The sequence below is a fragment of the Eleutherodactylus coqui genome, chromosome 7 (assembly GCF_035609145.1).
Source record: "Eleutherodactylus coqui strain aEleCoq1 chromosome 7, aEleCoq1.hap1, whole genome shotgun sequence".
Taxonomy (NCBI): Eukaryota; Metazoa; Chordata; class Amphibia; order Anura; family Eleutherodactylidae; genus Eleutherodactylus; species Eleutherodactylus coqui.
In genome coordinates this window covers 34,038,277-34,182,455 of record NC_089843.1, presented here as the reverse complement: position 1 = coordinate 34,182,455, position 144,179 = coordinate 34,038,277, and the positions used below count along the sequence as shown (strand labels likewise).

At 45.9% G+C, this 144,179-nt stretch overlaps 1 protein-coding gene across 1 annotated transcript; it reads left to right on the top strand.

Moving 5' to 3' along the window:
* Positions 1 to 50,047: 50,047 nt before the first annotated feature.
* Positions 50,048 to 113,564, top strand: LOC136572387 (5-hydroxytryptamine receptor 7). Its single transcript, XM_066572915.1, has 3 exons — positions 50,048 to 50,109; positions 51,901 to 52,463; positions 110,420 to 113,564. Exons 2-3 carry the CDS (start codon positions 51,958 to 51,960, stop codon positions 111,189 to 111,191), a joined length of 1,278 nt encoding a protein of 425 aa, XP_066429012.1. The 5' UTR covers positions 50,048 to 50,109; positions 51,901 to 51,957; the 3' UTR covers positions 111,192 to 113,564.
* The last annotated feature ends 30,615 nt before the right edge of the window (positions 113,565 to 144,179 follow it).

Genomic DNA, 144,179 nt, shown 5'->3' with positions numbered 1-144,179 from the left:
GGGACTTACAACACTGTACCTATGATCACTGTAATAAGGCATGGCAGAGCTACTGCCCTGCCATGCCTTATCGCTTATACAGCGATCATAGGCATTGGCACTACAGGACGCCAGTGTCTGGCGTCCTGTTGCCATGGCGACAGGCTGGGCTCTCGCGATAACATCGTGAAAGCCGGCCGGAGACACAGAGGGAGCGCGCTCCCTCTGTGAACTCTTTTCCTGCCGCGATCTCTGATGCCCCCCCACCCGCTGTTGCAGCGGGACGCCGGCTGTGACTGACAGCCGGCTCCCGCTGTGGGATAGCGCGAGGTCAGTCATGATCTTGCGCTATCCCGATGACGTAAGAGTACGTCATTTTGCGCGAAGTACCAGCCTGCCATGACGTACCCTTACGTCATGGGGCGGGAAGGGGTTAATGTGTTGCTGTCTTATACCTTGTACAGTACACGCCTGTAATGTGGTATCTTTATGTTATATGAGCTCCGTCCGTGTAACGGAGAGATACATCCACTACCGTCAGTAAAACAAAAACTATTTGAACAATATTGCAGACATTGCCCACATAGGTTTATAACGGTGTCTATTGCACCGGTGAAGGTGGAGGGGTTAGTGGGTGATACTTCATTATTCACAGCTGGACCACACCCAGTGTTCTTGCCCGTCCTCTATTTTGGAGAAGTCAAATGTCGCAAATTTTAGTTCAAAACGCTTATAATGACTTTCATTTTTAATGTACAATTTACCCCCAGATCTGGAGTAAAATGATGAAAAAATGCCGGTCATTCAACGTGTTACACCAGCCCCCCGCAAGTGCTGCAATCAACGGCGGCTCTGATCATGGCAGTCAACTATTTAGATGTCACCATCAAAGATGACCGCATGTCTATGTAAAGGGTATGCCTAGATGGGCTCGTAAGTCACAGGATCACAGTGTGATGTACAATGACTCCACAGCGCCACCTATCGAAAGGCAGCATTCCTGTAAGTCAATGTCAGACCCTTTAACAAGCCTTGTAACAATGACTGGGAATATGGGCCAAACTAAACTTTTCTCCGGAACAGATGGACTGTTTCGGGGTTTTTGACCCTCATTAGTGTACAGAAAGTTTCTGGCTTGGCTAGTGAGAGGCCTATAAATGTGGATGGGTATCGTTTCCCCTTAGGAAGAGCACCTACAAGGTGTGAGGAGACTTATAAAGCCATGCATGCTCCTCTGGGAAATATGCAAATGGAGGATAGCATAACGCCTCTACAGCGCCACCTCCTGGAAGGCATGATTACCTTTTCCTCCTGGAGAAGACTTTTGCTTTTGCTTACAGTTTCCAGTCATTGTTACAAGGTTTATTAAAATATCTCACATTGACTTGCAGGAACACTGTCTTCCAAAAGGTGGCGCTGTAGAGTCATTGTTCCATGATCCTATTTGCATATTTCCCAGAGGAGCATGCACGGTCTAATAAGTCTCCTCACTTCCTCCCGGTGCTCTCCCTAATTAGTAGGGATACCCTTCTTGACCCATGTACAATGTCTGTTATGATCTTTCAGTGTTCCTGCTTATTTCTTCTATTTTTTGTATAAGTGCGTCCTCTAGTGGTCTTGTAATGTAACTGTTGATTGCTTGAGAAAGGCGGGTGTTCGCTGCCGAAACGCGTCGCAATAAATATATGGATAATAGATTACGCTATTGATCTTTCTGGGCTCCGGAGCGCGGGGGTATTTTTTACTTGGAGTATATTCAATGTAACTGTTTTAAGTCTTCCCACAGAATGTAATTGTCTGGGCTGTAATTGGCTATGGTGAGTCACATGGGGTGTGAGGAGGTCTGAAAGATTTAGGCACTATGCAGATGTTCACTGGCTCACTGTGTGGTGTAGTTCACCCCAGAAGTGGCTGCAGTGAGCTTCCAGTTGGGTGCAGTAACAGGCCCTCTGGCACAGCCTAGAACCGTTTGGTCTACAGCCTGTATGAGGAAGCTAAAGAAGAAGATTTGCAGGTTCTGGGGTATCCCCAAACCATCGGGATCTACAGAATTTCAGATCCAGACATCTTTGACTACCTGCGTGCCCTGCCGCTGCCATCACACACACGTGTATCACATCCTCCATGCCAGGGACTTGTTGTAAGGACTCTGTTCAGTCGGCCATGTGAGTGGAAATGTGCGGACCTTGTTCACATTTGTTGAGCGCAACACAGATGAGCTGCTGGATAAATTCTGTCTACCCACTAGAGTAAGTGAGTAACACTCAGACTCGAGTCCACCCCATTTGTGGGACTGTTCATGTTGAAGTGCCTCCAATTTCTCTGACGATTATTGCGAACTCAGTAAGAGACGGTCCTCAATAATGAGGGTTTAAAACTCATTACGGACTGTTGTGAAATGTTTAAAAGTCCGACAGCTCCGATAATTCAGAAGATCTATGCTTTGATTGTTATGGTAAACCGTTGCAGCATCATGGCGGCCCAGGGGTTGTAACTCGTGTGATGATTCTGGAGTCCATACACTGAGAGGAAAGAAGTCCCTGCCCACCACTGGTGATACCCATCAGCAACCAGGAGGCAAAGCCCTTTCCTGAAACCTAGGAAAGGGCTTCAGTACCACTCAGGGGCACCTTATTTCATCTAAACACCCTGGGGGTGTCTGGGGTACTGATGGGTTAGCATGGCAGTCTGCAACCAAGTGAAGGCTCCCAGGGCTGCCATCCATGGATGCCTATTAGGCCATACTTGTGTCAAGACTTAATAGGCAGCATTAAAAATTACTACATAATGCAAAACTGAAGTATTACAGTATATTGTAAAGTGATCAAGTGATCACAAGTTTATGTCAACTATGAAGACTAAAACAATGTAGAAAAAAAGTTTAATACTATTTTTAAAATTGTAGAAAAACACCCTTTTCCCATGTTTCCCATAAAAATATCTAAAAAACAAAAAAAACCCATGTATTTTGTATCACCATGTTCGTAAAATCTTTAGCTATTCACTGAATGTTGCATAATGTATCCTGCATACTGAAAACACTATTTTCAAAAAGTACAGAGTGCCAGAATTGCCGGTTTTCTATGTTATCGTGGCTCCCAAAAATAATAGAATAATGAGTGATCAAAAAGATATATGTGCCGCCTGCTGGTACTAATGAGAACTGCAGCTCACCTTCCGAGATACAAGTCCGCTCACAGGCTCATCGACAAAAAAATAAAAACGTTCTGGGTCTCAGGATACGGTGACAGAAAGCAATTTCTGTTTAAAAAAAGTTTTCCTGTAAAAAGTACTAAAACATAAGAAAAAAAACTCTATAAATTTGATATCGCCATAATCATACTGACCCACAGAATTCAGTTAATGGGACATTCTTACTGAATGCATCAATACTCCACCTGAAAAAGTGGCGCAATTGCACTTTTAGAAAATACAACTCGTCCTTCGAAAAACAAGAATTCCTACACCGATGTCAGGGGGAAAATAGAAAAGTTAGGATTTTAAGGCAAGGATGGAAAAATGAGATTTAAAAAAAATGTAAGCCTCCTGGTCCCAGAGAGGCTGGAGACGCCACAGACTATTGGATGCGCCATATCTTATAGATGTCGAACATTTGGCTTCAAATCACAAAAGCATTGTAGAAATTCCAAAACTTGCCAAAGCACTTTAATAAATGTCCATCCTGCGTTGGGGATTCCGCTTTCCGTCTGCATTTGGGGAGCAGGAAAGGGGAATCCTTGTGGCCGAATGGCACCATCTCTGGACGGAACCAAACAGCGCCGGAGGGACCCCATTATTATAGTCCGCTCTCCACCCAGCTGCCGTCCTACTGTAGATATATTACAACTGTAGGGTGACAAATATCCATGTTTTTCGTGCAGGCGAGGACTTGTAGCTCAGGAATGGCGCCTCTTGTTTTACACAGGAACTACTGCGTTATCTGGGAGAATGACACATCCAGCTCTGCTACATGATGGATGTTTGGCGCGGTTCTCCCTCCTCATCACAGCCGTATATCACATCTCTCTGTTTACGCCGCACTTCTCCGTCTTCACTCACAGTTTACTCATAATGTCAGCATTTGGCCGCTTCTCTGTAGACTCAATAATTAATGTTTCTTGTTAAAGTACTTGGAAATGTGATCTCCTTATTTGTGAATTCCTATTTCTCTGTAAATAGAAAAATAAAAACCTTAGAATGACCCCCACCCTTAACTGAGAGCTCACGGGGGAGGGGTGGGGGGAAATTGCGCCACCTAGTGATCACTTGGTTAAAGGGGTATTCCGGGCACAGACTGACATATAGGAGTCTAATGTACATCACCACAATAAGTCATTCTGTAATAGGGTCACTGTACCCGGTTTAGATGCTTTCTTCATTTTCCATCTATCTCACCTGATCCCCACCTGAAAAATATCTCCACTTCCTCTGACATCTTGTGTGCATTTGCTATTTCCTCCCCTCCCCATAGCCTCCAACATCCTGTGAGCAGTGCATGATGGGAGGATGGGAGCGGAAGTACTGCAGTGTATTGCTCATGCAATTCAGAGTGCCGGAAGCTCCTCTCTGTCTTCTTCATCAGGGTCTTTGAGTGGGAGGGAGGTTGGTAAGTTGTAGGACCCGTGAGCTGTGGGCGGAGCTATGGGCGGTATACAAGCTCTATGCATGCTGGGAGGTGTAGGTAACAGTCTGTGGAAGTGATGCAGGTTAACATGGCGGCAGATCAGCAGCTGCACGGGACGAGGAGGAGGGTCCAGAGCGGCAGATAAAACATACAGGTTGCCTCCACTTAGCTGTAACTCCTAGATTGCAGCATTATTTGCATTTCCGTTGTGTGCTGGACAACACCTTTAAATAAGTTGCTTTAATGTAGTGTTTTTTTGTTAAAGTTTGGAGCCGGCTGATTGGACAGGCTCAGGTGATTGAGCAGCACGGTCACGTCAGGACGTATGTGCATCTCCCTAAGAAAGATGAGGTGGCGCATGGAGAAAAAGAGAGTGGTTGCGCCACCTATTGGCCAAATAGTTAAATAAGTTGTAATGGAATAGATTTTGTTGACATGTCGATCCGGCTGATTGGAAGGGCGGGATCACCTGAGAACATATAGGCGTCTCCTTAAGGAAGGTGAAGTAGCGCAAGGAAAAGAGGAGGGAGGATGTGTGCTGAGAGCTCTCTGACAAGCAAAGGTGGAAACGCCCTACGGGCTCGCTAAAGTCACCGCCACCACAAGCGCAGAGAGCGGTGAACCCCGCTACTGAGATAAAACTGACCTCCAGGCCCTCCTGAACCCACCGCTCCATGGTATCGAAATTCACCACTGACTCTTTTGGACCGGCAGACTAATAAGCTTAAAATTAAAATTTAACTTTTATTTATTCACTTAAAAAGTATGAAATAGACAAACAAACATACACATATGTAGTGGATACTGTACACATATGTAGTGGATACTGTACACATATGTAGTGGATACTGTCTCACTCAGAGATCTCAAAATTCCTCAATTGAAGATTTCGGACAACTAGTGTGTCCAATTACTAGCAAGCTAATATAGTGCATATATTTTACGCGTGCCCTCAGGTAGAGTGGCAATTTTGAATAATTCACAGGCCCTCCCGGCCACAAACACACCAGTGGCGGTCGATTTGTATGATATATTTTGACCGCAACAAGTGTTTAATAAGTGCCCTACGCGTTTCACCCCCAACCACACAGGGGCTCCTCAGGGGCCAATAGTTGTACCAGGAATCAGTTTCTGGCAAGTGGTTATGGAGAACAAGAATGTCATACGAAGGTCAAATCACCTCCCTCACGTACGTATTCGTTAGTGATCGGCTAGTATGTTTCAAAATTATTTGTTAGTGATTAGCTGGTATAATCTTCCCACAAAAACAATCGTGGACAAAAAAATTTATCTTTTTGGGAGTTACCCTCAGGGGTATTGTTATTATAGGCAGGGAAACCCCAATAGATATTAATACGTCCCTCTATGGTTTCCACTGCCTTGTCCTCTAAGGAGCTAATCCCTCACTGGTGACTCACTACAGGGAAGGTAGTAGCATCCAACGAGCAGTTGTTCTCCTTGGATATCTAATGGGGCACTATGGATTGTGTAGTTGAGTGGAAAACATAGCGAAGATGATAGAAAAGGAAGGAGTCAAAGATTTCTGTATGTCAAATTCTGAAGAGACAAGTTGTGGTTGGAAGAACTCATCAATATAGTCTGGATACAGATAGAGGAGAAAAGGGAGAGAGAACTACACCAACCATAGGGGTTACCACCTGACCTGTGATCACTGGACGTAACTGCACTGTAATCAATGTCACTATGTAAAGCTGCTAACTATTATTTGGAGATAGACTATTACTATGCAGGGATCCCTATGGGGGGCACTATCACTGTGAGGGGATGCAAAGGGCATGGCTTAGCATAAAAGGGGTGTGGCCTAAGCTGTGCTGCAAGCTTACTACACTTTCTGGGGTTAATATGGGGAGCAGAAGCATGTGGAACCCCGTTATAGTTGACTGCTCCATCCTATGGGCAGCCTTAATCTGATCCTGGACTTGGGTCAAAAATAGGGACTGTCCCTTTAAAAAAGAGACACTTGGGAGGTTTACTGCTACGTCTAGTACTACTGCAGCTACCACTACCACTCCTGCTATTACTTCTACTACTAATTTACAATGAACCCGTTTTCTACAATCGCTACCTCCATTACTTGTGATATACGTCTCCCATTACTAATATGTATACTGCAATATATATTACCCAGTGAGCTGAATAATAATAGTAATAACTGTAACATAAAATATCGTTAAGGGCTCGGATCCCCAATAAAACATTTTTTAAATATTTTTCCTTTTCCTCACTACAACATTTCTGAATTTATGGAAAATCTGAGTCTTCGTTCCCCCCTTGTGTGACAATGGAATATTTTGCACAGATCAGTGAATCGAACGCCAGTTCCATGAATATTTGTCATTGCCATATTGAGGCTGATACATTCCACCCCTTTACCTTCTGGAGCCATCGCCGTCTCTGGAGTTTCCAGGGTAACTGAGCTATTTCCTGACATATCTGCCCACCACGCGCTCGCTGTTTGGCCTCATATTACATACAAGGTACTGAGACACCTCCTGTTCACCATTTGGTCCTACGAATGAGCGGTAACATTGGAGATGCCTCGGATTAGAATCAGCTGTGGCTTGTTTAAGCAGTAGGATTGTTAGTCTCCTCTAAACATGCAGATACAGTCTGCAAAATGTGAAATTAATGGGTTTATCTATTAGTGCAAAGGAACAGACTGCACAACCGGTGTAATGCTGAGGAAATGCTTACATGGTACCTTGTGCAATGCTAGGAAGTAAGTATATTGTATGCTCGGTCATGCTGCAGAGTAAGTACATGGTACCTCTTATAATGCTGACTAGTAAATATATAGTACCCGCCTAAGGCACTGAAGAATTGCATGGTACTCTCTATAATGCTGAGGAGTAAGTACATGGTACTCTCTATAGTAATGAAGAATAAGTACATGGTACTCTCTATAGTAATGAAGAATAAGTACATGGTACTCTCTATAATGCTGAGGAGTAAGTACATGGTACTCTCTATAATGCTGAGCAGTAAGTACATGGTACTCTCTATAATGCTGAGCAGTAAGTACATGGTACTCTCTATAATGCTGAGCAGTAAGTACATGGTACTCTCTATAATGCTGAGCAGTAAGTACATGGTACTCTCTATAATGCTGAGCAGTAAGTACATGGTACTCTCTATAATGCTGAGGAGTAAGTACATGGTACTCTCTATAATGCTGAGCAGTAAGTACATGGTACTCTCTATAGTAATGAAGAATAAGTACATGGTACTCTCTATAATGCTGAGGAGTAAGTACATGGCACTCTCTATAATGCTGAGCAGTAAGTACATGGTACTCTCTATAATGCTGAGGAGTAAGTACATGGTACTCTCTATAGTAATGAAGAATAAGTACATGGTACTCTCTATAATGCTGAGCAGTAAGTACATGGTACTCTCTATAGTAATGAAGAATAAGTACATGGTACTCTCTATAATGCTGAGGAGTAAGTACATGGCACTCTCTATAATGCTGAGCAGTAAGTACATGGTACTCTCTATAATGCTGAGGAGTAAGTACATGGTACTCTTTATAATGCTGAGCAGTAAGTACATGATACTCTCTATAATGCTGAGCAGTAAGTACATGGTACTCTCTATAATGCTGAGCAGTAAGTACATGGTACTCTCTATAATGCTGAGCAGTAAGTACATGGTACTCTCTATAATGCTGAGCAGTAAGTACATGGTACTCTCTATAATGCTGAGCAGTAAGTACATGGTACTCTCTATAATGCTGAGCAGTAAGTACATGGTACTCTCTATAATGCTGAGGAGTAAGTACATGGTACTCTCTATAATGCTGAGCAGTAAGTACATGGTACTCTCTATAGTAATGAAGAATAAGTACATGGTACTCTCTATAATGCTGAGGAGTAAGTACATGGCACTCTCTATAATGCTGAGCAGTAAGTACATGGTACTCTCTATAATGCTGAGGAGTAAGTACATGGTACTCTCTATAGTAATGAAGAATAAGTACATGGTACTCTCTATAATGCTGAGCAGTAAGTACATGGTACTCTCTATAGTAATGAAGAATAAGTACATGGTACTCTCTATAATGCTGAGGAGTAAGTACATGGCACTCTCTATAATGCTGAGCAGTAAGTACATGGTACTCTCTATAATGCTGAGGAGTAAGTACATGGTACTCTTTATAATGCTGAGCAGTAAGTACATGATACTCTCTATAATGCTGAGCAGTAAGTACATGGTACTCTCTATAATGCTGAGCAGTAAGTACATGGTACTCTCTATAGTAATGAAGAATAAGTACATGGTACTCTCTATAATGCTGAGGAGTAAGTACATGGCACTCTCTATAATGCTGAGCAGTAAGTACATGATACTCTCTATAATGCTAAGCAGTAAGTACATGGTACTCTCTATAATGCTGAGCAGTAAGTACATGGTACACTCTATAATGCTGAGCAGTAAGTACATGGTACTCTCTATAATGCTGAGCAGTAAGTACATGCTACTCTCTATAATGCTGAGCAGTAAGTACATGGTACTCTCTATAATGCTGAGCAGTAAGTACATGGGACTCTCTATAATGCTGAGCAGTAAGTACATGGTACTCTCTATAATGCTGAGCAGTAAGTACATGGTACTCTCTATAATGCTGAGCAGTAAGTACATGGTACACTCTATAATGCTGAGCAGTAAGTACATGGGACTCTCTATAATGCTGAGCAGTAAGTACATGGTACTCTCCATAATGCTGAGCAGTAAGTACATGGTACTCTCTATAATGCTGAGCAGTAAGTACATGGTACTCTCTATAATGCTGAGCAGTAAGTACATGGTACTCTCTATAATGCTGAGCAGTAAGTACATGGTACTCTCTATAATGCTGAGCAGTAAGTACATGGTACTCTCTATAATGCTGAGCAGTAAGTACATGGTACTCTCTATAATGCTGAGGAGTAAGTACATGGTACTCTCTATAATGCTGAGCAGTAAGTACATGGTACTCTCTATAATGCTGAGCAGTAAGTACATGGGACTCTCTATAATGCTGAGCAGTAAGTACATGCTACTCTCTATAATGCTGAGCAGTAAGTACATCGTACTCTCTATAATGCTGAGCAGTAAGTACATGGTACTCTCTATAATACTGAGGAGTAAGTACATGGGACTCTATAATGCTGAGGAGTAAGTACATGGTACCTTCTATAGTAATGAAGAATAAGTACATGATACTCTCTATAATGCTAAGGAGTAAGTACATGGTACTCTCTATAATGCTGAGCAGTAAGTACATGGTACTCTTTATAATGCTGAGCAGTAAGTACATGGTACTCTCTATAATGCTGACTAATAAATATATAGTACCCCCCTACAGCACTGAAGAAATACATGGTTCTCTCTATTATAATGAAGGATAAGTACATGGTACCCTCTATAATGGTGAGATTTAAGTACATGGCACGCTCTATAATGTGAAGGAATAAGTGCACTGTACTGTCTTTAATGCTTAGTATATAGTACCCTCTATAATTCGGAAGAGTACATGGTACCCTTTATAATGCTGAGGGGCAACTACATGGTACCCTCTATGATACGAAGGAGTAAGTACACAGTGCCCTCTATAATGCTGAGGAATAAGTACACAGTACTGTGGGAGCTGACAGAAATGTTCTTCATTTTGTATGTATATTTTTTTATATATTGGGCTATATAGGCTTTATATGAATGAGTGTGAGAGAAATGGTATTTCTCCTATAGTTGGTTTTGTGTTTCAGTCTGAATCTGCCTGTGTCAGCACCCATCCCCCATACACAAAGAGAGCGTTAACTCCTTTTCATCTCTTATCTAGAGACCTTTCAGAGAAAACAGGAAAGAAAAGGATTCTAATCTTGTACAGAAAACCAACAGAGAGAAAAAAATGAATCAGCTTTTTTCTAACTTTGTCATGTTGCACAACTCTACTGAGCATGCCTGCTAATTGCTCTCCTTTTTGATTACCTCGTGAACACTCCTGATGAGAATGACCTATCAGCACAATATGTTGTAATGTATCTGAATGTCACGCCTTCTTCTTATTTGAGCTTCTATATATACCTTTTCCCAGCATTACTAAAGGTAGATGCCCTCTGGTTTTACACGCTATACTGCGGGCTATTCATTGGCTTCTCCTTGCTTAAATTAACCTATTTAAAATAATTTGGATATCTGACTCATATCATAAGAGTGACTTCACTCACAATAAATTGTCGCCTGAACAGGGACTTTGGGAGTTTTTCTTCCAAAGACAGCAATCCTCTGTGGTGACTTCTCTACTTTCCGGAATGGACAGACTAAGGAGCTCCATTAACTGTAAGAAGATTATTCTTGCAACTTTTGTCTGTTCCTTCCTGAATGTACTGTGGTTCCATGAACACTGCTAAGAAGGGTTTAAAAGACAAAAAGTTTGCTGTTTGAACAAGATTGTCCACAATTTGTATAGCTGAGAGTACTGGCTTAAGAGCTGTGTCGCCCGTCTTATGGTTGACTAAATGGATAGCTTTTTTAAGAACAGGACTGCGCCATAAGGTCAGGTCGCTGACCGCTTGACATTTTAGAGCTGCGTTGGTCGTTTTATGGTTGATTAAATGGACTATTAAATACCGGACAGTGCCGTATATGGGGAACTGGCAAATGCTGGACAGGCTGGTGCTTGGAAGACAGCAAGGCAGTTGCTTACTACACTACCACATTGGACCCAGTCGCAAGGGAAGGTGGGTCCTTTCTGTGTCCGAGTCATAGCAGCAGTACAGCTGTTGCTGAGATTGTACTCACCTATGACATTACCATCTACACCGCCCATGATGTATATGGTGTCCTGAACCAAGTTCAGCCATGCCATACGTAAATGGCCTGCACTATTAGCTTTAATGTGCCCTTCTACTGCCCCCTAATGTCACTTTGAAATGCTGTACTACTCTGAATCCAGCTACATTACTTCCAGTGGAATCAGAAGGGGAGCAAGGGTAACGGGCATTCGTTATTTCAAACCTCCTGACCCAAATGTGCAGGATGAGGCCCTGCAATCCCATGACTGCATAGCTCTGATGTGTCTGTTGCTAACCAAGATTTTGACTTCTTTGTAGATGGCTCCTGGTACCAGGAAAATGGTAAATTTTACAGTGGCTATGCAGTGGTCACACAGAATGAGGTATCAAAAGCTGAACTGCTCCCCCCACACCTGTCAGCTCTGGAAGCAGAATTGAAGGCCCTAACGGGAGCATGTAGAGCGTCTGAAGGTAGAACTGTAAACATTTACACTGACTCCAGAAATGCTTTTGCCATTTCACATGGCTATGGACCCATCTGGAGAGCAAGGGCATTTCTAATATCAAGTGGTATACTCATCAAAAATGCAGATGTCACATCTGTCTCCTGAGATCTGTGGTACTACAGCTTCTCTGGAGCTTTCCTGCTCAGGTGTGGGGGGTTGTGCTGTCTGGGTGTGTGTGTCTCCAGTCATCCAATGACTCCACATAAAACAGTACACACAAAATCAGTAGACATAAATCACTCCACAAAAATCAGTATACATAAGAGGTGTCTTCCCAGGTGTGGGTGTGGTCAGCTGTCTTCCCAGGTGTGGGTGTGGTCAGCTGTCTTCCCAGGTGTGGGTGTGGTCAGCTGTCTTCCCAGGTGTGGGTGTGGTCAGCTGTCTTCCCAGGTGTGGGTGTGATCAGCTTTCTCTGTTCTCATTCCCTCTCTCTGTGTAATGTGAGCAGGTTCCATGTCTGGTGGCTGCAAGAAAGGTTTGTGTCTTATGGTTTTGATTGGTTATGTCGCTGGACACCACTCTTCTCCAAACAATTACAGGAACTAATGCAAACAGGTTGTGGTTTGGGTGTTATATCCTCTAAAATGGCAGATTATCTTGTCCCACTAATCTGACAGTTCCAGTCATGTATGGCTTACCTAAAACACATAAGGGCATCCCCCATGCACCCTATAATTTCAGGTATTCAGTCTCTGTGTGAGAGACTTAGTGCATGGCTGGATAAGAATCTAGAACCTCTGGCTCTCCGCACACCCGGTTATCTGAAGGACAGTGGCAGCGTCCTAAAAAAATTGAATGATTTCCAGTGGCAGGAGAAGTATCTATGGGTGACATGCAATGTGGTGTCCCTTTATACCTGCACACCACACCACACTGCCTGACAAGCTCTCAGGTTACATTTAACCCCTTGAGTGGCAGGTTTCCTACCACCCTGTCGTGCCCACCAGGGCAGGTTTTTTAAAATGGTCTAATCATTGAATTTCAACTAGTTTTGCAGTTGCGTCTCAAGAGCCATAACTTTTTCATTTTTCCATTGACATGGCCATATGAGGGCTTGTTTTTTGCGGGACAAGTTGTGATTTTTTAAACGGGGGAGGAAAAAAAGAAATGGGGGAAAAAAGAAAAAAGGGGCCATGTCATTAAGGGGTTAAATAATGTATTAACTTCCTTCTCTGGGTCATTATGACGCATGGATACCACATGTGTGATTGTATTTTTGATTTTTTACAAAGTAAATGGAGACAAGTGTTTTTTTTTATTTTTTTAATAATTTTTTTACTTTTTTTTTTTTTTAATTTTTTTTTAATTTTTTTTTTTTTTGTCCCTTTAGGGGACTTCCACAGGGACCCATCAGGACCCCTGATCACATTCCGGGGGTCCGATGGTGACAGCCCTTTACATGCTGCAGTGACAACCCTTTACATGCTGCAGTCACATAGACTGCAGCATGTAAAGGGTTAACACAGCAGAGATCGGAGGTTTTCTCTGATCTCTGCTGTAAGAGCTAGTACCTAGCTGTCCTCTGACAGCTAACAACCAGCTCTCCCTGCCACAGAGACCATCGGCTGGCTTCTGACAAGCCGATGGTCTCTATGGCAACCTGTAAACAAAGCAGGACATTGCCGGCATATCGGCAATATCTTCTGTTGGTTTTTCAAAGCCCTTGCTTTGTTCTCTGTGGGTCTGTGCAGGCAGAGCACACTGTCACAGCCTGTGGCATTGTGCTCTGCAGCTCCCATAGTGATACATAGCCCGGAAATCTTCCGGGCTATGTTACTATGAGCAGTGGAGCTCGTCCCCGGAAATTTTCCGGGCGTGCCACTCAAGGGGTTAAAGGAATACAGTAGTTACAGTGAAGGATTTAAAGAATTTATTTTGGATTGGACTGAACTCCTTTTGAAACATAATTGTTTTGTGTTTAATAGTCCATATTATTTACAGTTGGCTTGAGCCCCCATGGGCTCTACATTCTCTCCCACCTTAGCCATATTGTGCATGGCGGGAGGAATCCTATATTTTCTCTTTGGATACCCCATTTATAAGCAGTGTGGTGTGGTATGCCTGGTATCTGGACGATATTATTCTGATATGGAAGGACGGCACATATGACTCCGGCTCAGTAGCTTCGTGCGAACTCTGGAATATTAATGGGAACAACTGTAATCTTAAATTTACACTGAATTATGATAGGGAGAACATTAATAAAAAAGTTAATGCAGCCAAAAATGGTCTAGATATCTCACTGTTCCGTAAACCGGGCAGCGGCAACACTACACTAAAAGGGTCTAGCTGCCATCCTAAGCATACGATCCATGCTATACCTATTACAGAGATTGTTAGAGCTCAAAGAATCTGTACTAATGCAGAAATGTATAAATCGTCGGAAATGGAGATATATAGGAGACTATTGGAGAGAGGGTACAGTCAGCAAATCCTGAACATTGTTTTTGCCGCACCCCACAGTAGGGAATTTCCTGATATCAGAAAAATTATTTTATACCTTTCTCCCTATTCTAAAACAGGATAATGAAGTGAAAACAATCCTGGATAGTGGGGTTCTAGTTGTGCCCCGCAGAAATAAAACTACTGGTAATAGACTGTCAAAGAATAATGTATCCAACAAATCAAATATCAACTGGATAAAAACCCATGGTCTCTATAAGTGTGCGGACCCTCGATGTGGATGCGGACCCCCGATGTGGATGCGGACCCTCGATGTGGATGCTGCTGCTATACACTAAACAAAACCAAGATATTTAATAGTTCAGACAGAAATAAGAAGTATGAGATAAAAAGCTTCATTAACTGGAAGTCCACACATATTATTTACATTATTCTATGTATACATTGCCATCTACTGTACGTAGGCTGCGCGTCTAGAAGATTCCAGATGAGAATGGCGGAGCATCTCAGGGATATTCAGAAGGGATATGTAGGCAAATCGGGGGTTGCTAACCATTGTATTAAAACACATGATGGTAAGGTGGAAAGATTTGCATGCTTTGGCATTAAAAGGGTGTGTAGAAATAGAAAACAGAAGGTAGAAATGCAAGATATCTTCCATAGGGAGGCTTTTTGGATTGGACACTAGATATCCGCATGGGATGAACTATAGAACTGATTTATTTTGTATTTATTAGTTTTATTGTATTATTTAGTAAAAAAATATTTATTTATTTTTATGTAAATTTTTTTTTTTTGCTATTCCATTTCTCCTAGCCTATGCTTGTGTCTGGTAATACGATTTTTTTCCAGCTAATTCTGTGTTCAGTTCCTATGACCCAAAAGGCATTAATTTCTCAATTTGCAATGTAGATTTACAAACACCATATTGAAACTTATGTATATATTATAGATCTGATCTATTGATACTCTGTGTATAGAATTATGTTTGTTATCTGACATCGGAGGGTATGTATATTGCATATATTATATATGCCCATGTATATTATCTCTATGGTTTTTATCTTTATTTTTTCCTATACCTGGCTTTCTTCCCTACCGTTTGTTTTGTTTTATACTAACCCCCTAAAATTTACCCCCGACTCTCATGACTTAACAGGTGTTAGTATTATACTCTGAACACACCCACTCAGCGACTCATTGTATCCACCGGGCTGACTAACACAGGTACTCTGTTTCTTTAAATCAGGGGCATAGATTTGTATCTTGCTATAAAAGTTATGTGTTAAGTACATTTTCAGCTGTTGACAAAGGCCACTGTCTGGCCGAAACGCGTTCAGCGTTTACCTGTAAGATGTATGCATTTACATCAATAAAGTTATTATTTTTAATGGTTGAAGCCCTCCTCCATATCTACAGTTTCTCTTATGTCGCTGGACTCCTGGTTAGTGTAGGACTGGCGGTATTGCCGGGAGCTGTGATATGGCCCGCTAGCTTCTATATTTTGGCCAAAATGTCAACGAATACCCTGCATTTATAGCTTTAACATCTGCTACTAGTGTGTGCATATTGGCTGCTGTATGGTGTGATTTTGGCTCTGTGCATCATCTTATTCTGTCCACTTGTCCCTGTCGGTGGTGACATGTGTATGCATCCTAGCCTGGATGCGTGGGTTCCTAGGGGCAGCAAGGGCCCATATCCGAAGACCGCTGGGCCGCCGCCTATTTGGGTGATGTCTCTGCTTAGGTAGGTCCTTGGTCATCTTTCTTTGTAGAAGATAGGGAGAGGTGTTAATCGGTGGTTGTTTCACCTGGTGTTCACTATCCGAGTAACATTCATGTGAGCCCGATGCTCAATAGCCCACACAAACGTAACAGCAGAACATGTGATGCAGCTAATGAAGGCTCTTACATTACCTTTAGAGTTAGGAATAGTAAGAGTAAAAGTTCATACTGGAACAGACAGTCCATTGGCTAAAGAACATGCATGTGCAGATGCAAAAGCAGCTATTGTAAAGAACAAATTAGAGCAAGGAGTCAATATTAAGGTTGTAGTCTCAACCACTCCAGTTAATCTGGAGATACTTCAGTCTGTCCAGGCTCAGGCACCACCACCTGAACTGAAGAACTGGGCAGAGGCAGGGCCAGCCACAGAGCTGATGGCCTGTGGGGAAAGGGACAACATCTGTACCTCCCCTGTGCCCTCTATCCCATGATGGAGCATTGCACCCATGGGAAAATGAACTAGCCAAAGACTGATATGTGCAATTTTGTGGCCAAACACTGGATTGCTCCAGGATTTTGAACTATGGCTGCCAGGCACATACAGGCATGCATGACCTGTGCTCTGTATAACACTGGTAAGGTAGTAAAAGTTCCTCAGAAACAAACACCTCGGCTGCTCTACTCCTTACAAAGGCTGCAAATTGACTACATACAGCTACCAAAAACTGGCATATATGACAATGCCCTCATCAGCGATGAGATGACATTTTCTCAGGATGAACAGAGGCTCATTTGGTGCCAAATGCCACTGCAAAAGCAACAGTTAAGAAACTGTTAACTGAAGTTATCTGCAGATATAGAGTGCTGGAGACCATATAAAGTGATTGAGCGATCTGCTTCACTGGAGCTGTCATGAAAGAGGTTGGGGCAGCATCGGGAATAGAACCAGCCTTTCACACTCCTCATCACCTAAAAAGTAGTGGGAAGGTGAAGAGAATGAATGGGACTCTTGAACTAAAAATCCAAAAAGCTATAGCAGAATCAGGTAAACATTGGACTGAATGTCTACCTTTGGTCCTCTTTTCTGTAAGGTTTATGCCCAGCAGAACGACAGGATTGTCTCCTTTTGAGATCCTCTTTGATCTCCCTCCCAGACGGGTTTGTACTTTCACCAAATATTGCAAATGCATCATAATGCTCTTACGGGACACGTCCAGACCTTACAGAAACATCTCAATCAGGTGCATAAACAAGATTTTGACTCTCTTCTAGAGATGAGCGAGCGTACTCGTCCGAGCTTGATACTCGTTCGAATATTATGGTGTTCGAGATGCTCATTACTAGAGACGAGCACCACGCGATGTTCGAGTTACTTTCACTTTCATCTCTGAGACGTTAGCGCGCTTTTCTGGCCAATAGAAAGACATGGAAGGCATTACAACTTCCTCCTGTGACGTTCCAGCCCTATACCACCCCCCTGCAGTGAGTGGCTGGGGAGATCAGGTGACACCCGAGTATTAAAATCTGCCCCGCCCGCGGCTCGCCACATATGCATTCTGACAGAGATCAGGGAAAGTGCTGCTGCTGCTGCTATAGGGAGAGCGTTAGGTGTTATTTTAGTCTTCAAGAACCCCAACGGTCCTTCTTAGGGCCACATCTGACCGTGTGCAGTACTGTTGAGGCTGCTTTTAGCAGTGCTGCACAATTTATTTTTTTTTGTATATCGGGCGTGCAGACCATAGCGTCCTCAGTCTGCAGTCATTTTACAGAGTATAGGGGCAGTACTGGTGAGGCAGGGAAAGAGGTATACTGGCTATATAGGCAGTGGGCTTTTTCCGAAAAAGTTCAAAAAAATACAATATTAGGCCTGCCTGTCACTGCCTTCAGTTTACTGCGTCTCTGCTGGGGGTAGTAGTTGTTGAATTAATACCCAGCTTTGCGAATAAGTGTTGCCTGCTCTGCAGTGCGTTACGTACGCGAAGTCAGCCTCCAGCAGGGAAATCGAAATACAGACTATATCACAGGCAGTGTGGTTGTTCACAAAAACTTCCACAAAAATACAATATTAGGCCTGCCTGTCACTGCCTTCAGTTTACTGCGTCTCTGCTGGGGGTAGTAGTTGTTGAATTAATACCTAGCCTTGCTCAAAATTTTTTCCTGGCTCTGCTGTGCATTCCGTAAGCGAAGTCAGCCTTCAACCACAGGCCAACAAGCGGCACATTTAATTACAACGTTCTGTTTCTGCTAATCTCGTAATACACCATGCTGAGGGGTAGGGGTAGTCCTAGAGGACGTGGACGGGGGCGAGGACGCGGAGGCCCAAGTCAGGGTGTGGGCACAGGCCGAGCTCCTGGTCCAGGTGTATCGCAGCAGACTGCTGCGGGATTAGGAGAGAGGCAAGTTTCTGGGGTCTCCAGATTCATCTCACAATTAATGGGTCCACGCGGTAGACCTTTATTAGAAAATGAGCAGTGTGAGCAGGTGCTGTCGTGGATGGCAGAAAGTGCATCCAGCAATCTATCGACCACACAGTCTTCTAGGCCGTCCACAGCTGCAACTCTAAATCCTCTGGCAGCTGCTCCTCCTTCCTCCCAGCCTCCTCACTCCATAAAAATGACACATTCTGAGGAGCAGGCAGACTCCCAGGAACTGTTCTCGGGCCCCTGCCCAGATTGGGCAGCAATCGTTCCTCTCCCACCAGAGGAGTTTGTCGTGACTGATGCCCAACCTTTGGAAAGTTCCTGGGGTCCGGGGGATGAGGCTGGGGACTTTCGGCAACTGTCTCAAGAGCTTTCAGTGGGTGAGGAGGACGATGATGATGAGACAGTTATCTATCAGTGAGGTAGTAGTAAGGGCAGTAAGTCCCAGGGAGGAGCGCACAGAGGATTCGGAGGAAGAGCCGCTGGACGATGAGGTGACTGACCCCACCTGGTGTGATAAGCCAACTGAGGACCGGTCTTCAGAGGGGGAGGCGATTGTAGCCGCAGCACAGGTTGGAAGAGGCAGTGGGGTGGTCAGGGGTAGAGGCAGGGTCAGACCGAATAATCCACCAACTGTTTCCCAAAGCGCCCCCTCGCGCCATGCCACCCTGCAGAGGCCGAGGTAATCAAAGGTGTGGCAGTTCTTCACTGAGAGGGCAGACGACCGACGAACTGTGGTGTGCAAGGTTTGTCGCGCTAAGATCAGCCGGGGAGCCACCACCACCAGCCTCACCACCACCAGCATGCGCAGGCATATGATGGCCAAGCACCCCACAAGGTGGGACGAAGGCTGTTCACTGCCTCCAGTTTGCACCACTGCCTCTCCCCCTGTGCCCCAACCTGCCACTGAGATCCAACCCCCCTCTCAGGACACAGGCACGACCGTCTCCTGGCCTGCACCCACACGCTCACCTCCGCTGTCCTCAGCCCCATCCAGCAATGTCTCTCAGCGCAGTGTCCAGCCGTCGCTAGCGCAACTGTTTGAGCGCAAGCGCAAGTACGCTGCCACGCACCCGCACGCTCAAGCGTTAAACGTGCACATAGCCAAATTGATCAGCCTGGAGATGCTGCAGTATAGGCTTGTGGAAACGGAGGCTTTCAAAAACATGATGGCGGCGGCGGCCCCACGCTACTCGGTTCCCAGTCGCCACTACTTTTCCCGATGTGCCGTCCCAGCCCTGCACGAGCACATCTCCCGCAACATTGTACACGCCCTCACCAACGTGGTTACTGCCAAGGTCCACTTAACAACGGACACGTGGACAAGCACAGGTGGGCAGGTCCACTATATCTCCCTGACGGCACATTGGGTGAATTTAGTGGAGGCTGGGACCGAGTCAGAGCCTGGGACCGCTCACGTCCTACCCACCCCCAGAATTGCGGGCCCCAGCTCGGTGGTGGTATCTGCTGCGGTGTATGCTTCCTCCACTAAACCACCCTCCTCCTCCTCCTCCTATGCAACCTCTGTCTCGCAATCAAGATGTGTCAGCAGCACGTCACCAGCAGTCGGTGTCGCGCGGGGTGGCAGCACAGCGGTGGGCAAGCGCCAGCAGGCCGTGCTGAAACTACTCAGCTTTGGAGAGAAGAGGCACATGGCCCACGAACTGCTGCAGGGTCTGACAGAGCAGACCGACCGCTGGTTTCGCCGCTGAGCCTCCAACCGGGCATGGTCGTGTGTGACAGCGGCCGTAACCTGGTAGCGGCTCTGCAGCTCGGCAGCCTCACGCACGTGCGATGACTGACCCACGTCTTTAATTTGGTGGTTCAGCGATTTCTGAAAAGCTACCCACGCTTGTCAGACCTGCTCGGAAAGGTGCGCTGGCTCTGCGCACATTTCCGCAAGTCCAACACGGGCGCTGCCACCCTGCAGACCCTGCAACATCGGTTTAATCTGCCAGTGCACCGACTGCTGTGCGACGTGCCCACATGGTGGAACTCTACGCTCCACATGTTGGCTAGGCTCTATGAGCAGCGTAGAGCTATAGTGGAATACCAACTCCAACATGGGCGGTGTAGTGGGAGTCAGCCTCCTCAATTCTTTACAGAAGAGTGGGCCTGGTTGGCAGACATCTACCAGGTCCTTGGAAACCTTGAGGAGTGTACCCAGATGGTGAGCGGCGATGCTGCAATCATTAGTGTCACCATTCCTCTGCTATGCCTCTTGAGAAGTTCCCTGCAAAGCATAAAGGCAGACGCTTTGCACTCGGAAACGGAGGCGTGGGAAGACAGTATGTCGCTGGATAGTCAGAGCACCCTCATGTCTATATCTCAGCGCTTTGAGGAGGAGGAGGAGGAGGGGGAGGAGCATGAGGAGGAGGGGGAAGAGATAGCTTGGCCCACTGCAGAGGGTACCCATGCTGCTTGCCTGTCATCCTTTCAGCGTGTATGGCCTGAGGAGGAGGAGGATCCTGAAAGTGATCTTCCTAGTGAGGACAGCCATGTGTTGTGTACAGGTACCCTGGCACACATGGCGGACTTTATGTTAGGATACCTTTCTCGTGACCCTCGCATTACACGCATTCTGGCCACTACGGATTACTGGGTGTACACACTGCTCGACCCACGGTATAAGGAGAACCCTTCCACTCTCATACCCGAAGAGGAAAGGGGTTCAAGAGTGATGCTGTACCACAGGACCCTGGCGGACAAACTGATGGTAAAATTCCCATCCGACAGCGCTAGTGGCAGAAGGCGCAGTTCCGAGGGCCAGGTAGCAGGGGAGGCGCGGAGATCAGGCAGCATGTACAGCGCAGGCAGGGGAACACTCTCCAAGGCCTTTGCCAGCTTTATGGCTTCCAAGCAAGACTGTGTCACCGCTCCCCAGTCAAGGCTGAGTCGGCGGGAGCACTGTAAAAGGATGGTGAGGGAGTACGTAGCCGATCGCGCGACCGTCCTCCGTGACGCCTCTGCTCCCTACAACTACTGGGTGTCGAAGCTGGACACGTGGCCTGAACTCGCGCTGTATGCCCTGGAGGTGCTTGCTTGTCCTGCGGCTAGCGTCTTGTCAGAGAGGGTGTTTAGTGCGGCTGGGGGAATCATCACGGATAAGCGTACCCGCCTGTCAACTGACAGTGCCGACAGGCTTACACTCATAAAGATGAACAAAGCCTGGATTTCCCCAGACTTCTCTTTTCCACCAGCGGACAGCAGCGGTACCTAAACAATACGTAGGCTGCACCCGCGGATGGAAGAATCTTTCTGTATCACCATAAAAAACAGGGACCTTTTAGCTTCATCAATCTGTGTATAATATTCATTCTCCTCCTCCTGCTCCTCCTCCTGAAACCTCACGTAATCACGCTGAACGGGCAATTTTTCTTAGGCCCACAAGGCTCAGTCATATGACTTTTGTAAACAATGTTTATACGTTTCAATTCTCATTAAAGCGTTGAAACTTGCACCTGAACCAATTTTTATTTTAACTGGGCTGCCTCTAGGCCTATTTACAAATTAAGCCACATTAACCAAAGCGATTAATGGGTTTCACCTGCCCTCTTGGTTGGGCATGGGCAATTTTTCTGAGGTACATTAGTACTGTTGGTACACCAATTTTTTTTTGGGCCCTTGCCTACAGTGTAATCCCAGTAAGTTTTATGGGCTTCGCCTGCACTCATGGTACAGCAAGGTGTGTGGGGTTGGCCTACACTTTTGCTACATAAATGTAACTGGGGCCTTGTCTATACTGCAACTACTGAAATGTGCAAGAGACTGTTATCTCCCTAAACTGCTGCAACGGGAATGTTACTGTGGCCTGTCTTGACTGCTACTACTACTGAAATGGAACTAACACTGTGCTCCCCCTATACTGCTGCTTCGGAATTGTTACTGTGGCCTGTCTTTACTGCTACTATTACTGAAATGGAACTAAGACTGTGCTCCCCCTATACTGCTGCTTCGGAATTGTTACTGGGGCCTGTCTGGACTGCTACTACTACTGAAATGGAACTAATACTGTGCTCCCCCTATACTGCTGCTAGTGATATGTTACTGGGGCCTGTCTAGACTGCTACTACTACTGAAATGGAACTAATACTGTGCTCCCCCTATAATGCTGCTAGTGATATGTTACTGGGGCCTGTCCCTAATGCTACCGCTGAACTGTTACTAATTCTGGGCTCTGCCTATACCGCTGCTAATGCTATGTCACTGGGGTGTGGAAATGGAGGCTTCCCAAAGACATGATGGTCGCGAGGTCATTGCCCACCAATGCGGTTACTGTTAAGGTGCATATAACCACGGACACGTGGAGAGGACACGTAGCGCCTCAAAAACATCCCCCTCCTCCTCCAACAATGAAAACATTCTTGGCAAATACCTTTGCATTGGTCCATCTGGTGGCAGTCCAAGAATTTCACCTTTACCGACACAACAAGAGAGGCCCCCCACCATCCCCCCACCACGGCCCACTTAATCCTGGCCACATTCCGAAAACCAACTAAATAAAACCGCACTACTAGGTCTGCAGTCGCCACCACATTCCCACCAACGCGGTTACTGTTAAGGTACATATTACCAGTCTGACTGGGGCATGCACTGTGGGCCGAAGCACACCTGTATTAAACCTGACGTTAGCTCTGCTGAGCAGGGCACTGCAATGGGATATATTTATGTACCGCCGGTGGCTTCCTGGGACCCACCTGTGCTGTCGGTCCACACGGAGTTGTAACTGCATGTGTCTACTTATAAAGAACCCCAGTCTGACTGGGGCATGCAGTGTGGGCCGAAGCCCACCTGCATTAAACCTGACGTTACCTCAGCTGTGCTGGGCACTGCAATGGGATTTATTTATGTACCGCCGGTGGGTTCCAGGGAGCCACCCATGCTGTCGGTCCACACGGAGTTGTACCTGCCTGTGTCTACTTATAAAAAACCCCAGTCTGACTGGGGCATGCAGTGTGGGCCGAAGCCCAGCTGTATTTAATCTGATATTAGCTCTACTATCCGGGGCACTGCATTGGGACAAACTACAGGAGCAATACAGCGCTTATGAGACGTGCACAGCTACGCTAGCATAGGAGTCCACTGTAGGCACGCGATTGCTGAGGGTTTGTGCAGAGGCCTATGTCCTTGGTGCAGTGAAAGTCCGCTTCCTGCCTAGGATTGCTGAAGCTGTGGGCCGAGGTCTATGTCGTGGGTGCGGTGCAAGTCTGCCATGTTTGGCCGCTCAGATCAATTTTTGGTTCATGTCTTGGGCTTCCTAGGACCCCCCTATGCTGTTGGTGCAAACTTAGTTCCCATTGCGGTGTTTGACCTGTCTAGCACAACGACACTGACTGACTTAGGTAGAGGGCAAAGCGCTGACGGCTTTCCCCTTGCAGTGTGGATTGAGCTATGCGACACCTTGACAGAATGAATACTGTGTGGCACATGGATTCCCCATTGCTATGCCCACATTTGCAGCTCCTGATGGAGGTGGCACAGGATTGGAGTTCTCATTGCTTCTGTACAGCATTGTGGGCTATCGCCCCACCCCTTTTAAAGAGGGTCACTGCCTGGCCCTGCCAACCCTCTGCAGTGTGTGCCTGCGGTTCCTCCTCATGGCAGACGCACTTATAAATAGACATGAGGGTGGTGTGGCTGTGAGGCCAGCGTGTGGCATGAGGGAAGCTGAAGGCTGCGCAGGTACACTTTGGTGTGCGCTGTGGACACTTGGTCGTGCGGGGGGGTTGGGCAGCATGTAACCCAAGAGAAGAGGCAGGGGTGTGTCCCACAGGCAGTGCTTGTGCTTTGTTGGAGGTAGTGTGGTGCTTAGCTAAGGTGTGGCTTACTAATGAGGGTTTGTCCAAAGTAAAAATTGTTAGGGGGGGCCCACTCTTGCCGCTATTGTGGCTGAATAGTGGGACCTGGGAACCTGAAATGCAGCCCAGCATGTTGCCCCTCGCCTGCCCTATCTGTTTCTGTGTCGTTTCCAGCACTTTCTTGGGTTTTGCAGATTTTCACAAATGAAAACCTTAGCGAGCATCGACGATATACAAAAATGCTCTGGTCACCCATTGACTTCAATGGGGTTCGTTACTCGAAACGAACCCTTGAGCATCGCGAAAAGTTCGACTCGAGTAACGAGCACCCGAGCATTTTGGTGCTCGCTCATCTCTACTCTCTTCCAGATCCTGATTCTGTAACCACCACACGCTCGTTGGAGCCAGGCAATTGGGTTGTCCTCAAAAAACATGTGAGATAAGCTTGGAACCAAGCTCCACGTTACTTGTTCCTCCGCTATTTTTGCAAAGACTACTCGATAATGACTCCTGGGTTCCACCTGAATATGCTTTCTGCCTCACCCTTCTGTACTGCAAACGTGACTACCTGCTGACAACCTCCAGCTTCCTCCTGACTACTCTCCAGTCCCGCTCAGCTACTGCATCTGTGACTCCTATCCAGTGCCGGTATGATGTTACAGATAGTGGCTTAAAAGCTGGCCTTCCAGTTAAAATATGTGAGTTCGAGCCAACATCAGAGGAAAATACATTCATCCGCCAGTTGTGGACCCTCTATTGGACAACACTTGCTTTATTTCAGACTTTGTGCAGGCGATCATCCTTGCTGTGTTGAAATGTTCAGTAGTACTACTATGTGTTCTACAGTTGAAGTGTGATGCTGATCTTTGTCATTTCTAACAGATTGTTACCATCTCCCACCTTACGTTAGCGTTCAGCATGTTCTCAGAGTCAGTTATTTGTCTAACGCTTATCTGTTAACAGAAGCTTCTGCTGCCAACTTAATCTCCAAGTTTATTTGTTAAAATAAAAGATACATATTTTTGTAAGCCAGGTGTCCTCATTGTACCCTGATTCCTGTGTTGACTACCTCTACTGAGACATAAATCTGGTGTGGTGAATGACAAGATATGATTTCGGACATGGAGGCGCATAACACAAATGCTAACATGGCGACAGCCAACTTATCAGCTAATGGTAGAACCCACAGAAGGGTCCTGCCGGTTGGCGCCATACTCAGCCACCTCACCAAAGATTATGCACATGGACTGGGTAGGTAGGCTCATAAACGTTACCCTTCTGTTAAATGTAGTTTCAAAGCAATAGACAGAAGTGACCCTGAATGCATTGGAAGGGGATGCACAAAAAAAATGTTTTCCTGGGACTCTCGATTCTGGCAAGCGCCCGTCACAGAAAAGGACAAACCCAAAACAGAGTTCATCCTACCTATGGGGCTTTCTGAGTTCCATCGTACGCCAGTTGGATTAACCAACGCTCCTGGAATCTTTAAGTGGCTGATAGAAAAAGGGCTTAGGGAACTTATATTTTGAAGCTACTCTCATCTATTTGGATGACATCATCGTATACGCTGCTACCTTTAATCTGAAGAGATTGGGAGAAGTAATGGAAGTCCGGCAAGTCCATGGCCTGAAATTTAAATCAAAGAAGTGCCACTTAATTATGTACTATGGTCCAGAGTGAGGACCCAGGACTTTCTCAGTTGACGAGCCGGGTCACCCAACAAGAAAAACCTGGAAAAGAAGAAAAGCTCCATTTTAGTCAAGAAGTCCTCTCTGCAATGGGAATGGGTAGAAGACAATGTCCTATTTCAAAGAGTTCAGCTTGGCCTTGAGGCACGGTGGCAGGTGGTGATCCCCGGAAAGTTAGCAAAGGACTTCGCTCGAGAAGCACATGAGTAGGGAGCTCACTTTGGGGCCAATAAGATGATTCAGTGGCTGCAACGGTTTGTGTATTGCTCGCAATTAGAAAAGACTGCTGAGAAAGTTTGAGACTTGTCAGAAATGTGAAGTAACAAAAAGTCTGAAACCGCATGCCCCTGAACAAACCATCCAGATGAAAAACCCTCTTAAAGTCCTAATGATCAACTATCTACCCAACAGGCAGTCAATGAGTGGATATCAGTACTGTTTGGTCATGACAGACCACTTCTCAAAGTTTGCAGTGGTGACTCCCGCCCGTGACCAGACCATTCAATCTGCTACTCGTGAGATCCACCAATGCTTGGCTTCAGAAGAAGCCAGAAAGAGGATACTGTTATCTTATGGAGGCACAAAGATGGCACAAAGGGGGCAATATCACCCTATTGGGCAGAAATTCTGTGTTGTGCTGGTACCATATTTGCTTATTTTATTCTGGTACTGTATTCACTGAACTTGATTCTGATCTCGCATTTGTTTGCTCTGTTCTGGTACTGTATTAGCTGAGATTGGTTTTGATACAGTCATATGTCATATTTATTTATTTTGCTCTCATACTGCAGTCATTGAGCTTGGTTCTGGCTCTGTATCTATTTGCTCCTTTCGGCACTGGCAGTACAGGCAGACTGCTCGTCACTGCAATATAGTTCTCATTTATTTTTTATGACACCAAAAATAAAAATTGGCACGGGAAGCTATCTAACCTAAGGCTGGCCGTGCTACTGGTTGCTCTTATTACAGGAGCCAACATCCCTAACACCCCATCAGGTCATAGTGAGATGGACTCAGCAGATTACTTACTAAGCAGGTGGACTGCAGGGTGCAATGCTGAATAGGACATTGTAATCATTGAGAACATTTGATTTTGGAACCCATCCAAACCTTACCCCAGAATATAAGGTGATTACATATGATTAGATGTTACTTTTCAAAACCTCTACATTTACATTGACCCAGTTTGTCAGAATAGTTGGGATTAGAAATATGTTGCATAGCAAAGAATAATCTTTAGGAATAATGGGATATTAAACCCCCGTAATCCTGTTATATCTTAATACACTGCATTCTTCTCTAGAGGATGATTGGACTGAGAAGAAATATAGCTCAGATGTCATTATTACTCCAACTGGCGTGTATCTGGAGGAAGTAGAACAAACGGCACAGAATGTGCCGCAGAGAACGCTCGCCTTGGTAACAGTCTGTGTACTGCGACGGCAGCAAAGGAAAAGCCACAGTGGATGCTGAAAGTATAGTGCGCTACCAGTCCTCAATGCAGAAAGATTGGCATTGAAGTATGGGAAGGTTAATTGTATCAAGTAATGTCGTTTAAAGGGGGGTGATTACTTTTGCACACGGCGAGAGTTCAGTAACTGAAATAAGCCGTGTTATGTGATCCTTCAGGCTTATCTGGTCTAATATTGTCTTACGTCTAATCACCCGAACCCTGTGTAGTGTGACAAATGTACAGTAACAGAGGGGTGTGAAGACTTTTGCACAGCCCTGTAAATACTTGTCAATGACTGAATGGCATAGAAGTATAGAGTTTGGTTACAATTTGAGCCAGTTATGGAGTTTAGAGGGGTCGTTAACTTTTGCACGCAGGTTATATAGGTGCTTGTTCCTTAATTGTGAGGTCATTTCTTAAGTCATCATTTGGGTTCCTTTGGTTTAATATTACATTTTCTTTAATGACCAGGAGTCACTTAGTGTGGCACATATTGCCTATACTGGAATGTGTGTTATGGTCCTGTAACAAGACTTGGTTCCTTGCCCTAGCCCCATATCTAAATACCTTGGCCAATGACTTGGGGTATCTTTTGGCTCCCAACAACCGATTTACAGAGGTGAAAAACTGGGCAAGGATGGCACCGTCAGCCATCAGGAGTAATTCAAAGGGTGGTGACAAGAACCTTCTGATTCACTGGCAGTTCCAGTAGTTAATATAATACCGTCACATAGTCCTATTTTTCATCTGCTCTGTACTGGTCTACTACATATAGTGACATCCTGTAGGCAATGTACACTGAATGACCAATTTATTAGCGACCCCCATATAGTAGCCTGCTGGACCTTCTTTGACCTCCAGGAATATCGGCCCCTGCGGACAGGAAGCTTCATGTAGTTGCCGCAGATTAGATGGAGGTGCTGACATGTTCTCACCAGCTGACAGGAATGGGTCAGCGATTCATGCTGTTTGTACCGAATTCTGACCTCCCATCCGCACAGTGCAACAAAAATCTGGATCCATCTGACTAAGGGATGTTTTTCCGGTGCTTAGTTATACAATTTTTGTGCTCTTCTACCCGCTGGAGTCTCGTCTTTCTGTCTCTGTTATACACATTGGCGGTGGAAATGTTCGTCTGCTGTTATAGCCCATCTGTGCTAAGGAACACATTAGTTGGACCACCAGTGTTGTATTCGGCTGTAGTTTCCTTGACGGGCACCACCTGTTCATCAGAACATTTCTTGGCATCCTCTTCTGACCCCTTTTGATGAGTCATATCCACAGGATCCTCTTTCACTGGATGTTTTTCCTCGATCACACCTTTCTTGGTATTCTCTTCCCACCGCTACATGAGAAAACCACACAAGGTTGGCAGTGAAGCATCAGCTAGTTTACCACCGATGACCAGGTCTTGTTGGAAGTCACTCAGATTGCTGGATCTTCCCATCTAATGTGGGTTCACACTGAAACTGATCTGTGGAAAACTTGTCATGTGACTTTATACGGCACTCCGGGGTCACGGGGGTAATTTCCATACAGGGAAGTGCCAATTGTGAAGGGCCAGAGGCTCTAATAAAGGGACTATTCAGTATATGGCATATTATAAGGGCACTATAGGGCAGTATGATATGGATGATGTATGGAGTTACTAGTTTGGCACTGTTTGGCCGTTTTATTCTCCCGTTCACATGTCCCATTAGCTGTCGGCAGAGACATTTCAGGTCTCTTATGAAATATATATGTTTCCAAAATTTTGTGTTTTGCAATCTTTCCTCCTCTTTAAGCCATTTGTGCCTCATGGGTACCGGAGTAATCTATGAATGATCTCCCTCTCTCCTCTCTTACATGATATCCATTAGTATAATTAAATCAGTCTCGCTGTACGTATTAGAAGTAATTGCACCCCGGTCTATATACCGGCGAGTTACGGGATCAGATGCCAGGTGTCGTAATTTCACTACGAAGCTGGTTGTGTAATAACGAGCCGTTAATTAAATGGTGGGAGGCGAAGATTTCCGATTAAATAGCAATGAGATCAGTTTTATGTGGGAGAATAAAGGCTGAGAATTAAGGGACGACTTAATTACATCTTGTTAATGATGTATATGTTGGTGTCAGGATATGGAGGCAGCTTTATGGGTTTTGTCGGGCCGGTAATTAATATACATTCACCAGAAGAATATCCAGCAGGTTCCGGAGCGCAGATAATATTTATCAATGATGTCTGCCCCGGACAGCAATATAGACTACTATAGTCATCAACCCTCCACCATCTATAACACCAGATCCTTCTTATATGGCAGAGGGGCATTTGGGCCCCCAGACATTGAGCTCTGGTGCAATTACCATATCTGCCCCTGCTTTATCTGAACTCTTGTCTAAGCAGTGGGACTAAAGAGTTGGCTCCTCGTTTGTCACTTTTGCAAGGTCTGCACTAGCACTAGGTGGCGCTGATGTGCTCTCTGTGATACATTTATCTAACTGCGCTTCCTCATACTTGCCAGCTTTTATAAAGTGCTCTCGGGACAATGTAGAGAGTGGTGCGCTGCAAACATTTTTCATTGATGTAGGTAATGCCCTTTTTCACAAGCCACGCCCCTATTTCACAGGCCACACCCCCTTTTAAGATGCCACTATAATAAGACCCCCTTAGTAACCCCAACAATAATAAGCTCCCCATTTATGGCTTCCACAGTAACAAGTTCACATTTGTGGTCCCACAGTAATAAGCCTTGCCTTTGTGACCTCTACAATAACAAGCCACTCTTTTTGTCCTAACAGTAATTAGCTCCCTTTGTGACCCCCCCCCAAATTAATTAGCCCCCTTTGCTGGGGAGGGGTGGTCCTGCATCTTTAAATATTTTTTATAAAGTGCTTGAATGCTTTAAGGAAAAAAAATACCTAAATTTACCACCATTCCAGTTGCTGTCCCACAGGTATCAGCTTACCTCCTGACAGCTGGTCACATGATATCTGAGCATGTGACTGCTCAGCCAATCCCTGGTGTGTGTACCACTGAGGACAGTAATTGGTCACAGTGGTCACATGTACAGACAACATGGAATTGCCCTTCCTGGAAATTACCAGTAACCAATGGGATGGGAGCACCAGATGGAGTGAAAGTGGTGATAATGGTTTAGTGTTTTATTTTACCAGCACTTCATAAAATATATTTCAAACCACTGGAGACGACTCTCCCCTTTGCACCCCCCACCTCCCTCCGCCCGGGAGACTTGCCATCTCTTGCAGGAGGACAGGAGGTCTCCCCTCTCACCGGAAGCCTCCTGAACATATCGGCAGAGTAGGTAAATATGAGCTTCCAGGAGGCAGAAGCCCGATATAAAAGTATGTAGCGAAATGCACAACAACTGAACACACAAGCAGAACAAACAGACGGAGCACCTGCCGCTGTGTAATAGCCAGTCCCGCGCTGTCCCGCTGCCAGGGGTAGAAAACCAAACAAAAAATACGACTCCACCTGGAGACTCAACACGGCAGCGAGAGAGCGAGCCAACAGGCAGTTGGAGGTTTCTGTGTTTTGATTACTTGTTTTCACCTCAAAGACAAAAATAAAAAGAGTACTATTGGGAAAGCAAAGGTAGTTCCTATACACACGCTTGTGGTAGGAAGGATTTGGCGGGCCTGGTATAGATTTGGTATTGACGCCTATTAACTTTAAAGGGATTGTCCAGGGCTGAACTATTGATGGCCTATCTTCCAAATTAGACATCAACAGTTGACTGGTGAAGATCTGGGGTTGCCACTTGCCAGCGTTGTAAAAAAAAAATACTGGCCAAGGTAAAGGGGGTGCGGTTAGGGGCGTGGCTCAGCATTACCTATGTTTTACCTCTGTTATTCTAGTGGCCACAATTAGTCAGGGGTCACAGCCTAGGATTACAGCACCGTTAGCTGAACAGGAGAGAGTTGGCTGTGGTGCGGCTAGCGTAAAGTCACAGCTCTTGTGTGAATGAGGCCTTGGGACCCTTTTAGGGGTGACGAGTTATCTTCTGAAGGAGTGAACCCTGTCAGAGTTTTCTCATGCAGCAGATACATCGTCTACCTGCTGAATCCTTCAGCTGTTCACACTCGCTGTATAACAAGTGAACGACCGCTATTTAAACCGAACGATGGGTGAACGAGCCGACGGGGATTTTTATGCCGCGCACAATGAATGAATTACTGTTCGTTATTCGGTCGTTGGCCATGTTCACACCGAACAATTCAGATTTAAACGATCTAGTGATTTTTTTGAATGATAAGCGTTCTGTCTAAACGCAACTTTACTCTAACTCCTCCCTGTCACTCCTGGAACCATGGCGAGCGCGCCAAACTCTGGTCTTCGCAGAACTCTTAAGGCAATAAGTGCAGACAATATATATAAATTGTGAATTCAATCCCCGCTTGGTTCAGGTAGCCGGCTCAAGGTTGACTCAGCCCTCCATCCTTCTGAGGTCGGTAAAATGAGTCCCCAGCTTGGTGGTGGTGGTGGTGGGGGGTAATAAATAAATTACCTGAAAACGCTGCGGCATACGTTGGCGCTATACAAATAACAAGATTTATTTTATTTTGTAATGAACAACACCCCCCTACATGCTTGGATTACCAACCTGGGCTGCTGCGATGTGTATGGAGTAGAGATGAGCGGACGTACTCGTCCGAGCTTGATATTCGTTCGAGTATTAGCGTGTTCGGGATGCTCGTTACTCGTAACGAGTACCACGCGGTGTTCGGGTTACTTTCACTTTCATCTCTGAGACGTTAGCGCGCTTTTCTGGCCAATTGAAAGACAGGGAAGGCATTACAACTTCCCCCTGCGACGTTCAAGCCCTATACCACCCCCCTGCAGTGAGTGGCTGGCGAGATCAGGTGTCACCCGAGTATAAAAATCGGCCCCTCCCGCGGCTCGGCTCAGATGTATTCTGACATAGCTGAGGGAAAGTGCTATCGTGTTGGAGCTGCTATAAGAAGAGTGTTAGGAGTTATTGTAGGCTTCAAGAACCCCAACGGTCCTTCTTAGGGCCACATCTAACCGTGTGTAGTAGTGTGGAGGCTGCTGTTAGCAGTGTTGCACATTTTTTTTTTTTGGTATATCGGCCGTGCAGAGCATTGCGCCCTGCAGTAATAATCCAGGGAGAGAATTGTGTAGGCAGGGCCAGAAGACATATATTATAGATTAAATATACGCAGTGGTCCTTTTGAAAAAAATATTGTAAAAAAATATATTTGGCCTGCCTGTCACTGTGCTCAGTGTTCTGGGTCAGTGTCTGCTGGGGGTAGTAGTTCTCCAAATAAATACGCAGCCAGCTAAGTGTTACAGCAGGCTTGTGCCAAATTATTTCCTGCCTCTGAAATCACCGCTCTGTTGCAGTTAATAACAGTGCAACACTGCAGTTCCGTGACACACTCCAGGGACAGAATTGTGTAGGCAGGGCCAGAAGACATATATTATAGATTGAATATACGCAGTGGTCCTTTTGAAAAAAATATTGGAAAAAAATCTATTTGGCCTGCCTGTCACTGTGCTCAGTGTTCTGGGTCTGTGTCTGCTGGGGGTAGTAGTTCTCCAAATAAATACGCAGCCAGCTAAGTGTTACAGCAGGCTTGCGCCAAATTATTTCCTGGCGTTCCGTAAGCGAACTCAGCCTCCAACCACAGGCCAATAAGCGGCACATTTAATTACAGCGTTCTGTTTCTACATTCGTGGTAATACAGCATGCTGAGGGGTAGGGGTAGGCCTAGAGGACGTGGGCGCGGCCGAGGACGTGGAGGCCCTAGTCCGGGTGTGGGCACAGGCCGAGCTCCAGATCCAGGTGTATCGCAGCTGACTGCTGCGGGATTAGGAGAGAGGCACGTTTCTGGCGTCCCCACATTCATAGCACATTAAATGGGTCCACGCGGTAGACCTTTATTAGAAAATGAGCAGTGTGAGCAGGTCCTGTCGTGGATGGCAGAAAGTGCTTCCAGCAACCTATCGTCCACCCAGAGTTCTGCGCCGTCCACTGCTGCAACTCAGAATCCTCTGGCTGCTGCTCCTCCTTCCTCCCAGCCTCCTCACTCCATGAAAATGAGACATTCTGAGGAGCGGGCAGACTCCCAGGAACTGTTCTCGGGTCCCTGCTCAGATTGGGCAGCAGTGGTTCCTCTCCCACCAGAGGAGTTAGTCGTGACTGATGCCCAACCATTGCAAAGTTCCCGGGGTCCGGGGGATGAGGCTGGGGACTTCCGGCAACTGTCTCAAGACCTTTCAGTGGGTGAGGAGGCCGATGACGATGAGACACAGTTGTCTATCAGTGAGGTAGTAGTAAGGGCATTAAGTCCGAGGGAGGAGCGCACCGAGGATTCTGAGGAAGAGCAGCAGGACAATGAGGTGACTGACCCCACCTGGTTTGCTACGCCTACTGAGGACAGGTCTTCAGAGGGGGAGGCAAGGGCAGCAGCAGGGCAGGTTGCAAGAGGCAGTGCGGTGGCCAGGGGTAGAGGCAGGGCCAGACCGAATAATCCACCAACTGTTTCCCAAAGCGCCCCCTCGCGCCATGCCACCCTGCAGAGGCCGAGGTGCTCAAAGGTCTGGCAGTTTTTCACTGAGAGTGCAGACGAACGACGAACAGTGGTGTGCAACCTGTGTCGTGCCAAGATCAGCCGGGGAGCCACCACCACCAGCCTCACCACCACCAGCATGCGCAGACATATGATGGCCAAGCACCCCACAAGGTGGGATGAAGGCCATTCACCGCCTCCGGTTTGCACCGCTGCCTCTCCCCCTGTGCCCCAACCTGCCACTGAGATCCAACCCCGCTCTGAGGACACAGGCACTACCGTCTTCTGGCCTGCACCCACACCCTCACCTCCGCTGTCCTCGGCCCCATCCAGCAATGTCTGTCAGCGCAGCGTCCAGCCGTCGCTAGCGCAAGTGTTTGAGCGCAAGCGCAAGTACGCCGCCACGCACCCGCATGTTCAAGCGTTAAACGTGCACGTAGCCAAATTTTTCAGCCTGGAGATGCTGCCGTATAGGGTTGTGGAAACGGAGTCCTTCAAAAGTATGATGGCGGCGGCGGCGGCCCAGCGCTACTCAGTTCCCAGTCGCCACTACTTTTCCCGATGTGCCGTCCCAGCCCTGCACGACCACGTCTCCCGCAACATTGTACGCACCCTCACCAACGCGGTTACTGCCAAGGTCCACTTAACAACGGACACGTGGACAAGCACAGGCGGGCAGGGCCACTATATCTCCCTGACGGCACATTGGGTGAATTTAGTGGAGGCTGGGACAGAGTCAGAGCCTGGGACCGCTCACGTCCTACCCACCCCCAGAATAGCGGGCCACAGCTCGGTGGTGGTATCTGCGGCAGTGTATGCTTCCTCCACTAAACCACCCTCCTCCTCCTCCAACGCAACCTCTGTCTCGCAATCAAGATGTGTCAGCAGCAGCAGCACGTCGCCAGCAGTCGGTGTCGGGCGGCGTGGCAGCACAGCGGTGGGCAAGCGTCAGCAGGCCGTGCTGAAACTACTCAGCTTAGGAGAGAAGAGGCACACGGCCCACGAACTGCTGCAGGGTCTGACAGAGCAGACCGACCGCTGGCTTGCGCCGCTGAGCCTCCAACCGGGCATGGTCGTGTGTGACAACGGCCGTAACCTGGTAGCGGCTCTGCAGCTCGGCAGCCTCACGCACGTGCCATGCCTGGCCCACGTCTTTAATTTGGTGGTTCAGCGCTTTCTGAAAAGCTACCCACGCTTGTCAGACCTGCTCGGAAAGGTGCGCCGGCTCTGCGCACATTTCCGCAAGTCCCACACGGACGCTGCCACCCTGCGCACCCTGCAACATCGCTTTAATCTGCCAGTGCACCGACTGCTGTGCGACGTGCCCACACGGTGGAACTCTACGCTCCACATGTTGGCCAGGCTCTATGAGCAGCGTAGAGCTATAGTGGAATACCAACTCCAACATGGGCGGCGCAGTGGGAGTCAGCCTCCTCAATTATTTTCAGAAGAGTGGGCCTGGTTGGCAGACATCTGCCAGGTCCTTGGAAAGTTTGAGGAGTCTACCCAGATGGTGAGCGGCGATGCTGCAATCATTAGCGTCACCATTCCTCTGCTATGCCTCTTGAGAAGTTCCCTGCAAAGCATAAAGGCAGACGCTTTGCACTCGGAAACAGAGCCGGGGGAAGACAGTATGTCGCTGGATAGTCAGAGCACCCTCCTGTCTATATCTCAGCGTGGGGAGGAGGAGGAGGAGGAGGAGGAGGAAGATGAGGAGGAGGGGGAAGAGACAGCTTGGCCCACTGGTGAGGGTACACATGCTGCTGGCCTGTCATCCTTTCAGCGTGTATGGCCTGAGGAGGAGGAGGAGGAGGAGGAGGAGGATCCTGAAAGTGATCTTCCTAGTGAGGACAGCCATGTGTTGCGTACAGGTACCCTGGCACACATGGCTGACTTCATGTTGGGATGCCTTTCTCGTGACCCTCGTGTTACACGCATTCTGGCCACTACGGATTACTGGGTGTACACACTGCTCGACCCACGGTATAAGGAGAACCTTTCCACTCTCATACCCGAAGAGGAAAGGGGTTCGAGAGTGTTGCTATACCACAGGACCCTGGCGGACAAACTGATGGTAAAATTCCCATACGACAGCGCTCGTGGCCGAAGGCGCAGTTCCGAGGGCCAGGTAGCAGGGGAGGCGCGGAGATCAGGCAGCATGTACAGCACAGGCAGGGCAACACTCTTTAAGGCCCTTGACAGCTTTATGGCTCCCCAGCAAGACTGTGTCACCGCTCCCCAGTCACGGCTGAGTCGGCGGGAGCACTGTAAAAGGATGGTGAGGGAGTACGTAGCCGATCGCACGACAGTCCTCCGTGACTCCTCTGCCCCCTACAACTACTGGGTGTCGAAGCTGGACACGTGGCCTGAACTTGCGCTGTATGCCCTGGAGGTGCTTCCTTGTCCTGCGGCTAGCGTCTTGTCAGAGAGGGTGTTTAGTGCGGCTGGGGGAATCATCACGGATAAGCGTACCCGCCTGTCAACTGACAGTGGCGATAGGCTAACACTCATCAAGATGAACAAAGCCTGGATTTCCCCAGACTTCTCTTCTCCACCAGCGGACAGCAGTGATACCTAAGCAATACGTAGGCTGCACCCGCGGATGGAAGCATCGTTCTGTATCCCCATCAAAAACGGGGACCATTTCGCTTCATCAATCTGTGTATAATATTCATCCTCCTCCTCCTGCTCCTCCTCCTGAAACCTCACATAATCACGCCAAACGGGCAATTTTTCTTAGGCCCACAAGGCTCACTCATATAATTTTTCTAAACAATTTTTATACGTTTCAATGCTCATTAAAGCGTTGAAACTTTCACCTCAACCAATTTTTATTTTAACTGGGCTGCCTCCAGGCCTAGTTACCAATTAAGCCACATTAACCAAAGCGATTAATGGGTTTCACCTGCCCTCTTGGTTGGCCATGGGCAATTTTTCTGATGTACATTAGTACTGTTGATACAGCAATTTTTGTGGGCCCTCGCCTACAGTGTAATCAAATTAATTTTTAGCCCACCTGCATTACAGCTGACGTTACATCAGCTGTGTTGGGCACTGCAATGGGATATATTTATGTACCGCCGGTGGCTTCCTGGCACCCACCCATGCTGTGGGTCCACAGGGAGTTGTAACTGCATCTGTCCACTTCTAAAGAACCCCAGTCTGACTGGGGCATGCAGTGTTGGCCGAAGCCCACCTGCATTAAATATGACATTATTACCTCAGCTGTGATGGGCAATGCAATGGGATATTTTTATGTACCGCCGGTGGGTTCCAGGGAGCCACCCATGCTGTGGGTGCACACGGAATTCCCATTGCGGAGTTGTACCTGCCTGTGACTATTTATAAAAAACCGCAGTCTGACTGGGGCATGCAGACACCTTGACAGAATGAATAGTGTGTGGCACATAGGTTCCCCATTGCTATGCCCACGTGTGCAGCTCCAGATGGAGGTGGCACAGGATTGGATTTCTCATTGCTTCTGTACAGCATTGTGGACTATCGCCCGCCCCTTTTAAAGAGGGTTGCTGCCTTGCCGTGCCAACACTCTGCAGTGTGTGCCTGCGGTTCCTCTGGCAGACGCACTTATAAATAGACATGAGTGTGGCGTGGCATGAGGGCAGCTGAAGGCTGTGCAGGGACAATTTGGTGTACGCTGTGGACACTGGGTCGTGCAGGGGGGGTTGGGCAGCATGTAACCGAGGAGAAGTGGCAGCGGAGTGTCATGCAGGCAGTGATTGTGCTTTGTTGGAGGTAGTGTGGTGCTTAGCTAAGGTATGCATTGCTAATGAGGGCTTTTCAGAAGTAAAAATTGTTGGGAGGGGGGGGCCCACTCTTGCCGCTATTGTGGCTTAATAGTGGGACCTGGGAACTTGAGATGCAGCCCAACATGTAGCCCCTCGCCTGCCCTATCCGTTGCTGTGTCGTTCCCATCACTTTCTTGAATTGCTCAGATTTTCACAAATGAAAACCTTAGCGAGCATCGGCAATATACAAAAATGCTCCGGTCGCCCATTGACTTCAATGGGGTTCGTTACTCGAAACGAACCCTCGAGCATCGCGAAAAGTTCATCTCGAGTAACGAGCACCCGAGCATTTTGGTGCTCGCTCATCTCTAGTATGGAGCTGATCGCTGGGGTCTCAAGCAGCGGACCCCCACCAAACAACTATTGATAGCCTTACCCTGAGGCCATGTCTTCAGCAGTTCAGTCCTGGAAAAGCCATTTAAGTTACATCACTTTGTACAGAGTTACAAATGAGATAAGGGCATATCATGCCGCACAGTGCCGAGGTGGCCATTGCACTGAACTCATTGGCATCATACAGATACAGCAGAGCTGAGTTCGTCACTGTGATATATCAACCTGCTACATTATCTTAGCTCGTTAGTTGAAGCTAATGCATATGGTAGGGTCATGTATCTGGAACCAATATGGCGGCACATGGAGTCTTGCAGCTGCATACTACGAAGGCATCCACACATAATGTGATGCCATATGGTGCCTCCGCTATAACATGGCATGTATGAAGCCAGGGTTCATATACGTCTCTGGATTGTGTATTTCAGCTCCTTACAATTGTGGTGTTGTGCCCAGGTACATGAGCCCTTATCAATATACACAAAAGGAACACCTGCTGGCAGACTTGGCTCTGCTACATAAGTGTAACTGGCAGCATGCCATGCAGCAGTTGTAAAGGCAGCGTGGCGGCGTCCGTCCGCGGTTTATTTCTTCATACTATTATGCAATGAAGAAATCCTTAAATCCACAGATCTCTGACTTCTCATCATGAAATTTCCACTTGACTCCGGCCCGTATCTCCAGAGCAGATAAGCTGACAATGGACGTGCTTACACAGTGCCAGCGGGTACGGCAGCCTGATACGGGCACAAGAAAGGCGTACAGTCTGTATATAGTAACCCTGGTGAGGAGCCGCATGCAAAAGAATGAATAAATAATGTCTTACACACGTCGGCGGGGCGAGACGTCCATCCACAAACTGCTGAGCGTGTATGAGCTGTGGAAATAGTGGGTGCGTAGTTAGAGGGGTGCAGAGGTTGTGGGGTCCTGGAGTCTGGGGGCATCCCATAGAGGAAGAGGACAGTATTATAAGTGGCAGCTCATAGGTTGGGGCTGCTATACATTGTGTATGGGGGCCCAGGAGACTCACACTACACCTCTGCAGAATAGGAAGAGGTCCCCGCCAGCCAAAGAGCGGCATGAAGAGCTGAGCACTGAATCCTTCAGAGAAGCAGAAGAGCAGATACATGTATCACACCTTCATAATAAAAAAAACAAAATCCTGCCCCCAGGCTTTCGGAGGCTCCTTGTGTGTAGTGACCTCTTCTTCCACTTGTGTGGAGCTTGTTGTCCACTAGACACCTCTACGACGCAGAGAAGAGATTTCACCCTGTTACCAGATGGGGGCGCATTATTGGGATGTGAGAAGCTGGATGGTCGTATCCATGAATTGTCAACCACTGGGCAGTTCTGACCAGACTGGTAGGAGGTGTTGGGACCAGTGGATGTGTGAGGTGACCGGGCTCAGGATGTCCCCGACAGACAACCAGTAGAGAGGATTGTCTGATCGCCTGACAAGCTCCAACTGTTTGTTGTCTGCCATTCATAGACAGGTGGCGCCATTGTTACACCCCAGTGTCTGTCAGAACCATTGGCGTCAGGCGCTTGGCTGAAGGACATTTGATCTCACGCCACCCATTACATGTACGGCCTCTAACACCCACCATCGCCTCCATTTGCAGAGATGTCATGAACGATGTAACTGGACGCTACTAAGTGAAACCGGGTTGTCTTTATAGACGAATCAAAGTTTAGTTTAGGCACTGAATATGGCTGTGCTTGTGTATGGAGACCTTGGGGTGAGCACCTCAATACTGCCTTTACTGTGGAGTGGCACACTGCCCCCTGCTGGTGTGATGGTCTGGGGGCCACAAGGGGGTAACAGGAATGTCTCCACAAGATTATCACACTTCCATGGCTGCCTGGTCACCAGAATTTTTAGAACAAATAGAACATGTATGGGACCACCTGGAATGCCAACTTCGACGGCCTACGCAAATCAGAGACTCAGTTACAACAAATGTGGAGTGATATGTTGTAGAATACCATATGGAACCTGTATGCCTCCATGTCCGCTCGTATCACATCTTGTATCTAAGCTAAAAGCGGTACAACAGGGTACTTGTGCCTCCATGCCTGCCTGTTTCACATCTTGTATCCAAGCTAGAGAGAGCCCAACAGGGTACTAGAACCTTCATGCCCATCCGTATCATATTCTCCCTCTAAGCTAAAGGCGGTACAACAGGGTACTAGAGCCTCCATGCCTGCCCATTTCACATCTGGTATCCAAGCTAAAGGCGGTACAGCAGGGTACTAGAGCCTCCATGCCCATCTATATCACATCCTGTATCAAAGCTAGAGGCAGTACAACAAATTACTAGAGCTTCCATGCTTAATCATGTCACATCTTGTATCCAAGATAGAGGGAGCCCAACAGGGTACTAGAGCCTTCAAGCCCGCCTGTATCAGATCTTGTATCTAAGCTAGAGGGAGCCCAACAGGGGAACTGGAACCTCCATGCTCATCCGTGTCATATCCTGTCTCCAAGCTAGAGGCGGTACAACAGGGTACTAGAGCCTCCATGCCTGCCTGTATTGCATCTGGTATCCAAGCTAGAGGTGGTACAACAGGGTACTAGAGCCTCGATGCCCATCTGTATCACGTCCTGTATCCAAGCTAAAGGCGGCCCAACAGGGTACTATTACCTGCATGCTCATCCGTATCATATCCTCTATCCAAGCTAGAGGCGGTTCAACAGTCACTAGAGTCTCCATGCCCCTCTGTATCACATCTTGTATCCAAGCTAGAGGTGGTTCAACAGTCACTAGAGTCACCATGCCCCTCTGTATCACATCTTGTATCCAAGCTAGAGGCGATAAAACAGGGTACTAGAGCCTCCATGCCCGTCCATATTATATCCTGTCTCCAAGCTAGAGGCAGTACAACAGGGTACTAGAGCCCCCATGCACACCCATATCACATTTTGTATCCAAGCTAGAGGCGGTACAACAGGGTACTAGAGCCTCCATGCCCCCCGTATCACATCTGGTATCCAAGCTAGAGGCAGTGCAACAAATTACTAGAGCTTGCATGCCCGACCATGTCACATCTTGTATCCAAGCTAGAGGGAGCCCAACAAGGAACTATAGCCTCCATGCCCATCCGTACCATATCCTGTTTCCAAGCTAAACATGGTACAACAGGGTACTAGAGCCTGCATGCCTGCCTGTATCACATCTGGTATCCAAGCTAGAGGCGGTACAACAGGGTACTAGAGCCTTGATGCTCGTCCGTATCACATCTTGTATCCAAGCTAAAGGTGGCCCAAGAGGGTACTATTGTCTCCATGCTCGTCTGGATCATATCCTGTTTCCAAGCTAGAGGTGGTACAATAGGGTACTAGAGCCACTTTGACTGCCTGTATCACATCTTGTATCCAAGCTAGAGGTGGTACAACAGGGTACTAGAGCCTCCATGATTGACCGTATCACATCTTGCATCCAAGTTAGAGGGAGCCCAACAGGGTACTAGAACATCCATGCCTGTCGGTATCATATCCTGTATTCAATCTAGAGGCGGTACAACAGGGTACTAGAGCCTCCATACCCGTCCGGATCATATCCTGTATCCAAGCTAGAGGTGGTACAACAGGGTACCGCACTGAAATGGAGCATGCTGCAATTTGATTTCTGCACCCAAAGATTTGCAAATCCAATCTACATGCTTTAATTCAGGTGCGGGCGTCCAGGTTTCCCTACGGACAGCTTGAGCTGCAGATCATCCGCGCGGGTGTCCCTTGTGGATTCCTCCATGCAAATCTCCTCATGGACTTGAGGCCTTACAGCTATCAGAATATGGGATAAGATGGGCCACTGTAGATGGGAATTAACCACCATATAACAATATATATATACGCCTGCACTATATACTGCACAGCGGGATAGCGCCTGAGGTAGTAAAAAGAGGTTGGACGTCTCACCTGGTGTGGACAGCTTGGCACCCTTAGGTTCAGCTGCATCACCTTTGGTGGCATCTGCTGATTCAGAGGAGAGCTGCAGGATATATAGGGGTATATAGGGGTCCTCACTAGGAGGATACCTCTCTGTAGAAGATAAGAATAAGAACTGGGTTATAAGAACCCCTGCACTCATAGGATTCCTTAAACGTACCAGGAAAGTCCCATAAATACTCCACTGCATATTAGTCCCTTACTTTGAAGGAGGGGGATATGGTTTAAAAAGGTGCTTATATGCACCGAAACGCGTAGCCTGTGTATGTTTAAAGGCGTGTATTGCCTTGCAGTGTTGGCCATTTGGAATTATCACTGGAACTCTCTGCAATAGGAGGGGACTTCTGTGATACCATATCCCCTCCTTCAAAGTAAGTGACTAATATACAGTGGAGTGTTTAGGGGACTCTCCTGGTACTATTGAGGAATCCTATGAGCGCAGGGTTTTCCTTATCTTGCACTATATACTGGGTTTTTATATATTTTTGCCTCCATGGGCAATCTTTGTGTTAATCAATTCAATAAAAGTTATATTTTAGAGGGATCCAATTCACAGTCATTGCTTATGGGAAGAGGGTTTTTGATTTTGATTATAATAGGACCGGACTGGATTCTGAGCTTACCTCTTTTTTTCTGCCTTATCATCGTAATGGGTGATGAGGTGCATTAAAAAGCGCTAAAACGCGCGGAAATAGAGCAGACGATGCTCAAAAATCACGATGTTAGATATGCAGCTTTTGAGCTCTGGTCTGCGAAACCCCACTGAAATCAGTGCAGGCGTTGTACCGCAATTAGCGCGGTGTTTCAAACGCCGCCTAATCGCAGTAAAAAACGGGCTGTGGGAGCGCAGCCTTACTTATATCAACGCTACCATCACACAGAGAAAGTTTCCCTCCATCCAATAACTTCTAGGGGAGGGATGTTACTGACAATGAGTCTAATATATATATATATATATATATATATATATATATATATATATATATTCTTTCTAGGGGAGGGATGTTACTTATAATGGGTATAATGTAATATATCATCACTAGAGATAATGTGTTGCTGAGCGAGTGTATCCAAGTTCTTATTGTGTGATAATGTCCAGTGTATCCAAGCCTCTAGTGCCTGATACAGTCCAGTTAATTAAAGCCTATCAATTACTGTTCAGGGTATCTAAGCTTGCCATGTGATACTGTGAAGCGTATCTAAGCCTCTATTGATTGATACTGTCTAGTTTATCCAAAGTGTTATTGAGTGATACTGTTGAGTCCTCCAAGCTTCCAATATGTGACAATATCCAGTGTATCAAACCCTCTAATATGTAATACTGTCAAGAATATCTAAGCCTCTAGTGTCTGATACAGTCCAGTTAATGAAAGCCTATCAATTACAATACTGCTCAGTGTACCTAAGCCTCTCATGAGTCCTAGATACTTTCAGTGTATCTAAGGCTATTGCGTGTAATTCTTTCCAAAGTATCTAATCGGGGGGCCGCAGTGCAGCTGAAGTTGGAGGGGAGAGAGGGGTATCAGTGGCATCCCATACTACTACCTATGAATGTGATGTATGATACTGTCTGTTGAGCTAATGTATCTAAGACTACCATGGGTGATATTGCCCAGTATATCTATGCCTATCATGTGTGATACTGCCCTGTGTATCTAAGCCTATCATGTGTGATACCTCCTCAGAGTCCCACACCGCTCTACATTCTGACATATTTCTACATTTACTTTAGTATTCTTCTTCCTGGCCAATCAGATTTCTCGTTGGATCATAAAGACATTTTTTTACCTAAAGAAGGACTTCGAGTTATTAAATCTTCATCTTGATTGATATCTGAGATCCTCCAGAGAAGTCGCTGATATAATACACAGTCATCCGCTGCTCAAACAAACAATGATGACTAATTCTACATTTCAGCACCATAAATAAAGATCATTGGGCTAAATATTAATATCTTCACGGGATAACAGAGGACAAACACGATACAGCACGTTTCTTGCACCTCCCTTTATTGACCCTCCATCATGGTGTGGATCAGTGGGCGCCCTTCCAGGTCTTACATCATTGCTCTACCAAATGCCACTGTACTTCTTGATAACTGGACCTCTAGTTGTGTGTAGAAGGTTCTAGCACGTCTTGGTGTTCATCATGCTTACACCTCATAAGCCTCAATTCCTTCAGAAGTTCAAGTTGTCACATTCATGCATCTCATGGATGTTACTAACACGTCAAACCAAGATGTGATTATGTCCACAAGGGGCCAACTTATACATATGTTTCAACATCTAGATGAGGGAACTCAAATATAGGAGAGGAAACGCTATCCCTAATCAACCTCCGCTCGGTGAACCCTGCCTAAAAGCAGGGTGATCGTCCTGATAGGGATGGTCTCAAGTTTCAAACCTAAGGAAGCTAGCCTGTCTCTAGATGCAGGATAGGGAAGGGTAGCAGGTGGAAATGCTAACAGGGCAAGGCAAAGGAAAATGACAGGAGTTCCACACCAAACACTTCAGACAGGACAGGATACAGGCATCTGACAACCGATTGGACGGAGGGGAAACATATAGGACATGGTTCAGACATCTGAAACCCTTCAGACAGAGTGGAATAGACAGGACCAGACTCAGACATCCAACAACCATTGGACAGAGGAAACAGACAGGACATAACTCAGGTGTCCACCCACCATTGGCCGGAGGAAACAGACAGGTATCCAATCACCATTGGATAGTGAGAATATAGAGACAGGACATCACTCAAGCATCCAACCACCATCGAATGGAGGGAATAGAAAGACAGGACATGACTCAGGCGTACAACCACCATTGGATGGAGAGACTAAACAGGACTAGACTCAGGCATCTGACCACCATTAGATGAGTGGAGCAAACAAAGAGAACTTAGGTGTCTGATCACCACTAGATGGGTGGTTTAAATAGGACAAGACATAGATCAAACAGATAGAACTCTGTATGCTATGCATGCGCACAAGAGAATAACTGGCGCCCATGTGATGACAACACCAGAATAAATACACACCAGTTATGGCAGATTGGCCAGATAGGGGAAACACCTCCCTGTAGACCAATCACTTCATATACCACAAGAGAAGAAGAGGAGGGAATATTAAACACTGAGAGGTTCCTGGCAGACAATACCCAAGGGAACTTCTGCAGTGACAGGAAATGCAGAGGAATTCCCAACAGAGGACTCCCCAGGGAACTTCTGCAGCTGCAGGAAATACGTAGGCACTCCTTGGTGCTCAGCGTGGAATGCCTAGGGGGCATGAGCCAAAGGCACTATCACATGGACTGGGAACGACACCACATCACCACTCTGGATCCACTTCCTCATTGCAATACCAGTCTTCTTGAAGAGCTCTTTGGGTCTTCTTCATTTTTGGCTTCAAGTTGGTGACCACCATAGATGCTTGCTGATGAACAATACCACAGAAGCAATTTCTCCTTAGAACTGCAGTTTTTCTACCATTGTTGAGGTTCCTCAGAAGAACTAGAAGATGGTCAACCAGTTAATGGATTTACTGAGCAGCCACACTGACTATTTGCTTTTTCTGATCTGCTAAAGATTGGGGCACACAATAACCAAACTGTGGATGGGGTCTGCACAAGGGTCCTGAAATCTCCCAGGATCCAAGCCTATTAGCAGAATGAAGGGGCTGCAGCTTTACCCAATGTATGGATTCAACAAGAGCTCTAGCTCCTCCCTTTCACTGATCCATAAGGGCCTCCACCAATCACACATTGATAGACCATCCTGATGTCTGATATCTAATTGATGTAGCAATGATTGTTAAAACCCTTATCCAGTAAGATGGAAGAACCTAAAGGGATTGTACCCATGGGACTGCCGGAGTTGTTTCTATCAATCCCATGAAATGAATGGAGATGTGCTGTGCATATGCGACTGCCGTTCCATTCACTTTCCCCGTCACTGCGGGTAAGGTCAATAATGGAAAAAAGGGGAACACGAGACCCCCTCAGGATCATTGGGAGTCTCAGCAGTGAGACCCTCACAGATCAGACTTTTGTCACGCAGGCATGGACTTCATGAAAAAACTCAATGCATGCACTGTTCTGATCCATTTTATGGTCAATACTCGCGCATTTAAAGGGGTTGTCTCGCGGCAGCAAGTGGGTCTATACACTTCTGTATGGCCATATTAATGCACTTTGTAATGTACATCGTGCATTAATTATGAGCCATACAGAAGTTATCAAAAGTTATTCACTTACCTGCTCCGTTTCTAGCGTCCTCGTCTCCATGGTTGCCGTCTAATTTTCGCCGTCTAATGGCCAAATTAGACGCGCTTGCGCAGTCCGGGTCTTCTTCTCTTCTCAATGGGGCTCCGTGTAGCTCCGTGTAGCTCCGCCCCGTCACGTGCCGATTCCAGCCAATCAGGAGGCTGGAATCGGCAATGGACCGCACAGAAGAGCTGCGGTCCACGGAGGTAGAAGATACCGGCGGCCATCTTCAACCGGTAAGTAAGAAGTCACCGGAGCGCGGGGATTCAGGTAAGCGCTGTGCGGTGTTCTTTTTTAACCCCTGCATCGGGGTTGTCTCGCGCCGAACGGGGGGGGGGGGGTTTGAAAAAAAACAAAAACCCGTTTCAGTGCGGGACAACCCCTTTAACCCTTTCCAATCCCCTGTCTCACCTCCGAAGACATTATGATTTAAGGCTGTACAGCTCCGATGTTGGAATACATCCGTCGGGGTTCTCTTACTGTATGTTACCAGCCTCTCTGCTGTCGGAGCCTATCCAACATGTCACCTCATGCAGTACTGGCTTTAGCCAGCAGATAGCACCATTGTATAACGGCAGAAAAAGAGTAAGCCCCCTAGGAAAACCGGGATACAAATTGGATTGGAAAGGGTTAAGCCAAAAGGGACAGAAAAAAAACAGACAACACATGGATGCCATCCGCGTGCAGTCCAGTTTATATAAAAAAAAGAATTCGGCTTGCTTCAGTTTTGTTTGCAGATGTGAAAACCGTACGGCATACAGAGGAAAAAAACGGACACGCACTGAATACCGAGGCCTCGCGGAGCTGTACAGGTATGAAAAAATGTTGTTTTTTTTTGCGGACATAACACGGACATTTTTTTTATGCACGTGAGCCCCTACATTGTATGAGAGAATATTGCCATTCACTGACAGCAAACATAAAACTAAAAAATGCTGATGAATGAAATCTTAAAGTGTATTAGACAATTGCAGAACAGCGGCATTGGCGGTCTGCTGTCTCCGCTTATCCCTCCCCCACCTTCAGCGATGTCTGGGGTGATAGCTAGCATCTGAATAACTTCCGTCCAGCAGATATCTGAGGTCTCTTGTGAGCGTTAGCTGCACCCCATCCCCCGCCCGGCCGTGGCACGTGAGTCATATATACTGACACGTCCTTATATTGGGGAAACACAGGTTTTTTCCAAAACGGAAACCAAAGAAGAAAAGTGAAATAAGCAGAAGATGACTTCTCCCATCCCCCAGAGCTGAAATCAGTTAGAAGTTGACAGACTAAGGGCTTATTTACACGAGCGTATATCGGCGGGCATCTTCACGGCCGATCTACGCTTCCATCTAAGCAGTCCCCCCCTTCCCTCCCTCCACATCACCGGCTCTCTGTTGCTCTCTATCCCCTCAGAGCAGTTTGCAATGGGAGTGGGCGGGGTCAGAGCTAAGCACCAGCCCCTTGTCCATAGCCAGCAATGGAAGTGGGCGGGACGGGGTTAAAGCTAAGCTCCTGCCCCTTGTCCATAGCCAGCAATGGGAGTGGGCGGGACAGAGCGGAGCTTAGCTCCGCCCCATCCTGCCCCCTGGCATTGCAAACGCCGGACTGGAGGTGAGAGGCAGAGAGCCGGTGAGGGAGAGGGAAAGGGGGAAATGCTCAGATAGAAGCGTATGTCAGATGGCCGTGAAAACCCGCCTGATATACGCTCGTGTACATAAGCCCGCCGGCTGCGCTCACACGTGGCATTTTTGTTGCGTTTTTGTATTGCAGAAGAATTTCAATTAAAAGCTGCAACAAAAACGCCTCGTGTGAACGCAGCCTTAAAGGGGTGGTTAATGGGGAACTAATATCAAATCAGGTGTTTGTTCAGACCGCCTCAGAAGAGAATAGAAGCCCCCAAACTGAGAGCTTGTGAGCAGTTTTCTGTGGGGCGAGTCTTAAAAGCTCTTAAAGGGGTTGTCCCAATATTGCCCTTTAGGATAAGTAATAAAAGTCTGATCGGTTGGGATCTCATTGCTGATAACCCACCGCCCCCCGAGAACGGAGGCCCATGTTCCCCTCTCAATGAGGAGATACAATCTCGGTGCCGCTCCATTCATCCTCAATGGGACTGCCGGAGTCAGCTGAGCGCTTGTACTCAGGTATTTCCATTGACCGCAGTTCCATTCAATCCCCATGTCCCTGCAGGGGGTGCAGTGAGCTCAGAGTGATGAGAAGAGGAGGACACAGGTCCCCAAATCTCAGGACCAATGGTGGTCTCAACAGAACTGCAACGGTCAGACTTTTCTTACCTTTCCTACGGAGAGGTGATAACTCATTGGTGGTACGGCCCGCAGAGTCTTTCCTACTGTTACAGAACTACAGCTGCCAGTACACTATATCCTACCGACTGGAAGGGAAATGCTGGGAGTTGTAGTTTTGCACCAGCTGTTGGCTGCAGGCTGCAGACCTCCACATTACTTTTAATGACCAAAAACAGACTTTTTCCGTTTGTTCTAAAAGGCCGTTGTCTAATAGATGTCCAACAAGCAGGAGTAACCGGTCATCCATACGACGTTTGGCTACTATATATGAAGGGTGTGCATACCGTACAGCTGCTATGGGGCCCCTGGAGAGAGGGGCCCAGCCCTCGTTAGTGCCCTGGGGTGGTGAGAAGTTGTGCCTGGCTTCCTTCTATTGCAGGTATTACACTATTAAGGTACCTTTATATGGAATGACTGTCGGGCGTATAAGCAGCGCCCGACAGCTGTCCATTCCTGTGCTTTCACATGGAAGGGATAGTCATTGAGTGAATGAAGGCAGAGCGCGCCAAAGATCTCTCCGGGCCGCCCTCCTCTGTTTACTGCAAATAGACAGCCGGTCAAAGATGAATGACTGCTTGTTTACGCGGGACGATCGTCGCTTGGTTCTAAAATCCAAGCGGCTCCGACAAGTGGGCGATTTTTTGCTCAGTGCCATGCCAGTGGTTGTGTGTGGATGGGACGACTGTCACCCGAATCTGTGGTTTCAAGCCATTATTTCGGCCATAATTGCCTGGTGTAAAGGTAGTTTTAGCAAACAAGGAGGAATTGGCGCATAAACATGGAAAGTGAATGAAGGCGTTAACGTACACCAGACCCTTCTGTGCCCTTTGGCATGTCTACAGCTGGCAGGATAGGCGCCTACAAGTCATGTCGCCTTCGGGGCTGGGGAAGCAACCGAAATCTTTGCTCCAGGTGAAGGAAAACCTGCAACTGACTCCTTCTGGGTGGTAAAACCGGACCCCTCAATGGGGCCACATTTTGATCTTTGCTAGGGGCCCCTTCTCTTCTATGTGTGTAACAGCATTACCTACTTGGGATTTCCAAGGTCTGATAGGGAAACACAGAATATTCCAAGATGACTTATGATTCATTAAGCTGAGATGAACTCCTCTAAGCCTCAGCTCATTGCTGGCAGCATGTGATGTCATCAGAGAAGGAACCGACTCCACAATTAGCCGCACTTTACAGAACAAGTGACTCCCAACTGTGACAAGTCCTGAGTGGCAGGAGCGGAGGGCTGCCGCTGCCAGGAGGCTGCTACCTCCGATTCACTGCTGGGCTGGGGAAGGCAGCAGTGTAACAAGGCTGCCAGGAGGAAGGTGACTGCACACAATGATCCTGCAGAGGAGAGCAGGATGCAGGACTGTGCAGAGGGGAGCAGCAGAGGGTCTGGACCACTGTGACTCCTGAGTTGGGAGAGAGGTGACTCCTGCACCCAGCCACACTGGATTTATACCCCAAGCACTGAGAGTGGCATCAAGAAGATGACTGTGACTGAAGGAGTCTTAAAGTGCACCCCATACCAAACAGCTGCAGGAGAAGGTAACATATATAGCCTGACCTTATAGACTATGCGGAATGTGGGTTAGCCAGCTATTAATCCTGCATGACTGCCCCCTTATATAACCTATATGCAAGAAGCTCCGCACTTTCTGCTTCATTTGCCACTACACCGGTATGTCCTTCTTCCCAGCACCAGCAAATTTTAACTATTCAAAAACTGGATCCCTCCAGTCCCCAGCCTTAGAGTACAAGGGAAATTTACACAACTCATGGGGATATCCATACATGTTATGAGCTTTTACATAGGACTGCATGTAAATCTATAGCATTATTGCAACATAACACTGGCAACAAGTCAGCTCTGCTACATCTGCAATTTGTTGCATGTCTTGTACAATAGCACGGGAACCTCCAGTGATCGATGTATTGCTGTCAAGGAGCTTGCACCTTTCCAGATTGGTGGTGGGAAAGTGAGATGAGCTTCATGAATGGTGGTGAGGTAGTGAGATGAGCTCCATGGATGGTGGTGGGATAGTGAGATGAGCTCCATGGATGGTGGTGGGATAGTGAGATGTGCTCCATGAATGGGGGTGGCAAAGTAGATGAGCTTCATAGATGGTGGTGAGATAAGCAGATAATCTTCATGAATGGTGGGGAGGTAGTGAGATGTGCTTCATGAATGGGGGTAGGATAGTAAGATGAGCCTAATGGATAGTGATGGGATAGTGAGATGAGCTCCATGAATGTTGGTGAGATAGTGAGATGAGCTCCATGAATGTTGGTGGGATAGTGATATGAGCTCCATGAATGTTAGTGGGATAGTGAGAGGAGCTCTATGAATAGTGGTGGGATAGTGAGATGAGCTCTATGAAAGGTGATAGGATATTGAGATGAGCTCTATGAATGGTGGTGGGATAGTGAGATGAGCTCCATGAATGGTGATGGGATAGTGAGATGAGCTCTATGAATGGTGGTGGGATAGTGAGATGTGCTCCATGGATGGTGATGGGATATTGAGATGTGCTCCATGGATCGTGATGGGATAGTTAGAAGAGCTGCATGAATGTTGGTGGGATAGTGAGAGGAGCTCTATGAATGGTGGTGGGATAGTGAGATGAGACCTATGAATGGTCGTGGGATAGTGAGATGTGCTCCATGGATGGTGATGGATATTGAGATGTGCTCCATGGATGGTTATGGGATAGTGAGATGAGCTCCATGAATGGTGGTGGGATAGTGATATGAGCTCTATGAATGGTGGTGGGATAGTGAGATGTGCTCCATGGATGGAGATGGGATATTGAGATGTGTTCCATGAATGTTGGTGGGATAGTGAGAGGAGCTCTATGAATGGTGGTGGGATAGTGAGATTAGCTCTATGAATGGTGGTGGGATAGTGAGATGTGCTCTATGAATGGTGTTGGGATAGTGAGATGAGACCTATGAATGGTGGTGGGATAGTGAGATGTGCTCCATGGATGGTGATGGGATAGTGAGATAAGTTCCTGAATGGTGGTGAGATAGTGAGATGTGCTCCATGAATTGACTGAGCCAGTCTACAGAGATGCAGCCACTTGGATGTGAGAGGTAGAGAGGAACTCTGCATTTTGGTCTTAATGAGAGTTGACACAGGAACCTGACTGCTAAGAGTCATCTGGAGTGGAAATAGGCTCCACAGCAAGAATTGACTCTCTGAGAGCTGTTCTTCATGGGACAAAAAAATATGCAGAATGTTGCATTAATCATTACTATGATGTATATGAAGTGTATAGATCACTGTATATATTTAGTGTCTATGATCTCCAATCCCAATGATCTTATCTTCTTCAGGAGTCTACCCCGGAGTCTTGGCTACTTTGGCATCTGTGAGGATATCAAGAAGGGGGGATGCTGATACAGGTGCAATCAAGCCCATTGACAGCTATCCATCTCTCTTCACACAGTGCCCAGCCACCCTGTGCCCCACAAAACCTTCTCCCACCTGCATTCATGACTGACAGACCTTTAATTACTACTGAACAAGACTTGGTCCCTGTCAACCACACCAACCTGACCAACTGTGGAGAGGAGATCCTGCTGTATGGGGACATTGAGAAGATTGTCATTGGGGTTGTGCTGTCCATCATGACCCTCTTCACCATCGCTGGTAATGGGCTGGTGATCATCTCTGTGTGTATAGTGAAGAAGCTCAGACAACCCTCCAACTACCTAGTGGTGTCCTTGGCAGCTGCTGACCTCTCGGTGGCAATTGCTGTCATGCCATTTGTCATTATCACAGACTTGGTTGGTGGAAAATGGCTTTTTGGAAAAGTGTTCTGCAATGTGTTCATAGCAATGGATGTGATGTGCTGCACAGCCTCCATCATGACCCTTTGTGTCATCAGTGTGGACAGGTAAGACATGGGGTACCAGGGTACACTGCCAAGGGTGCAGTGCCAGGGGTGGATCCATTTGGCATTTGTAAAAGATAGACATTGTGTGTGGCGGGGAAGACAATTATGTACAGAAGTATAATATGTAGAGAGATATACAATGTACAGCACAGAAGTATACAATGTAGAGAAGTAGACAATGAAGAGTATTTGTAGTGTAAAGTTGTAGACGATTCCTCTTCTCTCCATGGTAAAGATCTCCCTACCCAAAGCAATTGTATATTATCAATGTTAAGCATCATATATAAAGACGGTTGTGGTACAGACAGATATAAGGTGATATTTACAGTAATAGACTGATGGAGACAGAAACATGCAAATATTTATATGGAAATGAGTGGATGGAAAGATATGAGATAGACAGACAGATAGATAGATATGAGATAGATAGATATGAGATAGATAGACAGATATGAGATAGATAGATATATGAGATAGATAGATATGAGATAGATAGACAGATATGAGATAGACAGATATGAGATAGACAGATATGAGATAGGAGATAGATAGATAGATATGAGATAGATAGACAGACAGATAGATATGGGATAGATAGATATGAGATAGATAGATAGATATGGGATAGATAGATAGATAGATATGAGATAGATAGATATGGGATAGATAGATAGATAGATAGATAGATAGATAGATAGATATGAGATAGATAGATAGATAGATAGATATGAGATAGATAGATAGATAGATAGATAGATAGATAGATAGATAGATAGATAGATAGATAGATAGATAGATATGGGATAGATAGATAGATATGGGATAGATAGATAGATAGATATGAGATAGATAGATATGAGATAGATAGATAGATAGATAGGAGATAGATAGATATGAGATAGATAGATAGATATGAGATAGATAGATTATAGATAGATAGATATGAGATAGATAGATAGATAGGAGATAGATAGATAGATAGATGATAGATAGATAGATAGATAGATAGATAGATAGATAGATAGATATGAGATAGATAGATAGATAGATAGATAGATAGATAGATAGATAGATAGATAGATAGATAGATAGATAGATATGAGATAGATAGATCGATCTAAATGTATGGAATAACAGTGATCTGTATAATATATGCAGATATGTTTTAGAGATTCATTATTACATACAAGGATGTATAAGTATGTATCGGATGTCGCTCATTGACATCTTTGACTCAGTACTTGTGATGTAGCTGAGCTGTTACAATGTTTAGAAGATTTGGATTATATTCTCCTTTGTGTTTATTTTTATATTATGAGACAGTTTCATCATATACAATAACAACGGTCAGGGATCCTAATACCGAATAGCTGATAATTCAGTACTTCACAGTCCTTCATATTATATTACAACCATGTGGCCACCCCTGTGGGGGCTTACTTAGTGCCATGTAATACCATGTATCTATAGTAGGATATGTGCAGGGAAGACTTTTTGGTTGTTCTTACTCAGTGTTAACAGCTATGAGACATAACCCTAAAATATATAGGGTCTCCTGCTGACCCCAAACTGGGGCTCTCCTCATGGTGCTGATTTTTTCATCTAAGAGGGCCATGCCACCCTAAAAGGTAAAAAAGTGGGAAGAGTGCCTCGTTCACCTATAGATCAGTGTTAGATCGAGGCCCTGCTTACCTCTATGATGATTCCCTATTTTGCTCCTTAAATTATACCCTCAGACTTCCACATCTACATCCTATCATCCTATGCCTGTTTGGACATATCATCATGCTGGTGCAATCAGCTGTTGACTTTTCCCTGTTATCAGGCATTTCAGACTGGGAAGAGGCTGACTGTAGTGTACTTCAAGGGGATTATGATGCTAAGTGTGTACTTGTACAGTATAGCTCCCTTGGAAGTGTGTATATTTAATACATAAGCGGTTTGTAACGCATCTTGTATTTCCTGTTGTACCAATTTGGTTTTATTCTGTGAGTGTTGAAAAAAAAGTTGTTGATACAGGGAAACCATCAACAAGCAGGTTCTTTACTGCTGTTAATGAATCTTTTATGCATTTTGCATGGTAAAGTGCTAAAGAGTTAATCGCCACCACAAACCAATCAGAGCCAGTTACACTTATCAGATGCCTTGCAAGATCGCCACAAGAAGCTTGTTATCAGCAGCTTGTTGACAGTTTCCAGGTAGCTGCAATACCGATGGGCACCATGGAAAATAACAGTGAACCTACACAGGCATGAGGCAGAAAAAAGGTCTACACAAAGAAGGGGTTGCACAACCCAAAATACGTAAGCGATAAATCTGCCACGGAATGCGCAGCAAATAGAATCCATTGATTTAAATGGATTCCTTCACACAGCGTCTTATTCTGCATACATTTCGAACGCGAGGAAAAAGATGCGTCATGCTCTATTTGGTTGCACAATCGCACACCAAAGGCCCACGTCTGCACGAAATCCCGCACTGAAATGCACAATTTTGTGCAGAAAATTGGACAAAGTAGGCGGCCCATCCACCTAGTTGGCTGTCCTCCCGACTCAAACATGGCACTGCCAAGACCACGCCAATGTGACCTGTCCTGGCAACTCAAACAAGTACAGTAAAAAGCACCAATATGGGCGAAGTAGAACGCGGCTGCGTGCCCTGCATAGGGCATATACGTCATGATGTCGTGAACGTATATGCGCTTATGCCCGTGTGCGGCCGCCCTTAGTCTGCTTTCACAGCTGCGTTAGGGTCCGTTCGGGGTTTCCATCTCTCTACTCTGTTTTTGGAATCAAACCGATCCATTTTCCCCATTGATTTCAATGGGGTTTCAAAAAAAAACGGAAAGTTTCTATTTTTTTGGACTGCACTATTTTTCCTTCCAAATAAATGGAAACCTGGCGGAATGGTGGCAAAGGGAGGCCTTTGTGTTTGCTTTCCGTTTTTTTGGAAATCCCATTAATAACAATGGGAAAAAACAGATGTTTATATCAGTTTCTTTCCCCCCAAAACAGAGCAGAGAGATGGAAGCCCTGAACTGACCCTAACGCCGGTGTGACAGCGCCCTCAGGCTCATTTCATCATGGCTATTTTATATAACTTTTCCCGAATGATCCCAATGCCTTCATTCAGATGGCTGCTTTTCAGTCACGTCAAAATATTGCGCTGCGATATAGGAATATGCACAGAATAGCCTCTTTTTACACGGACGATGTGTTTTTTTTGGATGGCCGCATCGTGTTCGAAATATGTACGAGTGAAAGAAGCCGCGACCAAGTTGTGGCTAAATCTTGTGTTCTTTTGCCCATTCACAAGCCCGGGTGCGGTGTATAGACGCCGCAGCTCGAAATTCCCTTCGGCTGGCATAAATCTTCAGCATGGCTCAATAGAGCTATCTGACATAGTTTAGCAGAGCTGGGCGCTGCCAACCCCCCTCTCTTTGCCGACAGCTCCCATAGAAGCCTATTGGAGCCACCAGCTGATCGCAGCCAAAAGACGGGGCAAGACCTATCTTTTCCCGCCAGGTCAAAGCATCGGTCGGCGTATTCGGCCACGATGTTTCAATATGGCTAAAAAGCGGCCATCTGAATGAATGCATGGGGATCCAGTGCTTTAGATTGTCGCCATCTTGGTCCAACTTATTATGGCGGCAAAATAGCCACGATAAAACACTCATGTAAAGTTATCCTAAGGGACGCCAGACGCAGGAAAAACGGTTAAAACATCAGCAGGCATTAAAATAAAAGGTAAGGTCACTACAGGCGCGCCTAATAATCCATGTAAAGATAGGAGATAATGCCACCAGGCATGTAATGCTGCCCGCACAGCGCCCTGTAAGGTGCCAAGGCAGAGAACAAAGGGGGAATGATAAACCAGAAGAACTCAAAACGAAAGCTACGTGATGTGATGTATAAAGAGGATGAAACAGGAGCAACAAATGGTAAAATGTATGCAAAGCGGGAACCAAACAATAGGAACAAGGGAACAATGAAGTATAACGGCCGAGATAGAACCCGTCCAACAAGCCTGAGCCGCCCTGACGTATCACCGCCCTGACGTATCACCGCCCTGACGTATCACCGCCCTGACGTATCACCGCCGAGCCCTCTTCAGGTTATATGGCAGTAAAGAGTTAATAGCCGGCACAAGCCAATCCCAGCAGGGCACACTTATTACACATGCTGCAGCACTACACGTTGGTTATCAGCAGCTTGTTGACTGTTTCCAGGAAGCAACAATATTTTAACATAACACAGAAGAATGAAATACAAAATTGGTGAAAATATGAAAACCGCTAAATGGGGAGTAAAAGCACGTCAGATAGGCGTGTGTATGTGAGCGAGGATGACATACGAGCCGTGTATGTGATGTGCGTGGGGTGTATGTACGGCAGAGATAATTACATGTGACTGTAGATTAGTGTGTTCTTATGGTACAGCGGGTGTGCTGGAGGGGGATTACTGCGAGAGTGAGGAATAAGTGGATGTGCAGGACAGAGAGAAGACAGAGAGATGTGAGTAGTACATATGTAGGGGATATAAATACCACACCAGCATGTATATGACCGTGTGATGTATGAATATGTGAGTGTATGTATGTTTGAATGCATGCGTGTGAATGTGTGTATAAATGTGCGAGTACATGTGTGTGTATGAATGTATATGTGTGAATGTGTGTGTGAATGTTGGTGGGTATTTATGTGTGCAATGTGTATATAAATGTGTGCTTGTGATGTATGAGTGTAATATTTGTATGAATGTGTGTGTATGAATGCGTATTTAATGTGTGCTAATGTGTGAGTATATGTATGAATCTATATGTATTATTGAATGGAATGTGCGTATGGATGTATGAAAATGTATGTGTAATGTGCGTATATGAATGTGTGAGTGTATGCATATGTGTAATGAGTGTATGCATGGATATGCATGAATGCGAGTCTGTAATATGTGTATGAATGTGTGTGTAATGTGAGAGTATGTTTGTGCTTAATGTGTGTATGAATGTGTGTGTATGTATATGTGTAATGAGTGTATGCATGTATGACAATGTGAGTGTATGTATGTGTGTATGAATGTGTATCTATGAATATGGGAGTGTGTTTATGAATGTGTATGTATAAACGCGTGTGTGTAATATGTGTATTAATGTGTGTATGAATGTGTGAGTGTATGTATATGTGTAATGAGTGTATGCATGTATGTATGTGTGTATGAATGTGTATCTATGAATATGGGAGTGTGTTTATGAATGTGTGTGTCTAATATGTCTGTAAATGTATGTATATCTGCACATGACATTATACTCTGGATCGGGGAAACAACATGTAAGGGCTCATATAGATGCGGGCGTATGTTTTATCACTCTTTTGTGAGCCAAAACCAGAAGTGGAACCCAGAGAGATCCTGGTTTTGGCTCACAGAATACTGATGAAGAATACGCCCGTGTGAAGGAGCCCTGGGAGACCGGAGGTGGAGAATTCTGCTTCGGATTTGCCCGGGAATGTGAACCAGTTGTGCGTCCAATCTACTGCAGGTCCATGTCCGGCTTGTAAGGGGATCACAGTCCGTACATCAGATGTGGGTGCAGACCCGCATTTATATAAAAAAGAGGTGATATGTCACTTCTGGATGTGGACTATGTGCCATATCCACGCACAATCCAGATAGATGATTCCAGAAGTGGATTTGTCCATTGACAATGGCTGAATCCGCATGTGGATCAGTGGGTATGTGCAGAGCCGCGGCAGAAAGCTTACCCACTAGTTTCTCGTGATTTTTAGAGGTAGATTTTGCGTGGAAAAATCTGCATTGGATTCTGCTATGTGAACGAAGCCCTAGAAATGGGAGAGATGTGAGAGAGACAGGAGTGTGCAATGGATAGTGCGAGAGAAAGATATAGACTGACAGGTAGAGAGAGACATGTAGTACAGAGAAAGAGACAGAGAGACATAGGTAAAGAGAGATGACCAGAGGCAGAGGAAGAGAGAGGTACAAGAGAGGCTCAGATAAGGGAATGTACAAAGCAGAAGGTAGGTGGACATAGAGAGGTGGACTGATGAAAAACCACAGCAGAGAGAGCAAGACAGAAGAGGCAGAAGGAGATAGAGAGGCAACCAGTGAGTTGGAGAGAGAGCGAGACAGAAGAGGCAGAAGAAGATAGAGAGGCATCCAGAGAGATGGAGGGAGAGCGAGACAGAAGAAGATAGAGAGGCATCCAGAGAGATGGAGGGAGAGCGAGGCAGAAGAAGATAGAGAGGCATCCAGAGAGATGGAGAGAGCGAGCCAGAAGAGGCAGAAGAAGATAGAGAGGCATCCAGAGAGATGGAGAGAGAGCGAGAGTGAAGAGGCAGAAGAAGATAGAAAGGCATCCAGAGAGATGGAGAGAGCGAGACAGAAGACGCAGAAGAAGATAGAGAGGCATCCAGAGAGATGGAGAGAGCGAGACAGAAGACGCAGAAGAAGATAGAGAGGCATCCAGAGAGATGGAGAGAGCGAGACAGAAGAAGATAGAGAGGCATCCAGAGAGTTGGAGAGAGCGAGACAGAAGAGGCAGAAGAAGATAGAGAGGCATCCAGAGAGATGGAGAGAGAGAGCGAGAGTGAAGAGGCAGAAGAAGATAGAAAGGCATCCAGAGAGATGGAGAGAGAGAGACAGAAGAGGCAGAAGAAGTTAGAGAGGCATCCAGAGACATGGAGAGAGCGAGACAGAAGAGGCAGAAGAAGTTAGAGAGGCATCCTCAGAGATGGAGAGAGCGAGACAGAAGAAGATAGAGAGGCATCCAGAGAGATGGGGAGAGCGAGACAGAAGAAGATAGAGAGGCATCCAGAGAGATGGGGAGAGCGAGACAGAAGAGGCAAAAGAAGATAGAGAGGCATCCAGAGAGATGGAGAGAGAGCACATCAGAAGAGGCAGAAGAAGATAGAGAGGCATCCAGAGAGATGGGGAGAGCGAGACAGAAGAGGCAGAAGAAGATAGAGAGACATCCAGAAAGATGGAGAGAGCGAGACAGAATATGTAGAAGAAGATAGAGAGGCATCCAGAGAGATGGAGAGAGAGCGAGACAGAATATGTAGAAGATAGAGAACCATGGGCATAAAGGGAGAGAGCGCAAGACTAAAGAGGCAGAGGAAGATTGAGAGGCATGGACATAAAGGGAAAGACAGAAAGAAACAGAAGAGGGAGAGGAGGATAGACAGGCATGGGCAGAGATGGAGAGAGAAAGACAGAATAGTAAGATAGAGAGGAATGGACAGGGACAGTGAGAGACAGAGGCAGAAAGACAAGAAGAATCAGAGGAAGATAGAAAGACATGGACAGATAGAGAAAGACAGAAGGGGAGGCAGAAGAAGATGGAAAGATGTGGAGAGGGACAGAGAGAGAGAGAGAGAGAGAGAACAGAGGAATAAAAGGAGGAACTATGTGGAGTCAGAGAAGAGATGGGCAGGGTGGTAGTGAGAGGCAAAGGAGCACAGAGAGACAAAAGCAAAGAGACAGAAGTAGAGTCAAAGGGGGAGAGCAGACTGAGTGATAGAGAGACCTAGTGATAGGGAGAGGTGCACAGAGTCAGAGAGAGATAATTGGGCACAGTGACAGAAGTGCAGCTCATTAGGTTGCAGTAGCGGCTGCGGACGTCTTTGTAGATTACTGAGGACGGGCCGAGCGCTGTGACGCGGCTGCAGTTGTGGAGTCACTCTGATCCTGAGAATTATAGGGGCGGCTGAAGCTCCCATCAATGATGTTATGATGAATGGCGAGAGGCGCACAAGTCTCACGGCTCTAAGAGGCTTTTCTCCCTGCTTGTGTTATGTTGTTGGAGATGGAGGAGATTAAGGGCAAAGCCGCAGGCTGAGCTTTGACATGCGTTGAGAACATACTAGAAAACGCCCATTACACGGTATTTGGAGACTGTATGTTATCCTACGACCAATAGCTACAAAGCCCATTCACCGCCCATCCCCCTCCTGCAAAGCTCCTCATTCACTGCAGGCAGGATTCACTTCCAAAAATCTGACACTGTTTACTATAATCATACTGCAAGGGTTAATGCGCACATGGCTACTGTCCAATCAAGTGAACGCAGAGTGCCCGTAAAGAGGAAAATGATAAAATACTTCCTACTGCAGCCACCACCAGGGGGGGCTCTTGTATAGCACCATATGCAGTGAGCTCCCCCTAGTGGTAGCTGCAGGCAGACAGAATTTTACCTTGGAAGTTTATGGCTGTGTGATGGACAGCAGCAGGGGATTTGGAGCTCTGTATCAGAAACGTGGAGCTTTGACACCTGTAAAGACATAGAACTGTTTATAGTATTGCTACTCTCATACAGTTTACCATCCCAGATAACTGCATTAACCCCTTTACTAGCCTAAATCACCAGAGATATTAAGTGCTAGTGTCTAACCAATCCTAGACCTCTTTAAAGGTGTTGTACGGTTACCATATGGCATCCTTTGAATAGCGCTCCCTGTGGTAAAATAATAAACTGAGCGTTGCTTCCCTTCCACCGCCACTGAGATCCAGCACTGCAGTCCCACTGGGGTCCTGGTGTTTGTCATGACAGCGGCTGTCACCGGAAGTTAGGTGACCACTGCAGCATCACCACTCATTCTCTTGACGATGGCACTCACATCCTGAGCGCCAGATTACCAGAAGTTCGAGAACGTGATGCTTCAGCCTCTGATTGGCTGCAGTGGTCACCTGACTTCTACTGATGGCTGCTATCACAACAAACGCCAGGACCACAGTGGGACTGCAGTGCTAGATCCGGGTGGTGGGGTAAGTATAGCTCTGTCTATTATTTTACAACAGGGAGCACTATTAAAGGGATGTGCAGTAACTGAACAACACCTTTAAATATTAGCTGTTAATCCATAACCACCCAAAATACCATAATTATTCCAATCAGCCCTTTCACCACACTAGACCAGCAGAGATATTAGGTACCAACCCTTCACCACTCTAGACCAGCAGAGATATTAGGGTCTAACTCTTCACAACTCTAGACCACCAGGAATATTAGGTACTAACCATTCAGCAGAGTAGACCACCAGAGATATTAGTTACAAACCCTTCACCACTCTAGACCACCAGAGATATTAGGTACAACCCCTTCACCACTCTAGACCACCAGAGATATTAGGTACAACCCCTTCACCACTCTAGACCACCAGAGATATTAGGTACAACCCCTTCACCACTCTAGACCACTAATGCTATTAGGCACAAACCCTTCACTATTCTAGACCACCAGAAATATTAGGTACCAACTTTTCACCACACTAGACCACCAGAGATATTAGGTATTAACCCTTCATCACTCTAGACCACTAGGGATATTAAAGTAATATTATCATTAAACCCTAAACCAACATTGTAAAAAGGTGTTTGATGCCTCCTACAAGAATGCAGGTTTTGGGGCAAACAGCTGATCACCCTGGGTTCTTCTCTCAGCACCCCTGGTGGTTAGTTCATTTTGCCAGGGAAAGCTGCAGCCAGCTACAGACCACTACAGGGGGAAAGTATTACAGAGCAGCTATTTATTTGAATGGTTGCCCGGTCCTACCAGGAGGACAGAAGGCTACCGAGTGCCTCGGAGTTCTGGGTCTTAGATGGGAGTCTCGAGCAGAGAACCTCTTACTATGGCGTTCTAAAAATAGGAAATATGTGCCAAAAATGTGCCAATTTGTATTCCAAAATGTTTTGCACCACAAATTAAATTCTGCTTGATGTACTATTATAAGCAATTGTTTCTCTGTTCCTGACTTTGAGTCTGATTATGTCTCTTACTCCAGTCACACTTAAAGCTGCATTAGCTTTGTTGGGAGTCCCGTTACCAGACAGCAGTGCATTATGAGGCTCAGACAATGATTACATACTTAGAGTTGAGATGCATCACAGTTTGTGTCTATGGCTAACTCAAATGATTCTGATATCTACTCTGGCTGTGACTAAAGTATAACACTGGGAATATAAGCCATAGCCAGAGTCCTCTCTAGGTACATACAGGCAATTTGGGGGGGGGGGGGGGGGGGCTTTGCTCCTCATTAGTGTACAGTAGGTTTCTGGCTTGACTAGTAAGAGGCCTATGGATGTAGATTAGGAAAGGTATCGCTTCTCCTTAGGGAGAGCACCTAGAAGTTGGGAGGAGACCTATAAGCTCATGCATGCTCCTTTAGGAAATATGCAAATGGGAAGATGGAACAATACCTCTGCAGCGCCACCTTTTGAAAGACACTATTCCTATAAGTCAATGTCAGACCTTTGAACAAGTCTTGTAACCATGAGTAGGAATATAAGCCAAAGCCAGAATTTTCTGTGCCTTCCAATAGGTGGTGCTGTAGAGGCATTGTTCCATCTTCTCATTTGCATATTTCCCACAAAAGCAGGCATGGCCTTATAAGTTTCCTCACACCTTCTAGGTGCTCTCTCTAAGGAGAAACTATACCTTTCCTGACCCTAGAGTTAAATGCATGATGTATGGTAATTCAACATCAATATTAGACAAGAGAAGCAAAGTCTTTGCAAATTTATTCAATATTTGTAGATTTTGCAACACCCCAGAGGAATCCTCTGGACACTTGACTAACATGAAGAGTTGGGAAGGCTAAGTGTTGGCTTGTCACTGTAGCACTTACAAGGCTCTGGTGCCTGAGGGATGACACGCAGCCAAGCCCAGAGCAGGATCGCAGGCCACCTTTGACACCGGTATGATAGGGCATGCCAATAAATGGGATGATGGGGGTAGTAGTAGTTATCACTCGTGACGCCACCATTCCCACACACCGGTATGCTACACGGCAGAGAAGGAACACAGACACTTGTGTATAGTACCTCGGGTCCCCAGAAACGGTTGAGGCCCGGTATAATCTTTACTTAGAAAAATAACTTTGGCAAACAATAATTCTAAGAAATGCAGGTACAATTCTTTTAAGTGCAAGTAGACTAGAGCTCAGATATAGGGAGGATACTCAGGATGAAAGTGGTTCTACAGTCCACGTTAGCTGTACGGCACTGCTCCTGGACTGGGAGCACTCCAAAGGAGGAAGGGGGTAGGCAAAACAATCATTTACTTAAAGGATTAGTGATAGCACCCTGCACGGCAGGCGTGTGGGTGTGACTCAGCAGCATACCTCTATACGGTGATCCTGGAGTTGGACTGCTGCATAGTAAAACTTGTGATATGAATTGGTACCTATATGATGGGTCTTTATATACAGAATTATTGGGAGATGCTCTCTCTTAGGATCTTGGGACTCACTCCATTTACATCCAGACTCGAATCGCTACGGGATATCTCTCCTCTTCCTCCATCTTCACCTACATGGAAGCTGAAGGTGCTTCCATGTGGCTCTGTGTTAGCACTCTCTCTGAAGACAATATGGAAGACCTCTTCCACTTTTGTTGTTATCTCATTAGGTATTAGCTTTTATCTCTCCACCACCTTAGAGCACACAGTCTATCAACCTATAACCCACACCTTCCCTGGGGTGTAACCCCGCCACCTCCCCAATAGCCTGTTGTATATTAGGCAGCAGGTTTTAATGTACATGGAGATATTTACATATGGAAAGGAATCCAGAGATGATATCTTCTCTATTTCCTTGCTGGCACCCTACACACTGTACATAGCGCAGTGCAGCCATTACAGTGCTTATAAAAGTATTCACGCCCTTGGAATACTACTAGTTTTATAGAGATTGGTTTGCTCTTTGATCTAAAACTGAAAACCATTGAATGTGCAACTATTCACCCCTGACAATAATGTATACTTTTAGGGTGCCTACCCACTTGCGATTTTTTTTCCTGTGATGTTTTGCGTTTTTTCTCAAGAGCAATTAGTATAGAATGTGTTCTTGTCCATCTGGGGTTTTTTTTTTTCCGTTTCGTGGGGTTTTTTCACATAGGAACTGTCAGTTGCATATGTCTCCTTATTTTTCTCTTAATGCACCCATGATTGTCAATGGAGGGCTGCAAAAAACGCGCAAAAACCACCACGAAAACGCAGCGTTTTTCACGCGCGAAAATCGGCAACGCCAGTGGGTAGGCGCCCTTACTATAATAAAGAACTATAAAGGTAAATTGGTCCTGGAGGCACGTCCGGCGGCCAGTGGAGGAGGTTATGTGTCTTTAACGCTACATAGCCGGCTATGCCGACTAATAATGGCGACACACGGAAACAGATTTCACATTCTACAATCGGTACACAGACGTATAACGACGTATTCCGTGAATCGGGCAAGTAAAGTCTCTGAAGGCGGTATGACCTCAACAATGGCGCAATGCCACGCACAAGCTCCTATTAACAAAGAGGCTGACTGAGGAGCTTGTACAAGCTAGAAGAGCAGATAAGACTTAAACACAAAGTCCTGGCTTATCTCTAAGCCTGTGACAGTAAAGCACTATGTGCACCAGCTAATAGAACTGCGGACCTCCCAGTGGGGTCCGTTTAGACCTTACGATTTCTCGTTTGAGCGAGCGAACGATGACAGAGCTCCTTCATTCGTGCAGCCTGTTTATACAGCAGACACATTGTTGGATCGTTCACATGAGAAATCGTTCAGTTGTTCAGGTTTTCTGTATAAGAGAGAACGACCGTAAATCGAGTTAAACTGAACAGTTAGTGAATGAGCCAACAGTGATTGTTGTGCCTGTAGAAGGGCTCGTTCATATGGGCTCAAAATTACGCAGATCGTAGCTGCGCAAAGAAAATCGCAGCTAGCGCTGCAAAAAATTGTCTGAACAGATGATTTTTTGCAGCGCTAGTTGCGAGGGTCAGGGCCGTTCACGCGGCCGGGACCGATCGAAAAGATGCACTGCCGGAGAGAGAGATAGAGGGAGTCCCTGGGGAACCCCCTTCATCTCTCTCTCCAGTGAAGGGAATCCCCGCTGCAGAGATGAAGGAGGACCCGCTGGGGACTGCCTTCATCTCAGCGCGATGCTGGGGTACCCCTGCAGGGGAGATGGAGGGATTCCCCAGCAGCGCGATGTCAGTGTTCTCCTGCAGGGGAGAATAAGGGCTCATGTCCAAGGGCGGGTTTGAATTCCGGGATCCGCGGGAAGTACCCGCACAGATGATCCGGAGTACAAGCTGCCCATAGACAATTATGGGCGCCCGCAGCTTTATTAAAGCATGCTCCATTTTGCCGCGGATCCCGCAGAGACGGCTTCCATTGAAGTCAATGGAAGCTGTCCGATTTGTGGCACACGCAGAACTGTCACTCCAGGTGGCTGCAGGTCCCACGGGGAAATCTCCACATGTTGGCGCACCCACCCACAGGCACGGAGGAGACAACCCGCACGCATCCAGACTGGTAAGTAATATCCTCATGCCGTGGGCAGGGTGGGATCCCGCAGCGGGGCTCCCGCCCATGGAACCTGACCTGCCCATGGACATGTGGCCTAAGGGATTCCCTAGCATCCTATGGAGGATTCTGCAATTTTCTGCCAAACCATAGGTCACACAGCAGGGATTTACAGTTGCTGAATTCCGCCGCTGATGTCCTATCTTTTTTCATGCTTTTTTTTTTTTACCCAACCACAAATGTTCATCTAAAGGTTTCCTATGAAAACCATTGGTTCTGTGAGTCGCAATATTTTGATGCATGTAACTCAGCTACGGAAAATCGTCCATGTGAATGAGCCCTAAAATGAACGAAGAGCGACCGATTCCTTCGTTGTTTGCACCAAATTTATTTTACATCTTGCCAGTTTTAAATTATGCCAGATGTACCAGCCTCTTGTGGTTAATGAGAAAACTATCTGAATTCTCCAAGCAAATTCGAGGTTACACCTGAGGATTTTTGGAAGCATTGCACACAGTTTTTGAAGGAGCTCGACAGGGCGGATGTTTAAACATCTTGGCAAAAAAAGCACAGATCTTCTGTGGATTTCGGCTTGCTCCATTCCTTCTGGCTCTTCATGGGATCCCAGGTACCTTCTAAGGTGTTGAAAAAAAATTCTTGCTTTTTCTCACACCTGCCTAAAACGTTTAGTCCGCCAGCACACGGCAGGGCCGGACTCCGCATGCATCCAGGCGTACCTGTACTTTCAGTTTTCAATCTGTGCTGCGGATGGTCAACATTGCGGAAGGACTGCGGAACGGACGGCTTCCATGTGGAATCTGCAGAAAAATAGAGCATGCTGTGATTTTACCTCCTCTTGTAGAAACTGCAATTGGTTTCCACAATTGTGCAGGAAGAATCGATTTCCCATCACACGCTGTGGGCGCTATTGGCTGCAGATCCACAGTGTGGATGCCCACCGCGGATTCCGCAGCAAATATCCGTCCGTGGGCAGGAGCCCTAACACAGTGCTGCACCATGGGCAACAGGCTGGGGTGGGGGCCCAGGTGCGAAGTCTGTCCTGGAACTAATTTGTTTCCAGTTACACCTCTGTATACTACAATCACCGGAAACATCTTCATTTAACCCAGGAGACTAATGACTTATTATGTAACCTCTAGGGGGCAGTAATGGTGATTCCATTTTTTTGTCTTGCTTTGTGTCCAGAATCACGGTAAAACTGTAGCAGAAATCTCATGTATTTACTGACTACTGCGCCATTCCAGCAAGAGCGACTCAAGTGATGAGGGGGGAACATGGTTTATGTGGCGGGGAGTCCGCGCTCCCATAGAGATGAATGGGACTGCTCACGCACAGCAAGAGTGTAGCCAAGGGCTCAAGGGGCCAAGTGTAAAACTTCAGCTTGGGCGCCCTTAGCACAGCACCCCTTATCTCACCACACTGTGACTGGGTAAGACCACCATACCAGCGCTGAACACAAAACAAGAATTCTGAAATGTTAAGCCTACTGTAAGGAACATTACAAATATACCAGGACTGTGACACCCCCCATGCCAATACACTATGAGCACCATGTGACCCTCTTTATACACTAAGACCCCATATACCGACACTCCTGTACCTTATGAGCCTACCCTGAAAGTTAGTTCAGCATGACTGCATGACAGATTGGGAACCGGAGAGGGGGCAAATTGTGCTAACCATTGTTGTGGTGCTGGAACCCTTTAAGCTCCTCAGGCTCAGGGGCCAGGTCACAATTGTGACCCCTGCGACCCCTATAGCTACTTCACTGTCGCACAGCCTCTAGAAAAGAGTTACGGCTGATGCTCATGGATGGATTTCTGCCGCGTTTTACGCAACGGAAATCCACGGCATTGTCCCGCAGCTATTAGGTTCTATTGAACATAATAGCTCAATGTTCACACTGCGGAATTCCACCGCGAAATTCCACAATGGAAGCTGGCCGTCACGCTATACTTCTGCTGTATCACAGCGGAAGTATCGGGTGAATACACGTTCCCGCCCACCGCCGGCTGCGTTATCGCCCACTGCCATCACGTCACGCGCTGTACTGCGCATGCGCGTGGGCCTGCCAGGCGAGACGTGTATATTGGATCCAGAGTGGTGGGTATGGGGGTTTTGGGGGCGCTGTAGCGGACTCCACTGCGATATTCCACTGGCAGAGTCCATTACGGCCGTGGGCATGAGGCCTACAGCTGCTGTGTGTGTCCCGGGGGACACTGCAGGAGCGGGAGACTGGGGAGTATAAGACACAGCTTCCTGGACTCTCCGCCACCTAAATTGTAAGCACCATGACTTAGTTTATGGTTCGTATGGTTGATGATAAGTTTCCTTTAACCAATTTATTGGGTTCGAAGATTGTAATGAAGTATAATATAATATATCGCAGCTGCCCAATAAAACATGAAAAAGACCAAGGGAGTGAATCCTTTTTGTAGGCCCTCTAATAGCAGCACCCCTCCCCTGATGAGCGGTCACTGGTTCCCTTCCGCTGGCACTATCTGATCCCTGTGAATCGGATCTAATAGAATAATCCAATCAACAGGCTGTTAAATAGTAAAGCCTCATTGCCTGAAATAAAGCCTCTGTAAAGTCCTAAATGAGAGATTAGGCCGACATAAATAGAAACTTAAAGACTAAAGCCTGACCCGACTTCAGAAGCCGCACCGACGATTAGCAAAACATACCTTGCCAGAAAGTACGTCTATTTCTCCTCTTGTAGCTATCGTGGTCTTCCAGCTGGGTGACCACCATTACACTACTGAATCAGCTCTGCTACCCGCTGTACAACAGACTGCCTCTGCCTGCTGCACAGACCTATTTTACCCACACAAGGTATATTTCAGCTTCAGAATGCAGTATATAGCATGCAAGATCAGGGCAGAAAGATGCAAGCACAAGAAAGATTTCAGAGTTGTTACATTGTAGCCAAGGATTGAGAGAGGTATTGTTTTTCCTTGTGGAGAGCACAATGTATGTAGACGCTTATAGGCCATGCAATGCTCCCTGGGAAATTTGGTATTCAAATTGTAGATGGTATAATACTTCTGCAACGCCACCTATTGGAAGCAGCTTCCCTACAAGTCAGTGTCTGACCTTCTTACAGGCCTGACAACATGACCATGTCTTCTCCAGAAGGAAAATATAATCATATGCAGACAGACTGTTTTGGGGTATTTGCCCCTCATCAGTGTGCAGTAGATGTCTGGTTGGCTGGGTGAGAGGCCTGTGATGTGGGTCAGGAGGAGTATGGGTTTTTTCTTGTGGAGAGCACCAAGTAGCTGTAAGGAGACTTATACGATAGACCATGCAATGCTCCTAGCCAAGTAACACTGGACACGTTTCAGGTAATGACTACCTTTCTCAGTTCAGTATGCATTCTGACGGGTTTACTACTACAGATGAGCCACCTGGACCAAGCTACAGCTCTGGCTGGGTGATAGCACGAGCTTGTCTTCCTCTACGCAAGCTGACTTAGTCCTATTACTATTAAACCTGAAGAAGGACAATGGTCTGAAAAGTCACTACAATTTGAAGACATTTTCAATACCAGAGTCTGCACTATGTTCCCTTTCTATTCTTTTGGTGCAGACGTTCAGTTTGGGCCCCTTTCCTGCTCCACCCCCTACGACAAAATCAAAGTCTTACCCTGTATACATCATATGTGGAAGGTCTCCTATAGACAGCATACATTACTGTACCACAGCTCTGCACAACTTCATGAGGATATAGTATGACTCCTATCGTTCATTGTACTCATTTACATAGCACATACATATTCTGCAGCGTTGATAGTGGCTTCTGTCCCCATTGAGCCTCACAATGTAAAGTCACCTATTAACATATTTTTGGAGTGTGGGAGGAAAACCCACCAAACACAAGGAAAACATAGAAGCTTCATGCAGATGTGGTACTTGGTTGAATTTGAACCCAGCACTGCAAGGTAACAGTGCTGATCATTGAGCCACCATTCTGCCCTATTGCATATTATGTGGCCCTGCTGTATCTCCCGACGCCTCTAATTTCCTATGCAGGCGTACGCAATGTAGATTACAAAGATTAGTGTTGAGTGAACTGAAAATGTCAAATCCTAATTTGGGTCGAATTTTGCTAAACGTTTGATGCAGCGCAAACCCGAACCTCGGGCCGTCCATCTCCGCTGAATCTAATGACATTTGTTTTGTCGTCTTCGTTGCCTTCTTCATCATCTTCTCCTTTCCTTCTTTTCATCATTCTCCTCCTTCTTCTTGTTTTCCTTCTCCTCCTTCTTGTTTTCCTTCTCCTCCTCCTTCCCCTTCTTCCCTTTGTCCTGTCCTTCTCCTCTCCTTCTTTTCACCATTCTCCTTCTCCGCCTTCTTGTTTTCCTTCTCCTCCTCCTTCCCCTTCTTACCTTTGTCCTGCCCTTCTCCTCTCCTTTTCACCATTCTCCTCCTTCTCCTTCTTGTTTTCCTTCTCCTCCTCCTTCCCCTTCTTCCCTTTGTCCTGTCCTTCCTCCTGGTTCAGTTTGAACTAATTCATTCCGAACCAAACTTTTGTAGAATTGTAAATCTGTGAGAAAACCATATTATGACGTTGCTAGCAATCTCTATAAATACTTTGTTACAATTATAGCTCCTCTATATTGCCAGACCGCCATGTTGGCCGAAACGCATTTCCTATCCGCCTATACTTGGGGGCCAAATAAATTAGGGCACATTTGAACTAATATATCTTGTTATTTGTATAGCACCAACTTATTCCGCTGTGCTTTCAGTTAATTTATTTATTACCCCCCCACCAAGCTGGGTGCTCATTTTACCGACCTCGGTAGGATGGAAGGCTGAGTCAACCTTGAGTTGGCTACCTGAACCACGCGGGGATTGAACTTGCAACCTTGAGGTCATGAGTGAGAGTTTATAATTCTTGCCCTCCTTGCTCCTGTGTTGAGTCCTTGTCAGCTACCAGAGTCCTGAGGCCACTCAGCTTATAATATCGCCATACGGCATCCTAATGCTGAATGGTGCGAGGGCGCAGGGTTGAGGCAGAGAAGAAGGGGACTTAGCATTAGAGAAAGGACGTTAAATATGTGCGGGAGGTGTGAACTGACAGATGAGGTACAGGGGAGGCCATGATAGCGCCCCGCATACCTGTGCGACTGAGCCCCAATGCAAAACATATGTGCCCGCAGTACCGAAATGCATATATTCTACTTGCTGATGCTTTGCTATCGAGGTGCCTTTCTGAAATGCAGCAAGAAGTGAAACTCAACTAGAGGAGGGGGAGATAAGTGATTGACTGAGGAAATTGTGAGTGTAAGAACTTGTAAAACTATTCTGCTATGTACTTCTTTGCATTGTGGTTTGTAATAGAGAGAACATCATGTAGATGCATGAGAGCTGCCAACCTTCAAGAGATCATTATCACAAGTAGGCCTTTTGACAACTCCCTCTATAAAACCGCCTGTGATCTGGAGATACCGCCGTTCTGCGTTATCTCTATGTGGCCTCCTACATCCAGTCATCCTTTATCTCTCTTTTACTTCTCTGTGAAACGGTTGGGTGACATGCTGTAAAATCACTGCAATAGATCAACGTTACAAAATGTATCTTACTGGAAGCCGTCTCTATAGAGGACATAAAATATGTGGCAACCGGTGGGGGGGGGGGGGGGGGCAGCGACCATTGTGGTGTTAAGGAATAGCGGACGGCTCAATTACAACTCCGCAAGTCATATGCTACCCAAGCATGGCATGGCAGTAGTGGGTAGTGAGCTTTACTGCCCGGTGGCACAAATCACTGTAATTCAGCCCCTGATGCCAGTCCAAAGATGTTTCAGCTGCTGCCTCAAACAGCGGCGGGTTCGGATTGGTAAAATCCATCTTTTCTCATCTACATTCCCTGAACTTCTACAACATTGTACAAGTTTTTTTTTTTTAAACATTGGATTTTTATTGCCATTTTTGTATACACATAGTACTAGAATTAACAACAGCGCATTGACATTGATAGGGAAATTTCCTTATTCTGCATTTTTAAACAATATTGTAAATCACATATTTCTAAGGGAAAAGTTAGGGAAGGCAAGGAAGGGGGAGGGGGATTAGGGGGTGAAAAGAGGGGGGCGTAAAGGTGTTGCGAAACATACTTATATATATACTTAAAGGGGTTGTCCCGCGCCGAAACGTTTTTTTTTTTTTTTTCAATAGCCCCCCCCCGTTCGGCGCGAGACAAACCCGATGCAGGGGTTTAAAAAAAAAAAAAAAAAAAACTTACCCGAATCCCCGCGCTCCGGTGACTTCTTACTTACCTTGTGAAGATGGCCGCCGGGATCTTCACCCTCGGTGGACCGCAGGTCTTCTGTGCGGTCCATTGCCGATTCAAGCCTCCTGATTGGCTGGAATCGGCACACGTGACGGGGCGGAGCTACGAGGAGCCGCTCTCTGGCACGAGCGGCCCCATTCAGAAGGGAGAAGACCGGACTGCGCAAGCGCGTCTAATCGGGCGATTAGACGCTGAAGATTAGACGGCACCATGGAGACGAGGACGCCAGCAATGGAACAGGTAAGTGAATAACTTCTGTATGGCTCATAATTAATGCACAATGTACATTACAAAGTGCATTAATATGGCCATACAGAAGTGTATACCCCCACTTTGTTTCGCGGGACAACCCCTTTAAGCTTCAGTTATTTTCCTAATAATCTGGTTCCTCTGTAAATTTGTATCGTAACATTATAGAACAAACATTTATTCAGAACATAACATAACAATTGGCAGTCCATGGAGTTGTATTAGGTTGTTTTCCAAAGTCCCCAAACCTCTGTGTGTTTTTTTAATGTGTTGTCTCTCAGTGCCAACCATTTTTCAAATGTTTTTTGTTCAGCCATACGGTCTGTAAATTCGCTGTATGTGAGAGGGGGGGGGGGGGGGAATTGGGTTTTCCAGCGTTTGGCTATAAGTGCTTTAGCTGTCATCATAGCATGGGATACTAAATATCTGGTGCATGGGGGATACTTTTCCACCCCTATTAGAAGTAGGGTGATTTTCCCCTTCCTTTCTATATGGATATTTAGGGTCCTGTCTATGTGGCTTAGAACTGAGTTCCAGAAGTTGCTCAGCTTGGTGCATGACCAGAATAGATGAGAATTGTACCCCTCTGGTTGCAGTCTCTCCAGCATTTGTCGTTGTTGTGGTGGAATCTGGCGGCAAGCAAGCTCTAAAGAGGCCACTACCATTGGGGGTGGGTTCTTTAGAATGATTTTTAGATCGGAGTGATTTTTTGTCGCTGTAAGCGATGCGGCCAATAATAATGAGTTTCCTTTGAGGGGGTGGATGTAAGATGCTTCCATTCCTACCCAAGCCATCGCTCCATTGGTCTTTAACCAGTTTCTAGCCTGGTTTAAAATAGTAGCTGTGAAATATTTCCCTATGTCGGGTACATCTGCACCCCCTTTTCTACGGTGTAGGGTTAGAATCGAGAGGGCTACACGCGGCTTACCCCCTGGCCAGATAAAGTGTGTTAGTTGTCTTTGTAATCCTTTGAGGGTATTGTTTGAAATCAGGATTGGCATTACCCTGAAGAGATACAGGATCTTTGGTAGGATCTTCATTTTATATGTCGTGATTTTCCCTAGCCAGGAAAGGCCAATCTCCGACAAGCGGTCCAACTCCCTCTGGATTGATGTCATAAGTGGTATAAAATTTAAATCCTCCAATTTGTTTAGGTTTGCTGTTATTATTGTGCCTAAGTATGGGATACCCTCCGGTTTCCACTTAAAGGGGAACTCTGTTTGAATAGTTTGTTTGAGGTCTTTTGAGATATTCATTCCCAATATTATTGATTTATCTACATTAAGCTTGTAATATGAGACTTTTTCGAATTGTTGTAAGATATGGTGTGCTCCTCTCAGAGACTCCAGGGGTGATGACAGCGTGAGGACAATATCATCAGTGAATAGGCCGATTTTATGTTGTCGGAGGTTTTGAAAGATTCCCCTTGTGTCAGGAGAGATTCTAATCATCTCCGCCAATGGTTCCACCATTAGAATGTATAGTATGGGGGAGAGCGGGCACCCCTGTCGTGTCCCATTAGATATTACAAATTTGTCAGACAAGGCCCCATCAATCAACACCCTGGCAGTAGGGCAGGAGTACAGGGCCCAGACGGCACGAATTGTACTTTCCCCGAAACCAAATTTTGCCAGAGTTTGGAAGGCGTATCCCCAGTGAACCCCATCAAACGCTTTTTCTGCGTCTAAGGCTAGCATGGTGGCTGGGGTGCCAGAAATTTTTGCTAAATGGATAAGGTTGGAGTAGTTTTCTCGCGCCGTCCGAAGCCTGCCGCCCCTTTACAAAGCCCGCCTGGTCGGAATGCACAATGTTGGGAAGTATGTCAAGCATTCTGTTTGCCAATATCTTTGCATATATTTTGGTGTTCGTGTTGAGAAAAGATATCGGCCTAAAATTTGCAGGGTCATTCGGTTCCTTGCCCGCCTTAGGCAGCACCACTACAGTAGCCTGGAGCATCTCTTCTGGGAAGACTCCCCTAGTCATTATGGAATTTAGGGTTTTCCCCAAATGTGGGGATAGGTGCTCCGAGAACAATTTATAATATTCGGACGAGAAGCCATCCGGCCCTGGGGCTTTCTGGCTTCTCATAGAAGAGATTGTTTCTGATAGTTCATGAGGTGTTATTGGGCCTCCAAGGGTGGCTAGTTGAAGTTTGCTAATTTGTGGAAGATCTACTTTATTCAGGAAAGAATCTATGCTCGCCTCCGTGGGGTGGGGCAGCTGTGGGTCCTCTTTCAAGTTATATAGCTTACTGTAGAAGAGGCGGAATGTCTCAAGTATCTGTTTTGGATGGGTGGTCTTGCTTTCTTTTTTGTTGGAGTTCCAGATATAGGGAATATTGGCTGTAATTGTTTTTTTCTTTATTAAGTTGGCCATCCACTTCGTGGGTTTATTGGTTGAGACATAGATGTTGGCGCGGTGAGAAGTTATTTCTTTGTCAAAGTCTCCTTGTAACACTCTACGTAATTCTAATCTAGTTTTGAATAGTTCTGAAAGTAGTGTTTGAGTGGACCGGGATTGAATTTGTTTCTCTAATGTTTGAATTCTTGACATTAATGTCTCCGTGTTTCTTAATTTTTCCTTTTTATATCTAGCCCCGATCTTTATAAAGATGCCTCTCATATAGGCTTTGTGGGCTATCCAGAGAAGCTCAGGGCCAACATCTGGTGTATCATTTAAGATGAAGTAGTTTTTAATTTCCTCTTGAATCTCTTTGTGGAATTTAGGTAGCTTCATTAGAAAGGTGTTGTTCCTCCACAGTTTATTAGCTAGTCTATTTTTCCCAAAAGCCAGGGAAGTCACTATCGGGGCGTGATCCGACCAGGTTATTATTCCCACCTCTGCTTTAACCACCGAGGCTATAAGTGATTTGTCCACTAGGCTTAGGTCTATGCGGGAGAAAGACTTGTGGCGGGGCGAAAAGAAGGAGTACTCCCTGGACGACGCATTGAGACACCTAAATGTGTCGTACAATGCAGCTCCTCTGATCCACTAATTCAAAGATTTACCTCCCCTCATCTCGCGGGTTGAGGTATCTATAGATCTATCTGGAACAAAGTTAAAGTCTCCGTTAATAATTAGCGCTCCCTTGGCTACCCAGTTTTTTTTTTTTTGGAGTTTATTTAGGAAGTGTATTTGTTTAGAGTTTGGGGCGTACACGTTAACTATTGTGAGTAGTGAGTTTTTCAAAGAGCCCACTAAGATTATATATCTTCCTTTTGGATCACATATTTGCATGTCTATTTTAAAGGGGGCGGTATCTTTAAACGCAATTGAGACCCCTGCATGTTTTTTTTGTGCACAAGCGTGTATGGTCTGTGGGAATTTTTTATGTGACATTCTGTGACTATCAGTGGCCAACAGGTGTGTTTCCTGTATACATACTATGTCCACGCCGAGGCGGATGGCTTCCTTCCACACTGAGCGTCTTTTAAAGGGGGTATTCAGGCCGTTGGCGTTCTGCGACATTATTTTGATAGACATTTCATCCTGGTTTTGCTTCTATAGAGGAGGGTCGCGGGTTGAAAAGACCTGCGTGGTGCTGCCAGAAACAGAAACTACAGAAACATTCAATAACATTATACATGACAAAAAACATAACAAGTAGCATGGTTAGTAACATTTTCTTGCTGTGGTCACACCGCATTTTTTGGCGGGTGGAGTTGCCGTGTACTAAAGATTTCTTACAGCAAGAATAGAGGTGTAACACAGGGTTTACACAAGCTTGTGCTTGCGTTTTCGTTTGGGGGGGAATAAGTCTTTGTGGTGAGAAGACTCATTCTCAGGCGGAATGAGGGGTGAAGAAGGGGTAGAAGATAAATCCCTAGTAGAACTTGGTTCGCCGCTCTTTCTCGAGGTTAGGTGTTGTACGTTTTGCTCTTGGAGTCGGGTATTCCTGGACCTCCACCTCCGGAGTTGCTTGAAGTTCGGACTGGGATCTTGATGCCCCAGGAATTTAAGATTTCAGTGGCAGAGATGGGATTTTGAAGAACATGTGTTGCGTTTGCTCTGGAGACAATTAACTTTGTGGGGAATCCCCATCTGTAGGGAATGTTAGCATCTCTGAGAGCCGCAGTCACATTTGCGAAGCTTCTCCTTGCCTCCATTGTGGTCTGTGACAGATCTATGAAAACACGAAGTTCTGCGTATGGACTTGGTAGTGCTTTTAGCTTTTGTCGCAGTCTGGTTACGTTCGCCTCGAGGCCATAGTGAGAGTCTATTAGGAAATTATGAGATTTGACCAATTCTCCCATCTTTGTCTCAGTTCTTTCTATGCAGGTATTGACTTCTTTGACTGAGTCGTCGACATAGGAGGTTAGGTTTTTTATGTCGAGTTGGATAGTATTATGCAGAGCCATGATGATTTCTTTAATGTAAAGCTCTGAAGCTGGTTTATTTGAAGCAGAGAGGCCAGCTAAGCTATTTTCTTTCACAGTATTAGAGGAGTTGTATGTGGTATCAGAACTATCTGAGCAGGGTTCGTCAGACAGCCTCTGTTTTTGCTTCTCTGGGCTATTTGTGGGTGAGGGGGGATTTTGCAACCGCATGCACGGCGCCATCTTGTGTCTTTTGTCCCCTTTACTTCTGTCCCCCTCTCCACACATGTCTGCTGCTTGTCCCTCTGTCAGTTTTTTAGAGCTCTCTCCTGTGTCTGCTAGTGTTTCCCCGGCTGTCAGCGGCTCACCTGGCTCTGCAGCTTTCAGGGCTGTCTGCTGCACTTCCATCAGCGCGCCGTCGGCTTCTGTCTCCTCCGGCGCCATGTTAGGTGAGGTAGCGTGCGCGGAGAAAAAATCCTCCAATCTGGCCGGTTTCCCTCTGGTTGTCCTCCTTCTTGATATCCCCGAGTGCTGGGGAGGTTTGCCGGTACTGTGGGGTGTTTTTTCCCCCTCCTCGGTCGCTTTGTAGTCGCTAGGAGTCTATTTCTTTAGCGGAGCCCAGCTCAAGCGTCCGCTCCGGTGCCTCACCAAGCCACGCCCCAACATTGTACAATTTGAAGAGATGCAGTCACTAGATCAGGCTGCCCAAACCACAGGAAGTCCAAAACGGCACCCACTTCACAGGGAAGTATTTTGTAATGTGAAACGCTGCGTCAGCACAGAAAAAACACACACTTTAAAAGTCATTCCTCGTTCCTGGCAACTTTTTAAAGTTTTTTTTTCCTGAAACGCTGCAGTGTTTACAGTTTTAACTTTGGCCACTGAGTCTCATAATGGGCTGAAATGTTCAGTTCTGTACAGCAGCCTCGTGGTCCATAGAAGCAACTAACAGGAGGGGAGTCATTGACTTCTGTGGGAAAGTGTTGTGTGCATGCTCTATGACCTGTGCAAGGGGAGGAGGAGGTGAGCTGTGACATCACCTATTTTGAATGGTGGATCCTGTGTTATCTATATACAGGTGTCACCTCTCATTCTAATCCTGCCTGTGATAATGAGATGATTGCTAAAAACACAGCAGGAAGTGTCAGACTATTATTAGGCCTAGTGGTCAGTGTTAGAACTGCAGGACTTTAGTTGTTTTTTTTTTATATAGATTAGAACATCAAAAACTAAAAAAAACTCTTAAAAATATATATTTGCCATAAAAGCTGATCTGTGCAGCAGATAATATTCTCTGCTGTCACATTCTCTTAAGGGTTCACATCTGTGTTGGGGTCTCCATTTAGGGGCATCACAATGGATGCCATCATATTTGCTGGAATAATAGTTCAGAATGCAACACATTTTTTTAAATTATAAAATGACAGAACCGGACATACACCGCTATAATTCAGCAGGGTCCGTCGGGAGCGGCTGGTGTCCATCATGTGGGACAGGGGTGTCACACTCAGTTTCACTGAGGGCAACATCAGCAATATGGTTGCCTTCAAAAGGGCTGTTTATAAGGGCTTATTCACATGAACTGATTTGTGCTTCGTATTACGCGCATATTTTTTACATGTGTAATACGGACAGTTTAATCCCCATTTATTCGGCCCGTGGGCTTTGAGTTCGACACGTGATGTAAGGCATCCGGTTCTCCATCATTTTCAGCTTATTTTTCCTCCGATCGAGTGTAAAAATGGAAACGTGAAAACAGATATGAAGTTGGCTTAATCAACTATATTGAGATTGTCCTAATGTCCGTGAGCAGCAGTCAGCGACATGAAGCAGTTCACTGTGTGCCATAAACATCCATTGGGGGCTGATTTATATCAGCTGGATGGTGATCGCCGCTGCGCCAAATTTAATTGTCTTTTAAAGGAATGTTTATTAAGAGGAAGACAGATAGAGAACAGCATGACCAGCGATACACCGAGACAAGAGAGAATACAGAGCTAACACTAGAACTGTAAAACATAAACTAAAGCAAATGGTTTAGTCTCCTATATCTATCCCAATGCTGGAGGATATTAATGAGGCTCCAGCCAAGTAATAACATCCTCCAGTTCATCAAAGCAGTGGGAGCCATTAACCCTAATGACTTTCAATTTAGCGGGATACAACATTGTGTAGGTATGTTGCTTGGAGTGCAGTCGTTTTCTGCACCTCTTGTCTTCAAGGGACCTAGCCGACGATTCAGCTCAAGTACCTAATCCCGATCTCAATAGCTCAATAGTTTCGCTATGAGCGTGTGTGGAAAGGCCCGAGGACAGAACTCAGGCTGGCACGTGATGTTCACGATCACCGTAGTACAGAGGTGAGAAGTCATCCGATCTGTGGGTCTCCTTAGAGCTCAGAGGGAAAAACCTCTATATTGATATAATATATAACACATCAGTAGAAAGGCCAAAAACAGCAGAAGGCCAATCCGCATCCACTAGAGAGATTGAGAACAGCGGATGTCCAGACTGGAGGTCCTAAAAAAAGGGTCAAACCCTAGAAGCTGCCTCAGCTCTGGCTAAAGGATGCTTCCTGCTGCAGGGGAGTTATTTGTACTTCAGGGGTAAGCAGTGGACTGATTGTCTCTATGGGCAGTCCTGGCGCCGGTGCTCCCCCACAGGATACAAAGGGGAGAGCAAGGGTGTCAGTGGCACTCACCTGCAAGAGCAGGAGGATGTTTCAAGCTCCTAAGGTGCCAGAGATACCCTCCTGCCTCCTTTCATTAGTGCTGGGTGTTCGGCGGGTTCAGGTGTTCTTTTGGCTGGACTCTGGCAAATGTAGCTGCCAGACAAATCCTCTGTGAGAATGGTGAGGGGAGTTACTGATGGCCTGCAGGAATCCCCCTCGCCTCTGGAGCACTGCAGATCCCTCTGGTCTCTCCCTGCAGGGCAATATAGGGAGTGCTGGTTACCTGAACTGACGCTCGTTGCGATGAGGCAAGGGAGAGTACGGGTCACTCTGTGCCAGATCTTTATATGTGTGGCTATAGTATGCTGGACAATCATTATATACCTGGCTGGCAGATATCAAACACAATATCAGCACACCGCTCTACTCAACTACTCTGCGCAGCTTCTTGCACTATGCAACTCTAGGATCTATTATTATCTGTTCCCATTCTCCTCCTCCCATCATGACACCGCACCTGTCACAAGGGCGCTGCTACAGTCTCAAAACTTAAGGGCCCCAAGACATGCTTTATCCCCCCCCCCCCCCCCCCAAAAAAAAAAATATATATATAACCCAGTGGGTCATGAGAAGTAACTCAGCTCCAAGTATATGTCTAATTCAGTCAGATACCAGTTCTACTCAGTGGTAGTGATTGCAGTGCAGTTCCCTCCAATGATAGTGATTATGTAATAATGCCCCCTCAGTAATAATTTCCCCATGCATGCCCCCGCTCAGTAATAATGCTACTCTCAGTAAGAATGTCCCAATGATTCTCCAGTAATAATTCCCCCACATGCTAAATGCCCCTGCATGCCCCCTCTTAGTGACAGTGCCCCTACATGACCCTGCTCAGACATAATTCCACCCTCAGTAGTTGTGCTCCCATATGCCACCTCCAGTAATTATTCCCCCATGTGTCCTCTCAGTAATAATGGCTTCAATTAGTAATAATGCCCCCTTCAGTAATAATGCAGTCATGCCCCCTTAGTAATAATGGCCTCACTTTAGTGTCCTCCTTTTATGTGCTGTTCCAGCTGAGCCCAGTGATCACATTCTAGATTGCACAACCTGGAAGTGAGCAGGGTACTAGAGCGGCATTAAAGAGAGCAGCAGAGAGAGTGAAAGCAGTGAGTATAGGCTGCCTCCTGCAGGAGGATGGTGGGGGGGGGGGTGGGGGGCTGTCTCCTGCAGACCAGGATGGTGGTGGGGGGGGGGCTGTCTCCTGCAGACCAGGATGGTGGGGGGGGGGGGGGGGGGCTGTCTCCTGCAGACCAGGATGGTGGGGGGGGGGGGGGGGCTGTCTCCTGCAGACCAGGATGGTGGGGGGGGGGGCTGTCTCCTGCAGACCAGGATGGTGGGGGGGCTGTCTCCTGCAGACCAGGATGGTGGGGGGGGGGGGGGGCTGTCTCCTGCAGACCAGGATGGTGGGGGGGGGGCTGTCTCCTGCAGACCAGGATGGTGGGGGGGGCGGGGGGCTGTCTCCTGCAGACCAGGATGGTGGGGGGGGGGGCTGTCTCTTGCAGACCAGGATGGTGGGGGGGCCGACAAAATCTGGGACTGTCCCACTGAACCCAGGTCGGTTGGGAGACATGTGCACCATAAAATAGGTTGGATCAGAGAATCAGCCTACCAGACATGATGGCGGTATATGTGAAGCATAGTCCCTGAGTATCTAGTGGTGCAGAGGTCCCTAGGCCACCAGCCGTCTATAGACAAGTGTACATTGTAAAGGTAGAGAACATTCACAGAATTTACTATTACTTTACCTTCCTTCCTCATTAGTTGTGGCTGCTCAGGCTCCCATTTCCATCTTCTGAAATCCTGCATTATATGGCAGTTCTGTGCTGGATTAGCAGATGCCGGATTAATGGACCATCCCATTACATGTGGAGCTATTGTAAGTTTCTGGAAATCCTTACTCTGTGCAGTGAGGCTGAAACTACAGATGGCAGTAAAGGAAAAATATGTCTGCTCCAGAGGAAGAGCGGGATAGACGGCGCCCGCGGCCAGCTCCGCTGTGAGCCTCCCCTCCGCTCCACTCCTGGAGGTCATTACACACAGCCGGCCGAGGCTTCTGCAGCTCGTAGTGAAGAGAGAATCCGGGTAAATGGACATTAAGTACAACACAGGAGGGATCACACGCTTTGTAAACCCAATGCCTCGGATTGTCGGATGGAACTTCCTCTGTGTGATTGTAACGTTATAAGTGATTACGTATCAGAGCAAAAGCATCATTTATTGTGGAGAACCGACCCCTTATAGGGAGGCTCTAGTACCCTGTTGTATCACCTCTAGCTTAGATACAAGATGTGATACAGCCGGGCATGGAGGTTCTACTATTCTGTTTTACCACCTCTAGCTTGGATACAAGATGTGATACAGGCAGACATGGAGGCTCTAGTACCCTGTTGTACCACCTCTAGCTTGGATACAAGATGTGATACAGGTGGGCATGGAGGCTCTAGTACCCTGTTGTACCACCTTTAGCTTGGATACAAGATGCCATACATGCGAGCATGGAGGCTCTAGTACCTTGTTGTACCGCCTCTAGCTTGGCTACAAGATGCCATACATGCGGGCATGGAGGCTCTAGTACCCTGTTGTACCGCCTCTAGCTTGGATACAAGATGTGATATGGGCCGGCATGGAGGCTCTAGTACCCTATTGCACCACCTCTAGCTTGGATACATGATGTGATACGGGCAGGCATGGAGGCTCTAGTGCCCTGTTGTACCGCCTCTAGCTTGGATACAAGACCATGGCAAAAAGCAGCATGTGTGAGAGTGGTCTGAGGCAAAGTTCACACGGGTGAGAAAATCGAGTGCAATTCGTGCATTGCGAGGCACACAAATCTTGCGCAGTTATGAACCCCATTCCTTTGAATGGGGTCAAACAAAAAAGGTTTAGTTCAGTGTTACCCAGTAGAGTAAAATATGATTGTTCTCAGCCAGAGAAACCAAGTAATCTTGTAGATTTGATACTTTTTCATGGCTCACAAAAATATATGATATTATAGCGAGCCGAGATCCTACGCAGGGCCCCTCCTCAGGCTTAATGGAATAGATCAGGAGAGGCATGCATTTCCATTAAGCCTGAGGAAGAGCCCTGTGTAGGATCTCGGCTCGCTAGAATATCATATATTTTTGTGAGCCATGAAAAAGTATCAAATCTACAAGATTACTTGGGTTCGTTCACAGAGAACAATAACATTTTGAATGGGGTCATACAGATGAGCGATGTTCTCTGCATGGCACCACAATGGGGTCATACAGATGAGCGATGTTCTCTGCATGGCACCACAATGGGGTCATACAGATGAGCGATGTTCTCTGCATGGCACCGCGATCCTATGCAGGAAACAAACCATGGCATGTGCTATCTTCCTGTATGTTCTTGCATCGCAGCGCCCATTGTTCTCAATGGGGCAGCGGCAGCATCACGCTACATGCTAGGTGCACGCGGTGTGATGCGAGGTTTCCCATTGAAAAAAAAAATAGGAGAAAATCCTCAATCCTCCTGGAAGCGATGCAAGGCTGTTTTTCCATAAAAACATCTCGCATCCCCGGAGACTCACATGGTGGGGAGTGCAATATGGGGGCCAGATTCACAGCCCCATATCACGCTCGCCAGTGTGACGTTAGCCTCAGGTGGAGGTGAGCTTCATCCGCACCCCTGATGTGCACTAATTCAGACTCCACATCGCTCCCATTTTTGCAGCTTATCATAGCTGCTGCGGGGGAATAGCTTTTCTTCCTTGAAACAGCAGTTCACTATTTTGTACCCCCTCAAGCACTGTGATGTTTTCTCTTTAACGTTATTAGATGAGCTCATCCTATCTCTTCATTTTTGGTAGAGATGGATTTCCTCATCCTTGGGGGTGGCTTCACACTATTGTGTTTTTGCGCCTACATAGGTGCGCACCCATGTACGTGCAAAAACATACGTGAATGCACGTCCGTGCAGTGTTTTCAATGGAGCCGCGGCTGCTGCTGGCGGCTCTATTGAAAATAATGCTCTGCCGGCCCCCTGCATTGTTTTTCAGGGAAAAGCTTTACCCTTCCCTGAAAAAGAAACATTTTAGTGCAAAAAAACCCCAAAAAAAACCTCTCCACCGCTGCCGTGACCCCCGCAGGCATGATTTAAAATCCCTGGCTGCTGAAAAAGCTGTTTGTGATTGGCTGAGGTGCTCAGCCAATCACAGACAGCTCACGCCGAATGAATGAGCCTGGCAGCCGAAGGGAGGTAAGTATGGGTTTTTTTTTTTGGTTGTTCTTCAGTACTTTTACTTGATTTTCAGGGAAGGTCTTATATTTAAAGCCCTTCCCCAAAATCAATTAGCAGCAGACTCCTCTACCGCAGCTGACATGTGTGACAGCTGTGGTAGAGAATTGAAGAATTCCTCTTCTGCATCTGTCACAGATGTGGCAGATGTAGCAGCAGGGAATTCTTTTAACTAGTGGGGGTGAAAGAAACATTTGCCACATGCGGCAGATGTGTTCTTCATTCTCGCGTGGGTCACGGCAGCAGCGGACAGGTAAGTATATATATATATATTTTTTTTTTTTTTACACTAAGGCCTCCTTCCCACAAACGGATTTACGCCGGGTAATTCACGGCGAAAATCTGCTGCGTTGCCCGCTTCTATTAGGTTCTATTGAATCTAATAGCACAATGCAGAATTCCACCGCGGAACTCCGCACCGTGAAATCTCCCGTCCTCACCCGCGGCATGCTCTATTTGCCGCGGGTGTACGCGCTGACGGCTTCCATTGCAGTCAATGGAAGCCGTCCGTTCACGCTATCTCCCGCTGTACCACAGCGGAAGATGGCGAGAAAACGCTTTCTCGCCTACCGCCGCGTCATATGACGCGGTTGGCGCGTCACGTGACATGGCCGGCTGCGTCATGTGACGCGGTGGGCGTGTCACATGACGCGGCGGCGGTGGGCGGGGAAGCGTCTTCACACTATCTTCCGCTGGCAAGTATGGGGTCTCTGGGGGGCGCCGTGACGGGCTTCGCCGTGGAATCTTCCGCGGCGGAGCCCGTCACGCTCGTGTGAAGCCGGCCTAAAATGTTTATTTTTCAGGGAAGGGCTTATATGTAAAGCCCTTCCCTCAAAAACAATGCAGGGGTGCCGGCAGCAGCTGTGGCTCCATTGAAAACCATGCATGCATTCCCAATGGTGCACGCATGTCCTATCTTTGCAGGCACATGCCTGTAAAGCACGGACATGTGCACACACCATAGGGAATGCAACGTTGCAAATACAAGCGTGTTTTTGTACATGTGTACGCATGCACAAAAACATGCTCGTGTGAAGCCACCGTTAGGGCTTATTCAAACGGCCATTGGCATTTTTACGTGCGCTTGTAAAAATGTGTGAACAGGAGCACAAATCTAACATTTGTTCGCCCATTCAGATGGCCTGCGCCCAGCGCATGTACGCCGAGGCTGTAAATTGTCTCCCACTCTCCGCCCACTCGTCGGCTGTCAGCAAGGGGAGAGGGCAGGAGCTAGTGTGCTAAGCTCCTGCCCCCTCTTCACCCCTTCTCGGCTGCCAGCAATAGGACGGGGCAGGATGGGGCCCCCTCCCATTGCAAACAGCCAGCAAGGGGCGGAGAGGAGGAGGGAAGCGGATGGTAGTTTAGCAGACACACTGCTAAACTCCCTCCCGCCTCCCTTCTCCGACAGCTGTCATAGGCTCCTATGGGAGTCAATGCAGCTGCTGCTGTATTTCGGACAGAAGATAATTCCTGAACTATCATTTCTGGCCGCCGTAAAAGCGAAATGCGCACCGTATGCGCTATTTGGCCGGCCAGGCACTTCTATGCAGCGGCAAAAAGGCCATCTGAACTGAAGCATTGGAAACCAATGTCTCAGATGGGTGACGCATATCGACAGGCCGTGAAAACGATATACACCCGTGTGAATGAGCCCTTATCCTCTCTCTCCCTTACAGTATATGCTGCTGCTATAGTCTGCGTTTTAGAGGGACCTCTCAGTGAGTTCTGTGTAAATTTTAGAATCACCTTTCTATTCCATTATCAAGATCTCCGCTAGCTGAGATACCATCCTGAGCCGATCCTTCTCACAGCTGAGAGTTTGCTACAGTTCTATGTAGCCTAGACAATCTGCACTGATACATTGTAGCAACCTGCCTCTGTGCACATATAGACAGCACAGTCATGTGGAGTTTTGAATGGGGACTCTGTAAGGGGGATGGAAAACGTTAAAGGGGTTTCCAGGGAAATACTGACTTATCCTTAGAATAGGTCATCACTAGAAATCATTAGGAGGATTTCTACCCACCAAGGGAATTCCGAACAGCAGCGCATTTTTTCTCCAACACGCCGCTCCTGATTGCGTGAATGGGCGATTTTCACGCTAATGAGGCTGAGGACTTGATCAAGGAATATTGTCTATTCACGGGATTTTTTTCGCAGTTAGCTGGGATTTTCTTGTGTGCAGAAATTTTACGCAATTAGGTCACTCTTGTGTGAACCGAGAGCAAGGCAGGTGGTTTGGTCTCCGCAACCAGAAAGGACGCACACGGGGTGGTCAAGTTAAGAAAAATGTATTTACTACAGGTTAATAAAGGCAAGTTAATGGTAAAAGAACAGGAATAAGGACAAGCACAATACACAGCATAGTTGGAACAATTCAAGTTAGATTCCACAATATATTCAACATTTACTATGTCCACCTCCACAGCACAGACACTGAAAGAACAATAGTCCCAAAACTATCCCTAACTGACCCTAACTTCACATTTGGGTGCGCACCCCTCTTACCAGTGGTCCGGGTGGACTGCTTACAGTTTGTAGAAGCGCGCGTTGGGGCCCGATGTCGTTCCTTTTTTGTATCGCGAAGTGTCCTCTCCTCACGGTTATCACAACATCCGAGGCAATAAGATTCTTCTCAGCAGGCAGGAAAACCAAATGGATGAAATGGGATCCAACAGCAAGTAGCTCAGCACACTGACAGTCCTGCAGAATCCATACACCCCGGTGTGATATAAGCCAGGGTTGTGCAGTTACCGTTCGGTACTCAACAGCACTGCCAGTCTATAACTTTGGTGGCAATGTCCACAGCCACAATATCAGTAGTACTGGTTAGCCACTGGGCACAGTCCTTTCAGCATGTCTCCACTGAACATACTGTCTCTTTATTACTGGTTAGCCACTGGGCACAGTCCTTTCAGCATGTCTCCACTGAACATACTGTCTCTTTATTACTGGTTAGCCACTGGGCACAGTCCTTTCAGCATGTCTCCACTGAACATACTGTCTCTTTATTACTGGTTAGCCACTGGGCACAGTCCTTTCAGCATGTCTCCACTGAACATACTGTCTCTTTATTACTGGTTAGCCACTGGGCACAGTCCTTTCAGCATGGCTCCACTGAACATTCTGTCTCTTTATACTCTGTCTGCCTCTGGACTGAATTACACACAGGTTAGCTGCACAGGAAAGTCCTCTAAGATCTCCACACACTCTCAATGCAGCACAGACACTTGGTACTCTCTCTGCAAAGATGGCTGCTGCTCTCTGTGTGTCGTCACATCCTGCTTCCTTCTCATACTGGCAGGCTGACCTCTTATTGGTGTGTCCCTCCAGCATCACATTCCCATTGCAGGGGCTGCTGACCAGAATCACAGAAACACATATACACTCAACTTTAACACAGTTTAAACAAATGGAACTTGGCACATCATTGGGCTGTATATTAGGACAAGTATATGCACAGAAGCAGCACTCCCATTGCCATAAGGCTGGGACACAGTCTGTATATTACACTTGTAAACAAGCTCTGAAGTGTCATTAAAATTATTAGGAGCTGCCCCTGCAGTTACAAGCTCTGTCCACTACACCAGGGTCGGAGCAGCAGACAGCAGATTGATCCCAGCTGATGAACTCTCCTGAGTATAGGTCATCAATACTATTTCCCTGGAAAAGCCCTTTACTGATGGCTCACTCACATAGGCGTTTGCCGCTTGTGTACTACTCTGTGCTCAAAGCCCATTGATTGCTTATGGGTCACTCACACTTGTGTTTTTTTCATACACATGTTCTATTTTGGTGCATATTTCATGCGTGATATGCACTGATATAGGCTATTAAGATTTAACATACGCAGCGAATATACGTCTTTGCATATTTGCTGTGTACTGCGTATTCTGCACGCCTGAAAAATATGCGCTTAATACGTGGGACACATACGCCCGTGTGAAGTTAGATAAGGGCGGCTTCACACGAGCGTATGAGCAAATATGCTCACTTCAGAGCAATGTATTTGCGCTATCAACGAAGTTGAAGAGGTAGATTTGTGTGCGTTCCTGCGCATAGTTTGTACTTTTTGCGGATGCAGGGTAATTTCACACGCACGCGCGACACACTCCTTCTGGATTATGAGGCTATTTAGCCTAACGAGGTCCAGATGTGTTCTTTTTTTTTTTTCAAGGAATTGCGCAGCATATTCAGCATTTGCGAGTATTTTGAGTGCATATTTGCGCACCTCCCATAGACTTCCGTGGGGCCCTTTGATGCCCAAAGGCCTGATAGGGGTCCGTGGGGATCCTTGCCATTGCCCACTACGCTGCACAATATTGTAGGGAGAAGAGCACACGGGGAATAATTAGATGAAATGGCCTTTCAACTCGGCGGGCGGTTGTGTACCCGGCTCATGTGAAGGGTCCCGCTCAGAACAATAAGTGCAGTAAAATGCGTAGATATGTAAAATGCGTAGATATGTAAAATATGTAGATATGCACACAATAGCGCAATGTTCAAGATGCAGAAGCGTCACCCTATGGCCCGCTCGTGGGTAGCCACTCTTCGTTAGAGACGTGACACAGTTTGCTAGTGATCACTGATGAATGTGCATCGGGCCCTTTTACACGAGCCGATCATCCTTCACTTTCTCTCTGGATCGCGGGAATCTGAATGCTGATCGTTACGTGTAAAAGTCGCAGCGACTAAACGACAAACAATAATTTTCTGCAGACATAAAAACTGCAGGACGATGCGCTGCGCAATGCTGTTAAAAAATAACACATCTGGACCTTAATGGGCTAAACAGCCCTTTAAATCACGGCGGGGTGCGTGGCGCATGCATGTGAACAGGCCCTGCGTGCGCCAAAAGTACAGTACTATGCGCCGATACGTACACACATCTACCTCATCAGCCTCGTTCACGGCGTAAATACATTGCACTGAAGCGTGCGCAATTGCGCATATGGTCGTCTGAAGCCGCCTGATGATTGCTCCTCTGTTAAGGAACAGGAGCAACCATGGCTGGGGCAGCTGTCGGGTGCAGATGGTGCAGATGCCTACTGGTGGTCCTGTATAAAAGGGCCCTAAACCTCTGAGGTTTATTGAGAAAGACACTGCATTTATAGCCGATTATTACATTAATAATATGAGGGGGCATTATTATTAAATGGGGTTGTGAGGGGGCATTATTACTAAAAGGAGCACGAGGGACCTTATTTATAAACGGGCCACGAGGGGCATTATTACTAAACGGGGATATGAGGGGGAATATTATTAAATGGGGCCACAAGGGACATTATTTATAAACTTGGCTATGAGGGGCATTATTACTAAAAGGGGTTATGAGGGGGCATTATTACTAAAAGGAGCACGAGGGACATTATTTATAAACGGGCCATGAGGGGCATTATTACTAAACGGGGATATGAGGAAGCATTATTATTAAATGGGGCCACGAGGGGCATTATTAGTTAATTGAGCATGACGGACATTATTTCTAAACTTGGCTATGAGGGGGCATTATTATTATTAAATGAGGCCATGAGAGGAAATGAGGCATTATTACTAAACAGGGTCATGAGGGATATAATTATTAAACCTGGGCCATGAGGAGTAATGGGCATTAGTAAATGAAGCATCATTACTAAATGGGCCCAGGAGGAGCATTATTATTATTACTGTGAGGGGTCACTGAATGGCACTATTATGGGATACAGAGTGCGTGGCTTTGAGTACAAGGGCCGTGGCCTGCGTTGCTACAGTTGTCCCTCTTTTTGTTGTTTAAAAGTCGGAGGTGTGGGTAGGTGCGCCTGATGGACGAGCGGTAGGACACATCTTGTTCTAGGGTGGCACTTGTATAGACATAAGACGTCGGATGTGGTGTGTAAAGACCAGCGATCAGTTATCAGGAATTTACAGCGGGATACAGCTGATGCTATTGTTTCAGCTGTATCCCGCTCCCTAAGGACAGGCGGGATATGAAGAACAGAGCTTAATAGCTGTGTTCTTCATACCCCGCTCAGAGTGCTCAGCTGTATAACAGCCAGGCGCTCCGTGCAAAAAACAGCTGGATGCAGAGAACAAGCGGGGCCACCAGTTGTCTTGAGCATCCTCCCCTCGGAGCGCAAGGTGATCGTTCAACGATAATCGTTGTGTCTAAATGGTCCTTTAGACACGGATGTCTTATCCGTGGTGGTGGTGTGAGCAGCTAGTATGTGAAGCTATCGCTGGATGTGAAGAGGTCGGTGCAGCTGGAGATTGGGTAGTGCTTGCATACGCCTGTCCTGTCTGGAAGAGAAGTTGCACCTGATGTACTGCTGTGAAATTGGAAGTCTGCCATTAGAGACTGTGAGTGCATCCAAAGAAAACTGTTGAGAGTGAGCACCAAATCACGTCAGGCCTGATAAGTGATTAACCCCTTAAGAACCTAGCACGGTAAATATACAGCGCTTGGTCCTGGGCTTTAATCACCACCGATAGCAGATGTACGGCGCGGGATTAAAGCCTCTAGTTCTGCAATCAAGCAGGAGCAGGTCGGGACCTCAGCTGTCGGTGCAACACCCCAGAGGGGAACCCTGAACACTTGACAAACGTGGAGAGCTGGGAGGGTTAAGTGCTGGCTTGTCACGGCGGCACGTACCAGGCTCTCATCCCAGAGGGATGAAACGTAGCCAAGGCCAGGACAGAATTGCAGGCCACCCTCGACACCTCTAGGATAGGAAATGCCAATAAACAGGATGAAGGAAGTAGTAGCTGCCACGGGTGATGCACTGGTATGCTACATGGCGGAGAATAAACACAGACACTGATGTTTAGTACCTCGGGTCCCCTGGAACGGTTAGGGCCCGGTATAAACTTTACTTGAGATAACTTTGTTAACACAATTATTCACAGCAATTGAAGTACAATTCTTCACAGTGCAGGTAAGAGCAAAAAGGGCCAGAGGTCAGGGAGGATACACAGGACGAAACCGGTCCTATAGTCTGCGTTATCTGTCAGGCACCGCTCCTGGACAGGAAGCACTCCAGAGGAGGAAGAGGGGTAGGGGTCACTCCACAGACACTCTCGCAGTACTTATTTACTTTTAGGATTAGCACCCCGCGCTGAAGATGCGTGGGTGCGACTGAGTAGTGTACTTCTATACGGTGATCCTGGCTTTGGATGGCCGCATAGGAACAACGTGTGAGTTTGAATTAGTACCTCTGCACTGGGTCTCTCTATACAGAATTACTTACGAAGGCTCTCTCTCTTATATTTTGGGGCTCACTCCACTCACATCCAGATTTCAGTTACTAAGGGATATCTTTCCTTCTCCTCCATCTTCACCACAAGCAAGGTGAAGGTGCTTCCATGTGGCTCTGTGTTTGGTGGCACTCTGTCAGCAGACTAGAAGGAAGACCCTTTCCCGCTGTCAATTACTCCTATTTATACCCTCACTTATACCACATGACATGACAGACTGATACATTTACATGCAGACAATGATTTTATTGAAGTTAACATCTCAAGTGCCGCAGCTATGCAACACACACACTGGAAATGACAGGACAAGCTTTGCACAGTGCATCCACATAAGACAAACATGTATGACATTTATGGAGAGGACCAGGATAGTGTGCTGGGCCACTACATCAGACACAGCCAAGGACCCGGAGGAGAAAGGAGAAGCGGTTCTTAACTGCTTCTGCCTTCTCGTTTGCTGGCTACATAGCGCTCAATGAGCGCTTCCACTATGTGATCCCGCAATCATATGACCGCCGGGAGCCCCCATGTTACCGGACCACACACTTCTCTTGACGTCACTACCATTTACCGGACCACACACTTCTCTTGACGTCACTACCATTCACCGGACCACACACTACTCTTGACGTCACTACCATTTACCAGACCACACACTTCTCTTGACGTCACTACCATTCACCAGACCACACACTTTTCTTGACGTCACTACCATTCACCAGACCACACACTTCTCTTGACGTCACTACCGTTCACCGGCCCACACACTTCTCTTGACGTCACTACCGTTCACCGGACCACACACTTCTCTTGACGTCACTACTGTTCACCGGACCACACACTTGTCTTGACGTCACTACCATTCACCGGACCACACACTTCTCTTGACGTCACTATCGCTCACCGGACCACACACTTCTCTTGACGTCACTATCGTTCACTGGACCAGACTTCTTAAGGGCAGCCTTTCATTACGGTTTGCTTTTCTGCACACGCTCAGTTGCCTTGTCACACGCTCAGACTGATGTCTGAGTTATGTCTGGAAAATGTATCTTGTTGTATGTCATTTGACCTTGTGATAAATATGTGTGTGCAAGGTGCAAGGAGAGAGAGTCGTGGTCATAGTGGTCTTCTTGAAGGAGTGTTTGCAAAGAGTGGTAGTCAGTTAACCAGACTGCAAGTGAGTGAACCCTACAGACATTGCTTGGTCTGTGTGTGAAGAATGGTAGAAGCTGAGCGATTCCCTTCTGCTTGGCCTGGGCCTATCCTACCCAGGATGTGCCGGTGCTACCACTAAGCACCGAGAGAGAGAGAGAGAGAGAGAGAGAGAAGGACCCTGCTTAAAAGAGAAAGGCACCAGAAGCATAAGTGTTGACCAGTAGAGTGTTGGAGCGAGAAAGAGAGTCGCCGGGAGCGGGATCACACAGATAACTGGGACTGTGGGTTGTCCAGATTCCCCCGAGACGTCCTCCCTGTCACAAAACCTTCTAGAAGTGTACTTTGTGCCTGATAATTGTTGTACATTGAAACTTTGCTGAAGTTACAGTAAACGGACGTTACCAACCATTCACAGTTTGTCCAGAAAGTATCCCTGTGTGTGGACTAAATTATTTACTTAATTGAGATTCACTGCAGAGGACGGAACGGTGTTGTCACGAGTGATAAGAAAATTGCAGGTAACCTCTGGTTACATTTTCCTTGTACACTCCCCCTGCAGTAACTTGGTCGGGTCCCGAGCTACCCCCAGGGGAGGAGATGGTAGCACCAACGTGACCAGGCCCTTATCTACCCCACCATCTCCGCGGCTGTGGGCCCGCTTCTCGGACGCTGCATATATTGTATGTTTCTATCTAGTCTTGTGATAACACCTTGCAGATTGCCCCATATGGCAACATTGCATGAGCTCTGTATGGCGGTATTATTTGATCACTGTATGTTGTTCAGTCACTGTAATACAGACAATTTTCAGATATAGTAAACACCTACTTAGTATAAGGAGTAGATCCAAGTGTCTGTGCTGAAGGGCACATATTCGAGGGTATGGATAAGGCATTGCACGAAAAGCATTTGGGAAAACCCAACTATTGCCACTGCCTTTATGTGGCAGTGAGGCACCCAACCAGCTTCTATTTTTTAGTCTTGCCATTTCACGATGTACCGGTACGGCTCAGCAATTGTCTTATTACTGCAAACTACAATACTATTATATTGGATATCTCTAGCGGTCCCAATGGAATGAATGGGATCTTCATTGCAGGATGCTCCAAATCTCCATTCTAAGGATCGCTAGGGGTCTCAAAAGTCAGATTGCAGTAATCAGACTAATCCTCAGGCCTATTTCACCCAGACTGCTCACCATGCCCCTCTCTGTCACACAAACTGGTCCCCATGACTCTCTTTCTTACATAGACTACTTCCCCATGCCCCTCTCTCACACATATGCTTCCCCATGCCCCTCTCTCACACAAACTGGTCTCTATGTCCCTCCCTCTCACACAGACTGGTCCCCATGCCCCTTTCTGTCACAAAAACTGGTCCCCATGCCTCTCTTTTTTACACAGACTACTTCCCATGTCCCTCTCACACAGACGCTTACCCATGCCCCTCTCTCTCACACAGACTGGTCCCCATGCCCCTCTCTCTTACACATACAGCTCCCAAAGATTCCTTCTTTCTCACATATTTCCCCATGGGCCCTTCTTTTTCATATTCTTCTCTCAATAGCCCCCTCTTTCTTATACCATCTGTTCCATATCTCCCCTCCTTTTCAGATTCTGCTCCCCGTGGTCCATTTCTTTCTCACACAGACTGCTCCCCATACCCTCTTTCCCTCACATATTGCCTATTAGTCCCCCATATCCCATATACTGCCCTTCATGTCAGCTGTTGGTCTAATTAAGGTTCCCAAGCCTAATATTGCTACATGGTTATTAGAGTACAAAGTGATGTTTAATTGTGGTTATTCACTTAAAAGTTACTGTAATAAGATTAGCTGTGCCTTTAAGGAGTTAATACTAGAGATGAGCGAGCCTACTCGGTAAGGCAGTTACTTGAGCAAGCATCGCTCTTCTCGAGTAACTGCTTAGTTCTCCGGGTGAGCTGTGGGGGGGGGGGGGAGGAGGAAGAATGAGCGAGATCTCTCTCTCTTTCCCCCACTCCCGCTCACCCACGCAGCCCGAACGAGCCTGCTTGGATCATTAAGCAGTTACTCGAGAAGAATGATGCTCGCTCCAGTACCTGCCTTACCGAGTAGGCTCGCTCATCTCTAGTTAATACCTTCTATTTAAGGGGTCCCACAGATGCCTTGTTCTCGGGCCGCTCCATTGCTGCTGTCCCTTATATTTTAATCAGAGGGTAGTAAAAGCTATTATGATCACCGATGGACATTGGCTGTCATGACCACTGTTGTCATGAAGAATAAAAGAGGTTGTCAGCGTTACCCCCATCAGTGCAAACACAGATAGCATGACCCCCTTCAGTGCGACCACAGATAGCGTGACCCCTGTTAGTACGACCACAGATAGCGTGACCCCCGTCAGTGCGACCACAGATAGCGTGACCCCCTTCAGTGCGAACACAGATAGCGTGACCCCCGTCAATGCGACCACAGATAGCGTGACCCCCGTCAGTGCGACCACAGATAGCGTGACCCCCTTCAGTGCGACCACAGATAGCGTGACCCCTGTCAGTACGACCACAGATAGCGTGACCCCCGTCAGTGCGACCACAGATAGCGTGACCCCCGTCAGTGCGACCACAGATAGCGTGACCCCCGTCAGTGCGAACACAGATAGCGTGACCCCCGTCAGTGCGACCACAGATAGCGTGACCCCCGTCAGTGCGACCACAGATAGCGTGACTTCCGTCAGTACTACCACAGATAGCGTGACCCCCGTCAGTGCGACCACAGATAGCGTGACCCCCGTCAGTGCGACCACAGATAGCGTGACCCCCTTCAGTGCGAACACAGATAGCGTGACCCCTGTCAGTACGACCACAGATAGCGTGACCCCCGTCAGTGCGACCACAGATAGCGTGACCCCTGTCAGTACAACCACAGATAGCGTGACCCCCGTCAGTGCGACCACAGATAGCGTGACCCCCGTCAGTGCGAACACAGATAGTGTGACCCCCGTCAGTGCGACCACAGATAGTGTGACCCCCGTCAGTGCGACCACAGATAGCGCGACCCCCGTCAGTGCGACCACAGATAGCGCGACCCCCGTCAGTGCGACCACAGATAGCGTGACCCCCGTCAGTGCGACCACAGATAGCGCGACCCCCGTCAGTGCGACCACAGATAGCGTGACCCCCGTCAGTGCGACCACAGATAGCGTGACTCCTGTCAGTACGACCACAGATAGCGTGACCCCCGTCAGTGCGACCACAGATAGCGTGACCCCCGTCAGTGCAACCACATATAGCGTGACCCCGTCAGTGCGACCACAGATAGCGTGACCCCCGTCAGTTCGAACACAGATAGCGTGACCCCCTTCAGTGCGACCACAGATAGCGTGACCCCCGTCAGTGCGAACACAGATAGCGTGACCCCCGTCAGTACTACCACAGATAGCGTGACCCCCGTCAGTGCGACCACAGATAGCGTGACCCCTGTCAGTGCGACCACAGATAGCGTGACCCCCGTCAGTGCGACCACAGATAGCGTGACCCCCGTCAGTGCGACCACAGATAGCGTGACCCCCGTCAGTGCGACCACAGATAGCGTGACCCCCGTCAGTGCGACCACAGATAGCGTGACTTCCGTCAGTACTACCACAGATAGCGTGACCCCCGTCAGTGCGACCACAGATAGCGTGACCCCCGTCAGTTCGAACACAGATAGCGTGACCCCCTTCAGTGCGACCACAGATAGCGTGACCCCCGTCAGTGCGAACACAGATAGCGTGACCCCCGTCAGTACTACCACAGATAGCGTGACCCCCGTCAGTGCGACCACAGATAGCGTGACCCCCGTCAGTGCGACCACAGATAGCGTGACCCCCGTCAGTGCGACCACAGATAGCGTGACCCCCGTCAGTGCGACCACAGATAGCGTGACCCCCGTCAGTGCGACCACAGATAGCGTGACCCCCGTCAGTGCGACCACAGATAGCGTGACTTCCGTCAGTACTACCACAGATAGCGTGACCCCCGTCAGTGCGACCACAGATAGCGTGACCCCCGTCAGTGCGACCACAGATAGCGTGACCCCCGTCAGTGCGACCACAGATAGCGTGACCCCCGTCAGTGCGACCACAGATAGCGTGACCCCCGTCAGTGCGACCACAAATAGCGTGACCCCCGTCAGTGCGACCACAGATAGCGTGACCCCCGTCAGTGCGACCACAGATAGCGTGACCCCCGTCAGTGCGACCACAGATAGCGTGACCCCCGTCAGTGCGACCCCTGTCACGACCGTCAGGACTTCTACATAATTACTGTATCTGCTTCATCCTCCCTAAACATCTATGTGACGGAGATCAGTGATGTGACGTCTGAAGCGCCGGCGATTAATGGGTTTTGGACAGAAAAGAAATGGCTGAGATTTTGTGATGGGAACAAATCGATGATGTTTTGTGACAGTCCATGTGAGGAGCGAACGTCTCATCTACTAGGAAATCAATAGCTGAGTCACACGAGGATAGCTGGGATTCACATGAGGTCTCAGCCTATACACCGATCAGCCTTTACGGCACCAAAATATTTCTGACCCATTGAGGCCTGGACTCCACAAGACCCATGAAGGAGGTATACCAGCACTGATGGTAGGAGAGCGCCAACTATTCATATTCCCAGATATACCAGCACTGATGGTAGGAGAGCGCCAACTATTCATATTCCCAGATATACCAGCACTGATGGTAGGAGAGCGCCAACTGTTCATATCCCCAGATATACCAGCACTGATAGTGAAATAGCGCCAACTGTTTATATCCCCAGATATACCAGCACTGATGGTGGGATAGCGCCAAATGTTCATATCCACAGATATTCCAGCACTAATGGTAGAATAGCGCCAACTGTTCATATCCCCAGATATACCAGCACTAATGGTAGAATAGTGCCACCTATTGTTCCTATCCCCAGATATACCAGCACTGATGGTAGAATAGCGCCAACTGTTCATATCCCCAGATATACCAGCACTAATGGTAGAATAGTGCCACCTATTGTTCCTATCTCAAGATATACCAGCACTGATGGTAGGATAGCGCCAAATGTTCATATCCACAGATATACCAGCACTAATGGTAGAATAGTGCCACCTATTGTTCCTATCCCCAGATATACCAGCACTGATGGTAGAATAGCGCCAACTATTCATATTCCCAGATATACTAGCACTGATGGTAGAATAGCGCCAACTGTTCATATCCCCAGATATACCAGCACTGATGGTAGAAGAGTGCCAACTGTTGTTCCTATCCACAGATATACCAGCACTGATGGTAGAATAGCGCCAACTGTTGTTCCTATCCCCTGATATACCAGCACTAACGGTAGAATAGCGTCACCTGTTGTACCTATCCCAAGATATACCATCACTGATGGTAGAATAGTGCCACCTGTTGTTCCTATCCCCAGATATACCAGCACTGATGGTAGAATAGCGCCAACTATTCATATTCCCAGATATACCAGCACTGATGGTAGAATAGCGCCAACTATTCATATTCCCAGATATACCAGCACTGATGGTAGGATAGCGCCAAATGTTCATATCCACAGATATACCAGCACTAATGGTAGAATAGCGCCAACTGTTCATATCCCCAGATATACCAGCACTGATGGTAGGATAGCGCCAAATGTTCATATCCACAGATATACCAGCACTAATGGTAGAATAGCGCCACCTTTTGTTCCTATCCCCAGATATACCAGCACTGATGGTAGAATAGTGCCAACTGTTCCTATCCCCAGATATACCAGCACTGATGGTAGAAGAGCGCCAACTGTTCATATCCCCAGATATACCAGCACTGATGGTAGAATAGCGCCAACTGTTGTTCCTATCTCCTTATATACCAGCACTGACGGTAGAATAGCGCCACCAGTTGCACCTATCCCCAGATATACCAGCACTAATGGTAGAATAGAGCCAACTGTTCCTATCCCCACATTTACCAGCACTGATGGTAGAATAGTGCCAACTGTTCATATCCCCAGATATACCAGCACTGATGGTAGAATAGCGCCAACTGTTGTTCCTATCCCCTGATATACCAGCACTGACGGTAGAATAGCGCCACCTGTTGTACCTATGCCCAGATATACCAGCACTGATGATAGAATAGTGCCACCTGTTGTACCTATCCCCAGATATACCAGCACTAATGCTAGAATAGTGCCAACTGTTCCTATCCCCAGATATACCAGCACTGATGGTGGAGTAGTGCCACCTGTTGTTTTTATCCCCAGATATACCAGCACTAATGGTAGAATAGCGCCACCTGTAGTTTCTATCCCCAGATATACCAGCACTGATGGTAGAATAGCGCCACCTGTTGTTTTTATCCCCAGATATACCAGCACTGATGGTAGAATAGCGCCACCTGTTGTTTTTATCCCCAGATATACCAGGAATGATGGTAGAATAGCGCCACCTGTTGTTTCTATCCCCAGATATACCAGTAGTGATGGTAGAATAGTGTCACCTGTTGTTTTTATCCCCAGCGATCAAAACTGACTGTAGCATTTACAGGGTTAACAGCCACGTTCAGTGTTAGCGCTGATTGTGGCTGTTGCCAGCTGATGTCAGCTTTGAGAGACAGGTAGTCTTAATTGTATGAAGTGGTTTCCTCTCCCTATCCAGCTCCATACAAACTTCGAACGCCCCGGACATAACTGTACATCCTCTCTCCTTAAAGGGGTTGTCCCGCGCCGAAACGTATTTTTTTTTTCAACCCCCCCCCCCCCCCCCCCGTTCGGCGTGAGACAACCCCGATGCAGGGGTTAAAAAAGAACACCGCACAGCGCTTTCCTGAATCCCCGCGCTCCGGTGACTTCTTACTTACCTGCTGAAGATGGCCGCCGGGATCTTCACCCTCGGTGGACCGCAGGGCTTCTGTGCGGTCCATTGCCGATTCCAGCCTCCTGATTGGCTGGAATCGGCACGTGACGGGGCGGAGCTACAAGGAGCCGGCATCCAGCACGAGCGGCTTCATTGAGGAAAGAAGAAGACCCGGACTGCGCAAGCGCGGCTAATTTGGCCATTAGACGGCGAAAATTAGTCGGCTCCATGGAAACGAGGACGCTAGCAACGGAGCAGGTAAGTGAAAAACTTCTTATAACTTCTGTATGGCTCATAATTAATGCACAATGTACATTACAAAGTGCATTAATATGGCCATACAGAAGTGTATAGACCCACTTGCTGCCGCGGGACAACCCCTTTAAGAGATTAAAGGGTTTATCACAGAACTGACTTTTATATCTGATAAAAGTATGAACGGTCAGTGTCCCACTGCTGAGACCCCCATCAATCCCAAGAATGGGGGTCGCGCCTCCCACTTTATTGTGCCTAAGAGACTGAATGGAGCAGTGGTCAGACATGTACGGTGCCGCTCCTTTCATCTTCAATGGAACTGTCAGAGGTGACCTCAGTTATTTCAGTCAGCCTCATTGAAATGAATGGTCTTAAAGTTAAATCTAGTTAAATCCACTCCACAATTATAAACATTTTTTATTTACATTCATTAATAAAAAAAAGTTTCTATTCCAAGATATTCCAGTACTAAAGTTATAATATAATGTGTGCTCGTAGCCTTGCGGTCCCTACGTGTGCTCGTAGCCCTGCGGACCCTCCGTGTGCTCGTAGCCCTGCGGACCCTCCGTGTGCTCGTAGCCCCGCGGACCCTCTGTGTGTTCGTAGCCCCGCGGACCCTCTGTGTGCTCGTAGCCCCGCGGACCCTCCGTGTGCTCATAGCCCTGCGGTCCCTCCATGTGCTCGTAGCCCTGTGGACCCTCCGTGTGCTCGTAGCCCTGCGGACCCTCCGTGTGCTCGTAGCCCTGCGGACCCTCCGTGTGCTCATAGCCCCGCGGACCCTCCGTGTGCTCATAGCCCCGCGGACCCTCCGTGTGCTCGTAGCCCTGCGGTCCCTCCATGTGCTCGTAGCCCTGTGGACCCTCCGTGTGCTCTTAGCCCTGCGGACCCTCCGTGTGCTCGTAGCCCTGCGGACCCTCCGTGTGCTCATAGCCCCGCGGACCCTCTGTGTGCTCATAGCCCCGCGGACCTTCCGTGTGCTCATAGCCCCGCGGACCCTCCGTGTGCTCATAGCCCCGCGGACCCTCTGTGTGCTCGTAGCCCCGCCGACCCTCCGTGTGCTCGTAGCCCCGCAGTCCCTCCGTGTGCTCGTAGCCCTGCGGACCCTCCGTGTGCTCGTAGCCCCGCGGACCCTCCGTGTGCTCGTAGCCTTGCGGTTCCCCCATGTGCTCGTAGCCCTGCGGACCCTCCATGTGCTCGTAGCCCTGCGGACCCTCCGTGTGCTCGTAGCCCTGCGGACCCTCCGTGTGCTCATAGCCCTGCGGACCCTCCGTGTGCTCGTAGCCCTGCGGACCCTCCGTGTGCTCGTAGCCCTGCGGACCCTCCGTGTGCTCGTAGCCCTGCGGACCCTCCGTGTGCTCGTAGCCCTGCGGACCCTTTTACATGGAGTGATCAATTTGACTGATAAGCGCTCAGTGTAAACACGGACAACGACTGAACAGTAAACAATAATCCTTCGCTTCTCATTGGGCGTTCATTATATGCAGATATAAGAATTCTTATTCGGTTGTTTCCAAGTCATTATGTGTAAAAAGCGTCTGTTCGGTCATTCGCACTCATTGGCGCAGTCCTGGCAATGAGCAACAATTGACCGAACGAGCGAATGACGAAAAAATGTGGACGATTATCTGCGTGTGTAAACTGAGGGCATCTTAAAGCAAATTACTTTATCATTATCACTTGTTTGAATGATTCCTCCCTCCCCCATAGTGGCCCCGGTAATAATAAGTGTCCTCTATTTTGGTGGCCCCGGTAATAATAAGTGCCCTCTATTTTGGTGGCCCCAGTACTAATAAGTGTCCTCTATTTTGGTGGCCCCAGTACTAATAAGTGCCCTCTATTTTGGTGGCCCCAGTAGTAATAAGTGCCCTCTATTTTGGTGGCCCCAGTAGTAATAAGTGCCCTCTATTTTGGTGGCCCCAGTAGTAATAAGTGTGCTTTATTTTGGTGGCCCCAGTAGTAATAAGTGTGCTCTATTTTGGTGGCCCCAGTAGTAATAAGTGCCCTCTATTTTGGTGGCCCCAGTAGTAATAAGTGTCCTCAATTTTGGTGGCCCCAGTAGTAATAAGTGTGCTCTATTTTGGTGGCCCCAGTAGTAATAAGTGTCCTCTATTTTGGTGGCCCCAGTAGTAATAAGTGTCCTCTATTTTGGTGGCCCCAGTAGTAATAAGTGTCCTCTATTTTGGTGGCCCCAGTAGTAATAAGTGCCCTCTATTTTGGTGGCCCCAGTAGTAATAAGTGCCCTCTATTTTGGTGGCCCCAGTAGTAATAAGTGCCCTCTATTTTGGTGGCCCCAGTAGTAATAAGTGTCCTCTATTTTGGTGGCCCCAGTAGTAATAAGTGTCCTCTATTTTGGTGGCCCCAGTAGTAATAAGTGTCCTCTATTTTGGTGGCCCCAGTAGTAATAGTGCCCCCCATGGTGGATCCAGTAGTAATAAATATCTCTTATATGGATCCCAGTAGTAATAAGTGACCCTCATAGAAGACCCAGTAGTAATAGCGACAACCTATCTTTAGTTCACTCTGTAGGTCTGTCCACCTTGGAACATTTGCTGCGGTGGATTTGCCGTCCCGTGTGGACAAAGATTTTTGAGAAATCTCTTTCGCGTGGCTGGCTAATCCCGGGATTAGCGGCTGCAAGTGGAATTGCAACGACGAAATTCCGGACAGAATTTCCGTGGCAAATCTGCCCAGTGTGAATCCAGCCTTACTGATGTAGACTGGATACAGAAGGGCTGTCCAACATAAACAGCAGGTGGCGCTATCCTAACATTAGTGCTGGAATATCTGGGGACATAAACAGCAGCGATGGTACTCCAAGATTAGTCCTGAAATGGCTGGGGAAATAAACTGGTGACGCTATTCTAACATTAGTCCTTATAGTCTCCTCACTCACTCACTTTCTAGGTGCTCTCCCTAAGGAGAAAAGATAGTGTTCCTGACCCACATCACAGGCCTCTCACTAGCCAAGCCTAGTGCACACTGAGGAGCGGCAAACACCCCGAAACAGTTGTCTGTATATGGATTCTGGCTTGGCTTTCAATTCCCAGTCATTATTACAAGACTTGTATAAAGAGTCTAACATTGACTTGCAGGAATGCTGCCTTCCAACAGGTGGCACTGCAGAGGTATTGTTCCCTTACTTGAACATTAGTCCTGGAATATCTGGGAATATAAACAGCAGGGGGCGCTATTCTAACATCACTCCGGGAATATCTGGGGATATAAACAGCAGGTGGCGCTATTCTAACATTTGTCCTGGAATATCTGGGAATATAAACAGCAGGGGGCGCTATTCTAACATCATTCCTGGAATATCTGGGGATATAAACAGCAGGGCGCATTATTCTAACATTAGTCCTGGAATATCTGGGAGAATATCTGGGAATATAAACAGCAGGGGGCACTATTCTAACTTTAGTAATGGCGTCCAGGGTTTGTATGGAGCTGGATAGGGAGAGGATACCACTCCATACAATTGAGACTGCCTGTCTCTCAAAGCTGACATCAGCTGGCAACAGCCACAACCAGCGTTAACACTGTTCGTGGCTGTTAACCCTGTAAATGCTAGTGTCAGTTCTGATCACGGCTGTTAACCCTGTAAATGCTACAGTCCATTCTTATTGTGTCTGTTAACCCTGTAAATGTCTCTGTCAGTTGTGACAGTGGCATTTGAATCCCCTCATCCCCTCTGCAGGGTCCTGAATGTTCCCCAAGCAATGTGATTGTGAGGTGCTGTTTGGTTGTGTTATATTGTAATACCATGGTATTACATCATTCTGCAGGAGCGATCAAATGATCGCAAGTTCTAGTCCCCTATGGAGACTAAACAAATTGAAAATTAGTTTTAAAAAGTTTTACTAATTTTTATAAAAAATAAAAGGCAATAAAAGTTTAAGCACCCCCCCCCCCCCTCCCTTCCTATATTTATCATTATAATTGCTGTATTTGTCACCGGTGACTCTTTCTCTCTCCAACACTCTACTGGCGTGCACTCACATTTCTGGTGCCTTTTCTCTCTCAAGCAGCGGTCCTTCTTTCTCTCTCTCAGTGCTTAGTGGTAACACCAGCACATCCTGGGTCGAGTAAGCCAAGGCCAAGCAGAAGGGAATCGCTCAGCTTCTTCCATTCTACACACACAGACCGATAAATGTCTGCAAGGGTCACTCTAGGACTTGAGAGCAGAACTTCTTGCACTCACACTCCTAGACCGTCTCTTTTTGACCACTCTCAGACTCTTTTGCATAGACTAGCCTAGCTTGGACTCCCTAGCCTTGCATCCTTGCAAACATTTATATATGACATAATCACATGAACTACAACATGATACATTTCCCAGACATAACCCCATAACCCAGACATTACCTCATTCAGTGCTGCAGAGGTGCAGTACACATACCAAATGCACACTACAAATAAGACACTAACAAGACAATTGCACGAGACAGACATATAACCTTATGGAGAGGCCCCACTAGTTCTGGGCCACTACAATAGTCTTAAGGTCCCCATACACATTAGTGTTTAGTTGTCTGAGCCTGACGAATTCAGCAGGGCCACAGGACTCTCTAATGTGTATGAGGACAGCACAACCTTCTCAGCGATAGAAAATGTCAAGAAAAAGAATAATCAGGGATGTTGAATTTCAGCACCCGATGCTTTTGTTCTTCGGGAGGTAAGCCGACGCCAGAGCGGAAAAAACAGCTGCTGGCTGAACGATCATTTGGCTGACAGCTGTAGAAAGTGTTTCATAAGGGTTTTCTCACCAGGACAGCCTCTCACCATATGTCCTAGACACTGGAAAAAGACTGTCCAGGAGTTTCTAGATGGTTGGCAAAATGGATGAGCAGCACTCAACAGTCTACAGTCGAAGAAATCGGATTAGGCAGATAAATTTTGCATTCCATGTTTTCCGTTGGCTTCAGATGTTGGAGGACCACCTTATAGATTATACCGTGTTTCCCCGAAAATAAGACAGTGTCTTATATTAATTTTTGTTCAAAAAGGTTTAACTTTTTACATGTATAGCTGCCTGGACACTATTTAAATTGACTTTTTAAATTAACTGTTAGCAGGGCTTAATTTTGGAGTAGGGCTTATATTTCAAGCATCCTCAAAAAGCCTGAAAAATCATTTTGCATCCTCAAAAATTCTGGAAAATCGTGCTATGTCTTATTTTCATGGTATGTCTTATTTTCAGGGGAACGGGGTATTTCTGATCACCAATATTGTCAGGAGTCTGATGTCTATGACCCTCTGTAGACTGTGGGAACAGACCAGGCTGCCGTAATAGTTCTGCTTGCATTGATGACAGTTGTATAGTGAATTCTCACATCCGGACGCTCTAATGAATCACCTACAAGATCTCACTTCTCACCTTCACAACCATTTGGTGAGGATCGTGTCAGAGGTGTCATTCTGCTAATGTGTTTTGCTCTAAGAACAATAGTTTATACTGAGTCCTACAGCATGTCAAAAAGTATCCATCCCCTTCCCAATGCCCCCTATCACTATATATTTGTCACACTCAATGGCTTCTGATCTTTAAACGGCATGTAATATCGTCAAAGGGGGCCAAAGGGATGATCAGAGCTTTTATAACTATTACTTCTAATATGGGAGATATCATCCATGTGAAAAGTAATTGCCCCCTTAAGTAGGAACTACCATATGCAGCAAAGGTTGTAGCTCAATGATTCCTCTGTATGACAGTATGACTAATTTGTAGACACAGCATTAGAGGGTTTGTCCGGGACTTTTACTTGTGATGATATGTCCTTATTAGTTGATCGGCAGGTATCCACTGCTCAGGATCCCTGACACACAGTTGATCATCAGGTCCGCTGTTAGCACAGGGAAAGCAGATATTGCTGTGTGTATTGTAGTGGCCCAGTTTGGTATTGCAGGCACAGCTACCATTGAATTACCTTCTTTTGGTTAAACCGAATTATTTGTCAGTATTTTCCAAACTCCAGTTCTCATGCCCCAGTGGTTATAGTGACACCCCCCCAGCGATAATAGTGACCCCCCAGTGATAACAGTGACCTCCAGCAGCCCCAGCCATAATATTGACATCCCATAGCGGCCCCTAGTATAATAGCTACCCCCCCCCCCCCCACTCCTCTAGCGGTGATAGTGACATCCCACCAGCAGTAATAATAGCGACACCCCAAAGAGCGGCCCCCCAGAAGTAATAATAGTGACACCCCCCCAGCGGCCCCCCAGCATTAATAATAGTGACATCCCCCTAGCGGTCCCCCAGCAGTGATAATAGTGACACCCCCCCAGTGGCTCTCAGCAGTAATAATGCTCCACCCACAGCAGCCCGCCCTAAGACCCACATACGTACCCATCCTCCTCGTGAAAGCGCCGCTCCTCTTCTGACTGATTGCTGGTGCACACTGACATCAGTGTGCTGCCAGACACATGTTAACTTTTTCTTCCCCACTTCTGCCCTAATCAGCAATTCCAGCAGCCTGATTGGTTGTTTGATGAATCAGCCAACCCAAACAACCAATCAGGTTGCTGGAATTGCAGATTAGGGCAGAAGTGGGGAGAAAAAGTTATTATGCCTGCCGGATGCCTCCTCCCCCTGTTCTCGCGGAACCATCACAGTGTGCGCCAGGATCAACGCAGATAGCAGTGCTGCTGAGTGATTGCCGGCAGGGGAGCCGCGGCCCCTGCTGGCATTCACTAATGTGGTGAGTGGCTGATGGTGACACGTGCCAGCAGGGAGGGCTCTGCGTGCCGCATCTGGCAAGCATGCCATAGGTTCACCACCACTGTCCTATAAAGAGAGAACACCTGTAGCAATGTCTTAGGCACTAAGAATAATTACATCTACTGTGTGATACCGAGAAAATCCCTAAAATCTGAGAAAATCCCGGACCTGTTGGTGGGTAAAGGAGGGTGGGCACGAGGACCGGAGTTTGGGAAACACTGATTTAACCCTATTTTGGACCTGAATTTTATTTGGATTTTCATCTCTACTTTTCAAAACCATAACTAGTTTTTTTGTGTGGAGCCTTGTAGTTTTTACTGGCACCATGTTTTGGGTACAAATAATGTATAACTTTTATAAATTTTGGGGGGAGCAAGATGAACCAAAAAACATAAAACAGTGAATCTCAATTTTTTAGTAAGTGTGACACTCAATATCCCTTAAATTAAAGAGTAGCTACACTTTAACTAACTATTGACATGTCATAGAGACATGTCAAAAGTCCTGCATCTTAGAACCCCACTTATCGCTAGAATGAGGGGTCTCCAGCTCTTACCTAAGTGCTTCTCTCTTTTGACATTTTGCCAACGCTTCCCGGAAGCAGAAGACAGGTACATAGTGGTCTATAGATGTTTTCTCTATGAGGCCATCTTCAGCTGTCAGGAAGAGCCAACAAGTAATGAAAACAGTCAAAGGGGAGGGGCATGAGAGCTGCAGCCCCCTCATGCTAATGATCAGTGGGGTTCCAGCACCTGGGCGACCACAGAATAAAACCTTTGACGTGTCTCTATTTAGCACATGTTTCTCAAATGATATGTCACAATGACTCTGAATACCAACAGTGATGCATCTCATTGTACACAGGACGTTAGACTAAGTTCAGGCAATGATAAAAATGTCCGAAAGGTTTTATTCACTGGGATAATGTATTATGTGAAAAGGTTACTGCAGTAAGGTAACGTCTTCCACAGCATTCCAGCTGTCCAATGCACCTTTAAGATGAACGCTCATTAGTTAGCTTAGTACTGTCTCTTAAAGTGACAGTAACCAAACCCCAAATACATGTCAGAGGTACAGGGAGGTAACCCACATTAAGGTAATCTATCACTAGAGCAAGATGTCTTATTAGTGCATATCTATACAATTGCACACACAAATTTGTCCCAAAAAGGGATTTGGAAGCTAAATGAAGCATACCCCTTTATCCTATGTGGCAGCTTCTCTCCTGGCAAGTGTTATTCTACTTCCTCCATTATGTGCCCCGTTAAAGCAGCCCACATTTAATTGACCACTAACGTTTCATTAAACTTGTGTTAAAGTCATGGATCAGGATATGGCGGCGTAAGGCTAAGGATAATTTTCTATTTCTCCCTTTTATATGTATCTCAGTCCTGAAATAAGGAGCTTTTACCCTCACCAATTCACTAACAGTCTGCGAGAAGTTAAGCGATAGGAAGTGTCTTTTACAGTTTAATCTCCCTCAATGTGATCAGTGAAAGACATAAGACACGTACTGGCTATTTGTTAGCACCCCATATGGGTATACACAGTTTTCTCAGAGGCCAGCCTCACTTACGGTTTCAGGTGCAGGAAATCCCAGCTTGCGCTATTCTTAATTATTCCTTTGTTCTATGCCGGTCCGTCAGTGTTTTCTCCAGCTCACTCGCTCTGGTTCCTGTCACTGGTATTGTGCTACACCAGCTCAGGGCTGTTGTGTTCCTGCTCCTTTCTGGTCTCATGACGGGCAGGTTCCAGCTTCTTCAATCTTCCCTCCTTCATCAGCTAAGCTCGCTACACGGCAAAATCTTTCCTTTTTATTTCCGAGTATCAACCAATTAGCCAGTGTCGATTGAGCGTGCTCAGCCCCGTTGCATAAAATTGTGGTGCATGCTATAAGTGGAGATTTTTTTTCCATTATACCACTGTGGCTATTTTACACATTAGTCTAGGTCCATACATTAATATGATAGTCAGTGTGATAACGGGAAAAGGACAAACCACTTAATATTTACCTAAAATAAGGTTTTTATGCTGAAAAAAATCCCTTTTAAGTGTGGGTCACTAGGGGGTCTCCCGGCCTTCTAATTTGCTGCGCACTGCCTGTTGTAACAGAGACACCAAGGCAGATTACAGGAACTAGAAGCCTTTGCTTTCTACTTTCTCATGCTGCTCATAGAACGTCATGAGGAAAAGAGGGGGGATCAGAAGGAGACATAAGGAGAGACTAAGGATCAGTGCACATCAGTGTCAGAGATTCTGTTCAAAGCCTCGATCGGTAAATTCAACTTAAGTAGAGAATCAAATGGCACTACATGCAGTGCTATTTCATCCTTTCAAGTATGAGACAGCTGAATGGAAACCAAATGAACCCCACTGTAGTTAATGGGGTGCTTTTCGCGCTGTTTGCTTCCAACATATGATGGATCTGTTATGGAGCAGGAAAATAGAACCCCTTAGCACTGATGTGAATGAACCCTCACACAAACACTGTAATAGTAAGTTATTTGCTGTTTTACAGCTACTGAAATTACGTCTCCACTGCTCAGTTCTGCTGTACACTGTCCTCCATGATGCTGCTTATCAGGATGTGCTGCAAAGAGTCGGAGATAAAATAGCAGATTCTGCTCTTCTCTGTGTGCAGTGTATGAGAGACATCATAGCAACTAATCTATATCCATCAGCCCAGGGATAACTTAGAATTAGAGATGGAGCCTGCAGAGGGGAAAACTGGTAATAAATGCAGGATGTAAGTCATATAATTGTCTTATTCCTCCTGCACATACAAATGGCAGCTTATTCTGAGATGTCTCCTGAAAGTGTGGGTACGCTTTAAGTAAATTAATCATGAGGGCTTAGGAAAGTGTTCGCTATCACTAGTTATCAGACAGTCTTTGTTCATTTGATGTGTAAGGAACGCTGTGGACCAATGTTCTCTAATTTTGGCTCTCCAGCTGTTGCAGAACTAGAACTCCCAGCATGCACTGACAGTTACATGTTGAGGGTTGTAATTTCCAAACAGCTGAAGAGCCACAGGTTGCAGCACACCGCGCTATAGTTATACCGTACACTGCTATTATGTCCTGTGTTATCTGTCATACGGAGGAGCCACAATCATTCCAAAGACTGTGCAGTCCGACACTTTCAGACGGGATAATCAGCTTCTGATACGGCTGATCAAAGAAAAATACTCCGGGAGTCTATTACAAAGCACAGATGATAAATTGAACAATCAGCAGCTATTCACCTGTGTACGGTACATGAGGGAACATTGGTCTTCATTACCGCAGAGCAGATACTTTGATTCTCGGAATTATCTGCAATTCTCTTATAGAACCGCTATTATTTCATATTATGTGCACTTGGTGTAGTAGAACTCTGCTTTATTGCCAGCACTACTCAACATTTTTCATGCTTTTACTGTTTTTTCACTCTTTGTAGCTGTGGAAGACCCAAAATATTGATTCAGACTCTACAGAATTGTCTTTAGATCTTTCTATAAAGGGCATATTCATCATTGCACTCCAAGCATGCTCAGAGCATGGAAAGCATAGAAACCAGGACTGTAGTACTGGGCAATGACTGCTGTCAGCTCTATCCCTCCCAATCCTGGCTGGCTCTATTCCGGGCTCTCCCCAGTCCTGGTTTCTATGTTTTCCTGCATGCTTTGAGTGCAGTGATAGATATGCCTAAACAGAGGCGTTGCTTGAAGCTTCTGGGCCCCAATGCAAAAGCTGTAACATGGCCCCCAACTGTAATGCTTTATTCATAGTACTGGGCTCCCTATATGGAGAGGAGAGACCTTATGGGCCCCCTAAGGCTCCTGGGCCTCTGTATTACAAAGCTATGGGGGGCTACATGTGTTTTAAAGGGGGTTTCCAGGAGTAAACTGTCCTCAGGTTAGGTCATGAAGAATTGATTGGTTGGGCTCTGGCACTCAGGATCCCCATCGATCATTTGATTGAAGTGCTAGCAGCGCTGCTGTCACTTCAGTCCATACCAGTCACAACGCCAAAGATTGTTTAGCGGCTGTTTCTGGTATTGCAGCTCAACTCTTTTCATGTGAATGGGACTGAGAATATCTAATGTGACTGGTGGACACAACCTCACAGACCTGAGAAGAGGAAGCAAAGCTCACCCAAGAAGGGCAGCGTCTTCAGCCAACTGATTGGCAGGGATTCCGAGTGGCAGACCTCTGCCAATCAACTATTAAAGACAACCAAAATTCCACCCTGCAACAATCCTTTATTGATATCTGTATTAGGGTATGTCCACACATTACAGATTGTGGTGCAGATCCACACCTACCCATATCAAAATCAGCACCACTTGGTCTGGATTTTGATGTGGATACTCAGCAGATTTCATCTTTTCAGTTGAAAGAGAAAAGCCCCACCAATAGTGAAGATTTTGACTAATTTTTTATGGGGTTTTCCACTGTGGGAAATCCTCACCACATTCCTCTATGTATAAATATACCACTAGTTTTCTATTTCTTACCCTTTGTTTAATGCCTACTGATAACTATAGATAATAGACCTTTCCATTTTGTTTCCCACAGATACCTTGGGATAACACGTCCACTGACCTACCCGGCACGACAGAACGGCAAACTAATGGCTAAGATGGTGTTCATAGTTTGGCTTCTCTCTGCCTCCATCACTCTTCCACCGCTGTTTGGATGGGCTCAAAATGTCACTGTGGAGATGATGTGTCTCATAAGTCAAGACTTTGGGTATACCGTCTACTCTACTGCAGTTGCCTTTTACATCCCAATGACAGTCATGCTCATTATGTATCAGAGAATCTTTGTAGCAGCTAAAATCAGTGCCGAGAAGCACAAATTCGTGAACATCCCAAGACTTATCGAACAAGAGGGTATTTATTGCCTAGAAGACAAAATTGCTCCTAAAAAAAGCTCCAAAAAGAACAAAGCGGTCGAAGAGTTTGCCACCTTGTCCAAGCTCATACGCCAAGACAGGAAGAACATCTCAATCTTCAAACGAGAACAGAAAGCAGCGAGGACTCTTGGGATCATTGTTGGAGCTTTCACCTTTTGTTGGCTTCCTTTCTTCTTACTGTCCACAGCTCGGCCTTTCATTTGTGGAATTAGGTGTAGCTGCATGCCCCTCAGACTGGAGAGGACACTCCTGTGGTTGGGCTACACCAACTCGCTCATCAACCCATTGATCTATGCCTTCTTCAACAGGGATTTGAGGACTACTTTTTGGAACTTGTTGAGGTGTAAGTACACCAATATCAATCGGAGGCTGTCAGCCGCCAGTATGCATGAAGCATTAAAAGTCACAGAAAGGCATGAGGGCATCTTGTAACATGTCACTAATGGTTTCATATTATGGACCTTGGACACCATGGACCATGACTCTGAAAGACACACTGTTTAGTGCCTATCCCAAGAGACAATGCTTTATGGTGACTTGTCCTTTAATTTTCAGTATATTTATTACTATGGTTATCATGAAGTTGTGATTACCTGTTGGGTTTCTCAAATGTAATACAGAACTATCTACTTCATCTACTTCATTATTTCTCAACCAGAGTTCCTGGGACTCTAATGAACCTGGTTCGGGGTTCCCCTCCAGATAATAACAGAAAATCACTTTCACAGTAAGGATTGGGTGGTTGTACGGGTCTCCTGGGAGTTAGCACTAGCAAGTCAGTTTTAGAGTAAGGGTCAGGTGTTTGTGGGGGTTCTCCAGCAGACAGCTCCAGCAAGTCACTTTTACAGTGATGAGGGGGTGATTGTAGAGGTTCCTCAGTAGATAGTAACAGTATTTCACCTTTAATGTAATGATCTGGTGATTACAGGTGTTCCCCAAAAGACAGCAGTAGCAATTCACCTTTACAGTAAAGCTGAGTGAACGCTAGGGGTTCCCCGGGAGATAGCACCATCAATTCACTTTTAGAGTAAGCATTGGGCGGTTGTTGGGGTTCCACAGGGGACAGTACCAACTTTTACAGTACAGATGAAGGAAATGTAGGGGTTCCCTGAAAGTTAGCAATAGCAAGTTACTTTTAGTATTAAGCATGGGCTGGCTGTAGGGGTTTCCCAGCAGTTAGCTCTAGCAGTTCACCTTTACAACAAAGAAGGGGTTATTGTAGGGATCCCCCTGTAGATAGTACCAGTAAGTCACCTTTACAGAAAGGATGGGGGGATGTATCGGGCTCCCCAGGAGATAGCACTAGCAATTTACCTTTACTGTAATGATGGGGTGATTGTAGGAGTTCCCTGGAAGATAATACTAATGAGTCACCTTTACAACAAGGATAGGGTTGTTGTAGGACATTCCCTGAAGACAGTAGCAGTAACCTTTACAGTAAGTATAGGGTGATTATAGAGGCTCCTCAGGAGATAGCAGTAGGGAGTCACCTTTACAGTTAGGATGTGGTAGTTGTAAGGGTTCCCTATGACATGGCACTAGCAAGTCACCTTTACAGTAAGTATGGGGTGGTTGTAATGTAACTCCAGGAGATAGCACTAGCAATGATAGCTGTAGGGGTTCCTCAGGAGATAGCACTAGTGAGTCACCTTTACAGTAGGGATGGAGTGATTGTAGGTGTTCCCCAGGAGATATAACCTGCAATTTACTTTTAGAGTAAGGATGGGATGGTTGTGGATGTTCCCCAGGAGAAATTACTAGCAAGTCACATTTAGGCTGTATTCAGATGGTCGTATGCAAGTTGTGTAACTTGCAATAGACAGCATATGTCCCATTGGACACATGTCCATCTGCTGTCTCATCACCGAGGGCAGTGGACAGAGCATGCCTTCTTCTGGTCCGTGATATAGATCAGAAGAGGACATGCTGCTATTATTTTACATGGATCATCAGTCTGTGTGAAAACTTGCACTTGTGAATAGGTTATAATAGGTCTGGTGCTTGAAATACATGGATAGCACATAGATGGGAAATATGACTCTCTGAATGAGGCTTTATAGATAGTTGTAGGGGTTCCCAAGGATATATGAAGAGCAAGTCAGCTTTACAATAAGAATGAAGTAGATGGTTTTAAGCGTCCTCCAGGAGATAGCTCTAGGAAGTCACCTCTGTAGTAAGGATGTGAGAGTTGTAGGTTTTCTCTAAGAGATAGCACCAACAAGTCACCTTCACAGTAGGGATGGGGGAAGCTATAGGGGTTACCCAGGAGATAGCACCAGCAAGTCACCTTCACAGTAGGAATGAGGGAGTGTAGGGATTCCCCAGGAGATAGCACCAGCAAGTTACCTTCACAGTAGGGATGATGAAGTGTAGGGGTTCCCCAGAAGATAGCACCAGCAAGTCCCCTTCACAGTAGGGATGAGGGAATGTAGGGATTCCCCAGGAGATAGCACGAACAAGTCACCTTCACAGTAGGGATGATGAAGTGTAGGGGTTCCCCAGAAGATAGCACCAGCAAGTCCCCTTCACAGTAGGGATGAGGGAATGTAGGGATTCCCCAGGAGATAGCACGAACAAGTCACCTTCACAGTAGGGATGATGAAGTGTAGGGGTTCCCCGGTAGATAGCACCAGCAAGTCACCTACACAGTAGGGATGGGATGTTTACAGCTGGGTCCTCTTGAAAGAAATTTCTTTATCAGTAGTTCCACCATGGTAAATTGTTGGGAATTTCTGCTTTACTTGAATGGACGTTGTATAAAAAATACATATAAGTTTTTATTATACATTAAACAGAAATGTAATATGCCGTGACCATTACTGAATGTGCGCTCTTCTCCAGCTCTTATCTACCAAGGTTTCCATGAGGGTAACGTTCACACAACTTCAACACTTCATGTTAGAGACAGTCATCACCAGATCGTGAGCATTTCTTCTTTCTTACGAGTGCTTGGCATGTATAAACACCCGTAGCGCGTGCTCGCCATAATGGAGATACCACCGGTATCTGACGAGAAGGACCAGCGCAGCAGCTTTGTACATTTGTATGGTTCTGTAGGTGACAAGTTGTGATACAAACATGTAAATAGCGTCAGTAATGTCATTGGTAGAGGATACTTTTTGATACATTTATGTTGCTATTCAAGTCCATAACACAACCACCAATAATTGTGAAGGTGAACTGATGTTTCTCATGATGTGTTTTGCCTCGGCTCAGTAGCACTAAATACATCTGGCCATCTGTTTGTCCATATGAAATCAATAAAAAGGCTTTGCCCACTCCGGTTCTATCACTTGGTTGCCATGTGTTATTAAACCATCTACAGAAAAATTACCATCGTCATGTGCAGACAAGGTCAATTCTGCCTCCTGCTTGCCATATAAAAGGGAAATGCTTCTGGAACATATTTTCTTTAAACTCTGTGTTGTGTCATTCCTCCATTACTCCTCCTGGAAATCCACTCACTGTAATGTCTGCCTGCCCTCTCCCCAACTTGTACAGCAGTTTTCATTATCTCCATTCCAGTGGTCACAGTAGTTCCTCCAAGGCAATCAATGTAGTAATTACAACATGGTCCCCATGTCCCTCCACTAATCTTAGCAGTTTTCCCTTCTCGATCACAACAGGGCCCTACATCCCCTAGTAATCACAGCATTGACCTTTCTCCTTCCCACGGTAGTCACAGCAGTGCATCTCTTTCCCCTAGCAGTAATGACAATGTCTTCACACAGCAGTCGCAGCAGGTCCTCCCCCTCTGCCCAGTAGTCACAGCAGTCCCTTTTCCTCATTGGTTACAAGAGTGCCATCCTTTCTCCCCGGACTTATTTCCCTTTCTGCTAATAGTCAGAGTAGCTAGGTGTCTTCTCTGTCCCAGTATATAAGCACCAGTGCTTGCCTGTCTCGAACTAAGCATTTCTCCAGTAGTTGCAGGGGAAATGTTTAGTTGGCCATGTCTTCCCTGGCAAAATCAGCTGATTGCCGGGGATGCCAAAAGTGGGATTTGGGGTGATCAGCTGTATACATCTGGCCCTAAATTCTGGGAAGGGTTGCATGCTCTATAGAGTTCTTCTTAGCTCAACGTATTGCAGTTTGGTACGAGATGACCTGCAATACTCTGTTGGGAGATGACTATGCTATACATGTCTATGTATGGAAACCTGGTGGTTGTGGTGTGAATTGCACACTGTTGAGGGATTTGTTAGTATGTCGTGATATTGAATTGAATTTGCATCGTGACAAGTTGCAGTGATTATCAAATTTGATAGAAAGTTCAGTGGTTTAGTGTGTTATTCCCTGGTGTTTAGATTTATAGCCCATCTCCTTGTGTCTAGTGGTTATATATTTTGTTCCCTGGTGTCAAGTAGTCTTATATCTTACTCTCTGGTGTCTAGTAGTTTTATATCTTACTCTCTGGTGTCTAGTGGTTTTATGTTTTACTCTCTGGTGTCTAGTGGTTTTATGTTTTACTCTCTGGTGTCAAGTAGTCTTATATCTTACTCTCTGGTGTCTAGTGGTTTTATGTTTTACTCTCTGGTGTCTAGTGGTTTTATGTTTTACTCTCTGGTGTCTAGTGGTTTTATGTTTTACTCTCTGGTGTCTAGTGGTTTTATGTTTTACTCTCTGGTGTCTAGTGGTTTTATGTTTTACTCTCTGGTGTCTAGTGGTTTTATGTTTTACTCTCTGGTGTCTAGTGGTTTTATGTTTTACTCTCTGGTGTCTAGTGGTTTTATGTTTTACTCTCTGGTGTCTAGTGGTTTTATGTTTTACTCTCTGGTGTCTAGTGGTTTTATGTTTTACTCTCTGGTGTCTAGTGGTTTTATGTTTTACTCTCTGGTGTCTAGTGGTTTTATGTTTTACTCTCTGGTGTCTAGTAGTCTTATATCCTACTCTCTGGTGTCTAGTGGTTTTATGTTTTACTCTCTGGTGTCTAGTGGTTTTATGTTTTACTCTCCGGTGTCAGGTGGTTTTATGTTTTACTCTCTGGTGTCTAGTGGTTTTATGTTTTACTCTCCGGTGTCAGGTGGTTTTATGTTTTACTCTCTGGTGTCTAGTAGTCTTATATCTTACTCTCTGGTGTCTAGTGGTTTTATGTTTTACTCTCTGGTGTCTAGTGGTTTTATGTTTTACTCTCTGGTGTCAGGTGGTTTTATGTTTTACTCTCTGGTGTCTAGTAGTCTTATATCTTACTCTCTGGTGTCTAGTGGTTTTATGTTTTACTCTCTGGTGTCTAGTGGTTTTATGTTTTACTCTTTGGTGTCAGGTGGTTTTATGTTTTACTCTCTGGTGTCTAGTGGTTTTATGTTTTACTCTCTGGTGTCTAGTGGTTTTATGTTTTACTCTCTGGTGTCCAGTGGTTTTATGTTTTACTCTCTGGTGTTAGGTGGTTTTATGTTTTACTCTCCGGTGTCAGGTGGTTTTATGTTTTACTCTCTGGTGTCTAGTAGTCTTATATATCACTCTCTGGTGTCTAGTGGTTTTATGTTTTACTCTCTGGTGTCTAGTGGTTTTATGTTTTACTCTCTGGTGTCCAGTGGTTTTATGTTTTACTCTCTGGTGTTAGGTGGTTTTATGTTTTACTCTCCGGTGTCAGGTGGTTTTATGTTTTACTCTCTGGTGTCTAGTAGTCTTATATATCACTCTCTGGTGTCTAGTGGTTTTATGTTTTACTCTCTGGTGTCTAGTGGTTTTATGTTTTACTCTCTGATGTCTAGTGGTTTTATGTTTTACTCTCTGGTGTCTAGTGGTTTTATGTTTTACTCTCTGGTGTCTAGTGGTTTTATGTTTTACTCTCTGGTGTCTAGTGGTTTTATGTTTTACTCTCTGGTGTCTAGTGGTTTTATGTTTTTACTCTCTGGTGTCTAGTGGTTTTATGTTTTACTCTCTGGTGTCTAGTGGTTTTATGTTTTACTCTCTGGTGTCTAGTGGTTTTATGTTTTACTCTCTGGTGTCTAGTAGTCTTATATATCACTCTCTGGTGTCTAGTGGTTTTATGTTTTACTCTCTGGTGTCTAGTGGTTTTATGTTTTACTCTCTGGTGTCCAGTGGTTTTATGTTTTACTCTCTGGTGTTAGGTGGTTTTATGTTTTACTCTCCGGTGTCAGGTGGTTTTATGTTTTACTCTCTGGTGTCTAGTAGTCTTATATATCACTCTCTGGTGTCTAGTGGTTTTATGTTTTACTCTCTGGTGTCTAGTGGTTTTATGTTTTACTCTCTGATGTCTAGTGGTTTTATGTTTTACTCTCTGGTGTCTAGTGGTTTTATGTTTTACTCTCTGGTGTCTAGTGGTTTTATGTTTTACTCTCTGGTGTCTAGTGGTTTTATGTTTTACTCTCTGGTGTCTAGTGGTTTTATGTTTTTACTCTCTGGTGTCTAGTGGTTTTATGTTTTACTCTCTGGTGTCTAGTGGTTTTATGTTTTACTCTCTGGTGTCTAGTGGTTTTATGTTTTACTCTCTGGTGTCTAGTAGTCTTATATCTTACTCTCTGGTGTCTTGTGGTTTTATGTTTTACTCTCTGGTGTCTAGTGGTTTTATGTTTTACTCTCTGGTGTCTAGTGGTTTTATGTTTTACTCTCTGGTGTCTAGTGGTTTTATGTTTTACTCTCTGGTGTCTAGTGGTTTTATGTTTTACTCTCTGGTGTCTAGTGGTTTTATGTTTTACTTTCTGGTGTCTAGTGATTTTATAGCCCATTTCCTTGTGTCTATTGGTTAGATATTTTATTCCCTGGAGTCCAGTGGTTATAAGTCTTACTCTCTGATGTCTATTAGTATTATAGCCCATTTCCTGGTGTCTACTAGCATTATGTCTTACTTCTTAGTGTCTAGTGATATTTTTATTTTAGTACCCTTTTTCACGGAACTATTGTTAGGCTCTAACGCGCCCGACAGTCCAGGGTGTTCGCTCAGTGAATGAAGGCAGAGCAGGCCAGAGATCGCTTCCGGCAACCTCCATTCACAGTAAAGAGGCAGTCATTCATAGATGAGCGACTGCCTGTGTTCACGGGGCAATCGTCATTTGATTTTTATGACTGCATAAACTTAACAACAAACAATAAGCAAACAAATTATTGTTTATTGTTCAGTCGCTGGTAGCATTTACATCAAACTATTACATCGTGCAACACGATCTTTGTAACCGATAAGCAGGCTTGTAGTAACTTTAGTGCGCTGAATTCAAATATGATATCCATTTTTTCTGCCACGTAAGGTTTTCCAATAATGGGGAATAATGTAATCCAAGTGCCGTTGAGTTGTATTTTTTTGAAAGCTGCCTATACAATTAATCCATTTGGCTCGCCATTAACCTTGCTTAATAAAAGAATAACAAAAGTGATTGTGCAACTATTTCACAATCGCTGTTACACACCGCGTGCTGCCTGCACACTATAAAGGTAGGTTTATGTAGCATATAGGGTATGTGTCCATGTGGTGGAAACTAAAGCAGATCATCCACCGGTCAGTTGTAATTAATGAACTGTGTTTTTTCCAGGTCATTGGTTAGATTGAGACTATTTTTTCAAAATGTAATAACAGTATGGCTGAGCGGCACGGATGTATGAACAACCCAGACAATTTCTGCTAGGTCTGCGGACAATTCACAACAAAGACACAGCGGGGGGAAAATAACATCCTTGGTAAAGTGGGCCTATCATCCCTTATTTCGAAATAAAGCTTGGTGACTAAGATAAGAAGTGGCACCGCCATCATCTGTGTGTCATGTAACACTCATCTCACACAATGGCTGAAAGGCAAGAGTAAAACGCCATTCGCCATTCTGATGGTATGGCGAGAACAAAGTGACCACCATACTGGCTGGTATTTCTGCATGACAAATAGCAAAGGTTTCTCCAGTAAACAGAAAGATAACATTCTGTATCAAGATATACCTTCTGCAATACAACCTGTGTCTCATGATGCCAGATTACCTATTCCTGATCCAATGGGAGGGTTGCTATTGGCCTCTGGCTGGGCAGTACCCCTGGGACTACTATGGTGGTCACTATTATTACTTGGACCAATATAGAGGACACTGTTACTACTGTTGTTAAACATTTTTATAAATGATCTGCTGAAGGAAATTTAGAGGAAACTGATCACATTTACCGACAACACAAAGCTAGGATGGATAGCTAACACTAGAGAATACAGAAAGAGGATTCACAAAGATCTAGACAAACTTGAACATTGGGCGACTAACAGAATGGTATTTAACAAGCAGAAATGCAAAATCTTACATCTGGGCAAGAAAAAAAAAAAAAAAGAACATACAGAATGGGAGGAATTGGGCTAAGCAGCAGCACATGTGAAAAAGACTAATAGATCACAGACTGAACATGCGTTAACAATGTGATGCAGCAGCCAAAAAGGCAAACACAATTCTGGGATGTATTAACCACTGGAGTGGCGGGTTTCTTACCTACCTGTCAGACCCACCAGGGCAGGTTTTTTAAATGGTCTAATCATTTAATTTCAACTAATTTTGCAGTTGGGTTCCAAGAGCCATAACTTTTTCATTTTTCCCTTTACACAGCCATATCAGGGCTTGTTTTTTGTGGGACAAGTTGTAATTTTTAATGGCATCATTTTTGGGTATATATAATGTATTGCATAATTTTTGTAAAAGAATTAGTAGGAAGATTGGGGGAAAAAAAAGAAATTCTGCCATTTGTTGTTTGGATTTCATTTTTACGTCATTCAGCATGCAGAATAAATAAGAGAAGCATAGAGTCTAGATCACGTGAGGTAATTATCCCCCTCTACTCTTTCTTAGTCAGTTCACATCTGGAATTCTGTGTCTAGTTCTGGGCACCCCATTAAAAAAGAAAAAAAAAGACATAGACGAATTGGATCAAGATCAGAAAAGAGTTACCAAGATGGTGATCGGTCTGCAAATCATGTCCTATGAAGAACGGTTAAAGGATCTGGGAATGTTCAGCTTGCAAAAAAGAATGCTGAGAGGAGACTTAATAGCTGTCTACAAATATCTGAAGGGCTGTCACAGTGCAGAGGGATCAGCCCTATTCTCATTTGTACAAGGAAAGACTAGAAGCAATGGGATGAAACGGAAAAGGAGGAGACACAGATTAGATATTAGAAAAAGCCTTCTGACAGTGAGGGTGATCAATGAGTGGAACAGGTTACCACAAGAGGTGGTGAGTTCTCCTTCAATGGAAGTGTTCAAACACAGGCTGGACAGACATCTGTCTGGGATGATTTAGTGATCCTGCACTGAGCAGGGGGTCGGACCTGATGACCCTGGAGGTTCCTTCCAACTCTACCATTCTATGATTCTATAATTTTGGTTTGTGGCTCAATCTTTAATCTCTGGTGGTTTGATGTCTTGTTCCCTAGTGTCCTGTGGCTTTATATATTAAGGCCCATTTAGACACAACGATTATCGCTCAAAAGATGTCTGTGAATCAAACATTGAGTGATCACCTTGCGCTCCAAGCGGGGGATGCAGAAGATCTACCACATTATGTATTTTTATTTCTAATCTATTTGCTATTGCTTGTATAGCACCAAGATATTCCACAGCCCTGTACAGAGACTGCCATCACATCAATCTCTGTCCCCGATGGGGCTCACAAACTTAAAGGGGTTGTCTCGCGCCGAAACGTTTTTTTTTTTTTTTCCCATAGGCCCCCGTTCGGCGCAGGACAACCCCAAAGGATGTGTTAAAAAAAAAAAAAATTATTACTTACCCGAATCCCCGCTCTGCGATGTCTTCCTTCTTCTTCCTTCACCAAGATGGCCGCCGGGATCTTCACCCACGATACACCGCTGGTCTTCTCCCATGGTGCACCGTGAGCTCTGTGCGGTCCATTGCCGATTCCAGTCTCCTGATTGGCTGGAATCGGCACACGTGACGGGGCGGAGCTACGAGGACCAGCTCTCCAGCACGAGCAGCCCCATTCACCAGGAAGAAGACCGCACAGCGCAAGCGCGTCTAAAAAAGCAAGAAGACATCAGAATTAGACGGATACATGGCGACGGGGACGCTAGCAACGGAGCAGGTAAGTGAATAACTTCTGTATGGCTCATATTTAATGCACGATGTATATTGCAAAGTGCATTAATATGGCCATACAGAAGTGTATAACCCCACTTGCTGCCGTGAGACAACCCCTTTAACTCTTCTAATAGCTAAAGTTTTTAAGGGAAGCAACATATTCTCACATTGACCCATGTTCTGGAGGTGGGAGGTGCATGCTGGGACTTGTATTTGCCCTATAAAACTTCTGTAATGAGGGCTGGTGGGGAGCATGCTTCATGGGCTGAGTCTGCGGAGGTCTACATGGACATCAGTCACCTCCTCTCTTCTATTCTACTGATTTATCTGATAAAAGGGAGAGCAAAGAGAACATAGTAGGTTTTAGGGCATTTCTATAAACGTAGTCCAGCAATGGGATAAGAGCTTTAAACGGAGCATACGCCATTATATATCATATAGAGAGAACTGCCCATGGGAGGGGATGGGGCAGCAACTTCAGTGAGCTATAAACTCATGGACGATTGCCCTCCTCTTATTAATTTTCTCATATATTATTTACTGTGCTGCTAAATGTAATCTTGGCCGCTGCATAATCTATAGCTTCACATTACCACTAGTTAATCTTGCCCCCTTAGTGCCCCCACAGCTGTATTATGCCCCACACATAGATCCCCCTTATTGCCCCCACATGAATTCCCTCTTAGTGCCCCATATGATATCTCCTTAGTGCCCGCTGGTGATGTTCCCCATACATTAGATATTCCTCCTTAGTGGCCCCATCAGAAAAAAATGCACCTAGTGATGCCTCTTTCACATACCATGTCTCTCCAAAAATAAGACCCTGTCTTATAATAATGTTTGCCCCAAAAGAGGCACTAGGTCTTATTTTCCAGGGATGTCTTATTGTCCTTACCTAGCAGGCTCAGTCCAAGTCCCTACTGCTGCTCTTTAGAGCTTCGACACGCTGAGCCTTGGCATTGATTGGACAATTCATAAATCCCACCTCCACAATGCGATGGCTGCGACAGCTGCTCAGACAATCAATTTAGTGCTCGATGTACCAATCACAGCCATCGCATTGGTTCTCCGAGCACTGCGTTGATTGACTGAGCAGTGCTTGAGAACCAATCACAGACATCGCTTTCTGGAGGTGGGATTTATGGATCCCGTAACCAGGAAATGATCTTCTGTGGGCAAACGAGGATTGCAGGAAGCTTGCCAGAGCTTGAGGCAGCAGAAGAAGGACCCGGACTGAGCCTGCTAAGTAAGTATTCCTTTTTTTAATGTAATACTGCTAGGGCTTATTTTCAGGGTAGGGCTTATATTTCAAGCCTCCCAGAAAATCCAAAAAATCAGGGTAGAGCTTGTTTTCAGGCTAGGTCCTATGTTCAGTGAAATGGGGTAATAGGATGTCCGCTCGTGGAAGTGACGCCTCTTGACATAATAAAGATGCTCCCTTATTACCCCCACACAGAAAATGTCCCCATTGATGCCTTTTACCCCCTTTAGTGGCCACACACAGAAAAAGTGCACCCACTGATGTACCCTTAATGCTCCCATACACTATGATGCCTCCTTTGTGAACCCTCTTGCTTCCATTACCCTCATGAAGATGGAAGGCTGACCTATGTTCTGTTGTCATCTCAAACCCATCCTTCCTCCTCTGGATGCTGCAGTGGGTCCTAATGCTGATGTTGTGTGCGCCAATTGACACTACGCCCTGGCACTCTTTGATGACCAGAGGAGAAAGATCAGGTTTGAAATGGTAATGGGACATTAGCCAGTGTTCCTGTGTCAGCGGAACAGTGCCTGAAATCAAGGATTGTCCCGTTGGATTGGGGAGAAACCTGCTGTAAACTGCCATTAGCCACAGATGATGCCCATGTTACACCTCTCACCACCTGTAAAGACCACCAGTACAGTCGGCACCAGATCACAGTTGCCCCTCATTAAGGCCTGCACCAGTCACAGCTGCCCTACTCTTATAGTCTCCACCATCCATGCATCTAGCCAGTGTATAGGCCCTATACTATAGGGTGAAAGCCAAACCCATGACAAAATCTGTATTGCCTTGTGAGGAGCCCACCATGATATTAGGGGAGTCAATAAGTCAGGGGGGAACAGATTCAACAATACCGAAGTCTCATGTATTATAAATCTAGACAGAATATGACAAGTAGTCAGAGTAATTAGGAGCTCCGTGCAGGAACCTGGTCATACAGCAATACGTCTCTGGAGTCTGTGGAACATTAAACATCCAGTAGATGGGCCCAAGATGGCAGGTAATGAGGTGCGAGGTGCCGGCTGTGACTGCTGAGGTACAAATATTCTACATACATTGTTACTGGAGATGTGACACGAGGAGAGGACTCGGGGTCTATCAAGCCCAGCAGAGAAGACAGCTCAAATGTTTCTGCACGGGATCCAATAAAGAAATATTTAACGTGACACATATCCAGCGACAATGCAGAAAGCTGCAGCCGAGTACTCTGGGAAATAGGTTAATCAGATAAAAACAAGCGGAAGAAATTAAGGTCAGCAATGGCGTAAGACTATTTATAACACAGCAGATATAGAAATGGGAGATTAGATAGATATGTAGGGTGAGATATGATGGATATGAAACAGATATTAGATAGATATAAAATAAATAGATAGATAGTAGATAGATAGATAGATAGATATTAGATAGATATAAAATAAATAGATAGATAGTAGATAGATAGATATTAGATAGATAGAAAGATAGATAGATATGAGATAGATGGATGGATATGAGATAGATACATAAATATGCAAGAAATAGATAGATAGATAGATAGATAGATAGATAGATAGACACATAGATATGAGATAGAAAGATATGAGATAGATATGAGATAGATAGATAGATAGATAGATAAATATGAGATAGATAGATAGATAGATAGATAAATATGAGATAGATAGATAGATATGAGCTCAATAGATAGATATGTGATAGATAGATATGAGATAGATAGATAGATATGAGATAGATATGAGATAGATAGATAGATAGATAGATAAAGAGATAGATAGATATGAGATAGATAGATAGATATGAGATAGATAGATAGATAGATAGATAGATAGATAGTAGAGATGAGCGAGTGTACTCGGAAAAGCACTACTCGCTCGAGTAATGTGCTTTATCCGAGTATCGCTGTGCTCGGGTCTGAAGATTCGGGTACCGCTGCGGCTGACAGGTGAGTCGCAGCGGGGAGCAGGGGAGAGCGGGCGGGAGAGAGGGAGAGAAAGATCTCCCCTCCGTTCCTCCCCGCTCTCCCCTGCAGCTCCCCGCTCCGTGCCGGCACCCGAATCTTCAGGGACGAGCACAGCGATACTCGGATAAAGCAAATTACTCGAGCGAGTAGTGCTTTTCCGAGTACGCTCGCTCATCTCTAATAGATAGATATGTGATAGATATGAGATAGATAGATAGATAGATAGATAGATAGATAGATAGATAGATAGATAGGAGATAGATAGATAGATAGATAGATAGATAGATAGATAGATAGATAGATAGATATGAGATAGATAGATAGATAGATAGATAGATAGATAGATATGAGCTGGATAGATAGGAGATAGATAGATAGATATGAGATAGATATGCAAGAAATGGATAGATAGATGATAGATAGATAGATAGATAGATAGATAGATAGATAGATAGATAGATAGATAGATAGATAGATATGTGATACATAGTTAGATAGATAGATATGAGATAGATAGACAGATAGATATGAGCTGAATAGATAGATATGTGATAGATAGATATGAGATAGATAGATAGATAGATAGATATGAGATAGATAGATAGATAGATAGATAGATAGATAGATAGATAAATAGATAGATAGATAGATATGAGATAGATAGATAGATAGATAGATAGATAGATAGATAGATATGAGATAGATAGATAGAGAGATAGATATGAGATAGATAGATATGAGATAGATAGATAGATAGATAGATATGAGATAGATATGCAAGAAATGGATAGATAGATAGATGATAGATAAATAGATATGTGATACATAGATAGATCGATCGATATGGGATGGATAGATTTGAGCTGGATAGATAGATGTGAGATCAATAGATAATTACTATTATAGATGAGCGAGTATACTCGCTAAAGGCAATTACTCGAGCGAGCATTGCCTTTAGCGAGTATCTGCCCCGCTTGAGACGGAAGGTTCTGGCGCCGGCAGCAGGCGGGGAGCTACGGGGGAGAGCGGGGCGGAACAGAGGGCAGATCTCTCTCTCCCTCTCTCCCCCCGGCTCCCTCCTGCTGACTGCCGCTACTCACCGCTCGCCCGCGCCGGCACCCGAACCTGCAGTCTTGAGCGGGCAGGTACTCGCTAAAGGCAATGCTCGCTTGAGCAATTGCCTTTAGCGAGTATACTCGCTCATCTCTAATTACTATACATGTTAGTGTTAAAATGCACTGTAGATCACATACATGTTAGAGACTTCAAGAAAATCATCCATATCGGGTGGTATTTAAAGCTGTTTAGTACTTCTGCTAATATCTGATGATGCATCTTCATGAATCGACTACAAATATCTTTTACTAGTTTCATGTTACACTGACACCATAAAAACACAAGCTATTGCTTATTTCTGTCTTGTAGCATCCAGAAAATGGAGTGATTTGCATGTAATTATGTGCAGCCTGCTGAGTTACTGCAGCGTCGTCCTGCGGTGCGTCACATGTCATTATCCGGATATACACACCAGACGTATAGCTGTAAGTGAGAGGAGACGGCAGGGATGTATGGAGGAGAGCTGTCATGTAGCATGAACTCAGCATGGAGGGGGGTTTCCTTGCAGGGGTAGCAGTCTCACCAGGGCACTTAGCCCCTCTGCCACGTAAGAAGACTTCATTATTATAACCAGTAAGTGGGGCCCCACTACTGTTAGGGTTGCCACCCAACAGGTAAAGCAACGGCCTGACGGTAATGTATTCTAGGTGCCGGTATTTATTTTTTACTGGCCATATTAATGGCAAAAAATAATTACCTAGCATGAGCCCCATCGGCCCGGCAGCAACCACATCATCTAGCGCTATAAGAGAACTTGCATGTAGGCCACACTGCAACCAGGTATGATATTCCTCCTATATGCCAACAAGAACTGGCCCCCATCGGGAGTTAAGCTTCCATTCATGCAGCGCTGCGAATCCCACCTAAATATCTCCCTCTCCTATCTTGATGGCAACACTGCTTTACTTTTATATCAAAAGGTAGTCACCAAGTAACGCTCACCGAATTGTCGTTTCAGATACTACATAGATCTCATGGCCTCATGTGGCAAAGAGTTTTAGGGTAGCAGAATGCAGTCCTAAGCTCTCGCTCATAATCTGAAGATTGTTGGATCAATCCCTACTTGGCTCAGGTAGCCGGCTCAAGAATGACTCAGCCTTCCGAGGTCGGTACAATGAGTACCCAGCTTGCTAATAAAGAAATTACCTGAAAGCGCTGCGGAATAAGTTGGCCCTTAGAAATAACAAGTCACTTCTTTCCCCTATCTAGTTCCCTCTAAAGTTCTGAAATACTGTCCAAATACCTCTCTCTTGGATTCAACAATCAACAACATGAGCTTTCACAATATATTTGCATGCCTGCTAGAATTTACATTGCCTGCCAATGGCTCTCACCCACTCTTATCATTAGTTCAATTACTGCAAGAACCTCAAGAATGATGACATATGAAAAGTTGTTGACCATGACAGAAGATAAAATGGACCTATTCCTCAAAACCAGCTACCCTGGTCTACTTTGGAGATACCTGGCTTAAGTCGACTACTCAGTACATGATAGAACAAAGCTGAAATTGATTGCTGGGAATAGAGACCTTTGAGGTCTTACTCTTTGATTGTAACTTTCCCTGCTTGGATGGGGAGGAGGGAGAAGAGGGAAAAGTAAGAAAAAGGAATAAAAGAAGAAAAAACATAGCAAAAAGGAAGGAAGAAGGGAGAAAGGATAGAGGTGGGAAAAAGAAGAAGAATACATACCCTGTTCAGTAGAGTTTGACGCCCTGTGTGGCCATTACATATTCTGTTCAGATTCTGATGTCATTAAAATATCCCTGCAAGAGGATTTTTTGGCTACATAACATATAACAAAATGAATACGTCAATAAAGTTGTTTTGAGACAAAAAAAGCCATTGTTATCTTCTCATAATACAACAAAAGCTTTTGTAAAGTAATTGAAAGGGTGAACAAACTGTTAAAAATTAAGTTATTATAAAGAGTTAAAAATCATGTTAAAGTTTGCAGTGCCATGGTGTGCCATCTGTAACAGGTAGTGGAACTGGGTGGCGTTATTACATCGCCTGGTCCATGGGGCTATACCTTCAGTTCTGCTGTAGGCCTCTTACCAGTTGCTGCAAAAAGTCCTTTTGAGTTTGTTGGGAATCCCTCACTGGGACCTTCCTCTTCGCTCTGCTGTAACATTTCCAATGGTGTATGGATTGATTGGTTGACAGGGAGTTGTGTCCTCTGGTTGACCAATCATCCATAGTGTGAGTATATTTAACCTGGTCATGGGTGTGGTTCATTCTGCAGTCCAGCTATGGGAGGATGTGTGCTGTACAGCTCTCTCTCTGGATCCAGGTGTGTGTGAGCCTAGCTTTATGTTGTGTTCGATGGGTATAATCTTGGTGTTTGAGTCTAAACTCTATGTTCTGTCAGTGATTGCCTGGTTCCAGATCGGAGTTTATGTGTTGTGTGGTCTGAATGTATCCCCTTCCATCTCTACGTGAGCAGATGCCTGGTCTGAATGTATCCCCTTCCATCTCTACGTGTGCAGATGCCTGGTCTGAATGTATCCCCTTCCATCTCTACGTGAGCAGATGCCTGGTCTGAATGTATCCCCTTCCATCTGTAGGTGTGCGGATGCCTTGTCTGAATGTATCCTCTTCAGTCTGTAGGTAGAATCATAGGATGGTAGAGTTGGAAGGGATCTCCAGGGTCATCTGGTCCAACCCCCTGCTCAGGGTTAATGCGGAGTTAATGCGGCTCCTCCATAATGTTAAATGTTTGTCTTGTGCAGTGGTATTGTCAGTGTCTTCTATGTTGTATGCATTTGATGTGTATTGCCCCTCTGCAGCACTGAATGGGCTAATGTCTGGGTTATGTCTGAGAAATGTATCATGTTGTATGTCATGTGACTATGTTGAATATATGTGTTTGCCAGAGGGGGCCTTGCAAGAGGGAGGAGAGTGGAGAGTGTAGTTCTGCAAGCAATCCACACAGACACTGTCTGGTCTGTGTGGTCCAGAATGGAACAGGCTGAGAGATACCCCACAGTTTGGCCTGGGACTGCTTCACCCAGGTTGTGTCAGAGCCGCCATCAGCCCCGAGAGTGAGAGAGTAGGAGAAGGGCACCAGAAGCATCAGTGTTGACCGGTAGAGAATTGGAGAGAAAGAGAGAGTGGCCAGGAGCAGGATCACACAGATAATTGGGATTGTGGATTGCCTGGATTACCCCGAGAAGTCCTCCCTGTCACACACCCTTCTGAGAGTGTAAATTGAACCGAACTGTTATTGTTGTATTGGAACCTTATTGGAGTTAGGTAAACGGACATTACCGACTATTCCCGGGTTTGTCCAGAAAGCTTTCCCTATGTGTGTACTACTTTATTCTCACTTCAAGATTCATCGTAGAAGATGGAATAGTGGCATCACGAGTGGCCACGGACTTTAAGGTAATTGCTAGTTACCCTTTCCCTGTGACTTCCCCCAGCAGTAACTTGGACAGGTCACAAGCTACCCTCAGGGGAGGAGATGGTAGAGCCCCGTGACAGAAATCCTTATCTACTCTGCCATCTCCTCAGCTGTGGGCCCGCTCCTCAGATGCTGCACTTGCATTTCTGGCTGGTGAAGTTTGGCTTTTCCTCTGGTATGTCTGTAATGATATAGCATATGTTGAAGCTCACCCTATGGCTCCTTTCTTTTTCCATGTTATCAGTTGATGTCCACTTCTAAACTTCTAAAAGTCAAGAATTGTAGTGAAGATACATAACCTATAAGATACTACCAAGTGTACAACTTAATGGCGCATGGTCTGGTGATATCCTCCAAACAGCTAGACCCGGCTAATCCCAGCAATCTTCCCAGAATGCACAGGGAATATGCAAATGAGCTGCTTGCAGCTCCAATCTCTGGTCATGGAGCAGAGGTATACGGACTCCTGGTTTGAACATATTCCTTCCATCTGTACGTGTGATGATGCCTGTCTTAACATATCTCTTCCGTCTGTCGGTGTGCAGACTCATAGTCTGAATGTATTCCTTCAGCCCATGGGTGTGTGGACGCTTGAGTTCATGTCCTTTTTAGTGTGTGGGGTGCGAATGTGACATCTGTGAGTTAAGTACCTATGGGGCATACTGTACATCTGTCTAGTTCTGTCCTTTTTCCTACTTTTCATCTAGGGACAGACTGGGCTTTAGGTATGAGATGCAGTGCTGTTCAGGATGACTACCCTGTTGTAGGTGAGGTCCGCTACCCCAAAAGTTGCCAGGAATAACTTCCCTTTTATGTCTGCCATGTTGTCCTTGGACTGTTATGTCTTGGTATGAACCCCGTTCTTAGTTAGTTTATGCAGACAAGGTGAATAAGTCCTGTATGAACGTAGCATGCTGCATCTGTACATGTATATTGGATCTTGTGTATGGATAGTAGAATAGATGGATAAGTACTGCTAAAAAATAAACCGCTCCTTCAGTGAGATATTCTGTCCTTTTCTTCTCCTGCTTCCCACTATTTCTCTTCCCGGGATGACAAATGCAGGCAGATAAGTGTAAGCTGCGGTCAGACGACAGCGGGTTGGCAGCAGTGAATGGAAAATCCTGCAGATTTATACTTTAGTACAATGATGATTTTCGCTGTGGTGAATACTCATCTAATTCTGCAAGATAAGGGGTAGACAAATATCAAAGTTCATGCATGGAGGATGACAAAGGGCCGATCTGTATGAGTCACAATCTCCTTACCGCCAGCGTCCAGCTTTACAATGAGAACTAGGTCACTGAAAGCTTTTAGATATTTTAATACCATATGGCACAAGCTGAACTATCAAAAAGTCTTTAACTTGCAGTAAAGTTTTACAGCAGAACATCATCCAAGATAATTAAAGCCGCGGTGCGAAGCTTATCGCTAAACTACTATATTGTTATTAGGAACTTCTCTTAAAGGGTATCTCCACCATCACTGACAAGTGTCTTTTCACCACTCCAGTACATATAAAATGAAATATCAAGCAACTTTGTAAATAGTTTTCATTAAAAATCTCCTGTACATACACTTGGTAGGTTAAAGCTTAGATGTAAATGAAGGTGACTGCAGGATCAGGATTATCAAACTACTAACAAACACTTGTCGTTTGTATGTACTGTATGTTTGTGTGTGCTTCTTACGCTCTGCCCCTGGTGACATCATCGCAGGTCCTACAGTATATATAAAACACAGAGCCTGACAGAAGAAGAACACAGTTAGGGCTCTTGCAAGGGGAGGACAAAAATAACAAAATGAGAATACAGCTAAGCCAATATTATCTCAGACACAACTCAGCGGTCCTGATAGAAGACACTGACCTACCGCCACCACAAAGGCCTGGTGGGCTGAAGGACCTGCGCTGATGTCACTGATGTGGGGAGAGCTATTCTTGAGTTTGGTGGAAAGTACTGTATACTGGATAAGCTGACAGCAGCCACTAGGACATGTGATGATGTCATTGTTATGTGATCACCTGTGTGGGTGGAGTTAGGGATCACATGACCAGGGTCTGATCACTGTTTGCAGGAGCTCTGTGTGTGTCATTTGTGGGAATCAGCAGGGAGCAGCATGGATGTAGCAGAGCTGTTTGTGTCGTGTGGGAATCAGGATGCATGTAGTACAGCCGTGTGTGATGTGTGGCATCACGATGGATGTAGTAGAGTTGTGTGTGTGATGTCTGTGAATCATAATGGATGTAGCATGGAGCACAGCTGTGTGGCGCACTGCGTCAGCAGAAAAACTGGTACTATAATTTCCTACTAATTGCTAGTCTCCTTATATGTAGCAACTGGGATGTCTTCTCATCTGTTCTATGCTCCACTCAACGAATGCATTTCCTGTCACAAAGCAAGCTATTTCCTGTCAGCCATATTAGCTCTTATAGGGAAAATATATTAGTTTCATAATTACATACAGCCTGTGTTTTTATTTCTTCCCTCCTTCTTTTAGTTCTCGCTGGCAACCAATGACATACCCAAGTGCATTTATGCCTTTAGCTTGCAGATCCTAAGGCTGTGTGATGTATAACTACTACTTCTATGAAAGCTTCAGAAAGTGGGACCAGTGCAAGATGCCATATTTAGGAATGCACTAATCAGGCACAAGTTGCAAATAATGAAGAGCATAAAGGGACGATGCAGGGTCTCCCCATATCCCGCAGGGGAGGACACTAGGCTCGGAGGCACCTCTGGGAGTGAGTGGCTTATCTCAAGCACCGTCAAGGTACCTTTGTCCTCCAATGAAGATACTAGTATCAATAAATTCTAATGACCATGTTCTGGCCAGATCGATACTGGGTCTCATTTGGAAATAGGACTGTGGCATGGCAGTATAATGGAGTTTTCTTGGATATACAGTGAAGTGACCAGAACTGGACATTTCTGCTGCTGAAGAACCTGAGTAAGAACAGAACTGCAGGAACAGGCAAACTGATGGCCACCTTTGGCCCGTAAATCTTGGATAATGAGCTCATGTATATTTGGAATGAAGCAATAATAATCCTCTTACATTGAGGGCTTAATCAGTCTTTTGGAATGTCCTATTAAGCAACCTGAGTTCCGGGTATGTTTTACAGACTCTGTGGTCCTTAGCGAGACATACCGCTTCCAATGATCGACTCACAGCCGGTAATATTAAAAGAATATAAAGGCAGGAAGACCCAAAGTCACAGCAAGCTATGGCTTTGAGCAGAAGCACGAACAAGGATTTGCACCAGTAGGGCCAACTACATGCTGCTCTTCCTTTTCCTTCCAACCTCAGAGCTCTGCAGCTTACAAAAACAGACTTCACAGCGGAGCTCCTTTGCACTCGACTGACTCGATCTCCCACTCAGTCCACTTTGCTCACCTTCCCGGTTGGGATAGCGCACAAAAGCCGGTTGCTCCTCAAGCGCTCCCCCTCTTAAAGACACAAGAACTGCATCTTGTTCAACAAGCGTAGCAAATAATCTTACAAAAAAACATGTAACCCCCTTATAGGCCTGCAGTTGTGGTCCAAAATCTTGGCACCCTTGATTACACTAGGCAACGCGATTTTTGTGTCTAAGAAAAGTTTATTGTAGCTTATTACAAAATATAATGGAAAATAACTTTCATTTCGAAAAAAGTTTGCTTTTGTGGTCAGGACTAAAGATGAGGGAGTATACTCGCTAAGGGCCATTGCTCGAGCGAGCATTGCCCTTAGCGAGTACCTGCCCGCTCGGGAGTAAAGATTTGGCTGCCAGCGGCGGACGAGGAGCTGCGGGGAGGAACGGAGGGGAGATCTCTCTCTCCCTCTCTCCCCCCGGCTACCCCCTGCTGACTGCCGCAACTCACCTGTCACCCGCGCCGGCAGCCGAACCTTCTCTGCTGAGCGGGGAGATACTCGCTAAGGACAATGCTCGATCGAGCAATTGTCCTTAGCAAGTATGCTCGCTCATCTCTAGTCAGGACATTGATAATTAAGAATATATGATTTTGAATTTCAAATATTTCAAAGAAATACACGGTAAGAAAATAAATTACTTACAATCATGAGCCAAAGTCATCCTACAATGCATGTATGTTCATGCCATTCAAAATTAATAAAAATGTCTGGTTCTTTTCGATTGACGATTGTGTACTTGATCAAGTTCATGTATCAGCCCCTAGATGTAGTCGCCCATCATATTGTCGTTGTATTGTCCTTGGAAGCGATGCTCAAACTGCTGCATATCTTGGTGGAACCTTTCTCCTTGTTCCTCAGAGTATGCTCTCATGTTCTGCTTGAATTTATGTAGATGAGAATCCAGGATATGAACCTTAAGCCACATCCTGCAGCCCATAGAGGTTTTTTTTTCACCACCGTTTCCACCAACTCCACATAGTGGTCTGCTTTGTGATTTCCCAAGAACCCCTCAACTGCGGCAATAAAACTGTTCCAAGCTGCTTTCTGCACTTCTGTGAGCATGTCAGGAAATTCTACACAGTCTATGATCCTCTTGATTTGTGGTCCCACAAAGATGCCAGCTTTTACCTTGGCCTCAGTCAGCTTCGAGGAGAAATTTAGTAGATGTTTCATCGCTGTAGATTCTTTATCTAGAGCTGTGACCAACTGTTTCATAAGCCTGAAGGGGTGTGGCATCAGATTCATCTTAGGATCTACAAGGGGTTCCCACTTGACATTGCTTCGTCCGACAGTAAAGTCAATACGTTCAGGCCAGTCTCATCGATAGTAGTGTTCACTTTTGGCTCTGCTATCCCAAAGCCAAAGATAGCAAGGAAACTTGGTGAAACCACCTTGAAGACCCATTAGGAAAGCAACCATCTTGAAGTCTCCAGTTACCTCCCAACCATACTGATCGTACTTCAGAACTTGCAACTGGAACTTGACACTATTGTACTCCTCCTGCAGAATGAGCCACTGGAAGGAATGGAAGTTGATTTCCATTGTGGAGCAGAACTGCTTTCAGGGTCTAGGAAGAACTTCGATGAATAGTAGTCACCAATCCTGTGTGTTACAAGGTATCCCGATTTCACTTAATAGATCTGTCACGTCATGGCAGTAACAGAGTCCATCTTGAAGGGTGAAGAAGGTAGAAAACATTTGATGATCTTTTTTTTACTTGAATGTTGCACGCTATCATCCAGCAAGTTCCACTGTTTCAGCCTGGATGTCAGAATTTCTGCTTTAGCTTTTGTAAGAAATCATTAACATCCTTCTGTTTTGGGTAGTTTGGTCTTCTGTCATCTTTGCCAGCATGGAAAGGACTAGTTGCATCTGAGCAATGTGGTACTGGGGCCATAGACGAAGGAATGTTTGGATAGGTCACAGCAACTGCATTTTTTCTACTTCAACTTTTGGAGGGGTCTACCATACAGAAATAGGAATTGGTGGAATGATCAGTTGGCTCCAGCCAAATTCTTGACATTGCAAACTTCATGGCTCTATTTTCACCTCTGAACCAACTTTCAAGAGTTTTCTTGCAATTATCGCACCTGAAGTGAGGTGCCCATGACTTATCTTGTGAAATGTCAGTCAACACCCGCCGACTCCGCTTTGCGCATGCACCAGCTGGGTGGCAGCCGGCACATCACAGAGCTTCGGAGAAGCTGGGAGCGGGTGAGCCGCAGGGCTGTGCAGGGGCACGGGTCCACATCCTGCTGTGAGAGTTCTCACAGCGGGATCCGACCCGGCCGTCTGCAGGCGGCCTTATTCACAGATGTAAAAAAAACTAAGTCAAAGTTTTGGCTCAATAACTGTTAATAACCATTTGTTTGTTATCCAGATAATGTGAAATACCACTGATTTCCTGGGCACAAAATAATTATTTTGTATAAAGAAGCCAATATCTTCAGAAATAAGTGGATATATGCTAGCTTTGTGTCATTTGAATAATATGCCCAGATACATAAATCAATAGTTTTTATTTCACTATTCAAGCAGTCATATCTATAAAGAAGAATAAACATAATACTATACATGACATGGGCAGGGCTAACTCCATATACCTCTATGAGGTATAGGAGATTGGTTCTGAAGAGGGTTCGGGAGTTGAGTTTGCTGCATACCTTGTGGGTGTCGGCTGTTTGACACCCACTACTAGTACCAACTGCAACTGTTTAATAGCTTACCTGCACTGTCAATCCTGACTGCAGCATATAAATTGTTAGCCAATGAGGGGGCTACCTCTGACACCCCTGTGATGCAATTTCAGGGTGCCAATGGTTGCCTATTGTGGGATTTAGAATGTGAAGGTTAAAAATCCAATATACTGCAATGCTAATGATAATATTGCAGTGTATTATAGAAGTGTATTGCAGAAGTGATCAAGGGGACAACATTTAGGTCACATAAAAATCCAAAATATTAAGGATTAAGAAAAAAAATCTATATTTTACACAAAACAATAAAAAAATGTTGTTTTGTAGTGTCCCAGAACATCATTCTTGGCCACTCCATAATTGTCATACATGTCTGTCTTATGTGGACGCACTGTGCAAATCTGTCTATTTTCTGTATGTGTGTTGCACAGCTGCAACGTCTGAATGGTTAACTCCATTAAAATCATTGCCTGTCAGCTCTGCTGCATGTTGAATGTATCTATCTTACAGTGTCATGTGACATGGTGTGAATGAATCTATAAGTATGAGTGATTGGGTAACAGAAAGGAGTTAAAAAAACAATCTTGTCCGCTGAGGAGCACCCATCTACCATCTGAGGGTTTGCTACCACAGAGGCGCATAAGGGCACCATCAGCCCTTATGTCACTGAAGATGGAAGAGAAAGAGAGAGAGCCTGACCGTATGTGAAGTGCATGGGAGTGAGTAAGCCTAAATGTTTTTCCCCCAAAAGTCCCATCACAAGAGAGCCTTTTGTAAGTAACTACACATCTAGTGACTATAAACAACTAATATCAGTGCAGAAGTCTACCAAACCTTTGAAGATATAATCCTAAGTCAGTTTTATGATTCCTATGCGACCGTCTGATGTCTGGATCACCATATAGTGGTACAACTTTAACTTACACCCATGCGTGCTGAAGTCTATGAGAGGGGGGTGATCATTACTGCCATTCTGTGGCCATTGACTTTCATGTCAAGTTTTCTCCGAATAAAAGATAATAGGCGTGCGCTGTAAGCTCTGCCTGCTGAAGTCTGTTGTGTTGTATTTAAAAGTCACTAGTAAAGTTTTTATCGGGCTTTCACCGTTCCGGAGGACCCGAGGTACTATACACTTGTCCAGTGTTATTTATACACCGGGTATGAATGCCGGTGTGTGAAACAGTGGCGTCACGAACTGACAACTACAACCCCCCTCATACCTGTTATTCTACGTAATGTTTCAAAATAAGCATTACAATTGCTTATTGTTGCAACTCAGAAAACCAGAACTGTATAAGTATCACATTATTTATCTCCCATGGTAAATGCTGTGGAAAAAAACATATAACATATATTATATTCCATTTTTGAATTCTGTTTTTGGGCACCGTCTCCTAATAAAAATTCCATAATTGATCAAAAAGTTGTGTTTATCCAAAAATGGTAGCAATTAAAACTATAGTTCACTCTGCAAAAGTAGTAAAAATAAAAAAAATCTATAAACATAGTATCAATATAATATAACATGATAAAATCAGGCTGAAACATTGCAACTGTGTACAAAGTGTGACCATCTGGACTGCTTCAATAACATTATGAGCATTTAAAAAATCCTTAGTGTGCGCTGTCCAACTGTTTAGTTCTGATATTGATAGAGTCGGGGATATTGCACCTCGTCTGATCTGCATGAGTGAGTGTTACCACTTGAACCTCAGTACCTTCTGCCTGTAGGTGTGTGGACTCCTGGTCTGAATGTATCCCCTTCTGTCTGTAGGTGTGCAGACTCCTGGTCTGAATGTATCCCCTTCTGCCTGTAGGTGTGCAGACTCCTGGTCTGAATGTATCCCCTTCTGTCTGTTGGTGTGCAGACTCCTGGTCTGAATGTATCCCCTTCTGCCTGTAGGTGTGTGGACTCCTGGTCTGAATGTATCCCCTTCTGTTTGTTGGTGTGCAGGCACCTGGTCCGAATGTATCCCCTTCTGTCTGTAGGTGTGCAGACTCCTGGTCTGAATGTATCCCCTTCTGTCTGTTGGTGTGCAGACACCTGGTCTGAATGTATCCCCTTCTGTCTGTAGGTGTGTGGACCTCTGGTCTGAATGTATCCCCTTCTGTCTGTAGGTGTGCAGACACCTGGTCTGAATATATCCCCTTCTGTCTGTAGATGTGCAGACTCCTGGTCTGAATGTATCCCCTTCTGTCTGTAGGTGTGCAGACTTCTGGTCTCAATGTATCCCCTTCTGTCTGTAGGTGTGCAGACTTCTGGTCTGAATGTATCCCCTTCTGTCTGTAGGTGTGCAGACTCCTGGTCTGAATGTATCCCCTTCTGTCTGTTGGTGTGCAGACTCCTGGTCTGAATGTATCCCTTCTGTCTGTATGTGTGTGGACCCTTGGTCTGAATATCTCCCCTTCTGTCTGTAGGTGTGCAGACTCCTGGTCTGAATGTATCCCCTTCTGTCTGTTGGTGTGCAGACTCCTGGTCTGAATGTATCCCCTTCTGTCTGTAGGTGTGTGGACTCCTGGTCTGAATGTATCCCCTTCTGTCTGTAGGTGTGTGGACTCCTGCTCTGAATGTATCCCCTTCTGTCTGTTGGTGTGCAGACACCTGGTCTAAATGAATTCCCTTCCTTTTTCCAATACATTACATGGTGCATTAAATGATTCCATTAAAAATATAATTATTCGTCCTGCATAAACAAGCCCTCACACGGTTATGTCAAAGAAAAAATATAAAAAGTTACATGGCTTGATGGGAGAGATCGAAAAAGCTAAAAACTGGAAAACGGTCTGGCAGTTAAAAGGTTAAAGGCATCTTCCCTTATCCTTGGTTGCACAACAATGACAGCCACTAAAACATTTTTTGTAGCCATCTATGGGCTTCTTTGGATAGAGTCTTCTTCTGCTTTTCTCTCAAGCTCTCGGATGTTTGCAAGGTCCTTGTCCTGGTAGCAGATTTCAGCTCTCCAAAGATTTTCAATTGGATTGAGATCAGAACTCATCGCTGCCACATAAACCATTTGTTCCTTTTTAACCATTTGTTTGCACTTTCAGCTGTTCTTTATTATCCTGCTGTCCAACACATTTTGTTCAACCTAAACCTAGTTTTCTTGCACTTGGTAGCACATGTTATACTGAAACTCTCTTATAATCCTCTGATTTCATTGCTCATTCTAAAGGTCCAAGGCCTCCAGTCCTCAGGCCGATGAATCAGTCACACAGCATTGTGGTGATGGTAATCAGATGATGGCACAACTGGATGATGATGAAAGCAGTTAGGTAATGGAGCTGATGGGTAATGGTAGTATTGGAGCAGATGGAGAACAGTTAATAACAAACTGACACTAACTGAGCCAAAGGCTACTTTCACACAACAATATTCTGGTCAGAATTTTGCATCAGCATTTAGAAGCCAAAAACAGGAGTGGAACCTACAGAGAAAAAGGATAATGGGAAGATTTGCATCTCTTGGATATTTTGGACCAACTCTTGGTTTTGCTTACAAAGCAAAATACTAACCAAAATACTGTCATGTGAAAGCAACCTTAGGCCATCTTTTCCTAAGTATTCTCCTAATGCATCCCTGTTGCTGACTCTAACATCAGACACCACTGTCCCTGATTATCCCTATAGCAAGCCCTGCTGGAAACCCTATGGGAAACTCTGACAAACAACAAGGGAGCACTAAGACCTGGAAACAAGAAAACCAAACTGAGCAGAGCTGAAATAAACATTGCTTTACATGGGACAACTGTCCGGCACGTAAATGCTCTACAGCCGTCCCACAGACTACTGCCCAACTATCACTCCTATGCTTTACACAGGAACAATAGTTGTTTAAAGAAGGGAGGCGGAGCAAGCCAGCAATCATTCCGGCCGCCCACCTACATTCAGAGAAAACAGGGGTCGCCCAAATACTGCATGGCTCCTGTTTATAGGGGGTGATAGTCGCTTTGTTTTTGGTTCTGCTAAAAACCAAGTGACCTTTGGAGTAATTGGTTTACCTTTTTCTATGGAAACCACCGTACATCATCAAGAATTAATAATACTCCCTAGCCTGTGGATTATCACCCCACCCTTTTATTTTACCTTACCAATGTATTAATTTGTTGTAATCTCTTCTTATACTCTTTACAACGCATATTTCAGCAAAGCTGTCATTGTTTTTATTTTAGATTTGTCCGTTGTTTGAATGATTTACACTGTAATAACTTCCCTACCTTGATTCCACTTTTGTTGGAACACTGGTTTTAAATGCACATAGCTTAGGCTATAACCAGCAACACATTGCAGAATAAAATAAATAAATCTTGTTATTTGTCAAGCGCCAACTTATTTTGCAGCGCTTTCAGTTAATTTATTTATTACCCCCACCAAGCTGGTTACTCATTTCACTGACTTCAGAAGGATGGAAAGCTGAGTCAACCTTGAGCCAGCTACCAGAACCATGCAGGGATTGAACTTGCAACCTTCCGGTTGTAAGCAAGAACTTAGGACTTAGGGGATTTCTGCTGCTTTAACACTGCACCTCTTATTAGCCAGGTATATTTAAAGAGAAGCAATCCAATCAGGAACTCCTCTCCAAACAAGCCTGGGCTGCTGCAGTGGGTTCACCTGACCTACTCTCATGGATCAGCTGTGAGACAATTGCAAAGCAACTACTTCAATAACAATCTAGAAATACTAGATGATGAAACAGCGGGAGTATTCCCGCCGATCATAACACTCCCATGGAGTTTGAAGAAATTGGCAGTGCACATGATTGCCCACTGCTCCACTCAAATTCCTTTTTGAGTTGGGGGGTATCCTAGTAGTTGGACCCCCACCAATTTATCAGCTATCCATCATGTGCTGTGAGTGATACTCTTTTTGGCTGGAATACCCCTTTAATGATAGCCTATATTTTTAGCAGTTGTCCTTTCAACACTCTATGTAGGACTTTACTATTGTCTGTGAACATTTTACTCGCACCTTCTAAATTGGTCGTAAATGCCAAGGAGACATTTTTCTTTTATGACATAGCGAGAACTTGGGTCATGTACTGGAAACTGTATCCACAATGTTAGGAATACATTTTATTGGATTTTAGGAGGACGATTTACAAGAACTAGGAGGAGATTGTGCCCTCAGACGTGGGTGGTAGAGCAGGATGCTGCTGCATTGATGACGGAGGCAGAAACTCTTCTCGATTTAAGTTTTGGCATATCTATACAGTTAATAAGCAGAAAGCATTATCAGATTCATGGCCGGTGAACGGAGATGTTGGCCAAAACTCCGGTTAGAGATGATGGCTTCAGAACACAACAGCAATTTCATAATTGAAGCTATTTAATTTGGAGGGATTGATCTTTAGCTTCTCAGATTGTTCATCACACATTTAATAATGTCAAGCCAAATATTAAATGTATCATTAAACAATTAGTAGCGACGAGCCGGAGGCCTGCGGCCCCCAACCATCATTTTACTCTTCCATCAATATCATTAGAGCAATAAAAGTGACAACAGGAAGTGCATATATATTGGTTGTCACCCTTGAATTAGCCTATAACCACTTACCTGGCTGCTGTTACAATCTCTGTCCCTGCAGCTGCGGAAATGCTATTGAATCTTACCAGTGCTCTTAAAGGGCCAGTGTGTGCCAAATGCTTGACTATTTAAACCTCCCCTGTCCACTGATTAAGTAGTGAGAATTACATTGCTAACAACGAGGGTCCCGCGTACAAGGCTATTTTGGCACAGATGGAAGTAGGTATAGGAGGAGACAGCCTAGTTATACACTCTATCAGTCTATGCCTCCAGCATAACAGGAAGAGGGGCGAAACTGCAAGGAATCCACACACAACTTCAGTTCTGTGTGGGCCGAAATGGAAGAGGCTGAAAGGTATCCTCAGCCTTCCCTGGGCCTGCTTAGCCCAGGAGATGCCAATGGGGTCCTGAACTACTGATGAATAGTGGAACCGCTATTGCAGTGTGGCATGTCTGCCAAATGTGAGTGCTGACCAGTAGACAGCTGGCAAGAGCAAAGGAGTTTGTATTGGGAACAGAGCCCTGCAGATAATTAGAACTGTAGCTTCTTCTGCTATCCTTTGATTTCCTCCCTGTCGCATTGTAGTGGCCCAGTGGGTCCTACAGAACACTCACAGTAGCATCTGTCCTGTTACACCTGTCTATGTCCCATCCTTGGACATAGAATGTGCCGTCCATAGGAGAGACCCTGTTTCTCCCCTAAGCCTAGAGCTTAGTCCTGATATCAGCTGGTTTCCTAATGGCTGATAGTCAGCTTCAAACTCACTGGCACAGAGTCCAAGGGTGGGAAAGCAGCAACACAAGTCCCTGTACAGAGTGGGAGGAGTAGGAAACGTGTGGAAAGGAGAAGAGGAAATAAAAGGAGGAGTCAGTGAGGAGTTAGTAGTTTCAGCCAATAGAGAGAGAGAAGAGGTTGTAGCCGGGTCATGTCGGAGGAAGTACTTGTACAAGAAAGGAAAGCAGTCAACAGCACATTTCTTTCCAGGGTTGAGCGAGGTCTCATTCCGTTCCCTTGCTGATCCAAAGTGGAGAGGAGGAGAACCTTTCCGAGTTCGGTCTTCTACAAAACAGTGAGTCTAAAGTTTACCCGGTGAAATCAAACCCAGGACTAGTCTAGTGACCCACCTACATTCTGCTTCATCTACACTTGGTTAAATTCACTCATCCCTTCAGCTAAAGCAACTAGTAGGGAAATTGTCTTACAAATCAGTTTCAGAGAAAGGAAAGGAGAGAGCGTTGAAGTCAGTTTCTATTCAAGTCAACATTGCTGTGTTCTTCACCGTGCTCAATTCACTGCATATTGCTGTATCTATTTGTGCCATTACCAAGTACTGAATTGGTGAGTCTATATTTTCTACTGTTTCAAATATTAGCTTAGCAAATCTGCATACTCCCAGATTACTATCACAAGCTACTGGACATGTCTCAGTTATTTCTTCGGATTCCATCCCGAGGGTCCAGTTGGAGTACTGGCGTCACGCGTGACAAAACAGGCCTGCCTATTAAACATACAACGGTGCGTTCATTGGGATACTGCACAACCCCCGAGCATGGCACTCTTATCGCCACTGGCTGGAGGGACCATAGAGCCACCCGTGACAACCCTTCTGCAAACCTTGTGGTCTCCCTCACTTTGGCGCATTCGGCTCAGCTGTTGCAGCACCAATTTGTGATTCCTGCACTGATTTTCCTGCTGACATGAGTTTACATCATTATTGAACTGTAAATACATTTCTACAAGTAAACAAGCACTGTCGACTGTTCCTAGCTTTGCTATTTAAATGTTCCCTGTGAGTGTGGACCATTTATTTCACCATCCGGATTCACCGCGGAGGAAGGAACAGTGGCGTCACCCTCGACAACAGACTGCTAAGGTAAACCACGTATTGGGTTACCCCTTTGAAAGGCTTACCCTCAATTACTTGGACGGGTCCTGTGCTACCCTCAGGGTGAGAGATGGTAGAGCCCCGTGACAAGTCCCAAACTATACCCCGCTGTCTCGTAGGCTGAGGGCCTGCTCCTCGGATGCTGCACCTACCCTGTGGAAATACTTTGGTACAGCTTTGTATCTCTACCAACATAACTGAGCACCATGTCATACGACAGGCAGTGTTGAGGTCTAGTTTGAGGAGCAGAGTTTCTGCAGACTTCATTTGCCAGCTCAAAGTTTGGATCTCAATCCCATTGAGCATCCTTGGGATGAACTAAAATGTCTTTTCCATGCATGCCCAACACGCTCATCATCCCCTACATCACTATCTGTAGCTCTTTTTGAGGAAGGCAGGCAAAGTCCTCCACACATCTTGGTGGAATGTGGCCTAGGAGGGTTACTGCAGTCATCAATGCCAAAAGCTTCCCAACATCAGAATGAAAAATGTAAATAAAATCAAATTTCAGCATTTTCTATGTGCGCCTGTAGTGACCTGGAGGGTCCTACAGGGCAGGCAAAGAGTTTATAGGTCCTAGGGGCCTCGCTATAAGCACTCTGGGGGACATAGGGGTCATCTTTCAAAGGAAAAAAGTCATTTTTTCCTTGATAACGGGTTGCAAGAGCTCCTCTTCCCATTGGCTGCCATCATCCAATAATCTGATTGGCTGTCCTCTCCATCTGAGAAGATTTCTAGGATTGTAGGAAACCTAACATGTGTTGTGGGAGAGTAAGAGCCCCAGCGATTGGTGGAATAGGGGGAGTCAATTGAAGCCCGGGAAAGGGAGTGTGGATGGAGGAGTAGTGAGTCAGGTAAAGCAGAAGGGGAAGAAGGCAGAGAAGAGCGCACAAGGAACGGTGAGCCAGAGCAGTGCAGTAGTCATGAGTTGTGAGTCGTGAGCCAACAGTGCCCGGAGTGGGAGCGGAGTCTTTTCCAACCTTGCCAGAAGGAACCGGAACCAGGTCAGAACCCTGCGGAAGCAGGACAGAACATAGCCATCTCAACTGTGAGTTATCTTGTCCCTGCAAAGTCAGAAGTCAGGGTGTCCATAGGACCATTCCCTCCATTCCTCCATAAATAACCAACCGCTTAACCTGGCCCGTTGCAGTGAGCTGGAGTTGGCAGAAGTAGCTTGAGTGGGTGTGCTAACTTTAGTTGGGTCACAGTGGTGGCTACTCTGTCTAAGATGCCGACTCATGCAGCCGGTGGATTGCAATATGGTTTTTGAACGATAGCAATTAGTAGTTTGTGTGATTTCTGATGTGACGCCAGTGCCTTTGAGTGCTGGTGTTCTTGTTATAGCAAAATAAAGAGACAAGTCCAGCTAAATTGCAGTAAAACCGAAGGCACACAGTTTACTGTATAACACAGATGGAATACAACATTCGCACTTGGCAGATTAGCGTGCAGTAGAAACTTCCACAAACCTCTTATGCATTTAAAACAGCAGATAATGAATCCTGGACTCTCTCTTGCTGGACAAAGCTGCCGGACTAAGTTAAGTGCTTGCTGGGGAGGTTATTTGGGGTGGAATAGCACTCATGATTGTGTTGACTACTCTCCGTACAGCCTCTGCTCCGTTTCATTGCAGCAGGGATGAAAAAGACTCTGCTTCCACTCCGGGCGCTGTCGGCTCAACACGCTCTGCTCCGGCCCTTCTTCAACGCTTTCTAGCTCCTCTCTCGCAACTCTCCACTTCCAGCTGCTTCCCACTCTCTCTCCCTCTTGCTGACTCACTTCTTTTCTTTCTAGCTTACTTTCTTGAGCTTACTCAACTCCTCCCACTCCAACAATCAGAAAATCGAGTGCAAGCAGCCAACCAGAAAATTAGCTATTGATAGGTAGATTATAACCCGTTATGCAGGGAAAGCCAGTATCGTTCTCCTACAGGGTGCCACCTATGACCAAATTAACCCTTGTGACTCTCTGGGTCACTACACTGGCAGCCTATCCTATTCTTCCAAAGGGAGAGTAAAGGAATAAATGTATGTCATTCCATCTGTGCCAGAGGTTGTTGGAAGATTGCCAGTTTAATTGTATATGGTGAACATTGTACTTCGTCTGAGAAGTTCAAGTAAAATGTGTGCCTTCGGTTCTACTAACA

Bases quoted from the DNA above. Each gene is read 5' to 3' on its own strand.
- LOC136572387 (XM_066572915.1), top strand. From the start codon at position 51,958: ATGCTGATACAGGTGCAATCAAGCCCATTGACAGCTATCCATCTCTCT. The intron at 52,464-110,419 runs GTAAGACATGGG...TGTTTCCCACAG, and splicing joins TGTGTCATCAGTGTGGACAG to ATACCTTGGGATAACACGTC.